At 28.2% G+C, this 144,179-nt stretch overlaps 3 protein-coding genes across 8 annotated transcripts in view; all 3 read left to right on the top strand.

Moving 5' to 3' along the window:
* Window positions 1-35,791, top strand: part of LOC107447387 (nuclear hormone receptor family member nhr-91) — a 188,638-nt gene extending 152,847 nt beyond the window's left edge. For all 5 annotated transcript variants that reach the window (XM_087153299.1, XM_087153298.1, XM_087153295.1 and 2 more), the window contains exons 2-9: window positions 10,215-10,430; window positions 13,610-14,067; window positions 15,526-15,869; window positions 16,832-16,980; window positions 19,632-19,693; window positions 21,508-21,948; window positions 23,465-23,747; window positions 27,306-35,791. In XM_087153299.1, coding sequence (XP_087009425.1) covers window positions 10,220-10,430; window positions 13,610-14,067; window positions 15,526-15,869; window positions 16,832-16,980; window positions 19,632-19,693; window positions 21,508-21,948; window positions 23,465-23,747; window positions 27,306-27,568 — 2,211 coding nt within the window. In that variant the 5' untranslated portion in view covers window positions 10,215-10,219 and the 3' untranslated portion in view covers window positions 27,569-35,791. The remainder of the gene's footprint in view (window positions 1-10,214; window positions 10,431-13,609; window positions 14,068-15,525; window positions 15,870-16,831; window positions 16,981-19,631; window positions 19,694-21,507; window positions 21,949-23,464; window positions 23,748-27,305) is intronic.
* A 21,334-nt stretch (window positions 35,792-57,125) lies between these two features.
* Window positions 57,126-123,849, top strand: LOC107447385 (tetraspanin-9). 2 transcript variants are annotated; one of them, XM_016062288.4, is made up of 10 exons: window positions 57,126-57,499; window positions 102,984-103,067; window positions 107,837-107,885; window positions 107,978-108,030; window positions 113,804-113,878; window positions 113,966-114,034; window positions 115,481-115,612; window positions 115,735-115,782; window positions 119,244-119,330; window positions 122,051-123,849. In XM_016062288.4, the coding sequence occupies exons 1-10, from the start codon at window positions 57,440-57,442 to the stop codon at window positions 122,171-122,173; spliced, it is 780 nt and encodes a 259-aa protein (XP_015917774.1). In that variant the 5' UTR covers window positions 57,126-57,439; the 3' UTR covers window positions 122,174-123,849. The 2 variants fall into 2 exon arrangements, with proteins under 2 accessions (XP_015917774.1, XP_015917775.1); XM_016062289.4 differs by lacking the exon at window positions 115,735-115,782 and having other exon boundaries at window positions 57,151-57,499.
* A 7,719-nt stretch (window positions 123,850-131,568) lies between these two features.
* On the top strand, window positions 131,569-143,711 carry LOC107447393 (vesicular inhibitory amino acid transporter-like). The gene is made up of 3 exons (XM_016062303.4): window positions 131,569-131,631; window positions 137,825-139,117; window positions 141,682-143,711. The coding sequence occupies exons 2-3, from the start codon at window positions 138,815-138,817 to the stop codon at window positions 142,879-142,881; spliced, it is 1,503 nt and encodes a 500-aa protein (XP_015917789.1). The 5' UTR covers window positions 131,569-131,631; window positions 137,825-138,814; the 3' UTR covers window positions 142,882-143,711.
* The last annotated feature ends 468 nt before the right edge of the window (window positions 143,712-144,179 follow it).

Here is a 144,179-nt window from a genome sequence, read left to right as displayed (position 1 = left end):
AATTGTTGTTTTTTTTAATTTATAGTAATAATTTCTCGATATCAAATATATTTCTCTATATTCTTTTTTTTTTTAAATTTTTGCGCTAATGATTGTCGCATTAAAGACAATTCTTTAAATGTTGCTGTTTGTCCAATTAGGGTATTTTTTATTTTTATGTTGCTGACTGTTATGTATCAATTTTTTTTAAAGATAATGATTGTTCGATATTTTATTTGTTTGCATGGTAATGATTTTCCGACTTGTTTTGACGGTAATGATTTTTTAATTATTATTTTTTATTTCTACGCTAATAATTTACCAACTTGAATATTTTTTTCTTTTTAATTGTAGCGGTTGTCCAATTAAATATTTAAAATGTACTGATTGACAGATTCCAAATTAATTTTATATTTCCAATAAAAGGAGGATGTAGAATACTTAGTCAATGCAATGACTAGGAATTCTGTAGAATGCTAGCATTTCATATATGGAGCATTTCATTTCATATTAAAATATATGCAATGTTATTATTAACTCATCATATCATATATGATAAAATAATGCTTTAAATATCTTACAGGTTATACGAATTTATTTATTATTTCATTATTCAATTATTTAATTTCATAATTTTCTTCTTTTTGTTCTCCTGCGATAGAGCTCTCACCTGCCATGAGGTGGTCGGGTTCAAATCCAAGCGTTGGCGGATCGATACGAATTCCGCACCCCGCTCGCAGCGACCAAAACATATCCCCAATAATAGACAGATCATGGGTTAGAGACCCCTTGCCATCAGGCTAACCGTGGGAGGTTTTCGGGTTTCAGGTTAATTCCACCAAAAAGTCCTCCATGAAGGCAAGTTTCTCCCAATACTTGATCCAGGTGTTCCCTTGGGTCTTCTGGATTGGGTTCAAATTCGTGACCAATGACATGTTGGTGGCAATATGGTGAGCATTGCGATACTACCGCTTTTTACTTCTGGCACTCTCTAATCTGTAAAACTGGGGATCGAACCTGTTCTAATGTTATATTTTTATATTGGCATTTTTGTTTTGTTTTTACATAATTTTTATATTACCTAACTTTTTATTGTTATTATTTTATGAGGATTTTGTTTCGAGCCTAGCAGAAATAACTGTGGAAAATATTTCTTTTTATTATGTTAAGTATAGGGTTTAAGGTTTTTCTAGATTTATTTTGAAACTTTAAGAATCTCCTTTAAAGAAAAACCGCTGAAAAAATAAGCAATGTAATAGTTAATTCTAAATATGAAGAATAGTAGAAACACTTAAAAACTTACTTTTTAGCACTTGTTACATAATATATATATATATATATATATATATATATATATATATATATATATATATATATATATATATATATATATATATATATATATATATATATATATATATATATATATATATATATATATATATATATATTGTACCTTTTTTGTATGAATTCAGCTGTTTTTGAAACTAAACACCTCTTATTTTAAAAAAATTCATATATTTATCTGAAATTTTAAAATTTTACTTTCAATAATAAAAAGGAAACATTAATCCTCGAAAAATATATTTTAAAAATATTTTCATCTTTCTGATTATAAAATTGTTGCTGTCGAATGTTTACTTCATTTTTATATTTTCTTAAACAAATGTACTTAAATGATAGTATGGTTAAGAAGACGTGAACACAAAACTATACAGGTTTTAACCATTTACCATTAGCATGGTTTCAAAACCATAAAAAAGAAATTTTACTGAACATTGGAGATAGTTTAGCATCTCTATGAATCTGCCATCTATGCGTGAATGAGATTATCGTATTCTAATTCTATTGGTTTCTGTAGGTTGGCCTTGTTGGTGCAATAACGTTCAAGTTGTACTGCTATATTACTTGAAAGCAGTTAATAAACGGTTTTTCTTACATTTAGCAGTTTGAATACCATCTTATTTATTGATATTTAATCATTTTTTCAGAGAAATTTCTAATAGTATTGTGATAAAAATAACCAAATTTTATTTTTAATTTTACCAAACTCAACACAAAAAGCTCATGGGTAAAAATTACCGAGTGTTAGGTGTCCCAAATGAGCCAAAAACACAATAAATTTTACTACATTCTGGTAGTTCTGACTATATTTTTTTCTCATTGTACAAATGCAGAATTTGTAAAATTAAATAATAATGCTCATAACCTTGAGGGAAAAGAAACACATTTATAGGGAAAAAGCAATAAATAATTAATGATTTATATGTACTAGAAAGAACATGCTTCGGCGAATTGCATGATGTCATATATTAAATATCGACTGTTAATCATAACTCTACAGGTCAACAAACTTCATTTGTATACTTTTACTCAAGTAATTACCTGCAAGTTTCATTTAACATTTCAGATGAAATAAATATACAAGTGGTATCAAATATTTTAATGCTGTGAGTATGATGGGTTAGGAATCGGGGAAGATTGACCTTGGCCCCATCTTTATATACCATCTGCGGGAAAATCGATTCGCCCCTTTCTAGTACACCTCTAGTTCTTTTTATTTTTTTATTCCCCGAGTTCGTTGAACTTGCTAGGCGCAAGGTCGATATTATATTCCGTTCTTTTATGATCTACCCTGCTAGTGTTTTAGGTGTGCGGGAAACAAAAGCACAGGTTTAGAATTTGCAAAGAAAAGAGATAATTTTTTCCTAATTGCCTTAAATGTATTATTATTAATTATAAGTATTAGTAGTAAATATTTGTACATTTTTGTACTGCGATTTTGGTGAAATAAGTATGAGTCGAATAATTACTAACATTATTAGTCGATTGTATTAGTTTTTATTTGGGTATTAATATGTAAATAAATTAGGGTCCATAGCGTTTTTAAAAACTGCTTAAAGTTGCTTATTTTTGATGTACGTTTTTTAAAAGCCCTTAAATGTGCTTTTTTTTTCGGGGTTTGTAAAAAGTGCTTAATTTTCTATCTTTTATAAAGAGATTTTTTCTTTGACGCATCGATTGTTGATCTAAATTACAAAAAAATGCATGATTTTCACAATTTTCTCTGGAATATTTATCAGAAATTAGTTATTTTAACATGATTATGTAAAGTTTTTGAAAATGTTTTTTAATTTTATTGATTTTATGTTTATAAATTAAGAACTTTAAGCGATAGAGAAAAATAATTTTTATTACTGCACATATCCTAATTATAACTTTTTTTTTTTTTTTTGGAAAGGGATTAAAAATTTTTTTGAGTGTTTGAAAAGTACTTAAAAGGTGCTTACTTTTTGTTGAAAAATCTTGCTACGCACCCTGTAAATAGTATTAGGTTTTTCATTAATGTTCGTATTAATGTTTAAATTAACTGTATTATGTTTTTAATTGTGGTATTAGTAAATAAATTAGTAGTGTTATAGCTTAAATTATGGTATTGATATATAAATTAAAGGTTTACTACAGTTTAATTTTTTTCCCAATCAAATTACTGTTTTATTAATTAATTGAATTGGATTTTAGTTCCAAACTATTTTTAGATTATGCTTGTAAACTGGCGATAATTATTTGAGGTGATTAAATTTTTGGAATGATAATTATTTCCGATTATTTGCAATGATAATTATTTTCGATTAATAATTGTATTGCAACTGTCAGACATTGATAATATTTAAATAAAAAATGTCTACTAGGAAGATATTCTTAATAGCATGTAATAATTATTACTAAATCATAAAAAAATTACTTTAATCAGGTTGATTTCGCGGTTTATATAATAGCATTACTTAGGAAATTTTTTTTTCTCTTCTATCTTGATTCTAAGCTATCTTCGAATCGAATTTTTTCCAAATTTAAAAATTCTTGGAAATGAGCATTTAAAAACCTTTAATCCAGTATTAAGAATATGTTATTTATAATAGGTTTCACAACATGAAAAACCCATAGAAATTTTACCATTACTAATATAAAATGTCCTGGTTAATTAAAAATGGAATCTGAATTAAAATAATCATAATAATAAATTTCGAAAAAAATCATTTTATTCCTGTATAAAATTGATTCTTCATTAGTTTCTGCTTCAAATTTCACAAAACATCGCAATAATCTTTTTTGTTACGTTTACGATTGATTTTGCTTTATCCTATAAGGAATCTAATTTCCTTTAAGGTTAACTAATAAATTATAAGTGAAGTCCCTCTTTAGTCAAAAAACAGTTTCATAAAATATTAGTTATAAACAAGACTATTGTAATCAATTTTGTTTAGGAGGAGGGGCTGGTTTTATTATATTATAAACATTTTTGTATTTTTATAAGCCGGTTCACTGTGCAAAAAAAAAAAAATTTTAAATTAATAATAAATCAATAATAATCCTTTTAATCATGTTTTATTACCCTCCGTTTTTAAACGGAAGTCAAGGAATAATAAATAAATTAATAAAAAGAAAATTCTTAATGCGATAAAATTTCGCAAGAAACAACTAACTAGATCACAGGATTTAAATTTCAAGAGGCAATGCTCTTTTAACTTCCTTGTCCACCTGCAGATGGCACTATTTCGTAAAGTTTGGATAGTAAACAAAATAAGTTAATACAAAATGAATTGCAACAGATTGCGTATAACGGACTGACCGGTTTTTTATTTTGGAAGTAGAATCAAAAACGAGTTTTTCATAGACTGTGTCACTGGCACGAATTCACTTTTTATTTTCTTTTTTAACTTTTATTATTAAGGAAGTTCATTGTTATGAGGAAGTAAAAACCGTGTTGTTAAAATAAACGTTCCTCCTATTAATTATTGAAATATCGCAATGTTTATTACAAAAATTCCTAAAAATAGTATTTAACTGAAACAAATATTTTTTTGAAAAAAAAAATGGAAAAGGCATTTTTCTTAAAATGTTTGTAGATTTTTTAATTGTTATTTTACCATCCGTGTTTTGAATTTACATCATCAGTTGGCGGGGTCAATGAACTTATTGAGCACTGTTCGTAAACTCATTAAGAGTATTAGACATCAGTTTTAAAGGTATTCTGATAGATTTATGAAAACTCGATATATAAACTAATAATTTTATTGATTTAAAAAATGCAAAGAGGAAAAAAAAAGTTTTGAGATGTTTTAATGAATTTTAGAAATCAGCTTCAGAAAAATCCGGAAAAAAAAACAAGTTTTTCATTGTAAGGGGGATTTTTTTAAAGTTTTTTTTTTTTCTTTAAAGTTGATCATTTCATGATTTTAAATATTTATACATTAAAATTACGATAGAAAGTGAACATAAAGGTCGGTTAAAACGAGTAATGACATGAAAGCACTAAAATTAATTAAAAAATCTTCAGCTAAAACCATTGCTATCGGCAAAAAATTCGAAAATATTCAATTTAATTACAATGGGAAAAGTAACTAAATAAATTTGTAATATTTATTTTTTTATTTTTCATTAATATTTTACTCTAATAATATTTTTCCTCTGGACTTCAACTAATAATAGTTTAAGATAAGGATAACTAATAGTTTAAGATAAGGTTTAATATATTACAACATTGTATTCTAATATGCATGCAAATTTTCATAAACTTTTTCTATTTAAAATTAAAACCAATTATTGTTATTATTTTTTACTTTTTTTTCCAGAATATTGCAAACTTAATAAAACTATATTATCCGTGATATTCTAATACTTAGTGACAATATAATCAGTATTGTATTATTATCCCTTAAGGATAATACAATCAGTATCACTTATTACTTAATATTTTGTTTTGAACTTTGTAAATAGGAAGTTCATAGTAAAGAAAATATAACCTTTGATATCTCAAACGACCAAATTTAAAAGGCTTATCATCTTTTTGAATAATCAATTTATTATTAAAAATAGATAACGATATTTTAAAACATATGCTATCGACCTTATAATGATTTAAACTTGACTTTCTCTGATCGATGACTAACGTAGTCATGTTTAGAAACTGAAAAAAAAAAAAAAAATATCGAATGAACATTTTGTTCTTGACTGTACTTTGATTCTGAAAGGTTAGTGACTGAAAATTCGATAGCTCTCTCATTTTAAGTGAACACTTCACAAACAGCAGTTACACTGTAAAGGTCAACAATTTGGCATGTCTGTGTGTCTGTCTCTGGTATCGATAGACAAAGCGCGAGATTTCTAGCGCACGAGACATTTTATCACAGGAGGTCAATGGCCGCCGGGCGTGGGCGAGACCAAAGTCTGGGATGGGGGTAGGGATTTCCCGAATTCACTGTGTTCCAATAAGAGTAAGCACTATCTATGGATATTTCACTTACCTCCCCTTCCCCCGAAATGGCTTGTGTTGAGCGCATAATGACCCGAGGATAATTAATGTACTAGAAAAACGCCATTACGTAATAAAAAAAATGCTTCCGCGTCTAAATGAATTTTGAAAATATTGGGCTTTTTATTCTTTCTTTCGAATTAAAGAGAATAGTTCTAATCATGCACTATTTTTGTTCTTATATTGTTCTTTAAGCAAAATAAGATTCTATAAGCAATAATCACGCCATTTTTATTCTTGCATTGTTCTATAGGCAATATAAGATTCTAAAAGCAGTAATCATGCCATTTTGTTCTTATATTGTTTTATAAGCAATATAAGATTTTATAAAACTTGCAATTTTGTCATTTATTTGTTCTGGTTATAAGCAATTCATCATTAAGTGTAAACAAACAGAATATTATATATCACCAAAAGATAGTGAAAAAGTGGATAAAATAATTTTAATCATGCGCCATTTCTGTTTTTATATTGTTCTATGAAATCACTGATAATAAATAGTACGTTATTAGCATGAAAATAATCAGGATATTACATACTTTTAATATATAATGAAAAAGTGGATGAAATAGAATAATTTTCATTATTATTGTTTGGCATTTTTATTCTTACGTTGTTTTATGGGCAGCATAACTGGTAATAAACAATACGTTATCTTTCTGTAAATTATCAGATTATTACAAAATCTTAATAGATAATGACAAACTAAATAAGATCTTTTTATCCATGCCCTACTTTCATTTTTATATTGTTTACCATGCTAAATCATTAGTGATAAATAATACTTCATTAGTATGCAAATAATCAGAATATTACATTATTTTAAAAGATAACTTGAAAGTAAAGAGATAATTTTTAACCTTGCATTATTTTTTTTCTTATGCTGTTTCAAAAGCAATGGTTAATATTACTTTATAAGTAAGTAAATAATTGTAATAATTTATGATCTAAATAGATAATTAGAAACTGAATAAAATATTCTTAACTAAGGGTCTGCATAAACGCAAAATTTTAAGAGGTAACATGTTAAGAAATGGAAAGATGCGTACTATTTTTTTTTGTATTATACTTTATAAATCTTAAGAAAATATTGAACAATATCTATGCTTTTTAAGGCGACCGGGAGTCCAAAATATGTAGACCTATATTTTTAACCATATAATATGTTTTTTTCTTTCATTGCTTCAAAAGCAGCATTCGTACATAACTTATGTACTGATCAAGCAATATTGCCTTATGTAACATAAGGCAATATTGCTTGATCAGTATGTAAATAATTATAATGTTACATAATCTTAATAGATAATTAGCAACTAAATAAAGCATTTTCAATCCTGTACATATTTTGAATGTTTAAAGAATATCGATAAGTTTAAAAATAAATAATTTAATCAGATGCTGAATAAATTATTTATTTTTAAACTTATCGATCCTATAATTAGATGCTGGATTAATACTTCAAAGTGATGTTTTATAAACTATTTATTTAAATCTTATTTTACAGTTATAATGAAAGGTTCTTTCTCAAAAATGGTTATACGCTTTTTAATTTTCAAATTAATTTATGAAATACATCTCTAAACTTGGATTATTGAGTTTATAACTTTAAATTCATTTATTCATGCCTTTTTACATATTTATGGAATTTATGCGTATAAACTAATATATCATCGCTTATTCAATGTGTGTTGAGCTATGTAGTTTTCCTAACTTTGTGCTAATTATATTTTTATTTATTTATTTATAAAATGCATACTCTATCACAAAATAGAATTTTTATTTCCTTCAATGTTTTATTTTCCTTAATGAGGCGGGAAAATGTTTCTGCGTGTTTTAGAATTTTATAAAGAAAGTATTTTACTGTTAATGATAATTCGGTTATCATTAACAGTAACCGAATTGGTACGAATCGATTCGGTTATTATCAGCGAACTAGTGCATAAAGACAATGTGAAATAGTTATTACCTCTAAAACTTTTCCTATTACTTGAGAAAACGCGATAGCAATAAACAGTGTAAAACTAGTTTTCCTGTTATATACATGGGCTAGTAGTGAAACTTCAAGGTCAGGTTCTTTCCATTCAGTCGTTGTTTTACTATTTCATTCATAATTTTTTTTTTTTTTTTTTTAAGTTCAATATTTCCATTATTACCGTTGATTGTTGTATTCATCGTGATTTTATGTCTGCATTGAATATTGAAAGAAAAGATTAAAGAATTTTAAACTAAATTTCATTTTCCCTTTGAGCTTATTTTTTAAGTTTTATTTTTAAGATTAACTTTAATTAGCTCTTGATAAATAATTTTTAAGTTTCATTTTATTTATCTCTTTATAGTTAATGCCATTAAAAAAATTAAAATGTAAACTCAAGTTTAAGCTTTATTTTTTATTTAATGCTGTAAAGAGGCGTAGATTTCACAAAATTTTGTAATATGTGTAAACTGTTTTTTACAATTTAACAAAACAACAATTTTTGTTTAGATCACAATTCTCTATAATGAAATAATAAAAAAAATTCGATTCTTTATAACATAGCCACAAAAGTAATTATATTTAAAACTATTGTTTATGAAATATTAGGTATATTTGATATTTAAGAAGGAAAACAAACATAGATGTTTTAAAGCTTGAAAGGAAAATAATTTAATATTTTTCTTTCCAACTGTTTATTATCAAAGTCATAATATTTATTAGATGAATTACATCTTGTCATTCCTAAAACCACGATTAAGAGTTTTGTTTCGATATTTGAAAAGATTAAATAAATTTATATTTGAATTCGACTAATGAACATGGTATCAGAATTAATTTTAGGTAAAAAATTAGAGTTCATCTTTATTTGAATGCATTAGCTGAACGCGTGAAAGTCACAAAATTAAAATACGTGGCAACAAAAAGAATATTGAGAACTCATTTGTAAATGATTTTATTTTTTTAATAATAATAAACTTATAATAATAATTATTATATTATAATATTTATAATAATATAATAATATTATAATATTTATAATAATATTATAATATTTATAATAATATTTATTTATAATAATATTATAATCTTTATAATAATATTTATAATAATTATTATATTTATAATAATAATCTTTTTGATAGTAATAGTTATAAAAAAATATAACTAAAATTATAAAAATTTGTTTGTAGTTTTAATATTTTTTTTATATATTGTAGAGATAATGTTACTAATTTCAACGTATATCTTAAATATAAAAAAACATTTCTAACGTGTACTCTTTAAGTTTGCTATCACAGTCAAATGTTCTGGATAAACCTACGGTAAAAAGTACTGGCACTCAGGATTCCAGTAATTTTTACCGTGAAGTTTTATACTGTAATCTTTACAATATTATTTGTTTAGTTATAGTGAGACAGTAAATATTACTCTAAAATTTACGATAAACGAAATTTTTGTTCCATTAAATTTCATGGTAAAAATTACTGGCACCCTGCGCAGCGGTACTTTTTACCGTAATTTTATCAAGAATTTTTTGCAGCCAAGGCCGGATTATCCATTAGGCCAAACTAGGTCATGGCCTGGAGCCCGCTTAAAATGGATTTTTGGAAAATAGATTAAGGAAAACAATGATTTTTAAAATTTTTGAAAAATGTTATGATTATTTTTTAGTTCTAATTTAACAAAATAAAGTAAAATTTAATTTATTATTATATATTTTAATTTTAAATATGCTTTCTTAAATGAAAAGATGTATCAATACTTTTATATTTGAATAAATAAAAAATATCCGAGAAAAAAATTTGATCTAACGTCCCCAAAAATTTTAATGGCCTTAGGGCGCCGCGTACGCTTAATCCGCCCCTGTTTGCAGCATACACTTTAACATTGATCAAAGATGTGTTGAGAGGTCAATGATTATAATTATGTTTTTTCTTTCTTTTACAGAAGCCATGATTGTAGTGGTGAGGTTGTGTGAGGAAAGGATGACCCTGTTTCACCACCTGAAGCTCAAGCGACCCCGGATGAACAGCGCCGATCATACCCCCAGCATGCATCCCCCTATCCCCTCATCCCGAAAGAAAGCCTCCTCATCCTCTGTAGCATCCTCCATGGGAAATAGAAACAACGATCAAGCGGCGGCTGGGAAAAGACTGGAAAGCGGTATACACACTATTTCCTCTCTCTACTACAACAATAAATATTATTATTATTATAATAGCATGGGGTGAAAACAAACGATAGGGCCCGTTCATAGTATACGCTCAAAAAAATGGAAAGACAATTGAAAATCCCTCCTGATTACTTTTTCTCGTCGTACTGAGCCAAAACCTGTCTTAAATATTGACCCAATACTCCTACTTGAATTATAGTTAAACATCGTAATCATCGTCACCTCCACTGCTCTAGACCAATGGCAAGGGGAGTTCTTTACATCCACAAACTATAAAGAGGTGAACATTGATAGCCACAAAACCGACCATTTTGAACAACCGACTCCATTTTGAGTTTGCGACTGCTAAAGTTCAACTCCGCAGCCTTGCAATTTTGAACCCAAATCAGAGGACAAGGGAACTCCTGGATCAAGTATTGGCTGAAATTTGCTTTCGTGGAGGACTCTTTTGATGAAACATTTGCGTTACATGAAGAGGAAAACCACGAAAACCTCTCCTGGCAGGGGTCTGTTTAGAAGAAATCTGGGTCCGTTAACGGACCCTTCACAAAATATCTTTTCATAAAAACGAACCTTTCACAAAATATTTTAACTTAAAAACGGACCTTTCACAAAATGATTTTTCTTTTAATTGGACCCTTCACAAATTTGTTTATCTTCATTATTGTTTTGTTAATCGAATAAACCTTTCCCAGTGCAGAAAACAAGAAAGATGGATGTAAACGAATTAAGTTTTGTATTCGGCTGACGATTCTTCCATTATTCGTTCGAAATGAATATTCTGCGTTCAGCAGTATAAGCTAAATACCAAATATTTATATGTTGCATTTCTAATTTAGAAGCAGCAATTGCTGTATAATTTTGAAAATTTAATTTTTTTTATTATAAGTTTACAGTGCTGAGCCTAATCTTGTATCTATTTACAATTTAAATATTCCTTGAAGTTTCTTTTTTTTGCAATAACTGGACCCTATTTGCGCAAGTTCATAAAAGCAGGACCCTGGTTGAAAGAATGTGAGTAAAGTTTTTCACAAAAACCGGACCTTTCACAGAATGTCTGGATAGGCCCCTGCCTGGTTAGCCTGACAGCAAGGGAATAACCACTTAGGATATTTTTATGATCCGTCTACCACTTAAGATATTTTTATGTCAGTACTGTGGTCGGTGCGAGTCGAGTGCGGAATTCGTATCTACCAGCCATTGCTGGGATTCGAACTTGGTTCACCTCATTGGGAGACGAATAATTACTTCTGACACTTTATAGTAATTGCTTCTCTATCCTAAGAATATTTATTTCCTAAATATATTTAGTTTACTAGGGGTTTCTCCGTTTACCAACTCCACTGATGATTTCTTACTCCTCTTCGTTCCCCCCCCCTTTAAAATTCGATACTTTTCGAAATAAAAAAAGAAAATGATCATTTTACTTGAAAAATAACACATAATCATTATAATTTTATGTAAGAACATTTTGTCAATACATTAATTGAAACAAAATGAACCATTACGTGGATTTGAAAAATGGTCAATTGTTCTTCAAAAACAAATATTTAAACTTAAAAATATACAATGTGTGACGTAATAAGATCTAATGAGTGAGAAGTAATTTAACTTGTTAACATCAACATAACCTTATATTCTATAATAGTTCAAATTGAGAGGGGTTTATATCTTTCTGGAGGCATGTACATTTTTAAAATATTTCTGCATAAATGTTAGGATTAATATATGGCAACATCTCATTTATAACTAAACTCATAAGCGCAACAGCCCAGGGAGTGCCATAGTCTACTCTGCCCACTCCGGGTTTTTTAATGTTGTATTCTAAAATGCAGTACCAGATATTACATCGCCCCCGATGCTTACTCCCCAAGACTGTTTGGTACTCATTTAATCGACTTACTGAGGATGAAAGACTGAGTCAATCTTGGCTAATCCGAGGATCGAACCCTGGAACTGCGACAGGTGACGGTAGCTCGATGCGCTACCTTTCAGCCATCGGGCGTCGGCAACATCTGATCACTTTCTCTTATTTTTGTTTATTTTGTTACTTTTAATGTCAAGTCAAGCGCGAGATATTAATTTTTTGATAACAGTGGATAACTAACCATTATTCAAAGCAAGAAAAATTGGAAAAAATTGACGGAAAAAAAAACTCAGAAGATTGCAATAACTTTAGAGCAAGGCCGCGATAGCTCAGGGGATGAAGCGTTATCTTTCCAGAGAAGTGAACCGGGTTCGAATCCCAGCGATGGCTGGTCGATACGAATCCGCATCCGTCTTGCACCGTACTGATGTGAAATATCGTCAGTAGCAGGCTTCCCTTTTCCGTCAGGCTAACCGTGTGAGGCTCTCGTGGTCTTCCTCTCCATGTAACCCAAATGTGGGGGTTAGTTCCATCAAAAAGCGCCCCACGAAGGCAAATTTCTCCCAATACTTGATCCAGCAGTTCCCTTGTCTTCGGGATTGGCTTCAAATTTCTAAATGTATTTTAACAAGGTGTTCATACATTTAGAATTATGCCCTCAATACATCTGTAAATTACCTATACATTTAGAATATCTATTATTCGATGGTAATTTTATTTTAACAAAGGTCCGAAATATTATTTATTCCTCACATGAGACTAAAATAATTAGAAAAATTTTTGCCGGAGATAAATTGAAGAGATAAATTTTTACCTGATAGGCGGGTATGAAATATTATTCAGTTTTAATAGAATTTGCTTGTTGAAAATTTTTTATACAATTAACCAAGTAGAATATGCTTGTTGAAAATTTGTTATACAATTAGTCTTTTAATAGAATATGTTTGTTGAAAATTTTTTAACAATTATTCTTCTAATAGAATATGATTTTGGAACATTTTTATACAATTATATTATTTTATAGGATATGCTTGTTGAAATTTTTTTATAAAATTATTCTTTTAATAGAATATGCTTCTCGAAATTTTTTTATGCAATTATTCTTACAATAGAATATGCTTTTCGAAATTTTTTACACAGTTATTCTTTTAATAGAATATGCTTCTCGAAATTTTTTATACTGTTTTTCTTTTAATAGAATATGCTTGTTGAAAATTTTCTACACAATTATTCTTTTATTAGAATATACTTATTCAAATTTATTTATGCAATTATTCTAAATTTATCGATTTTTCTTTTCAGAAATGGGTCTGGACTCGGGTAACAAGGAAGAGAAACAGAGCAACGATATCCAGACGGAACAGCCTCCTTTCCTAGAGTGCGGGAGCGGTCTACCAGAAGACAATGAAGCTATGCCTCAACTTGAGAGGCAGAACAGTGTATTCGATGGTGGGGGTAACCCCGAGGGGCGCGACATTCTTCCTCATCTCAGCCCTCAGCTGTGGCCCCCTTCCAGCACACTTTCATACCAGAGACATTTCGGACCCGCGGAGGCTGATGCCGAGGAAGAACCGCCGCCCCTGCTAATGGGGGACGTGCAAGGGCGAGGAAAGACTATGGTTTGGAGGAGAAGCCCTTCTTTCTCCAGAAATCGCGTTCCACCCTCTTCGACTATCACATCACCCCCATCTTCAAAACGGACACCCTCTCCCAAGCACACACCCATCCCTTCGCCTACAGCTACTTCTCCTCAATTCGAGGTACACATGGAGTGTTATTTATTTTATTCATTAATTATTAAATCGGGAGAAGAAAGATTTTGCATTAGAATCAAGCTCCCAATTATTGTCTTAAATATTTTATGACGGAGTTAAATGTAGAGAATAAAGTATTGAAAAAATACTTCTTCTCAATTCGTGGTTAATGGACACATGGACACAAAATATGTGTATAAGGGAAGTGTGTTTTAATTAATAAATTTTTTTTAATTAAATCAACAAAAAAAATTATTTTTTTTTATTTTACTTTTGAATTATTTAGTTCCCACTTATTTTCTTAATAATAGTTTTGCAATATTTATTCCAATATTATATTTAAAAAAATTGTAATGTGACTGATCACTGTCAAAGAATTACATCTAGTAATTTTAAAATAAATAATTGAGGCAAAAATACGTATAACGTGTTCTGTATAGACCTCCCTTATTATCTAGTTTTGGAATTCTTAAAAAAAAAAAATGAAATTAAAGTATGCTCATTTGGGGTTATAAGTAATAGTTAAGCGAGAAAAAAAAAACGATGTTCAAATCTAACGAATCATTAGTGAGGTCGGGGAAACTAAAGCCTGTTTCATTGTTAGAAAATACAGGGATGAGAAATCATATGGTTTTTATATTTCCCAACCAGCCTTTCCCGCTAATGATTCGGCAGATTTCGAAAGCGTTTTCGTTTCGTCTTCGCTTGATACACATATTTTTGTTTCCATTTTCGACGAGAAATATATATTAATTGTACTGTTCATCTATAACTTCAGCAAAGCCTAGACATTTTTTCCTTTATATATTTTCGAGTTAAATCTTGAAAATGTAATGAAACTTAATGCAACCCGTGTTTCTAAAGATCTATTAACTAACTCAATTAGATATCTATATGAAATTACTTTTTGAGCATATATCCCTTTATTTATTTTTTAGTAAAAATTTGACAATATAAAGAGACTCAGTGCAGCCTATATTTTCCTAAGATCTATTAACCGACTCAATTAGATAACTTTACGGTTTATAAAGTTTCTTTTTGAACTTATATCCCTTTATATATATTTTCAGTAAAAGCTTAAAAATGTAAAGAGACTTGAAACAGTCTGTATTATCCTAAGATTAATTAACTGACTCAATTAGACGTCTATACGGTTTATGAAGTTTTTTTTTTAAATATAGATTCCTGTTTATATATTTTAAGTAAAAGCTAAAAAATATTAAGAGACTTCGTGCAGCCTGTATTTTGTTAAGATCTACTTACAGACTAAATTAGACGTCGATACCAAAAGTTTCTTTTCTATCCTATATTCCTTAAAGTATTTTCCATTAAAACCTTGAAATTGAAAACAGACATAGTGCAGCCTGTGTGTTCCAAAAATCTATAAACCGACTCAAAGTCCATACCGTTTAATCTGTTTCTTTTTTTCACATTTTACTAAGGTGTCTGCTTGTCTTATTGCAGTCTGCACAAGCTATATCAGCTGTATATATGCAATCTTCAACCACCACCTCGTTCACTTCCATCCGGCCGTCTTGTTCCAAGTCCACTTTTGAGGGCAGCCTGGACGAAGAGTCATCTTCCACTTCCTTCCAATCTTGGCCTGTCACGCCTTTTGGTGAATCTCCTCCTTCCCGGACGCCTTCCTCATCGGCGACGCCACCGGACACTCAAGCCTTGAACTTATGCGTTGCTTCCACTTCCAGGGAGAGTTCCACCAGCAAGGAAGACGATGGTCAGCCTATGGTCTGCATGATATGTGAGGACAGAGCAACTGGACTGCACTACGGTATCATCACTTGCGAAGGGTACGAATCTAGAATTTTGCCATTCTTCTTCAATATACTAAGAACGGGTACATGCCAATGCGTACACGATGATTCCCTCCTATAAATCGCCATGTCATTGCTAATTAATTTAACTATGCTTTTGCTAATGCAAATACATTTTGAACATGTAACCAAAATGTTTCTCTAACTTGGAATTCACTGTTATCAAATATGATGTTTAGGTTTTCCAGAGTTACATTCCAACGGGTCTCTTATAATACTTAAAATCAGTTTACCACTAGCCTAAGGGTGTTTTTTTTTAAAAAAAAAAAGGGGAGGCTAATAATAGATTGTCTCCTCTCAGGAAATTTAAATTGCTGTTCTTCAAATGCCTAGAAACTAAGTAACATTTTGATGAAAGATGAATTGAAATAATCCGGAAATTGATATCAATATTTTTTTATTAAAGCTTGAAGAAAGATGATCAGTGTGAATTTTCAATAAATAAAGTATTTTAAGAAATTTGATGAAATGAAGTATATTTTTTAATACTTAATACTGTTTTTTTCTCCGAAAGACATCTTTTAACTATTTCCTCTTTGAGAAACTTAGATGAATTGAACTTACTGTAACATAATATTACATCGGAATACAAGCTTACACAAATTCAGTGCAACTTCAGATCTATATGAAAACCAAAAATTTATGACTGTTACTAAAATTTTTATTTTTCTCAAACTACTTTTTATTTTCCTCTTATTCTGCTGCTCCCATAAGGCTAGTATTTTGATTTATTTTAATTAGTTTATTTTATTGATGTGCGTATATTTTTTCGTTGGCACTATGACGGTTCACTTTTATTTCATTACAGTTAAATTAGCAATAATTTTAAATTGCCGAAAAAGTTACGATAAATATCATAATCAATAATAATATTTATAAATTCAATTAAAAGAAGTATTTTTTCAGAGTGATAGTCTTTTATATATTTATTCTTTCAGATGTAAAGGTTTCTTCAAAAGAACGGTACAGAATAAGAAGGTTTATACATGCGTGGCAGATGGCAATTGTGAAGTGACGAAGACTCAAAGGAATCGATGTCAGTACTGTCGCTTCCAAAAATGTGTTCGTCAAGGGATGGTACTTGCTGGTAAGGGAATACTTAAAACCAATTATAATTTTCTTCATTTGCACTATGCCAAAGATGAAAGTTGTTGAAAATATCAAATCATTCACTTAAATTTGGAAATCTTAAACATCTGCAGTCAACAAACTGGTACATCCTCCTGAGAGGCGACGTTAAATATGTTGGAAAACATTTTGCACATACATTTGCACCTTTAAGTTTTAATATTTTTTAAAATTATTTTAATGCTTAAATTCTATTTTTTATTTTTTTTTTTATATTTATATGGCTATACAAAGCGATTTTAAATGTAAAACTTTAAATGGAATTACATTTGAAGCTTTGAATTGAAGGAAAAATTAAAAATAATGTAAGAAATTCAATATTAACGTTTTGAACATTTATATGGCATATAAGTATTTTATTATTTCACCATGTTGAGTGTAGTGTTCCATGACCAAAATGAGACGAAATACACTGCAAAAATATTCTTCAATATGCAAAAAAATATTAATAATAAAAATTTAATATAGTTTTATGTAATGATTTATAATAACTAAAAATATTAAGTTTAACTACTTAGATATGAAAAATACTTATGAATTTACTTTCTTCTAAAAATGATTTCAATTATGAATTTATTTTCTTCTAAGAATGATTTCATTTAGAATTTACTTTCTTCTAAGAATGATTTCACTTCTGAAATTACTTACTAATAGGAAAGATTTCACTTATGAATTTACTTTCTTCTAAGAATTGTTTTGACTGATTTCTTTGATGACAAATCGTGCTAGTTCTAAGGGGAAAAACAAATAATCAAAAACTTTGATAATTGTAACAAGCAGTTACAGAAATTATCTAAAAAAATTGACGAAACAAATACTTATTTACAAAACTCTAGCATTTAATTTAGTTTTAATTGGAGCCCAAACTTTTGCAATCACTTCATTCAGAAAAAAAAAAATCTTAATTTTTTTTTTTTAAATCTTAAATGAATTTATATAAAAAGAGAGCCTTTGAAAAAAGCTCTGGTGCTGCCATCTTTTGAAAATTGATATAACCATTAAAGAATTATTTTACTTCAGATCTCTCTACAGAAATATAAATATGAGAATAATACTTCATATCCTCTAAGTAAAAAGAAAATAAAAGCTATTAGTAAGAGCTTGAACCATTAAAAAAGTTTTCAATAAGAAAAAAAGAAAGCAAAACTTTATTAGGTTGTTTGTATTGAAGAGAAACTGCCATTGAATTAAAAATATAAAAAAATTATCTTTTTAAAAAATAATGAAAAACAAAGAAAAAGTAGGGCAAATTTAAATTAATAATTTAGACTTTTTTATTATTTATTTTGTTTTCGAATTATTTCCTGAGATTTATGAATCAAATATAAATTACGAATTAGAAAAATTAAAAAGCCTTACTGTAGCCTAACTGCTGACTGTAGATATAATTTTCGGAATAAAAGGCCATTTTTGGTTCAATTTTTTTTTCTTTACTTAACACAGACATTCTTTGTTAAAAAGCATATTCAATATTAAATTGTTTGATAAAAGTTAAATCCTTTCAAAAAATTTTCCTTCTTCAAAACTTTAGTGCTGCCATCTATTATTTTAAAATTGTAATTCATGTGATATTTAAATTTTCAATTCATAAGCCATCAGTCCCTTATTTATTTACTATTTTCCAAGAAAGATAAGTTCTTAAGATTTTTCTGATTTCAAAGGTGAAGAGAAATATCTATTTTTTAAATTTATTATAAAGCTTTTTTTTGTTAAATATTTATTAGTGACTATTTTAAGGAGCTTATTGCAAGAGACTTCTTTTCTTCTTCTTCATATTTAGATTAACTTGAAAAAACAAATTTGCAAATGAATTTTAAAAATGATTAATACTGGAGAATAATTTTGCATAATAATACAAAAAATATATAATCCTGCTTTTCAGCTGGATATAAGATAAGCAAATCTCTTTTTTCTATTTTTATGCATAAAGTTCATAATTGAAAATAGCTCTTTCAGCACATTGAATTTTAACTCTGTAGTTTAATTTCAGCAGGCAGTAGAGAGGAGAGGCCAAAACTTTTTTTTTATTACAATTAATAATTCAAATTAAAGTTTAGTAATTGATAATTCTCAAACTAATAATCGTATCTCAATTTTTTGATTCCATTGATTTCCTTATATATTTTTCTGCACACCTGCATAATTTTAATTTTTTAAATGTTTTAGATTTCCCAACTCAGTATAAAAAACATAGCAAATAAAAATGTGGTCCCAATGGTATTTTTTTTAGAAGTTTGAAATTTACTAATTCTCAAACTAATTATTAAACGTAAATTTTTTTATACCATTGTACATTTGTTGTCGTAGATTTTTCTGCACACCTTCTTAATTTCTAATATTCAAATTAATATTAATTAATTAATTAATAATTAATACTAATAAATATTCTAAGTCTCATAATTATAGAATGAAACTAGTTCTCATTAGCGCCTGTTCCACGGGCCTTACATTTTCACCACTTCTTTTCCTTATTTCTTCTTCATAATCCTGCAAATTTGAAATATATTACGCATAATAATGTACCTCAAAAAATATGTACAACTTAAATTTTTTTGTTCTTTTAACCCTTTTTTCCTTTACACGAAAAAAAAAAACTATTTTATATTCCAGCGGTTCGAGAAGATCGAATGCCTGGTGGAAGAAATTCAGGAGCTGTATATAATTTGTACAAGGTAAATAGTTAATAATTTTTGTTTCATTTTTTTATAAGGCACTTCTTAACTTTAGTAAAGGAGTAATTTTTTATGAAATTTAAATTTTTTTTTATTATCCATACTTGGAAACATAAATTTATATTAATCTGAAACTTAAATTTATAAAACATAAATTCATATATGTAATTACAATATAAATACCAAAAAAATATTAGGGGCAACAGCAGGATTTTAATCTGTTATTTCTTTTAAATCTAATAATATTAATTGGGGGTTTCCCTGATCAGATGATAAGAATTTTCAGTGATATATTGCGTCAGAATGATAAATTGCTTCACGCATTTTCAATTCATAGCAAAATTTTCTCTGCATACCTTGCATCCTAAAGCTGGTATTGCTCAGAGGATAGATCTCTTGGTTTCCTCTGAGGCCCCTCTTGTTGTCTCTAGTTCGAATTCCAGTTATTTGGAGGTTCACACCAAACAATGCTGACATAAAATTTTCAAGTGGTATTCAGATCATAAGTTCGAACCAAAGCTTCAAAATTTTGCAACTGGCCAGTGACCTTTTACTAAATTTAAAATTTTAAACTATTGAAAATCTGTTGAAATTAATAAAGCAAGCATCTATTTTAAATTAATCTCTCGAAATATAGTAAGCATTACAAGATTCATATATAAATAAGGAAGAATTTTAAAAAACAATTTTAAAATAATGTAATTTTAAAAAAAATATTATAAATGTTTATAATAATTCCGTATTTTGCTAAGGAAAATAATAATAAAATGCACATGAGGTGCATTTTCGACAAAAAAAGAGAAGAAAAAGTGGTGATTATCCGTCAGTTTGTTATTCGTCACCTGTTGTTTTATTTACCCCTGTGGTCGGTGGTGATAGTTTAATACTACCCTATATTAGAATCTCTTCGACGTCATGCTAAAAATGGAAGGGTCTTGCTGTGTTTCTCTCCATGAAGGCGACTTTATCCAAATTATTGATTTTAGAGTTCGCTTAATTCCTGGTTTGGATTTAGAACTACAAAGCTTTAGTTTGTCTAAAGAAAAATTCCTTTCTCCACGAAGTCTAAGGCCGTCTGCTGCTACGGAAGCAAGAAATAACGCATTTCAAGGAGGGGAGTTTTTCTCACCCCTGATTCCCTTTTTTTCTTCGAACCGAGGCAAAACCTGTCTTAAATATTAATCCCATACCCCTACTTGTCTCTACATGTATAATCATAGTCTAAAAAAGTGAACATCGATAGCCACAAAAGGGATAAGGATCGATTTTTATTTTATAATTTTCGTTGAACAGCTGAACCAATTTAGAGTTTACTACAATCAATATTCACCTATGCAGCCTTGTAATTTTGAACCCAATCCAGAAGAACTCCTGGATCAATTATTGTGACAAATGAGCCTTCGTGGAGGTTTTTTTATGGAACTAATCCGTATTTGCGCTACATGGAGAGGAAACCACGAAAATCTCTCGTGGTTAGCCTGATGGCAAAGGGACTCATATTATCCGTCTACTGTTGAGGATATTTTACGTCAGATTTTACGTCAGCACTATGGTAGGTATGAAACGGCTGCATAATTCATATCGACCAGCCATCACTGAGATTCGAACCTGGGTCATCTCATTAAGAGACAAGCGCTCTATTCCCCGAGCCACCACGGCACAATTGTTCGAGGCCAATTGATGGAAAAAATATATTAAAAAAATATTACGTTACATCAGTATGGGTGACGCAACTTATTAAAACCGCATGATCAGAGGCTAGACCCGTCAATATCGAAAGTCATCTTTAAAACAGTATTTTAAATTTATTCCAGGTCAAGTACAAGAAACATCGAAAAGGGCAAAAGAACGGTCACGTGACGCAAGAACAGCAACCTCAACTAGCGCTTCCAGCGGCCACACCTCGCATATCTACTCAACAAGACTGGGCAAATGGACAAATTCTGAAAGCGGCTCTTACGAGTCCAGCTGAAGTCAGTCACCTGAGACACAGGACAGATAACTGTGTTTCAAGTTCTGTGAGACAGGAAAGCAGAATGACAGCTGAAGAAGCTGCAGCTATGATCCGACAACTAGTTGAATGTGATACTTTTGAGGACGTCGCTAAATTGAAGAATGCTAGAGAACTATTGCAGTGCCAATTAGAACTTAATGATAAGCTTTGCCACATTGGAGACAACATTGTGTATAAGTTAGTTCAGTGGACCAAAGGATTGCCTTTCTATAATGAATTACCGGTCGACATTCACACTAAGGTAATTCATAGATTGAAAGTTGACATACTATCTCATTTACGCATACAAAATTTTATACAAAAACAATACAAATATCACAATTAATCCGTACTAAGAGAAATTTAAACTTAGAATTTTTAAATATTATTTCATCAAAGATGTTTGTTTTTTTTCAAAAAAGGAGAAAGAAGTCTAAAAATATTATTTAAAAAATAATTTCTGTATTTTATTGAACTTTTTATAAATCTAAGATAAAAATATTTAAAATGCTCTTTAGCTGTGCAAATTACAATATGAACTTGGTAAAGGTCAGGTAAAGTATACACGTTGAAATTTGGTATTGTTATTAACTAACTCGTAAACATAGTTCTATATAAACGGTATTCACTAAACAATGCGTTTGAATCTTTATTTTACTGTCAAATATTGCAAACTTTTATTGAGATTATAGGAATAAATATTTTAAATACTCGTATTATGTTATTAAAAATATTATTGAAAAAAATGAAGATTTATATAAAAATGTGCTGCATTGCTTTTGTATTTTTTTTAATTTGAAATCTTTATCTAATTAAACATTTATGCAGGATAAATAAAATTTAAATTTTGTTACAGTAGGCACATTCAAAAATTACATTGCAGTTTTTTAGCGTATGTTATGTCACATGTTTAATAATTTTTTTTACTAAATAATTACATTAAACATCACAATATAAATCTGGGAAAGAAAATAATTTGAAATCTCAAACATTGGGCCGTTTTAACATTAGAAAAAAAAGAGACTACAAAAAAAAATTTTCTTCAAATTTGTTAAATTCTAGTTATATTTTACTTTTATTTCTGTTTTTTAATAAAAAAAATAATCAAACAGAAGATTCTATTAAGATGATTAGGTTGCCTGTACTTTTTTAATTTAACCACTATGCTGCAAAAAATGCTGATTTCTACTGAAATAAGCAGCGAGATGATAGTACAACTACAGAGCATTCTATAATTACTACTTTTAATTTATATTTTTAGATTCCTTGTTGAAAAAGTATGCACATTGAGGCAACTTTCTGAGGCCCACTTTCTTTCATGTACGCGGGTGGTTGCATATTCAGAGATAAGAAGCAAAATTCATTGATGACATATTTCAATGATGAAAAAAAAACGCAATTGAAATATAACGAATAGTCAAACCCAATTTGATTGCCTGATCTAATTTGGAGCTGTTTCTAACAATCGCCTTTGAACTCATTTCTGTTTCCTCCTGCTATCAAATAGGCTCTCAACTTTATTAGTAGGAATTCCTAGTCGAAACGTACGTTATAGGCAGGGCCTAAGTTTTAATTAGCGACTCCTGATGCGTGTACTTGTTCTGTTAATACTTTTGGCAAGGATTCCAAAAAAATTTTATTGGTAGTCATTACAGTACACCGAAAATTCCCCTGTAACTTTCTTTCATGTACAGAATAAGCAAAGCGAACACTGGAACTATAAGTTTCTGCATCCTTCATTTGTGTAGTGTTTGTTGCAATTTAACTTACTTTTGCAGCTGCTGACCAACAAGTGGCACGAGCTTCTGGTGCTGACAGCCTGTGCCTTCCTGGCCATCAGAGGAACACCACCCATTACTATCGCGCAGGTTGTTTCTAGTTGTTTAAGTTCGTTAAGAGAATGTTTGGCCATTATGATCGGTGAATCTATAGGACTTGAAGAGCTTAAAGAGGCTGGGCCGCTTGTTGAAAGACTGGCACGCTTGGCAGACACTTTTAGAAGGATGGGATTGTGTATAGAAGAATATGTGAGTTTAAAAGTTATCATCATGGAATCATCAGGTAATAAATCAATATTATCATTTAGTTAAATGAAAAAAAGACTTGTTTTTTAAATTCGAATTCTCAAGAACTATTCGACCGATTTTGCGTTTTGCCATGTAAAGTTACGTTCTATAAAAGGATGTAAAAAATTGTATACAATTTTAAAAAATTTGATTATTATTAAATAAAATAATAAAAAATAATAAATATTTACTAAAAGTTATTTTTTGCATGGAATTTTCCTTCAATGAACGAACTTTATAATTGTCTGCAAAAAGTTTTCAATACGCTTAAAAAGTTCTCTTGATATGGCGAAATGTGCAAAACATAAAAATTGATATTAAGGGGGTCCAAATTTTTTACCTCTCAATTGGGACTATATTTCCTAGATTGTGGCTTATACTTACATTTCGAGGGTCAAAAATGTGAATCCGTCGGAAAAAGGGTACGTATGTTCATTCAGACAAGGTACGTTTTTGTGTCTGGTTTTGTAACTTAAAATATCGTCTGCATTAATTAATTAGCATATTTGAGCACATTCCCTCGAACCGTTAAGATCGAGTCCTAGAATGTGAAGGTTTAATCATTAGATCAAAAGATCAGTTGGTGTTCAGTTTATAAATTTGAAACTATTTGAACGATTTCAAGTTTTGTATTTTGCCATTTGAAATTACATAATTTAAAAATGTAAAAATTTGCATGCGAAATATCCATTTCAAAATCCTTTCGACAATTAAAATTAATAAAGAATAATAGGTAGTCATTAAAATTTGGTCTGTAAATGATTTTATCTTACGACTGACAAACTTTATCATAATGTAACTATATATATAGAAAAAATTCAATAAAAAATTTCCTGATTTATGGTTTAATCCGTCTATCTGACCGTGGGGCGTTTTCGTAGTTTTCCACTCCATGTAACGCAAAGGCGGGTTAGTCTCAACTAAAAGTCCTCTATGAAGGCAAATTTCTCTCAATACTTGATCAAGGAGCTCCCTTGTCTTCTGGATTGAGTTCAAAGTTACAAGTCTACCAGGTTGAACATTGGTAGGGGTGAATTCAACGACGTTGACGACAAGGGTGTTCAACGGCGATTATGAAATAAACCCTCCCACCACCCATGGTTGCCCAATGGATAGAGCACTCACTTTCCAATGAGGTGTCCCGGGTCCGAACCTCAGCGATGGCGGGTCGATACGAATGTCGTACGGTGAAAAATATCCTGGTTTTCCTCTCCATGTGACGCAAATGCGGATTAGTTCCACCAAAAAATCCTCTACGAAGGCAAATTTTTTTCATTACAGAGCCGCGGGGCCGGGATAGCCTGGTTTGTAGGGCACTGGGCCCATGTCCAAGAGTTCGTGGGTTCTATCCTAGGCCGGCCGAAGACTCCCTGTGTAGTAAATGGTGACCGATGCACGTTAAATCTGAATCTGAAGAATCTCAAAGTCCTCCATGTTCCTTTAACAAATCATACCTCTGGGGGTACTGATCCAGCAGTTTCCTTGTCTTCTGGATTGGTTCAAAATTACAAGGCTACGGAGTTGAACATTAGTCAGGTGAAAGGTCCGTTTTTGTAAAACTGTGAAAAAATTACTCATAATTTGTGAATATAAAATAAACGTTAAGTCACATTCTTTCAACCAGAGTCCGTTTTTGTGAATTTGTACAAATAGGGTCTGTTATTGTAAAAACACTTTTTCAGTGAGTTTTTAAATTGTAAAGACATACAAGATTATGCTCAACACTCTAAAATTATAATTAAAAAAAGTAAATTTAACAGCAATTGCAGCTACTAAATTAGCGATGCAACATATAAATATTTGATATTTAGTCTGTACTGCTGAAAGCAGAATAATCATTTCGGACGAATAAGGGAAGAAGCGTCTGCCGAAGACAAAATTTAGTTCGTTTACATCTGTCTTTCTCCCCCCCCCCTTCCTGGTAAGGGTTTATTCGATTAACAAAACAATAATGAGGATAAAAAGAATTATGAAGGGTCCGATTAAAAGATAAATTATTTTGTGAAGGGTCCGTTAACGGACCCAAATTTCTTCTAAACAGACCCCTGTTAGTAGTTGTAAACCGCTGTTTAACGACGGATGTATAAAAAAAAAAAATACAGAGCCGCGATGGCTCAGGAGATAGAGCATTCGCCTTCCAATGCGGCCAACCGGGTTCGAATCCCTGCCGATACGAATTCCGCATCCAGCTTGCACCGACCACAGTGCTGACGTGAAATATCCTCAGTAGTTGACGGATCATGGGTTAGCGTCCCCATGCCGCCAGGCTAACCGTGGGAGGTTCTCGTGATCTTCCTCTCCATGTAACGCAAATGCGGATTAGTTCCATCAAAAAGTCCTCCACGAAGCAAATTTCTCTCAATACTCGATCCAGAAGTTCCCTTGTCTTCTGGATTGGGTTCAAAATTACAAGGCTATGGAGTTGAACATTAGTAGTCGTAAACCCATAAAATTGGGTCGGCTGTTCAACGACGGTTATAAAATAAAATGAAATACTTGATCCAGGAACTTTGGAATTACTCCTAAGAAATGCAATTTTAAAAATGAATTTTTTGAAAATTTATAACTTCGTAACTGTTTGAAATTTTTTTTTTTTTTGTTATTTAAAAGTACATAGTTAAAATAAAAATTTAAGTAAAGTAAAAATTAATAAAATAAGTAAAGTAAAAATTTTCATACAAAATTTTCAATTCAAAGTCTTTTCAATAATTATTGCGTTAAATAATGAAAAATCATTAAAATTTGTTCTTTAAAGCATTTTATCTTAAAACTAACTTACTTTGTAGTTATGCAATTATATGCAGAAAAAAATCGATTAAAAATTTCCTAAGATATGGTGAAATTCTCGAAAAGTGAAACCTCTCTCTCTCTCTCTCTGTCTCTCTCTCTCTCTCCTGATTAACTATTGTGAATATAATTTCCAGCTAGTAGAAATACCATATTCTGATAGTTAATTATCCAAATCGTCAAAAGAAGATATTCTTGTTCAGAGGTAGCAAGTTTTCGTGTCTTATTCCTTAACTTAATTAATAGTTAGCGCTAATTAATTTCATAACCATCACTGTACATTCGACCCAGTTTTGGGTTTACGACTACTAATGTTCAATTCCGTAGCCTTGTATTTTTGACCCCAATTCAGAAGACAAAGGAATTCCTGTTTCAAGTATTTAGGGAAAGGACTTTTTGATGAAACTAACCCGCATTTGCATTACAGGGCGAGGGAAACCGCGAAAACCTCCCACCTTTAAACTGACTGCAAGAGGACTCTAACCGTTAATCCATCTATCACTGAGGATATTTTACATCACAACTGTGGTCGGTGCGAGCCGGTTGCGGAATTCGTATCGGTTCACCTCATTCATATCAGGCTCACCTCATTGGAAAACAAAAGCTATTTTTTTGCAATATCACACCCTACCTTTGCTCATTCCTGAAACGCAAATTTATGCTTTTACCTTATTTTCTTAAAGTTACAAAATGCTTTACTTTTAATGCTTTCTCTTATTGCAGTATTTATGCAAAGATCTAACTGACTTTATTTCAATTCTTGCAGAAGGGGTCAGAGAACAATGCAGAGCAGGTGAACTAACAGAAGAAATGAAAGAACGACAAAAAGAAGTGGAAGCCATCCATGACAGATACATGAAAGCACTTCAAGTGTTTGTTGAACACAGGTTCCCCCTACAGTCTTCGAGGTTTGCAGACCTTCTCACATTTATTCCAGAAGTGGAGAGTATAGCCCGTTTAGTGGTCGAGAGTAAAATGTTCTATGTGCCTCTCTTTCTCAATACTAGCCTTAGGAATGAGACGGGATAATATATATATATAAACATATTGCAACTCAATGGGTGCTTAAAAATTGAATTTCATCTCTTTGCCTTTTTTATACACATTTTTTTGTTTTTTGATACAAGAATTTGATATCATTCGTCAAGGGCGTGTGCTACTTGAAGTAATCAAAAACAGTTTCCTTCAAATACAAGTATTCTTCTCAACAAAATCAACAAACCATATTAATAAAACTTGATTGGAAAATCATCAGCTGAAACATCATCCAGACATCCTCCACTTAATCTTTTTGAAGTTTTTAAAAACACTCAGCATTCCATTTAAAGAATTTGTGTCTGACTTGGTGTGCTCTTTAAACTAAGAAGTGCTGTTTATTTTTTTTTTACCTTTTTCTTTACAATGTAAATTTAAAAAACCTTGTATTCTGACCATGTTGTAAATGCCTTAAGAATGATTTTCTGGTGGTAATGTTTAAAATGCCAATTGTTTGGTGGCTTTTGCATGTTTTCAGATTTGATGTTACTGGGTATAAGTGATGTTAAAGACAAAGCACTTGACGAATGTTTTTCCTTACCATCTTTGGAGAGTATCTGCATGTCAGCTAGACGGATGAATATCTGCATGCCAACAAGAAATATAGATATCTGCATGGCAATTATGACTGCTTCCACTTAAATATATGAACGTATTTTCTAACCATCTTTGGAGGTAAGGTAGGAGCATCTACATGTCAGCTAGAAGTTTGGGTATCTGTTTGCCAACAAGAAATATGGATATCTGCATGGCAGCTATGGCAGCATCCATTTAAGGAAAAGATGAATGTATTTCCTAACCATCTTTGAAGGGAAAGTAAGAGTGTCTGTATATCAATGAGATGTATGAATACCTACATGCCAACAATAAATAGTGATGTCTGCATGGCAGCTATGGCAGTATCCATTTAATTAGAAGATAAATGTATTTCCTAATCTTTTTTGGAGATAAAGTAAGCATACCAGCTAGAAATATGGAAATCTGAATGGTAACTATGATAGCTTCCATTAAAATATTTTGATCCTTAATTTTTAAGAAAAAAAATTATGATATGTATTTGAAGTTTGTGCAATTCCCATGTTGATTGGTTTAATAAATGATTATAGAAATTCTTATTTGGACCATGATATTGATGCCATGATAATGTATAAAAAAGGGTGTGAAACAAAAGTTGCTCTCGATATATAAAATACAGACATTTTTAATATTTTTAAAAAGGCGTTTCTCCATCTGTGAATTAAGTTTATCTGGAATGGGACAATGACAATTGCAAGTTGTATACTTGAACGAACTAAGGTATGAATTTTAGAATTAACTTGGAGAATCTCTATTAATTGAAGATCCTCTGTCAGAGAATTAAACTGTTTTAAGTAGCTATTTCACTGCCATTATTAAGAAATTATATTTTCCAGTTCCTTGATGTGAAAGAAAAAAAGACGGACTTTCTGAAAAGAAAATGCAAAATACATGAAAACTGAATGTTTTTAAGCGATCTGTTTTTGACTGTTGATTAGGAGGAAGGAAAATGATAGGTGAGATTGATTGATTCATTCAATCAATCAAAGTAAACGCTATCTGAGTATGATGTGTTTGTTATTGTATAGATAAAAAAATTGTTGGATTTCGTAGGTGTTATTTTTTCCCTTGGTGTGAAACATGCACGGAGTATTTCTTTGGAGAATGCATAGTCATGTAGTGAATTGTAATTTAAGGTTATAGAAAAGTGTTTTTTTTTATAGCTATATGTGTTTTGTTTTGATTTATGGCAAGCAAAACAAAGAAGCTAAAATGAAATGAATCCCGGTTATATGTGTGTGTAAGTACTGTCCTTCTTTGTAAAAACTTGTTTGAAGGAAAATTAAGCATAGTTATTTCTCTAGTGCTTGATAGAAATAAAGTATTTGAATGAAGTATGGTATATGCTTTTGAATGCAAAAATATTGGAGACAGCTATCTGTGTGCTGGTTAGCAAGGAAAGGTTAAAACAACAATTAACTTTGAAATATTTTTCAATATTTGTTAGTTAATTTTGCTTTCATAAAATAATTAAGATAAATATTAAGTATTTTCTATAATAAACTTAAAATCTTAAATGCTTGTATATATAGTTGAAACTTTATTCATTCTGTTATTACTGACTTCCAATTTATCAGCTAGTTAAATCAATTAAGTTAATAACTTATTTATGTATCTAAAGTTAATTACAAATTTGAATCATTAAAATTAATTTACTAAATAAGTGTTAATGAACAGTAGAACATATTTTGTCTAAACTATGTTCTCCACTGTTGTGAAAGTTTATACAATATCTGCATCTACACTCTCAATTTTTATAAAAAGTCTTTTAGATTTATCTTGATTTTTTTTTAAAGTTATTAAATTACCCTAACATTTTAAAACGTATTTTCTTGTAATTTCTATTTTACACAGAAAAGAAAAATTCTAAATAAATGTTTTCTTTTTAAAAAATTGTGAATCATTATTTTTTTAAATTAGTGAAAAACAACTTTAAATTAAAACATTTTTGAAATAGCTTTTTTTAGATATTCTTCAACTATTTAAGCGGGCTGAAAAAATTGAAAGGAATAAAAGTTAAATTTATTTACTATAGATAATGTAATTTCTTTAAAAGAAAAAAGAAGAAAAAAAAAGATATTCGGTATTTGAATTTTTTTTATTTCCCGTTTAATTTTTAATTATGAACTTGTTTTGCTGGAAAAAAAATTCTGTTTTCTTTCTGATAATATATTAAATGTCTTAGTAATTTAAACATATGTTCTAATTATCCCAAATACTTTAAGATTTTTATAACTGATTAATATTTAATAAAAACCTTTCCTTGTTAAATGTTAAGAATTGTTTATTATTAGTTTGTTATTTATAAATTTAACACATCTCATGAGAATTTATTATAAAAATAGAATGATTTAATATCTTTATGTAGAATGTATTGTATATAAATATATAAAATCTATATTCATCATATAGTTTAATTTATTTTTATTTTGTTCTGAGAGTTATTTTGAAATAAGCTACTAAGTTAATTCATAATCTGATAAATGATACTTAATTTTTCTTCGGAGAATAAGGTCAGGTCAAAATTATTCTGTACAAAACGTCATCAATTTAAACAAAATCACCAATATTTGAACGTAATCGTTATTAGATAAAAAATTTACATAAACTTAATTTGCTCCAATGAAGTATTCATTTATTATCTCTTTTTGTCACTAAATGTTTTTGGAATGTATTATTTTCATGTAAAGCATTTATTTGTATTATAAAATATTCGATTCTTTTATATTTATAATTTAATCCTTGCTAGACTTGCAATATGTTTTAATTTCAAAAAAATAAATAGTAGATGTTTGCTGAAAGAAAACTATTTTCATGTTTATTTTCTTAATTTTGTGTTTGTTTATTAGAATATGTTTCCCCAATTTCTCTACTTCATCAGAATATTTTGAAAACGATAAATATTTTTGTCCTTAAATGTCGAAAATAATTCCAACTACTTATAGAAACTGGATTTATATCAGTTTTAGTATATTCATATTCATTTAATTGAAGTGCGAATTGCATGTGATAATAATATTTGAAAAACTACCTTTTAAAACATATTGATTGAGTTGAAAAGTAACGCATATTGCTCCATCATTACTTATTGAGCTAATTTTAACTATATATATTTCACTTATAATGATTACTTATAATTAAAGCATTAATCATAAAAATTTTGAAAATATATGAGTTTTTATAAAACAAGTGCTGCTTTTGATAATTGAGCAGCAATGGCTCAGTGGATAAAACTGTCATTGCGAAGCGAAGAACTGGGGTTCAATCCCCAGTGGCGGCTAGAAGACCACTATCTTCAGATCGATGGGTACCAGCTTGTCTGGTAAGTAAAGGCGACCTGTGTGCAATGCTGACCACATTGTTGCAATCATTCCGTTGGTCATGAAGTTATGGAACCTTAACCTCCATGTAATTCTTGACAGGCTGTTGCAGGAATTAGGTGAAAATATTTTTGCACCTAAGCTCATTTTACTTAGAAAATGCATCGCAAATATTAAAAAAAAAAACATTATTATTAATTAACTTCAAATGATTCTATAATTATTAAGCTAATAAAAAAATGCAGTTAAATATAATTTTTATAAGTATTATTTGTAATTTTAGTTAGAAAAAAAGCACTGTATCTGTTCAATTATTAAAATTATTATCAATAAATTCTTATGCAATAAAATAATCACGTGGATGGTTTTTTTACGCCTGAAGCTATTATATATTTAATATAGTAATCCCACAGAGATTATTTTCGTAAAAACTAATACAGTGCGTCCAAATACTTTCGAAGAATTTTGCCTTTAAATAATTATCAATGGCTAAACATATGAAATATAACGCATCTCGCTCATCATAAAGCATAATTTATTTATCATTTTAAAGATATATGGTTTAAAAAGTAGTTAGACAAAAGTAGAATAAACATAGCATTGGGATTACTATAGGTACAGATGATTTGATTTGATACAGTAGTTGGAGTTGTTTTCGTTTTTTTTGTTGACGTGCAAAATGAAGGGAAATTAAGTATATTATTTTTATATAACTAAAGAATTGTCAATGTACAGTGTTTTGAAAATGCATCTTTGAGTGCATGGAACCAGCGATTTTCACTGCCACTACTTTCCATGTAAAGATGTGTTTTTCGAATCTTAAATTCATGGATCTTTTAGTAAAAAGCGTCCTTTACATCAACTTAGTAAATACTTAAAACATTACTTAGATTGCTTGTACAGTTCACATTATTTCTATATCCCCTTGTACGACTCCGTTAATTTAGAGACTGTCTTTGGAATATACAACTTGGAGGCACGGTTCTAGCATTTGTGTACAGGTGGAAAATTGTTTAGCACCCTCATATTACATTTGAAAATTTTCTTTTGATTCATTAGAATTTTAATTTTCAGAAAATCTACACCGTTAGAGATTTTGGAGCATGATGAACTATTACAACGTTAAAAATTGCTGCCATCATCAATAGCATGACAAGTTGAACCATAGCATCGTTAAAAATTGCTACCATTATTGATAATACGACAAGTTGAGTCATAACATCGTTAAGAATTGCTGCCATTATTAATTAGATAAAAAGTTGAGTCATAACATCGTTAAGAATTGCTGTCATTATTAATTAGATAACAAGTTGAGTCATAACATCGTTAAGAATTGCTGCCATTATTAATTAGATAACAAGTTGAGTCATAATATCGTTAAGAATTGCTGCCATTATTAATTAGATGACAAGTTGAGTCATAACATCGTTACGAATTGCTGCCATTATTAATTAGATGACAAGTTGAGTCGTAACATCGATAAAAATTCCTGCCTTCATTAATAAGACGAGAAGTTGAAATATTATAACATACAATTTAAGTCTTATAAAATTTTTTGACTTGATACTATGGTTTAACATGTATGATGGATAAGCGGAAAGAAAGGTTTAACATTATGTCTTATTAATATTGTAGCAAATTTTAGTGGTATTATGGATCAGCGTTCAACTGGTATTTCTTGAAAGTGTGTGTTTTACCAAAAACATAATCAACAAATGAATTAAAATGATATAATGTAGAAGTGGAAAATGAATTTGACAAAAAAATGAAACTGCTATATTTTTCATTTTTTCAATAAAAAAGTATTTGTAAAATGTATTGAATGCAGTTTAAAATATCTTTATATTTTCCTTTTCCTAAGAAGCTAAATATATTATAAAAATCGAGTAAGTATTTAATAAGTAAAACTATAATATCCTATGCTGTAAAATTAATATTATTTGCGTATTGAAAATATTTAAAACTTTATACACAGTTGATAATTTAAAAAGAAATATGAAAGAAGTAAAATAGATTTTAGATGTGATAATAAAATAATGTGATAAAACCCCATGCAATAAATATGCTTAAAAGTATGGAAGGAAAACTAATAAAGGAGTGTTTTAATAGAATACTTCATAAATAAATTAAAATACTACAACTAGGTTATTTTAAAGGTGCATATTTAATATTTAAAACAGAAATGTTATTATTTTTAATAAGAAAAATAGTAACTAGTAAACATTAAGTGTATTATGCATAAATATTTCCAATTAACATTATAATCTAAACCTCTGAAGAATTCACAGTACATAGTTAAATTTCTTGTGTACATTTTAATGGTTTTAAAAGCGACTGCATTTTTTACATAATTTACACCGCCAAGTTTTTAAACATATATGTGCTTTTTTGTCTACAGTTGCTTTTACATAAGTATTATCAAGATTTTCTATGTAGTGCTTTATCTACTAAAAACAATTTTCTGTATCAATGTTCTTTGTGAAAAGAACGCAATAGAGAAGTTCGCTTAGAACAATATCATAGGCTTTTTTTGCCTGTTTTTGTATTTTGTACAATATTTTTACCTAGTTTTATCGATTTTATCTGAATTCAAGTTTTATACATGTCAGCTTTTTATGTATCTTTGTAAAGTGTGAGAGTTTTTGTTATCTGTGCATCAATTTATAAGTGTTACATTTTTGTCAAATAATTAGTTTAATCTACAGCCGTTGATTTATATTAAAGTAGAAATAAGTATTGCATTCAGATTTGACTTTGATTTATGTATTGAAAAAAATTTCTCGCAATCTTGCACTAAAACCAAATATTAACTTTTGTTCTTTCCTTTGAAAGTTAACTACTTTATATTAATTAAGGTTTACATAAGTATTTAAATTTTTTTTCAAATTTCAAAGCCATGTTTAAAGAAATTAAGATGGTTAAGCTTAATTTATGATTTTATTAATATTTTAACTAAACTGAATTCTTTGTATTTTAACGTCCGCTTTTAAAGAAAAATAAGATACTAACATTTAGTTTTTAAATTATAAATCATTTGAAAGTTTTTCCAATTTTTTAAATTATAAGGAAGTACTTTTAAATTCATTATGAAATTATTTTCAAAAGGCGCAAAATTTCATTTGGCTTAAATAATCACGATTCCTGCATTTATAATTTGTGCTAAGAATAACTGTAATTTTACGAACTTATTTTTTTAATAAATATTGTTTTATATCTTGTTCAATTTTCACTAAAAAATCATTAAATTTTATTTAAAAAATGTTAACTCTCATTTAAAAAAAATAAGACAAAATTTTAAAAATCCTTGTTTTATCTACCGTTCATTATTTTGATTATTTTATATTCTCTATAATATTTTTTATTTAACTTATGTTGCTTTAAAGTTTATTTTAATTTCATTAAGTATATTTTGGTAATTTCAACATATACCACAGGTTTTTTTAATTTTTAAAATACATGTCAATTAGAAATGTTTAAAACTAAAACAAGCATTTGAAAATTTGTTTTTCAACTGTCCATACCATATTAAAATTGTATACAAAGCTCAACCCCAGAGTTTTGATTTAATGAAGTTTCAAATAAAAAGTTTATTTAATTTTGAGTTCTTGAAATTTGAAATGTAATACTTGTTTCTGAGCTCTTAATTTGTATTTGATCTAAATTTAAACTTTAATCAAAATGTATTGCAATATTAATTTAACTCACGTGTGAAATTTTAATTTTTAACTTATATATTCTAGCTCTGATCTATATGAACTATATGATATTATAATGAAGTAATAATTGTATTTAATAAAATATAATCTGGAAATTCTGTTTTTTACATTTTAAGGTTTTAAATATTAAATTTTTAATGAATTGAATGTTTCATTTAACTCATAATTCTTTTATTTTGTTTATCATGTCCTTAAATTCAAACAGGAATTTGGAAACAGAATTTCCAGAAAATGAACTAAAATTAAAAAAAAAATATTAAAAAATATTTTTAACTGGCAATGGCCTGTGATCACCAGGAAGCACCGCCCACCGGCCACTAGTCAGGCTGGGCAAAGGGAGGCCCAGCCCCATTTGTGTATTTTTAAATGTTTGTGTTGTTCTTGATTATGCATTTTGAGCATATCTGTCAATATAATAAAAAAATAATAAAAAAACTTTAATAAAAATAGCCATTTGTAAAGAACAATTGCGTGAATGAATGTCCGTGATGTTTATAGTAACATTTTCACCCTTTATACTGTGTTTTGTCCAACTGGCCGGACATTTGGCTGCTTCCTGTTTTCTTTTCTTTTGCGAAATAAATAAATTCATACTTTACAACTCATGTTCTGCATGTTATTTTTTGTCTTAATCCTACATGAAAACATTTACTCTATACATGGTGTTTTATAATCATAGGTTTTAATATAGATTTCTCAAAAAAAACTTGTCAAAAATCAAGTAAAATAATATAGGAAGACGCAAATTAATATCTGAGTTGCACTGTTAAAATTTTCCTTCTAAAATTACGGTAATATAACTGGCAGCTGTCTGTCCATCTGATTAACCATAAAGTTTACGGAAAAGAAAAAATTGTTCCTTTATGGTATTATAACCATTTAGAAAAATATCGTTATAAAACCATGAATACAAAACTATACGGTTTTTTAACCATTTACAACTAGCATTTTTTAAAAACGTAATAATTTTTTAACTAGACATAGAAACTCGGCTTTTCGTAAGTTAATGATCATTGAAGAGTGTCGGACACTGGGAATTCTTCACGTGTTGAACGGAATGGAGAAAATATTTTAGTGTCAACACTAGGACTCGTAACTCCAGTTCTGAAGGTCATGAGATTGACAGATGAGCCCGCTCGGCTATGATAGCATTAGCTAAGAACTAAGTAGCTTCATTAGGTGGTTCTAGTTGGTGCGGTAAAATTCCGGTTGTTTAACCGTATTAGGTGAAAGCAGTTAATAAACAGTTTTTCTTAAACTTAGAAGTTTGATTACCATTTCATTTATGGTTATTTGAATGTGTTGATTAAATATGGTAAAATAGCCATGCAATCAATTGTTATTTAACCGTTTCTTCCGAGAAATTTCTAACAGTGTGGAAAGTAGCTAGAACAGTATCAAGTTCTGACGTATAATGATCGAGATCAACCACAATGAATAAACAGGATTAAAAATATTGTCAAAGCTAGTTTACTTGCCAAATGAAAGCAAAAAAATTCCTAAAAATTTAATTTCATGGTTTTTTAGTTCATCGGAGAACTAGGGTTTGATGCTTTTAATTTCACCTCCTCTGAGAATGATCTTAATGAATTAAATGGTTTTGACATCGTTTCTTATTTTATATTTTTCTGCGGTGTCTAATGTAAATAGTATTGACTTATGTTATGCCCCGTATATTAATTTCGAGGAATGTAACGGTATAACTTTTGAGAACCAAGAACGATTCAAAACTTATTTCGCTTAAGAAAATAAAATTGTTTTTATAGTTATTTTATACATTTTTACAGTATTTTATATCGATGCCATTAATCTATGAAAGCTAAAAACTGTCTTTCATTTAAAATCATTTAAAATGCTCATAGTTTTTATAGATCAGATAAAATTCAATTTCCATCTATTAGAATTCTATTCATAGACAGAGGTCAACAATACTTACCATAAAAAATAGTTAATAGCCCTTAAATTTATTGTAAATAATCTAAGAAATTAATTATTTTAATATTATTTATTTATTGTATTATTTACTTTTTTATTATTTATTTAGATTAAACCCTTTGAGTTTTACATATGTGTGAAATCTGAACCAAAAGAGCCTTTTTAACAAAATTTATTCTAACACACTAGGAAAAAGTACATCTTATTTACAACAAGCCGATAGCAACTATTTGAATATTAGAAATGTATATTTTTAACTATATAAAAATTAGATTTGAAAATTTAGATATAGTTTAGACATTTTAATTATGTTTTTATGGCGTTAATTGCACCTCATAGAAAAACCATCATTTTAGCGTCCTATTATAGTTATTTAATATCAAAAAGCTCAAGGGATTTAAGGAATATTATTTAATAATTATACTTTTGGTTGGTATTAGGATGTTTATTTATATTTTTTTAGTTTTATTAAATTGAGAAGTAGTAGGAAGCGTTAGTTAGTTTTATATAGAATGTTTTCTTTACTTAGTTAATATTTCAAAATAAAATTATTGCTATTGACATGGTGGTCTTACTAGAGTACTTGAAAACGCAGATGTTTTTAAACCCTTTTAGAGAAGAGACCAAACAAGTTCAAGTGACATAATATCGTACTTAAAAAGGTACGAAAACTAAAAAAATAAGGCTATGATGATTCTGTCATTTCTATATAAAATACATTATTAAATGACTACATTTTCTTACTTTTATCTAAGTTATATCAACTTTTCTGGAAGAGTGATAGATAACTTTCTTATCAAATTATCTTTAACTTCGAATAACTTTCCCTGCTGTTTTTTAATTTTTCTGAATACTTAATTAAATCCTTCAAGAACCTAACCTATCTGATAACCATAATATTTGGATGAATTATGAATGAATTATTAAACAAAATATAAATCTTTAAAAAAAAATTAGGCTGGATGCTGTTTTTTTTAGAATAAACATAACACCCTATTAATATTAAGATATGCTTTTATCATAAAAACATACTTTTTACATAAAATACAGATTATTTAAACTGCAGTCATTTCTCAAACGGTTCTTATTTTACTGGTTTATTTTTTAAACTCGGATGGGAATTATTTTAAAATTTTTTATTCAACTGGTTAAGTTAAATTGTTGCTCAATAACCTGATCACAAATTATAAAAGATTAGATTGTTGAAGGATAAGATTAATTTCCGGAAAAAATACTTTTTGTTCTCTTAAAAAAGTTTTTAAAAAGTGTAACTTGTTTTTCTTTGCATTTAAAATATTGGATTGCATCTAATTTTGTAATGATAGAAGAAAAAACTTAAACTTAAAAAACAACACTTTAGTTTTTTTATGCTGAAATATTTCATTAAAGTTGAAATAATTTGATTACCTCATCAAATTAATTATTAATTCTCATAAGATTGTTTTCACGCTACTAGAGAAAAAAAAACATTTATGGAAAAAATATTTACGTTAACATTCAGAAAAGCACTTTTACAATTTAATTTTCTCATCCGCTTTATAAAACTCCAAATAAACATTTCTACGATACTCAGTTTCAGTTTTATGATAAAGATGTAGAAATCTAGTTTTATTGCTATGAGGAGATATTGTTATTTTCATGTCTCAAACTGAATTTTCTTCTGAAAGAATGCCATATTCCACAAACAGGTCACGCAGTCGCCTATTTTATATGATTAGTGAGAAACGGAAACAATGAATGATCAATTCCCGTTAGAACAATTGTCATATATCCGAAATGATGACAGTTTGTGTGTGACAAATCTGTACAATAAAAATATGATATTCTGCATGTTCCATTATAGTTTCATAAAAATAGTTATTGTAAAGAAACAATTTAAGCGAATAACAAAAGTTAATTTTTAGAAAATGGTAAATCACTGTATTAAATTTTGAGTTAAATCCCTTGTGGATCTAAAACTAAATACATCATTTACAAATCTCTATTTTTTATTAAAATGTCCACTCTTATATACTTTTGCTTCAGCAACAGCTAACATTTATAGGAGCAAAAATATTATCAGAAAATAATTAATAGACTGCATTATATAATTTGTAAACATAGAGCATTTATATTCCGTAAGTTTCTAAGCAGTTAATCTTACAGTAAGTGAAATTGGCGAAATTTAGTTTGTACTTTTTTGCCGATTAATAATATTTTAGATCTTGAAATAAATTTAAGTGCAAATTGAAAAATTAGTTTCAGCTTGTTTACTTTTACTCAAATAAAAAAAAAATTTGTGGAAAGTAAAAGTATTTCCTTATTAATCAAAATTATAATATCTCATTAACTAAAACGATTATTTAATTGATTTCTAAGACTAAATTAGGGACAAAGAAAATCTTTTTTGATTTCACTTGAATTGCATTAATTCATATAATGGTTTTTATTATATAGCATTAAGTAAACAAATTTATACAGAATTACAAAAAATTTTAAATATGCTGTTTAAATTACAAAACTTTACTTTCGATTTAAATAATACTTTTAGAACAGTTGAAAATACTTTTTTTAGGAATACTGAATAATTTTAAATTAAATACACAATTGCGGAAATATCTTTCATAAAATATATTCATTATTGCAAAACGTACTTTTTATTTGTAATTACTAGCGATATATTTTTAAAACTTCTGGTTTCACAACAAAGAACAATGAATTGTAACTCAGACTTTCGAAAGATAAAGGCCTTACATTTAACTTCGAAATTGTAAAAATATTTTTTTAAGGAAACATTAAATTAGAAGCATTATACATTTCAGTAACTTAGAAATCAATTAAAAAACTGTGTAAAAAACTAATTGAATTTACTTGCTGTAGCATAGTCTTTTGTTAGAAACAAAACATTGGATTAGCTTAAAATCTTCTGTAACACTATCAAACAAAAGATGAAGAATTAGGTAATCAGAGATTCATTGCTGTGTTACACTTGTTTTCAAATAAAGTATCAGAATTAAGGATTTAACCCACTGACGGTTCTGCACGTAAAAAGTCGCATTTTAACCTGCAGTCTTCTCTGCATAGCAAAACCGGTTTTCCCATGTTAACTGATAGGGGAACTGTGTGTAGGGGAGAAACATTCTCCCAATTTTGCCCATTTCCTTAACCGCCAGTGGGACATTTTTGAAAATAAAATACTCTGTTATAAAGAAGGCTAAGTAAAACTATTTTAAAATGTATAAACACATCTTTAAATTAATATTCTTAAAAAACCTACAAAATTAATTTTAAAATCGTTTGCATTTTCAACAAAACAACTAATATTCTCTTATAAATTATCGTATACTTCACGTGTGTTACCTCAATACCATTGAAATGAAAAATACACAATTAACAAAACTGCAAAGCATATTTAATTTAATTTAGTTATCTGTTTATTTACATTCATGCTATTTTGTTTTTATTTAAGATATATTCAAAATATTTGCTTCTGATCTAAATTTAACTGGCATTGTTAAAGTGATTAATATTCCTTCTAATTTAAACAATCCACAAATAAATCTAAGCAGTAAACTTCAAATCGTTTGCATTGTCAAATAATAATTTTCAAACTTTTGTCTTTCTCAATCAAACGATAATTTTCAAAAAAGAAAAATGCTAATTTCCTCACTCTTTGAAATATTTTATTTCATAAGTTAATGTCTACTTTAAATGTCCTATTTTAGTACAACTCAACTTAAATACATATTACATTATTAAAAAGCTAGTAAGTACATTTAAGATGGTTAACTTAATTATTTGCTTATTGTTATTTTAACATATATTATTGTTGTTAGATTATTAATATATAGCTGTTATTTACTGGTTGTTAATACGAAGTGTTTAGCAAAGAACAATATTTGGGTACGTAAAATTACGCTAAATATCTTTATGGAATTCAATTAAAAACGTGTAATTAAATAATTACTTCTCTATCTCTTTTCTTCAAGAAAAAACCAAACGGATTAGGAAGTATTATTACTTTTTATGGGGGATAATAAAGGGGTTAATTACTGAGTTATTAATAAATTAATAAAAACTTTAAACTTCAATTTATTCAGAATGTTCCAAACTTTATTCTGTTCACTATGTATACCGCTGAAAAGTATATAAATGGAAAAAATAAAATGTCACTCTCCAAAACATGAGATTAATTAATTCTAAGTAATAGTTAGAGAAAACTCATTCTTATTGCATATAGAATTTTTCTTGATTACTAAAAAGACCACTCACATTTCCCAATTACAATTTCTGGAATACTAAATTCCCCTCTTTTTAGTGCTCATAGGAATGCAAAATTATCGAATTTAATTCTGCTAAACTATCTAGTATGCGAAATAATCCACCCTTAGGGCAAAATTAAAATCTCTAGAGTAAATTACCCACTTGCAACGCATTATTAAAATTTTTGAAACAAGAAAAAATCCAATCTTAGGGCATAATTAAAATTATGAATACAAAATAACCTACTCTTAGTACACAGTCAAAATTTCTGAAACTGTGAAATGGCCTATACCTAGTGCTAATTTATAAAAGAAGAGGTATTCTTTTGTTATTGTTAATTGTACTTTATTAATGAAAGATGCAACTCTCATAAGGTCGTAACTCTAATAATAGTTTGAACACTAAGTCAAAACAAAAGAGAATATATTATTTGTCCTTGCTCCGTTTAATCTATGGTTCATCGCAAATGCTTTCTTAGTTGACCACTCATTCCATAATAACTGTTAACTTCTTTGAAAAAGATCTTTATCAGATGATGTTTGAGTGCAGAAAGAATTGTCACAGTATCATAATGGTTTAGCGTCATGAGTCAGTGAAAGAAAAATTCATTGCCGATGCGCGGTTGGTCGCCAATACGTCAACTTAGTTTGTTGACCTGGTACCGGCTCAGTGATCCTGTTATCGATACTCAAAGACTATTTCCTTCAATTTAAGTGACTTTGATTATTTAACAGATTATGTGTCGTTACATGACATTATTTCAATATGTAAGTGAAAGTCAAAGTGGTGTAAATATGAAATATTTTTCCAAACGTGGTATAATTTTTAGAATAGTAATTTCTACACTCTTAATTATTAGTTTAATACAGAGAAAACTCATATGGAAGACTAAATTACGACATAAAACAGAATTAGACATAAACTTTTTCCACTTAGATGGAACTATACTGCTTAGAATAGTAATTTTTAGACTCTTAATTATTAGTTTAATACAGAGAAAACTTATATTGAAGGCTAAATTACGACATAAAACAGAATTAGACAGAAACTTTTTCCACTTAGATGGAACTATACTGCTTAGAATAGTAATTTTTAGACTCCTAATTATTAGTTTAATACAGAGAAAACTTATATTGAAGGCTAAATTACGACATAAAACAGAATTAGATAGAAACTTTTTCCACTTAGATGGAACTATACTGCTTAGAATAGTAATTTTTTGACTCTTAATTATTAGTTTAATACAGAGAAAACTTATATTGAAGGCTAAATTACGACATAAAACAGAATTAAACAGAAACTTTTTCCACTTAGATGGAACTATACTGCTTAGAATAGTAATTTTTAGACTCTTAATTATTAGTTTAATACAGAGAACTTATATTGAAGGCTAAATTACGACATAAAACAGAATTAGACAGAAAATTTTTTCACTTAGATGGAACTATACTGCAAAAATTTCCTTTTAAAATTACTAGAAAATAAACCAGCACTCAGGGTGTCGGTACATTTCACTGTATTACACTGTATCGGTATCATTTCACTGTATCGGTACATTTCACTGTCGGTACATTTCACTGTGTATACAGTAATTTTTTAGCAATAATTACAGTAAAAATCACTGAATCACTCTAATTAAATAAATATTACTGTTAAAATTACTGTTTTTTATTTTATGGTAAAAATTTATTTTATGGATGATGCACCTAAAGTGCCGGTACTTTATACCGTAATATTAACACAATTTTTTACAGTGTACGTGCTGCGTGAAATACATAAGATAGCTAAGTTCTTAATTGCTCACGCTTTCTGAACTATTAAGAGAAAGATATTATGTCCATGTGCCTTTTGAAAAATAGAAGAGAAAAAAACGATCAGAGCCTTTTTTGTGAAATTTAATAATTTTTAATAATTTAATAATTTTGTGGAACTTAATATCGGCGCTTTGGTTGGTTTAGGTTAGGTTTACTTTTTACCTTAAAATATTTCCGGAATTCATTTTTACTGGAACAAGTTACGGAATAAAAAAAAATTTATACCTTAATTTTTCAAGTATTAATTACCTTAAAAACACTGAATCACTCTAATTAAATAAATATTAATGTAAAAACTAATACATGATATTTTACGGTAAAATTAATATGACGGAGATGCACCCAAAGTGACGGTAGTTAATATCATAATATGAACTGAAATTTTTTACAGTGTACGTGCTCCATGAAATTTATGAGATAGCTAATTTCTTAATTTTGCACACTTCATAAACTATTAGGAAAAAATATTATGCCCATGCCTCTTGAACTAATGAAAAAACAATCAAAGCGTTTTTGAGGAATTTAATAATTTTTAATAATTATGTGTAATTTAATACCGGTGCTTAGGTTGGTTTACCTTTAGATTGGTTTAGGTTGGGTTTACTTCTTACCGTAAAATATTTCCGGTATTTATTTTTATCGGAACAAGTTACGGACCAAAAAATCTGATATAACGCAATTTTTACAGTAATAAATACCGAACCACTCTAAGTCACTACAGTAAAAATTAAATTACTGAATCATTCTAATTAAATGAATATTACTGTAAAAATTATGTAATAATATTTTACGGTAAAATAAATTTCGCAGATTGTACATTTAAAGTAACGGCACTTTTTTCCGTAATTTGAACCAGAATTTTTTTTACAGTGTATGTGCTCCATGAAATTTATGACATAGCTTATTTCGTAATTGCGCATGTCTCATAAACTATTAGGTAAAAGTTATGCCCATGTTCTTTGAACTATTGTTAAAATCAATAAAAAAAAAATTTTTGGTGCAGTTTTTTGGAAAAACTTTTTTTATGCGTAACAAAATCTTATGAAAGAAACAGAGCCAGTCTATCTTATTGCGAATCATATTTGTTTTGTGTGTCGCTTATTTTGGTTCTCTTTGGAAGTAAATTAGTATCAAGCGTTAATTTTAACAAAATAAATTTTCCTTTTCCTTTACTTTGGTCATTGGTTCAAAGTGATAAAATTTAAACTTAGATAAATGAAAAAATGTTAATAAATAGTATTATCACTAATATTCATGAAATTCGTCTCTAGAAAGATAAGAAATTTTTATGCTGTTCTAAATATTATATTAAGAGACGAAAACAGTATTTTGCGTTAAATAGCAGCAATAACTATTAATTTTCTTCAAAAATAATAAATCTGTTACTGTCTAAAAGTTGATGAACAAATGTTCACCAAAAATATTTTGCGGCATTTTAATTTTTTCAGAAGATTTCGAAATACACTGTACTTCTATATAAGCAAACATCTTTAAAACTAATTTAAAACAAATATCATCAAACATCAAATTCAGTTCTATTATGTTCCATTTTTTACTATTTTTACATATTGTTTTATATACTATTTTTACATATGTTACTATTTTTACATATGTTACTATTTTTACATATGTTACTATTTTTACATATTGTTTTGCATCTATGCCCTACAACCCACCCCCTAAATTTTATCATACTTGGTTAGTCACACGTACTTTGAACCTGGACTGATTTGTTCAAAAATAAAATTAGCTTTAATAGTTATGGAACAAACTTTACAAACTCTATACATCCGCTGATATTAAGACTGATAGCACTATTAATATTAATAATGTACTAGTGAGTACAGTTTTCGGATTTATTTCTTTTTAAGTTTTAAGCATCATAGAAAGAATTTAATTAACAGCATTAATAATTGAATGAACAAAATATATTTAAAAATACTTTCGGGATAGTTATAAAATAAAAATATTTTATCCCTTTAATTAGTAAATAATTAATCAGTTTAGTTATAATTGCTGATTTAATTGAATCAATAATTTAGTATATGCTGTTAATGGAAATTCTCCTCTTCTTGACAAAAAAGCATTTACATGAAACACTTTGCATAGTAATATATGTTATTTGGAATCCAAAAAAAGTTGAGTATTTTAAACTTACATGTATAGCCATTATTCCATTATAGTGTGATAGTATAGTCATCATATTCCATTATAGTGTGAAATTTTTTTTATTGCAATTAAATTTTTGTATTTTACAACTATACTCTAAATTAATCCAAGGAAGGAATTCAAAATTAATTTTAAGGGTAAGAAAGTTATAAAAATAAACATATGACTTTCTTTAATTGTTAATAATATTTTTGAACTGCAGTTTATTTTTTTAAATTAACACAATACTTTATTAAGAAAAATATGTTATGAATTAATGATTACAATGCTAAAATATTATTAATTTTTCTACTTCTCAAATAAATTACAGATATTTTATTGTAACCGTTTTTGTTTAAATCATATATATCTGATAAATAACAATAAATCAATATGGATGTTTTGGGAAAAAAAAAAAGAATGTATAATAAAACCCATCATGTTTGACAAGATAATTCTCATTTTACCGTTGTTTCTCCTACTCATTATGTTTTATCTAAAAATGGTTTAACAACTGAATGAATAAATATTTTATTAAAGTAGTAGTTCATTGTCCCCTTTTAAATATTAATATCACTTATAAAAATGAATTTATCAGTTATAAATGAAGGCCAATGATCTTTTATTATTTAAATAAAATTATTTAAACAAATGAACTTGAAATAAAATGGTATACGTACTTAGTCATGTACGAATTATTTTCATAAGATAAAAATTTATTGAAAATCCGTAGAATTAAATTCTAATGAGTTAAAAACTCTTAGTGAACATTTTATAAATAAGTTTCTATCACATATTTTGGATTCTAATGTATTATTTTGATGTAACAAGTATTTTTCAAATTGATTTTATAAAAATATAATATATAATTATGCTAGTATATTTATATTAGTTTACTTATGAGCTGCTTAGTTTTATTTTTCAATAAACTGCTTTTTCGTATTGAAAATAACAACGTAGAAAATTTGGGAAAGCATTAAACAGATGTTTTTATTTATATATATTTTAGTAACTTCATGTAAAACGTTAATCAAGTTATGTCATTAAGTTTGTGTTTAGACCGCATTCTAATGTGTAAAAAATATGCTAAAATGTTAAATCAATAGTTGAGAATGCATTAATAAAAAATAAGATAATGATAAAATGAATATAGATAATAAGCTAATTCTGAAAACTTCAATAATATATTGGATAATCTGAGAGTATTCATAACAACAATATAAAAATAAACAGGTAAAACAAAAATAAATGATAAAATTATTAATGTTAGCTTTAAATCGAAATTTTGTAAATGAAAGAATTTTATGAAAATAAATATAAAACAAAGCTTCTAATGCGAAAATATAAATTTTAAAATTATTGTTCGCCCAATTATGTTTAGCACAATTCTTTATTGATCAAATGTATGTACTACCAATATTTTTTTTATTTTGATAATATTATAAAAATAAATTATATGGATAATTTTACATTAAATCTGATATCTTAATTTTTCAATTCATTCAATATTAGTAATGTAATAAATCAATGGTTTGCTTAACTTTAACAATTGCATTACTTTTTAATGCTTATGTAATAATATAATTTAAAGTTAAGAGTCAGATTATTATAATTTAATGTTCTGGAATACTATTTGTTCAACTTAATAACAGCTAGAAAACAATAAATTGCTGTATTTCACCACAAAAAAACGTCAAGAATTACAATTTAATGTTCTGGAATACTAATTGTTCAACTTAAAAACAGTTAGAAAACAATAAATTGCGATATTTCACCACAACAAAACGTGAAGAATTACAATTTAATGTTCTGGAATAATTTAATGTTCTGGAATACTAATTGTTCAACTTAAAAACAGTTAGAAAACAGTAAATTGCGATATTTCACCACAACAAAACGTGAAGAATTACATTTTTCGTGATGGAAACAAAAAAGAAGTGAATCATAGTTACTGTAAAGTATATATCAAAATACATGCGCAGTTTGCACAATCTTTAAAGTATCTAATTAAACAATTAAAAAGATTCGCATGATGACAGAGACAGATGAGATATCGATACAAAATGGTACATTTGCCACTAGAGCGAAATAAACACACTCTTTCTATTGTTAAATAAAAGAGTGTTTCATGCAATTTTCACACTCAATTTGATCAAAGTATTACATAAAAAGACATCAAATGCTTGACTAAACAATGTCTTAAGTAAGTAAATCTTGCGAGTACCTGCAGTTGTATATTTCTTGATTTTAAAATGGATTTCGATTATTAACAGGGTAATTTTAAAGTGTTTGGATTAAAAATAATAGTTCGATTTAAAAGCGTTTGTTTATTAAAAATAGCTGATTAAAAACCATTTTCAGTACGATAATGTTGAGTCTATTTTAAATGCAGTCTCATCATTATCTTATTAGATCCCGCTTTTATACCTAGTATACTAGTCTTCTAAAATATCGAATTAGCCTAAATGTTTCATCACACACGGAAAAAAAATCTCATAAAATTATTGCACCGTATGGTAATCGCATATCAAGAAAAAAATTTATTCTGGGAATAATACTAATTGTTAATATATGGTATTTATTAACCATTAATTCGATATTTTTTCTGTTCATTTGGAAACAGGTATACGGGGAATTCTGCTTTTTAAGACTATAGTTCTTATTACCTCACATTTAGAAAAAAAAATCAAAACTTATAAGTAAATTAAGCCAAATAAATCGTTTTTATACCATGCTCTAAGGCAGGGGTAGGCAACGCGGCACCCGCGGGCGCCATGGCGCCCCCGATCGATTTTTAATGCGCCCTCGCTGGACTTATGTAAATGTATGATAGCCAGAGCGATTTACTTAACTCTTGTCAAACGGCGATATAGAGCAAGTAGTCAGTTGAGTTTAGGATTGTGCATGATTATCTGTAAGATATGCGCCCTCGGTGAGTTTCAAATTTAGTATTGCGCCCTTAAGGACAAACAGGTTGCCGACCCCTGCTCTAAGGTATCATATGAAATTACCAAATTTTACCACATTTACTAAATTTTACCACACATTATACCGTTATATTTTAAGGTTAATTTAGCCAATATTATTGCTAAAATGCTTGTGTAAAAATTACGGAGTGCTCCCATAGAGTCAGAAACAAGGCAAATTTAACCCTATTCTGGTAGTTTTGACCATACTTTTCTTCTTAGTGCAAAACAGGAGCTGCAGAGAAGGACGAAATACATTAATAAAAAAATATTGGAATTATATTTATGGAAAATATTGGCATTATTATTTATGTTTCTGATTTTATTCTTTATTATTTTTGTAAGCATTTTAGCTTTATTATATGTGTCCTTCAGTTTTGCCGTACGTTTTTCTAAGCATGAATTTGACATCATTGGTGTGAAGGAGTTATTAGGTTGCATTGATGTAGCAATAGTTTTTTGACTGAATATATAGTTACTTTTCTGTTATACTTTAAATTTCATTTTCCTATTGTTAAAAGATTAAATAGATTAAATTAATCTTGTGGGAATCGGGAAATATATATTATTAGTTTACACTTTATAATATTAGCTTAATGTTGAGCTATAAAATAGATAATATGAACCATAATTTCGCGATAATTTATTGCAACTTTAAAAGGTGTGTATCTGTCACCTTTCATAGACTCTGTGTAGATGTTTCAGTCAAAATTGAAATATAGTATCATTATGTAAATGTTTCAAATCCGAACATAGTATCGTGTATTCATTATCAGAAGAAGATGAAAAAATTATATTTCACTATAATATGGTTCAACTAAGAACCATATGAATGCTGCAGCAAAATTATGCTATAATTTTGATTGGTTCAATACGATTTCATTTTTAACAAGATAAAAATTGATAAATGTGAAAATTGGAAAAAAATTAAAGGAGATTTCAAGAACCTTATTTTCAACTGTCGCTGAAAGCAAAGTTTTACATTATAAATCACATGCATGTTTAGTTCTCATAATTTATAGTTTCAGCTATTTTAAATTTTGTTTAAATCAAATGAAATATTTTAAAAATAAATTTATTTATTTTTAAAATTTACTATGATAATCAAACGCTAATAAATATGCATCGAAACTGTCAGGTAAAACACGTTTTTTTATATAAAATAAATGGGTTGTTTTCTCTTTTAAGTATAACATACCATAATTCTTTCTTTTATTTATACAACTCCCCTAATCTGCAATAAAAAATGTTATAATAATAAACGAAGCAGGTCAACCCCTCTCCCTTGAACTTTCTCTGTAAAAAGACCCCATTATGGAACCACCACTACTCAAGTTTATCTACCCTTTTATACATCCTTTGACCTTTTCTCACGAAAAGAGGGTAAAAGGGGAATTTCGATAGGATTTGGTTTATACCTAAGGAGAAATGACCTTATCAACTAATTCAACCAAATCTATGGGTGTAGTTTTATGAGATACCGTAAGTCACAAAAATCATGTTTCCATTTTAAAACGCAAATTTTTTAATACACATTTTTAAAATAGTGTTACTGGTGATTTCAGAAAATAAATTCAAAAATTAAACGTATTTTAAAGTCCTAATTTTTCTAACACTCTGGTGATCTTTACTTTGTAGAAAGGCTGAAATATTTAAACGAGCACGCACAATTGAGGTTAAAGGCCATAAAATAACTTAATACAGAAAAACACAATTTTTTTTCATTAAACATTCGTCTTGTTTAAGCCTTGCTTGGGCTTGTTTTAGGTTTTAATAATACTACTGATTGTGCAAACACAACAATATGTTATAGCATAAAATTGTTAAATTATTAACTATGGAACAAGAATACGATAACAATTGTGTGTAATACTATGAAATTAATACTTAGCATTACTTTTATGACATGCATATTCTATGAAATGTCTTAATGCAGTAAAAACAGCATTATTTGTTTTATTAAGCATTCATCTTGTTTGAGCCGGGGCTTATTTGATGAATATATTATGATGCTGATTTTATAAATGCTAGTATTGCTCATAAGAACAAAGCTCATAAGCACAGTATTTTTACAATGTTATGTATAATATTGTTATGTTTAACAATGATATAGCACAATATTGTTAAAATGTTAACATTTGAATAACAATGTGTCAGTAATTGCATAACATAACATTGTACAGTTTCAACAACATTATTCATCTATATATTATATTTTAACATTATAATTTGATAATAAAGCTTCCAGTATATAATTAAATCTTAAATTTTTTGAAAGCGTTATTTTAAAATTTTTTTCAGGAATAGTCGGGAACAAAGTATTTTTTATTACATTTTATTTAAAAAAGTTTAAATATTTTTGGTAATCTCAAAAAATTAATTAATGGTAAATTTTTTAGCAATAATTACTATATTCGTTTTTCTGGTTTAATCACTTTGAGGATTCATATAAAGAATAATGAATGAATTTGTCTAATTTTTTTGAAGAAAATAAAGCATTACATATTTATTTATTTATTTAATCATTTATTTTGACAAAGAACCATACAATTAGATTACGCCATTGTACTGACTTCTGTACAAAGTTTATTAGAAATACCTAAAAAAGTGTTCTTACATTTCATTATTTATATGAATACAGGCATAATTTCGAACATATACTTATTTATAATAATTACAATTTAAAAAGCATTCCATAGCAACCATTCAAAAACTTCGAACAAAATTTTTATATATTTTTATGTATTTTAAAAAGAATTTGTGACTCAAATGGGAATTTACAAAAAAGAGAAAGAAAGAAAGAAAAGAAAGAAAGTAAAGAAAAGAAAGAAAGGAAGATAGAAAGAGGGGGTAGGAAAGAAAGAAAACCATTTAAAATTCTGATTACGAAAAAAAAAACAATCATACGGTATCTTCCTTTTATTTATTTTCTTTTTTTGCAAAGGTTCATTAAATGTTTGAATTTCGAAATTCTATAATAAAAATGCTTCGAATTCGATTAAATTTGAACAATTAATGACCCACTTCATCAGATCAATTTATTACTCCATATTTGTCGTATGTAATTTCATAATGATCAGATGGTCACCCTACTTTATGCTAGTTAGAAACCAACTGTACAAACTTTCTTCAAGGATTTCAATTACTATTTACATTACTGCTCATCAAGGCTAACTAAACTGATTCAATTCGATAAAATGAATTTCAATATCCGCGTGAAATTTCCTTTCTTTAACCTTTGATTTATGTAAATAATTTTAAACGGATGATTTTAGCAATTTAAATCTACTGTTCTTGAAGTTGTAATACGCATAGTTATAGTCTTGAAAAACTAGAATTAATAATGACATAAGCTTAGTTATTGGAGAGGTCCTGTCTCGATGGAAGGAAACATATCCACCTTCATTTCGATCAGCTGTTTAAACACTTGCTGTTACTAGCTTTTGTTGTATTGGGCATGCGGAACGAAGGGTCGGAGATATGTGAAAGCCCAGGAAGTAAAGACGTCTTACAGATATCATCTCTCATCTCTCAGTTTGGCGATCGTGGAAGTCGCCAAACTTTAGAGAGATGATTTTACATTTCTAGATTTAAATAATGTATGGTGGTTGCAATTCATGGGAATACTTTCACTTTTGTTACTTGTAACGAAGGTACAAGTAAAAAGTACATACTTCTACTTGCATTTCATTATTTTTTAAATTTACTATTTTTACTTGTTTCTCGTTATTTTTATTTGGAAAAAGTTCAAATGTTTGTAACGAAAATATCAAAAGAAATTGTTACCTTTTTCTGACATTTTTTAAAAATTTTCCTGTTATTTTATTATGAGAACTATTTTGCTTAAAGTACTTGTATTCTTACTTGTTACTTTTTAAAAGTGTATGGTGGTTGTATATATGTAGAAAATCATCCATTTGAAATATCCTGCACTTAAATACCGGTTCTGAATAATTAATATCCTTAACTATGATAAATTATTATTTATTTGTAATAAGAAAAATTTTAAAATATAAAGATTATAAAACGTTTTTAAATTGCTATAAAACAGATTGTATTTATATTATATCATATTAATATTGATACATCATTTGTGTTTTAAAATGCTATGAAATTTGTAAAAGGAGAAAATTTTAACAAATTTGATATATATACATTCTTCATCTTTATTTCAATCATCTGATTTAAAATCATGCATTACACTATGAGCAATAATAACAAATGATTCAAAGAAAGTAATCAAGCTCTAACAAATAACAATACAATTGCGTTACGCCTAAAGTAATCCCACGAATAAAACGTTACACTCTGAATAAAAATTGGGCATAAAACAATCCCTATTTGTTTCTGCGTTTTAATGGTGACACAATAGAAATGTTCATTCTGTTTCAGTTAGGCTCTGTATTTTAGGCTTAACAGTCGATTCTCATTTGTTACAATAAGTAAGATGTTATCTCAAAATTGAAAGGTTTTTCAATAACAATTATTCATTTTTTTTTAAAGTAGGTAAAGTTTGATAATGCAAACACATTTTAATTTTGTGGCAATATTATTTAGAGCATTGAGTGAAGTACTAGAATAAGAATATAATAAATAAGTGAAAAAGAAAATTATTTTTTATTAGCCTTTCTTTTACATGTAAAAATTCAGAACTTAATATTTAGCAATACATTTTCAAACACAGAAAAACGAAGAAAATCAAGAAAATCAATTAGTTTTATTTACTGCGCAAAAGCTGCAAGTATGAAGAACTCATAAAATAAGCCCCAAAAATAGTTAATTCTATGTTTTCTCTACATTTTGAACTTACATATATTTATATTTATATACAAAAAGGTCAAGAAGAAAAAAACGAAGAAAATTTTTGAATTACATTCAGTACCCGAAATTTTTCCGTTTTATAAAGCGTGTGGTGATAAAACAGTGTTTCCCAACCTCTTTTGTGCCATGCCCCACCTAAGCCTTTCTAAAAATCTTATGCCCCCCTATGAAACATATACATAATTTTCAATATTGAAAAATTGAATTTTTCACTTAAGAAACTTAAATGATTGGTTTTAGGAAGAAATCACTAGGAAATTGTTAACGAAACACAGTAAATAAATTTTCAAAACATATAATGAAAAACTAAAATTCAAATTCGGTATAATTTTAATAAGGATTTTTCCATAGTAATTTAATATTTTAATTTAGTGAGATCCTTGCGCTGGATGCTTGCTGAACAGAGATTTCATGTTAGGTTCCTATTTGGTTAGCTTAAGTCTCCTCGTTGTGTTATATCCAGACGATTTCTTTTTTTACCAGTAAATCATTTACAGCACTAAATCCACATTCAGCTAAATATGAAGATGAAAGCGGTAACCATAGTTTTCTTGCACATTTGGTTGAATTTGGGTATTTGATTTCTGTTTCCTCTCAAAGCCATGTCATCACTCCTTTTATATTAAATGAAGTTTTAACTGACTCATCATTCTGCGAGTTCTTCTTGATACTGCATATTTGATATATCAGACAAATCCACTAACATTGGCTGCATCATTCATGATGGTTGCTGTAGTTAATTTACGTCGCACTAGATCTGCACAATGGACTATTGGCGACGGTCTGGGAAACATCCCTGAGGATGATCCGAAGACAAGCCATCACAATTTTGATCCTCTGCAGAGGAGATGGCGCCCCAGCATCGGTAGCCCAACAACCTGCACGCGAAGTCGAGCACTTTACGGTAGAATAGTTTAGCGAGGACCCATACCGCACACCCTCGGTCTCTACGCAGACTGACCCAAGTGGTCTCCCACCCGCACACTGACAGCAGGACTCATCCATGTTGGAAAATCAATTTATTTTAAATCAGAAAATCTTTCTTTTAAATCAGTCGATAGAATTTTTTGAGATTACAGTAACAAGTAAAGCGGTATCATTTACTTCATATTTTTGGAGCAAATGAAACTGTTTAAAGTTTTTGTTGTTAATATATTTCTGACATAACTCAATAGAGGTAATGAAACCAAATATCGTCGCTTTCGCATCAACAAGGGTTTTATTTGTTCCTTGAAGTCGCTTATTTAATATATTTAGTTTTTCAAAGATATCGGCTAAATAACTTACAAATGCTTTACCATCGACAATTAACAGATACTTCATTTCAGGTTTGTCGCTTAAAAAATCACTAAGAGTATCAAACAGTTCCATAAATCTTTTCAAGCAGTTCCCTTTTGAGAGCCATCTTACTTCAGTGGGAAGTAAAAGTCTCACATGGTCTGCCTTTTGTTCTTCACACAATAGCTTGAAGAGACGCTCACATTTGGCATTAGCTTTAATAGTATTGATACCCTTTATTACTGATCTGTAGTACTTCATTTAGAACAGGCGAGATGTTTTTAGCTACCAAGTTTTCCCTGTGAATAACACAATGCACAAGAATCATTTCTGGATTCTCATCTTTCATCAATTTTAAGCAAACATTTTTATCGCCCATCATATTAGGAGCCCCATCTGCAGCACAAGGTGTTATATTTTTCATTGGCATATTATTGACATCTAAATAGGTTTTTAGCTTATTATATATAACTTTGGAGGTAATGGTGCTTTCTAATCTTTTACTGAACAACATTTATTCAGTAAAATGCCTTTTATCAATATATCTTATGTAAGTTATCAATACTACCACACTGTCTATCAAAGTTGATTCATCCATTTGCATTGAGAATTTTCTTGTTTTCAACTTTTCACCAAGTTGTTTTTCAATATCTTCACTCATTTCGTCTATTCTTCAGATGCGAACAACTGCATTGTTTAGCGAAATTTTATAGCGTGCTGGGGTCCACGCGAAGCCTGCCGTCTGCCGCAGGGAAGTTAACTTAACGACGCCAAAAACCCAGTAGAAATTTTGGTATCGTCAAACGTATTTATAATATTTAATGGCCGCAATTATTTAAGAATTTTGCTTTTTTCTTTCAATTTTAGCCCGAAATCTATCATTGCATTTAAATGGCCCGAAGCAAAAGTGTTAAACTCGGGTTGAGTCCATTTTCGAATTGCCCCCCTTAACAATCAAAATGCCCCCCAGTGGGGCGTGGGCCCCACGTTGGGAAACACTGTGATAAAAGATGCAAAACTTGCCTTAAGTTCATTTGAATTAGCTGCTCGCTTTATAAATTTCGTTTTATGTTTTGTTCTGTTTTTTCTTTACATTTATTTGCTGTTTTTATGTGATAATTTTACTTAATGTGTTCGATTCTATATTATTTCCAAAAAAAATTTTTAGTGCTCCTCACACTATTGTATTGATATATTTTGCTTTGGCTGTATTTACAAACCCACTTTTCAGGCGAAAATTTTTCATATTATTCGTGAAAAGTTTTAGTTTCAGGTAATTCATGTAGAAGATGCAATTCCACACAATGTAAAAAATTAATATAAACATTTTAAGAAATTTACTTATTCAACAGACATATGAATAAAGTACTCTTCGTCAGGTTTTTAAATTTAAGGAAGAAAGAAACCATAATTCATCTTGAATAAAGCGAAACAAGGTAAATGAAGTACAAATAAATATTTTAAAAAATGGGCACATGTTATTGTTACGAAGTGTAATCTATCTTTATTTGGATAATGCATTTTAGTTTAAACGTAACTGTATTATGTACTTTTCTTGCTTTAATTTATTGCATTCAGTTTCTTATTTAAAAGAAAATTATCTCCCAACTTTGATATAATGGACATATTTATAAAGTCATGTTAAAATTTTTGCTGATTAATTTATATAAGTTCTTGCTAATTAAGTTTTTTGCTTAAAAAAAACAAATATTTTTGTAAATGTGTAAAAGTTTCATTTTAAAATGAGCTTATTGCATATAAGCGCTCTGAAAAATATCTTATCCAGATAATAAAGTAAAATATAACTGATTCGTTGTTAAAATGTAACAATGTTTACTTAAATAAATTTAATTTCATATACAATTTTAAAGTATTACATTATAATTCTGAAATTACACATATCCCATAAAATGAGGCAACATATATGCTTTGTATTTTTTCCCTAAAATAATACTTTTATATTTCTGTTATTTCTTCCTAGTTTTCCTAATTATGAATATTTATCTTATACAATACGCTTAAAACAATTTATCCCAATATATCTAAACATCTTAAGTGATTTTCTTTAAATATTTTTTAAAAGATTTCAACTATGTACTTATAAAATAAAATAAGAAAAATTTAAGTTTTTTTTAATCTTTTCGAATACTTATATATAGAATACTATAGAGTATGTGCATTTATTTTTAAAAAATATTCTTTCTACTTCAAAATATCTTTTTAACTTCAGCTTAATGCTTTCAGCCTGTATCAAAAAATTTTAAAAAATTCATATTTAATCTTTTTTAATTGTAATAATTGTGATAATATTTTGTATAGTACAACAGCCCAAAAGAAGTTCTCAAAAGTACTTATATTATTACAAAAATTTCTAAAGAGGTAATCTCAAACGCCTTAATTTACATTGCTGTAAAAACGATAGTTTTCTTGAACAATTTTAAAATTATTTTCTGTTTTTTTTTAGTTAAGAATATTTGAGAGAAAATATCACGAATTCTACTCAATATAATTTGCTATTTTGAAATTTCTGGATTATGACAGCAATGAAATTATTTATCGCACTTAAAACGAAGCTAGAGCACTAATCAATCACCCAATTCATTTTGATAACCAATCAATAACCCCTCATAAAAACTATTGATGTGGAAAAAGAAGAGTCAAATACAATATCATACCAAGTTGGCGATTATTTCAATCGCGCCAACCTCACGCCAAAAACCTTGTTTCCACTTAGCAACTCCATCGCTGATGCTAAAGATCGACACTACGAATCTTTCTCACTCGAATCGAGCACCACAGATTGACTGGGCCGGTGTCAATAGCATCAAAATAATAGCTGCAATAAATAATGTAGCGAATTTCCCATCTTCTTCAATTTCATCTTCGATCGAATTTTTCTTTTTTTATATTTTTAAAGGGATTTACTTGCGATTGCAGTGTTTATTGTTTTGTTACTTTGACTGTCATGCTGAGTTTGACAGAAATACTGTTTTCTTAGTGACTTAGGTTTGTTTACATTGTTTATTGTTTTGGTGCAGTAGTTTGAAAGATGGGCATGATGCGGAGTTGCGCGAGGCATAGTGTGTGTTTCTTGTCTTTCACTATGTGGGTAAGTTGATTATTTTTTTTAGATAATTACTTACAAATTTAGATCCTATTATTCTTAATAAGTTGATAGCGATTACGACGAAGTGACGACAGGTTTGAAACAGTTTGTTTAATGATTTAAATAGTAATGGTAATATTTTGTTAAAAATAAAACGGGTAGTATTTGTTTTGTTTTTTTACATTATTTAAAGAGAACTTTTAATTTAATTTTTTGTGGATCGTCAAGAAACTTGGATATGGATTTATTTTAAATTGTTTGGTGTTTGATATAGTTTTTTTTTCTAAAATCTCTGGATTATGAGTTATTTATAGTTCATTCATACGTAGTTAATTATTATTGAGATAATAGTTTACTTTGACATACTTTCCATAGTTACTTGTTTGAATTTGGATTTTGAACAGGATATAATGGAAAGTTTGAAAAGTTAAATAAACTGAAATGTCAAATAACTAACTAAACTGAAAAGTTAACTCATTAAATTTGTTGAAAAATTAAGTTATTAAGTAAACTGAAACGTAAAAAATTTTGTTTGTTTAGTGAAAAATCATTCAATTAATTTGCTTTAATTTAAGTTTTGAATAGGATATAATGGAAAATCTGAAAAGTGAAATAATAAAAAACTGAAAAGTTAAATAACTAAATAAACTGAAAACTTTATGTGAAACTAATATAGTTTAGTTTATAGAGAACAGTAAATTAACTTAATTTTTTTTTAAATTTTATACTCGTGAATTCAGAGAATATGTGAATGAAAGTTTGTTTTAAAATATTTAACGTGAAATATCGATTTTTCAGCTAAAATTAGAAATTTATTTAAACGATAAATTATTGTTGAGATACTATTGCAACTAAAAACAATAATTGAGATAATATCTATTTAATAGCATTTTTCAGCTAAAATTAGAAATTTATTTAAACTATAAATCATTGTTGAGATACTATTACAACTAATAACAATAATTGAAATAATAAATATTTTATAGTCTTTATATATCTAATTTATTTTATTTATTACATCATATACTTGAATTTTATTACGCCATTTTTATGGATTTAATAACTAAATTATTAAATAATCTGAGAAATAAAATAAAAATTAAATAATATTTTTTTATTTATTTTTTTTGCATTTTTTATTATATGAAACTAATACTTATTCAATTTGAAAAACTGTCTGAAATAAATTTTTCCTTTTTACAACTTAGCACCCTTTTGTACTCTTATAGAATTATTTCAGCATTAAAGAGCATTAACAATATTTAAAATCATTTAAGTACATTTACTTACTTCCTTAAACAGCTATCACTTAAGAGGGCAACATTATTTTAAAAAGTATTAATGTAACTGACTGTTTAAATTAATTTTATCTGAAAAAAACTTATTTTTAATGCTAATGCTCTATAAGGTAAGAAAAAATTCCAAACCAAAATTTTAAAAGCTTTCATATGCATTTTCTTTAAATGTTACAAATTTATGATACAACTTGTCCGTAATCTGCATTATGTAAATTATAAATAGAACTTTATCAATTATTTATTTTAATTTTATTTAAATCTATTTATGGGAGTGATCATAAAATATAATGAGAATCTAAAACAACTTTATGGGGATAAGCCGAAGCTTCTCAAACTGTGTCTGCCTATACCGCAGTTATACGCAAAAATCGCACTTAATTTACCAAATGTAATGATTTTCTAAAATAGCGCTTTTTTAAAGAGGCTTTAAAAGACAACAGTTTGAGTTTAATATGTGTTCAAAATACAACTTAGCGTCATTCAAAAAGTCATTTACGAAAACCAATTTTCTTCAAAATTGAGCATGGGAATGCTTTTATCTTCAAACCTAAAATGTCATGGTCATGGATTTTTATATAAAAAATAGTTAAAAAAGAAACATTACTGGGCTTATGTATATTGAAATGAAAACGTTTTCATAAATTGTATACATTTCCCAAAAATATTTGGCATTATGCATAATATGAAATTCCACCCCCAACATAATTTTTATATATTTCTTTCTTTTAAAAAAAGTGTTTCATACTCTGTTCAAAATTTCTAGACGAGAATAGTTAAATAGCAATTCAACCAAAACAGTTAAGTTACCACAACAACAAAAAAGATATTCTAACTGTTGAGTGTGAGAAAAAACGTTTATTGATTGTTTTTACCTAATATGGTTTAACAACAAGAATTCCATTAACGTCAAATTAAAATGCCATTTTTTCCGTTCTGTCATTTTTTCCATACTCTAGCTGAGAGGGCAAATCTGTCAATCTCATGACAGGCTGAACAGGGGTTCGAATTCCAACATTGATACCGCAATATTTCTTCCATTCCTTTTACACGTATGGAGTTTCTAGTATACTGCACTCTACAATCGGTGAACCTAGACAATTAGAATATGAAACTATCATTCACACATAAATGGTGCTGCACCTACAGAGCTCCAAAGTTCGTTTAAGTTTTATTTTTATGGTTTAGAACCCATGCTAGTTGTAAATTGTTACAAAATCGTATAGTTTTGTATTCAAGGTTTTTTAACGGTACCAGTTGCAAATGACTTCAAAACCGTAAACGTTAAGAAATATTTCTAACCAAAAACTTAAAGGTTGATCAGACGGATGGACTGCTGACAATTATTTTATCGTAATTTCAGAATAAAAATTCTAATAACGTACAAAAAGAAAAAAATTCTGGCAAAATTACCGTACTGAATGGTAATGCCATTTCTTATAAAGAACATAATTCTGTTAATAAAACGATACACGATATTAACATCATTCATTTGGTAATTTTCCTATACATATGGTAACGATTTACCGGAAATTCTAGTTTTCAATATTTTTTTACTTCCACACATTTAATAAAAAATAAATATAACCGAATAAATAGTTTTTATGCCATGTTAAGATATCATGATAAAATTAACTAATTTTACCATATTTTCTAAATTTTATCAAAAATTATAAAGCCATATATTTTTACTAATTTTACCAAACATTTGTCATCAAGGCGCTTTGGTAAAAACTATCATGCTTTTTATTGTTCCCATGGAGTCAAAAACATGGCAAATTTTAACATATTCTGATAGTTTCAATCATACTTTTTTTCTCTAAGTCAAAAAATTCCCCTTCATGTTCTACTGAAAGGTTTCATACACTATGGATTAAGATTTAATATTTTCAGTTCTTTGTAATATTTTCAATGATTTTAGCCGTAGAAATTGATTGTAACAATAAAATTATAATTAAAATTACAATCATGCTTAGATTTTAAGAATTGATCATTCATATCATTCATCTACGCTCTTTAACTTTTATTTTATTATCAACTATCAAAATGTAAATTACTTGAGTTAATAAAACTGTTTTACTTTCATACGTCAAAGAAAAGTAGAAATTTTTCAGCTGTGTCTGCTTTTGCTGTTGAATTTACGTCAGACGATGTTCTCGCCATTGGAAAATTTTTGAATTCTGTATTGTATGACATATCAGAGGCAAATGTAATTATTCATCAGTAAAAATTTAATAGTATTTTAATGAAGATGAAATAAATTAATAAAAAATATATTATTGATGATTTTAAAGTAGCTGGTATCTTAATTAATGAAACAAACTCGTAAATTAATATTTTTTATTTGTTAAAATAAAAAGTGATATGAAAATAGTAGAATTTTTGGAAATCTATTAACAAAAATCATTGGATTAAGAACGATAAAATTTGGTAACCAAGCAATGGAAATACACCTACAAATTTGATTATTGCCGTATAACCTTACACTGCAAAAAAATCCGGACCAACTTATGGTAAAAAATACCGGCACTTAGTGTGCGAGTACTTTTTACAGTAAAATTTATTTTTACTGGACCTTGTTACGGAAATCTGATGTACCATAATTTTTACGGTAATAATTACCGTATATTCTCGGAAGCACTCAAATTAAAGTAAATATTACTGTAAATATTACGGTATCATACTTAACACTAAAAGCGGATTTTGCGTATGATTCATTGTACCGTAATTTACCGTAATTTGATCCGGAAATGTTTACTGTGTACAACTTAGGAAAAAAGCAATAAAAAATAATAGTTTTAAGAAAAGTGGGACAAATTCAATTTTTTTTCTAAAACAAAAAATTAATTTAAAACGTCTCTTGTTATTTTCAGTTCGTTTGCTCTTAAAAATAAGTTATAGAAAAAACAAACATATTACACATTTATTTATGATATTGTTCTTGTAAATAAATTCAGGATAATAAGGATTAATAACAACTCCTCGCAAAAAATAATTAACCATTACGGAATTTAGTGTGCTAACAATTTTGCTAACTATATTTAGACAATTTCTTAAAAAAAAATCAAATTGCTGTTTTCTCATTTAAAAACTAAACGATGTTTGATAAAATCGTCAATTATTAAAACTATATAAGCGCTATTACTCGCTAACTTTTAAGAAACTTAATATAGTTTAACCAGCTGTTTAGTTTAGTATATTTATCTAAATTTATTCCTCCCTTTGGTATAAAATGCCGAAAATATTTCCCAAATCCGAAAAGCAATCTTTGAAAACTCGTTAATGTATCTATAGAACATCTTGCAAGCAAGCGAACGTCAGCTTTATTTATTACTTCATTAGCATTTTTCATTACCACTTTTAAAAGCGCTGGTCATTAAAGAGACGAAGCGTAACGACCGAAACTAACTACTGTCGTCATTAACTGAAATGAAATGAAAAAGACGGCGATTAAATTTAATCTCACCCCCTTAGAAAATGAACAACACCGTTGTTTAAAAAGATATCTAGTGTACTAGTTTGATAAATTGGCGAAAAGTTAGCTCATTTTCTTGCTGAAAAAAATGCTTGTTTTTTGTTGGGCTATTATTTTGTTTTGTTTGTTTTAGTATGTGATAAATTTATGCAGTGTTTTTTGCCTTATTTTATTTTACGTCTGTAAACAAGAAAATTTTTGTTTGTTTTTTGTTTGAGGAAAAAAAATTAGTCACAAAAAATGTTGCTAAATTAACACTCGATTACATAATGTCATTGGCCTTTGATTATTAAGATTTTAACAAATATTTTGTTGAACCAAAATAATCAGTTGATAATTTAAAATGTTCTAAAATTGTAGCTGCAACAGAAAGTAGGTATTTTAAATTATTTGTCTTCAATTATAATTCCTGCACATTTCGTATTTTGTTAAATTCCTATAAAAAATTCGTTCTTTTTGTGTTATGCAAGGGACTCAAACTTGTCATTACTTCAATTTATTGCTAGTATAAACGTTATTAAACCTTTTACCTATCTAAAATTATTACTCGTTCCGTTTTACGCTAACGTATGTTGATATAGACTTTTAATAGCTTATCTAATAAGCGAATACTGAATTTTTTATTTCTATAAATTATTACTGTAATTCGACATTTATCTACCTATAAATTTTTCTCTTGCTTTTTAGTTAGAATTATTTTAATTTACTGTTAATTAGTTTGTTTAAGCAATATCAAATCTTTTAGTTCCTTGAAATATGCGAGATTGTGTAATTATTAACTGTACCAATCTCTACTCTTTCTATTTTCCGTTAACTTACGTTGATAATAAATTTAGTATGTATTAAGTTCAAGAACCTAATTTTTTATTGAAATCTTGAATTATTTCAATTCAATAATTATACTGATAAATAGCATAATCAAGCTTTTTATTTCTTTTACTCATTACCAATTGTATTAACTTTCTTTTCATTCACTGTGGGAAAAAAGTATGGTCAAAGCTAACAGATCATGGTAAAATTTGTCATGTTTCTGGCTCCTTGTTAATTTTTACCAAAGCGCTTTTGGCAATGATTTTGGTAAAACTAACAATAAAAATAGTTTTGCAATTTGTGATAAAGTTTAGTAAATGAGGTAAAATGGGGATATTTTATCCTGATAACATAGAGCATAGCATAAGAACCAATTATCCAGTTAAATTTACTTTTCAGTTTCGTATTTTACTCTAAATGTAAGGTAATAAGATAGATAATTTTGAATACAAGAATTTCCAGTAAACCGTTACTATATGAACAGAAAAATCAACAAATTAATTACTTAAATACCGTATATTTTGGTTTGTATAAACCGGAATTAAAGTATTTTAACAGAAATGTCAGCGCCATTTAGTACGATAATGCATTATGAGACTGTAACAGTATGGTAATATTATTTTTATGCTTGATGGAAACTGACCTTTTTTGCGTTACACCTTGAGAAAAATCACGAAACTCTTAATGGTTAGCTAAATAAGAACTATAACTCCACTTATTAACTGGTTAGTACTAGGGTATTGGAGAACATTTAAGAATAAAATATACCTCGATTAGCATATGAGTAAACCAAGAGATATAACCAAAATTCAAAACGTGACTGATTATTTGCAAACACAGGAGCACTACTGTTTAAATATCTCATATAGCAAACTAAAACAAAACCTTATTTTCAACATAATAAATATTACGGTGATTAATATAATAGTAATAAATATAATAGTAAGAAATATAAAAATAATTATAATATAATAATAATAAAAATTAAAATTGTTTATACGCAATGTTAATGATAAATATCATTATAATATTCTGTGCAGACTGTGTTTCAATAAAAGAACGGTTTTAGATTTAAAAGGTAATTCTTTAAAAAAAAAACCATCTGAGCCTTTCGCGACATGAAATCAATTTCACTTAAATTATTTTCTTTCAAAGACAATACTTGTATTGTTTAGCTTTTGTTCACAAAATAAAATTTCAAGACATGCATATTTTATGAACATGTCTGCGAGAAAAATGTTACATTTTGAGCATTAGTTGATTACTTGAAAGCTACAAAGCAAGAAAGCGGGATATTTTCTAAAAGTTATACGTAGACAAAAGACGTGAAGATTTAGAAATTCAGTAGTAACTTTTAAAGATAAGTACACATAAAATATTCAATACAGAGCTTATATCTATTTTGTTTTGTATGACAGTATAAAGAATAAAAGGTAGTTTACGCTCGAAAACATTTTTGTATTTTTTAAAGAATAGTAGAGAAATGACTTGAAAGTTTCATTTTATAAAAAGAATTTTAAAGTGGTTTTACTCTAAAGATATATTATTATTCTCAACATTAAATTATTAGATATAAGAAAATCATAGAAACTTCTGCCTAAGATTTTAAACGTGCTTACGAGAAAATATAGAATTTTTTTCATTGAAAGACAAAAACATAAGTCAGTGCTCTCAGGTTGCCGGTACATTTTCCCGTAAAATCCAGTTTTACCGGAACATGTTAAGGAATAAAAAAATCTGATTGAGCGTAATTTTTGCAGTAATAATTGCCGTAAAATCACTGAATCACTCTAATTAAATAAAAATTACTGTAAAATTTACGGTATAATATTTTACGGCAAAATGGATTTTACCGGTAAAATGGATTATACGGATAATGCACCGAAAGTGCCGGTACTTTAAACCGTAATTGGATCTGGAAATTTTTACAGCCTAAATAAATTCTAAATAATGCGTAAAACTTACGACTTAAGTATTTGGAATAGTTTTTAATCTTAACGCAATGTATTTTAGAGCAATAAAAAATTAAGAATGCATCACATATGTTATAAATTGTTCTAACTAATTTCTGAATAAAATTCTGGTTAAATTACCGTCTGCATGGTAAGGATACTTCAGGTAAAAGACCCTAATTCTGGTAATTAAATAAAAATATAAGCTATTTATGAACCATTCATTTGATACTTTTTTCACTTATATGGTAACGACTTATCAGAGATTCTGGTTTTCAAAACTATAGCTCTTATTACCATACATAAAGTAAAAAATACAAAACTGAAAAGCAAATTTTACCAAATAAGTGGTTTTTGAACCATACCTTTAAATATCATTATAAATTACAAAATTTTGTCATATTTACCAAAGTTCATCATATATTATAACATTATATCTTACTGTTAGTTTTACCAAAATCATTACCGAACCGCTTCTGTAAAAATTACCGAGCTATTTGATGCTCCTATAGAGCTAGAAGCACAGTAAATTTTACTATATTCTGATAATTTTGACCACACTTTTTCTTCTCAGTGAAATATGAAATATAAAAAATAAATTATCGAAATTGATTACAAATATGTATTAACTGCTTATATTTCATTTTAATCATTATACGTAGGTCGATTCTAGGGAAATTTTTAATCAAATCGTTCAAATTTTGCATAACTTTTGAACACTTCAAACACAGTTTTTTCTCACCAGGGGCTAAGTTCATAATAAAAAGTTCTCCAACAAATATGTCAGTTCGTTTTATTTTGTCTGAACAACGTGAAAAAGATAATAAATCCATCAATGAAATTAATTTGTTTTGCGCAGTGAAAAATTAAGATGAATTTAAACTCATAATTCCTAAGTAAATATTTTTATTAATGCTAGGAAGAATTTTTTCAAACTTAGCTGAAATGATTACACGTGGTGATGAATTCACAATTCCTTTTTATTTATAGGAGCATCTACTACAAAAAGTTCTTTGTTCTCTTGTGGTGAGCATTATGATCCTTCGGCGCGTGAAATTCTAATGAGATTTAATTTAACTCTTAATCCTTTTCTCTGTTCCATTGGAGTGAACAGTGTTGGCATCAAAGATTAGTTTGGCGACTATGGTCACGTGATGAAAAAACAATTGAGGAAACAGGACGAGGCAATTGAAAATAATTTGGATGGTCCACAAACTTTTCTATTTTCATCATCTCTCCATTCATAATTGATATAAATTTTAGAAATACTTCTTAATTTTTTATAGTTTAAAAATGAGAACAATTTCAGCAGATTTTTATTAAAAAAATTACTTAATAAGCAATTTTTTGAAATTTACTTGAAGACATCTTCCGTGAAATCTAAGAGGGTTATAATAAGAGGGTAAAACTGTTAGAAATTTCGATTCGTGTCGAACAAGAATATCAGAAAAATCAGATGCACACTTAATACTGTGCAACGTTGAACGGTAATTTTTACGGTAATTTCAAATCAAGTAACAAAACATGGTTTTTGTAATGGTGTGATTTTTGGAACATGATTAAAAAAAATTTCACAACAGTTTTAAGGAAATATAATTCAAAAACATTTTCTTTGGTAAGTATAAGTGCTCATTCTATCTTGCACTTTTAGAAGTTTTGAACAACATTGAATCATAATATCGTGCAAATTTACTACAATCTTAATAATATGACAAATTGAATCATAATATCATGCGTGCTAAAAATAATTTTTTCAGAGTTTTTCGCTAAATATCTAGTAAAATGAAGTAGTGATGAACCTAGTTTTTGCTTGTTCATTTAAGTATACATGTCGGTTTTTATTCTTTGGTTTCATGAAAATATTTCTGTAAAATATACATTTGTAAAATTATTTTTCAATTTGGAGGTAAGTTTATAAAGCAAAATGGGACAATTCTGAATTAGATTTTAGTAGGATAGATAAATTTCAGTTTTTTTTAAAAACTATGTTACCTTTTACCTCTATTGTACTGAATGTAGCTATATTGTACTGAATATATTGTATTGCTATGAAAGCTCTTCTTAGTCTTAAAGATTATTAATATCAAAAAGTATTTATTCGTATTTTTTGAAAAGAAAAAAAAAGATTGGAGTGCTGGGCTTAGTAACTATTAATAGGTAGTCAGAAATAAGAATGCGACATTTTTTTCATAGATATAACACCACTTATTTTATATCAAACCATTAAAGAGTAATCAAGTGTAAGTAAAAATCGTCGAATTTTATTTTGGGTCGAAACAATCGAAGAAAGTCGCGCAAAATTAGTGGATCAAATTTTTTCCGAAGCTTAAAATCCAACATGCTGAAAATTCATTAACCTAACAAGACAGGATTTTCTTCATATTGCAAAATTTTCAATAAAATTATGGTTTTTAAACAAATCTCTCATCTTGGTGGCCTTCACTTTAAAGGAAATTAAATTTCTAGCTAAGGTTTTTTTTTCATGAAAAGCAAAATAATTCCCCATAAGCGAAATGAACAAAAATCAATATCATTTCTGATACGACGAAATTTGCATGTGTAGTTGCCATAAACCTATAATACCGAGCACTTAACGTTATACCGCTATTCCTCAAGTATTGATTTGTCATTTCAGCAATAATGCCATTTCTAGATCCCTGTGATAAACTAACATCCTAATAATAATGTCAATTCCCCCCTTAAAACAAACATTTCCCTCGTTTAGAAAATAAGATAATCTTGCGTTGTTGAGTTGAACCTACTGAATATTTCGATAATCTTTACAATACAATAAAAATATGTAGAACAAGAAAGAAATGTCAACACTTTTTCCAAACACACACTTACAAATGAAAAAAATTTAGATATAATTTATGAACTTATGATTACCATCTTTCATTAATTAAGCTTATATTTAGATTTTACGTTTTTTTTCTCTTCTACTTATTCCCTTCTTTCTTTCATTTCTGCTTCTTTTTTAATGAATCTATTAAAGTAATTTTGTTTAAATATTATTCTATCAGTCAAGGTTAACTAATTTTATGCAAAAAAAATCTTTTCTAGTAAGTTTACCAAAAGACAAAATATCCGTAACTTACTTAGTGATTAACTTACTATAGTCATTACATATCTATAGCAATGTTCAACATTCTCTGTAGCAAATATTTTTGAATAGTAGGGAAACAATGGCAGGATATATTATAAAGGAATGTTCAAACAGTAAAGTGCCATATTTAAATGTTAATTTTTCGCTCAGTGGTGTCAATTTTGAATGGAAAAAAATTTCGTATTTTTGAATATGCCGTGTAATTTCAATTTTATGTTCAATTCATAACTGGAGCAGTACGCATCTGTTACATTTTAATCAACAATAAAAATTTTAGAGAATGCTTGTTACATTTCCAAATTATTTAAGAACAGTAACGGAGAATCTGATAATGAGAATAGTCCAATCAGGCTATTCTCATTATCTGACATTTTAATTAATTTAATTTTAAGTAATTTCCTTAATACCATTGCCCTACGAAAATTATTTTCTTCTAATTTTTAATAATGGCCAATCAGGAGAAAGAAAACTTATTTTGAAATACCTTAACTGTATATATTTGAATTTAAATATTTCTAAAATGGATAATATTTCAGCGGATCTTATATATTTGAAAAATATATAATCATATTTTGATGAACTTTGGTCTTGAAATCAAAGAGCTTAGGATACTTTTAAGAACACTCGTTTATCCATCATTTGCTTTTTCAGCCGATTTGACAAAATAATTCATGAGTAATACAAACCGTATACTTTTATACTTTACTTCGGCAGTCTTAATAAGGTGATAAATTAAAACGTATTTCTGATAAAGTTTTCCCATAATGCCTTGTTATTAGTTTCACGAAGTCCAATAATGAGGTTCAACTTGGCACTGTATACTGATTTCAACGAAGTTGAACCATATTATAAAGTTTATTATAAATAACCAACTGCAAATCATCATTCTGCAAAAATAATAAATCTCTAAACTAAACTATATAATATTGGATTTCTCCAAACTGATTGTGAGGTACCATAGTTCAATTTTAAAATTAAAAATAAATCTATGTTAAACTATAATATCGTATTTCTCAAAATTGATTACGCGTCAATTTGAACAAAACCATGAATCAATTTAACACCTTATTAAGATTTCAGTAAATTCGTACCGTGTTGTGTTTCAAGGTACCATTATCATGGTTCGAATTGATCTAATTTTTCTGAGAGTGTACGATATATAAATATACCTTAAGTTGCTGCGCATGAGTAATAAAACCTAATTTTATTGTTTTCAACATAATTCAACAAGACAATATACCAAACGCGAATCTTGTTTATCATCTCTTCAGATAACAGAAGCAATATGTTTTACAAGAAGAAAGAAAGATGGTAGGCCGCAAATAAGGTTACTCAGAGATAAATTACGAGTTCCGACGCCAGAAATTCAATTTGCAGAAACCAGTTAACATCGTTTCGACACCTCCGATTTCATCTACTAAATCTAATGAGACTAGATGAAAAAGAAGGGATTGTAGATAACAAACTTACATAAACGAAGGCCAAGGACAATGCTCATAAACAATTACTCTCTTTCACCAAAGAATTTTTGGTTAATTGAAAGATGGGAACTAAAAATTAATTAGTTTTATGCGTAAGGAACTTAGAATATTTTTGTCATTTCGTGTTAATTTTGTTTGTTGAAATGAAAATTTATTTCAGAGTTAAAAAAGATAATTTATAATAATAGTTATAATCGTCATTGTAAAAACCATTAAGTTAAGATTGTAATACTGTAAAAAAATGCCAGATAAAATTATTGTAAAAAGTACCAACACTCACACTTTAAAAAATTAAGGATTAATTTAGAGTACCTGCACTTCGGTTGCATCATCCGTAAAATCCATTTTTACCATAAATTCATTTAACCGTAAAATCAGTTTTTACCGTAAACTCCATTTTACCATAAAGTTTATAGTAATATTGTTTTAATTCGAGGGATTCATTGTTTTTGAGGTAATTATTACTGCAAAAATTACGGTATATCATATTTTTGCTCCGTTATATGATTCGATAAAAATGGATTTTACGGTCAAAAGTACTGACTTCCTGAGTGTCGAAACTTTTTACCATAATTTGATCCTGAATTTTTTGCAATGATGTAAAGATCCTCTTTACGAGTGCTACTAGTAGTTGTGATTGAATCTCATTAAATGCTGATAAAAAAAAGAATTAAGAAATTTATTAAATAAATGTACTTCAAATCAGACTACTATATGCTAACAAGGGATTTGCTGGAAGCTCTATGCTTTAATGATGACTTACAAATGCTTCAAGGATGACACTTCATAAGCAGAAAATAAATATTATGTTTATGTATTGTCTAATTAAGGATGCAATCATTCTCTAATAAAAAAATCTTCATTGTGAAATATTTAGAACAAGTTTCTTTAAAAAAAAAACGACACTCAGAGAGTCGTTATTTTTTTACAGTAAACTCCTTCTTTTACCAAAACCTGTTATGGAACAGTTATACCGAAATTTTTGCAGTAATAATTACCCCTGAATCACTCTAATTAAATAAATATTACTATAAAATTTGCGGTGGAATATTTTCTGGTAAAAACATATTCTACGGTAAAATGGATTTTACGGATAATGTACCCAAAGTGGCGGTACTTTATACCATAATTTGATCCAGAATTTCTTTCAGTGTAGAGAAAATGAAACTTTAAGTATAAAAGTTAAATAAGCACTTCAAGTTAAGATCTTGAAGTGCATATTAGTCAGAAACATTTTATTAAAATTTATTATTTTACTAACTTTCTCCTATGTCGATTTTTGTTACAAATTATACAATATTATTATTTGGCTTTTTGCAGTTTTGTTAAAAATTTAAATTAACTTTAGTTAATTACACTAATGTTAATTGTAGTCAATTACGCTAATCACGTTGTATTCAATGATTAGTAGTTATACTCTTGAGCATTTTCTACCCTTTGTCAAACCCATATGTCTGTTATAAATACAATCCTGTATTGATCATTGTAAGTCACGCAAAATTTTCAATTACGAAAAATCTCTTTGGCGCATTATTTTACACAATTCATAGTCTTAGAAAATGAAAAAAGTTTGAAAACTATAGTGAGGAATTCCTGCTTAATAATTCTAATTGCATTACATTTATTTAGTTCATTCTTCAAAAAGTTACTTCAAAAAGTCATTAGTTACTTCATTCAAAATCTTTTTATTTTCACAAGTGATAAAATCTTGTGTGTCTTTAAAAAAAAAGCATTCTTTAAACAAAATATTGAACAAAAAGAAAATTTTACTTTTTTTCCTTGAAATTAAATTACGCTTTAAATTATGTTCAGCGAAGAAGAAAGAAACGAATACCAGAAAACAACAGTTGAAAAATTGAAACTTCCCAAAAAATTACTCCAATGATTCATATATCCGGAAACACCCAATGAACAATGCTTAACTTAAAAGAAAATTTATTACTTTTCTAAAACAAAAGAATATTCTTTTTTCGTTTTCAATGGAGGAAAACTATAACAAATTTCAAGGAAAATTGCTGAATATTTAATGAAGTTATGGTTATGTTTTATATCCTCGTTTAAAGCATATATTTTTATTTTTTATTTTTATTTTTTTTAATAAAAACAAAAAAACAAGCACTTCTGTATGTTTAATGGATTATTTTCAATTATATTTTCTTTATTAACATTGAAAATGTTTCATTTTTCAAATTAAATTCACATTTTTTTTTAATTTTTTCAAAAATTTCATAAATTTTTTGGTGTGTTAGAGATTTAAAAGCTGGATTCGTGCTTTAAACAAAACTGCTTAATATTTTTATAATTTAATGAAATTTAAATTCAAATCTTATAATTTATGATAAAATTTATTTTATAACAAAGTATGTTCAAAGTGTTCATATTTCAATTTATTGCGTATTTATTAAAAATACATATTTAGTTTTAATTTTTATATTTTATGGTAAAATATTTTTATAATAAAGTATGTTTGAAATTTTCAATAAATTATTTAGCAAATTTGACAATAAATATAGGAATAAATATTCCTTATTCATTTTCTTTGATTGATTTTTTTAGTAAATAAGCTTTTTAAATGCAAAAAAAAATTTTTGAAATTGTAGTTAATAGCATAATAATGCATCCCGAAATTATAAGAAAACTACTTACAAATATAAGATTCTTGTTTGAGCCTCTATATTTTGTTAATAGCATAATAATACATCCGGGAATTATAAGAAAACTTCTTACAAATATAAGATTTTTGTTTGGACCTCTAAATTTTAAATACTTATATATATATATATATTTATATATTTTGCAAGTTTTAAAACACTGAAAGAAGGAGTTTCTATTAAAAAAATCCTGTATTAAAGATTCTTATATTACATAACAATTCCTTTTTATCACTTAGATTTGCTTTTTTACATATTATAAATTTGCGCCAATCTCTGAGGAAAGAAAATTCTAACTTTAACGAACTTCATTTAATGGTTGGAGTAGTTAAATATTTCCCATTATTATGCGACTGTTCGTTTTCTTTTGTTGACTTATTTTATTTTATTTATTAAAAATATTTTTTCATGTGTTTTTTACGTGTATTCTTTTATAATTCCATAACTATAATTATTCATAGAGAAATAAAATTACTATTGCTTTAAATTACTCTAGATATAGACCGTTAATAAAAGAAGAAGAAATATTGAGAAAGGGAAACGAATTAATGTATCAAAAAATCAGTGAGTCTGTTGATCGGTATGTAAGAAGCATGGTAAGAGACAGATCATTTTACAAACAAAAAAAAGTTATAAACCCATATTTTATGCTACTGCAGTTTACACTGAGAAAAAAAATATGGTCAAAACTTACAAAATATGGTAAAATTTTCCGAGTTTCTGGCTCAAAGGTTTCAGCATCAAAAAGCTCGGTAACTCTTATAGATTTTGGTAAAATTAGCAATCAAGTATATTTCTATAATATACGACAAAATTTGGTAAATGTGGTAAAAATCGTGATACCTTAGAACAGGGCATAAAACCATTTAGTTAGCTAAATTTACTTTTCGGTTTTGCATTTTTTACTTCATGAGTGATAATAAGAACTATAATTTTAAATGCCAGAATAATCGGTAAACTGTTACCATATAAGTTGAATTATCAAATAAATAGTTTAAATACCAAATATTTTAGCTTTACTTACCAGCATGACGCGTTTTAATATCATGCAGTGTGGTAATTTTACCAGAATTTTTTTCCTCCGTGTGTATTTTTATGTTTTTCATATTTTGTTGTTTCAAAGCTAAAATTCGCTTGATTGAAATCTATATAGATTTGTTTATTATGTGTTTATACATTTAAAATATAAAATCAAGTTAAAATTCATCTGTTTAAAATCAGGTCTTGACTCAGGTGTCCTAATATTTAAAATTTAATAGGAATATAGATTTCATATGAATAATAAATAAAATCCATGAAAATGTTGTAAATGTTATATAAACTGTAATTAATACTAAAAAATGCATTTTGTTCCCATTTTTTCTTACAAGCAAAGACCATATATACATTAAAAATTAAATAAAATCTTTCCACAATTCTAAAGATAAAACAAGCGATGAATTGGTATACAATCATAATTGTTTCGTAAACACCTTTTTATCATTTTGAAAGAACTGAAGCATCATTATTCGATGGGAATATCGATAAAACACTAGATTCGTTGATTGATTTATCAGGAAAAGGAGTTTGCTTTAGTTATAAAGAAGAGTGATTTTTTTTCTTTCTACTATCAAAACTCCAAGAAATATTTCAAGTAAAGAATCGATAATAATATGACATTGACTCCTTATGCTAGAAAAACAAAATAATTCTCACAATGCTGAATTTATTTTTTTAAATCAAAGTATGTCTTCGATAAATATTGAGCAAAAATGTAGAATATATAATTTTCTGTCAAGCTGCTCTAAACTAAAATTATTTTTACACAAATTCATGTAATTTTAAATTTAAAACTAAAAATGTTTTTTATTACGATAAACATTGTTTGAAACATAGTAAAGTTCAAAACTAAACATTGCTACTACTATCATTAAAAACTTTGACGCGCATAAAGCTCCATGCACTCTGCTATTTTGTGTAATATTGTATTGGATATTTCTTCAATAATTATTCAGAGAAAATTTAGTGGACCTTTTCAGAGAAATGCTTAAAAGTAAGCATAATTTTTACCTTAGGAAATTATTACTAAAAATACATTTCTAAGAATAATCTTTCAATAAATTTTAGTTTATTGAGAAAAAATTTGTTGTGCTCTATTCGAAATTTAGAAATTTTTTGATCAGATCTCTTGCTCACTACTTGAAATTTCTCGGAAAAAAGGTTAAATAAATATTTATTTAATTCTTATTTTACGATATTAAGAAAAAACAGCTAAATAACCACAATAAGATGGTATTCAAACTGTTAGTTGTGAAAAAAAACCATTTATTAACTGCTTTCACCTAATACGATTAAGCAACCAGAATTTCTTCATGCCTGCTGGGCCCACCTTATGAAACCGCTTACTTTCTTACAGCAGAGTACATGCTTTACCAGTGAGAGTTAATTAGTCAACCGTATGATCCAAACTGAACAGGTGCTCCAAGTCCCAGCGTTGAGACCACAATTCCTGCATTCCCTTCAACACATTTCAAAAATTTTTAATATCCTGTAGTCCTCAATTTGTGACCCTGGACTATTATTATATGATACTTTATGATATTCTCAAACACGAATCAGCACCAAAAAGCTGCTTAACACAAAAAAGTCTAGTATCTCCCTTCTCTTACGATGGATGAACCAGATGTACTAATTAAGTCACATTCCAGAGTTCATTTAATTAAACACAACTTAACCAAAGCACAACCTAACTTCAAAACCTATTACCTAACGAAAAGTCTAACTCCTATGTCCAGCTAAATTTGTTTTTTACGACTTTGGACTTAAAAAAACTGTGTAGCTTTGCATTTATTGTTTTTTAACCTTTCTAATTGAAGACGTTTTCGTAACCGTAAAAGTAAAAAATTTCATTTACCGTAAGCTGTAGTTTAGTGGATGAACAGACTGTTGTCGGCTATTTTACTGTAATTTTAAAAGTAAAATTCCAACAATGTTTTTAAATATATTAAATCCATTAACCCAATGTAAAAAAATATTCTGAAATAACTTTTTCAATTTTTTTTTTATTTCGGGAAAAGAATTGTAATTTATATTTCAACACGCTTAAAGGTAAATGAATTGAAATCGTGTTACTTTCAGTTTGATTCACACGGATAATTTAAAAACGAATTTATTCGTGAGAAATTTACAGTCGTAAATTCCGAACGGTGGCTTTTTGATTTCCAACTTGCGCTCACTTTCACATCGTAAAACTTAACGCTCAATGCTTCGAAACTGATCTTAATTCACTGAAAACATTTTGCAACGGTATGTGAAACAGTATGCATTTTTTTTTCTAGTTTTAGTTTTTGGTTACTGTTTGTTGTCCTTTTTGTGTTTTTTTGTATCTTTTCTTTCGCTTATCATTCCAATTTCAACTTATAACATGCAGCTTTTAAAAAAAAATTTAAGAAACTTGCTTGATCTAGTTCTTTTAATGACTAAGATTTGTCTGTGTAACTTTTAAATAAAAAAGATTTAAAGAAAAGAGAAGTCTTTATTATTTCTTAGACAGCAGTTCCCAATTTTCTTTTGGCTATAGAACCCTAAGTTATAAACTTTCTTTCAGGGGAAACCAAATTTTATAACTAAAATATCTAAAGATAATTGCGAACGTATTTTTATGGGTTCTTTTAATCTTTTTTTCCCCGCTTATTTTTCCAATTTCTTTTTTTAAAAAATGTATTTAAGTAACATACTGCTTAAAAAAACTTTTTTTAAAGGAACTTGATTGATCTAATTCCTTTAATGAGTAAAGCTTTGTCTGTGTAATTTTTAAATAAAAAAGATTAGTTCAACACGGAATTATAAGACACTAGAATTATAAATGAGAAAATTTTTTTAAACGGAAATTAATTGAGTAAGTATTTAATTAGATATTTGTAGGCCGATGAGCTTGACGTACCTGGGTAAAATAGTAGTTTATTTTGACAATTCCATAACTAAGTTGTTTGCTGTGGGAAAAGATGTTTTTTTACAATTATATTGCTATATTAATTCTACATATTCTTGGCCTTTCTTACATAAATTTTCAGAAATTTCATTTTAACATATTTTTCTTCGAAACTCATCTATTAAGTAGGTGTTTGAAAAAATAGTAAGATTTCAGTTACTCTTGTTTATGAAAGGAAACTGTTCTTCCAAAAAACCGCTATTTTCAAAGTATAAAAACATACTCATTTCAATTAGTAGTTTTCAAATTACATTTAATAACAAAATAGGAGTTATTTAAATATTAGTTTTTAAAACTAATTTGTCAATCTTCTGGATCACTGGTTTTTTGATTTGTAGGAAAAGAGCAAAAGCCTCTAAGACGACAAGTAGTGGACAAAATATTACCAAAATATTATCCTTATACAAGAAAAGATTCACAAATGCTATAGTTTCCCAAGATAATATCTTTGAAGATCAATATGGCCTTAACAACACCCATTTAAAGGAAATAGTCCCCGAACATTACTTAAATATTATCTTCATAAAGTGTAATATTCCTGAATTATTATTTCTAAGTTTTATCTTTATCAACAGTAATATACCTGAAATATTCCTATCACATGTAATATTCCTGAAATATTATCCATTTGAATACCTAATACTTTTATTGAAATATTTTCTCTATAAACAATAATATTCTGTAAGTATAATGTCTATAACAGGTAATATCTCAAAAATATTAACTCTAAAAACAGTAATATTCCTGAAAATTATCCCTACGAACAATAATAATCCGATCAAATATATATTTTCAGAATATTTACCCTTTAGAAAGTCATATTGTCGAAATGTTATTCTTATGAAAGGTATTATTATAGATTCTCGGAACATTATCGCTATGAAATGCAATATTTCTGAAATAATCCTTATGAGAAGTAATCCTGAATTATTAAACCAATCTATTGTAATATTTTCAAATTATTATCCCTATAAAAGGTAATATCCCCCGAAATGTTATCTTTATAAACTATGATATTGGTGTTATATTATCTTTTTAAAGACAATAGGTATTATCAATTACTGGAATATTTTCTCTGAGAAAGGTAATATTCCTGTAACATTATCCTTCTCCCCTCTAAATAATAGAATTATTTAATTTCGTTTGTTATCAGCAAATATTATTTAACTCGACAAATATTATCTCACTTACATTTTCTATATTTTGGAATCTTTTCCCTTTTCCAACTTCACGCTTAATTACTCTATTTTATTTTATTTTATAACAGTCGTAGAACAGCCGACCCAATTATTGGGTTTATGACTATTAATGTTCAACTACGTAGCCTTGCAATTTTGAACCCAATCCAGAAGACAAGGAAACTCCTGAATCAAGTAATGGGAGATATTTGCCTTCATCGAGGACTTTTTGATGGAATTAACCAGCATTTGCGTTACATAGAGAGGAAGACTACGAGAACCTTAGCCTGACGGCAAAGGGACTCTAACCCATGATCCGTCCTCCACTGAGGATATTTCACGTCAACACTGTGGTCGGTGCAAGCCGGATGCGGATTCATATTGCCCAGCCTTCGCTGGGATTCGCACCCGACTCATATATTAAGGTGAACACTCTATCCCCTGAGCCATCGCAGCCCATAATTATTTTCTTGACACATCTTGAACTTTGATAGTTGAATGACCTTCGTTCTATAAAAAATGTTTACTATAATATATCAGTGCATGCTTTAATATGCAAAATAGCAACACAGCACGCAATGTTGATAAAGAATTACACTCACATCATCAGAAGCTAGAATATGAAACATACAAGTTCACAGTGTCAATAATAATTATTATGTAGTATAATGAAATTTAAGCAAACGGACATAACAAACAAAATTGTTGGTAGAATCAAACTTTTATCTGATCTGGCTATCTTATAAACATACGATTTTAATACCCATGAATTTGCGTTAAATTTTATCAGCGTTCAAATAATTTCATAGTTTTGAAAAATGTTGCAGGCCGAAGAAACTGAACAAAAGAAGTTCTTCAGAGCGTTAACTCTCTTGGGCTTTCACTTAAATATTTTTTCGGACTTCTTAAATATCCTAAGGCAAGTTCTTTTGTGTCGGGGTTTCCTGGTTTCCATTCTTTAGTTAAATCTAACTTACTGAAAGAAATGATAGTACTGAAATATAATGGTTTCGGACAAAGGAAATTTTTTTATTCTAATGCGTCAGGGGAAAAATGGATTTGTTAACAAAGGGAAATGATGCTACTTAAAAAAGGTATTTTGCTATATAAAAAAAATTATCATTGCTTAAAGATAAGATAGAAAATAGTTAAAGAAAGATTAATTACTTGAATTACTAGTGATAGATTCAGCTTTTAACTTTTGTTATCACATTTTTTAATAATTATTAAATTTAAGAATGCAAGTAAACGATTTTCAATTGCCAGGGAGCCAAATATGTGTACTTACTTACTTACATCCCTCTGGAAATCCAATAAGTAGAAAAGTTAATTTTGCTTTTAAATATTATCAGTTTTTTTTTATTTTAATTTATTACGAATAACACTTTTTAAGTGTCATATTTCTGCAATTACTTATGCGAGGATAAATATTGTATAAATTGAAATTTAATGCCATATTTCTTATAATTGGAAAATATGACACAAAAATATTTTAAATGAAAGTTAAAATATTACAAAACACTAGAACTCAATGCTTTTTTCTTACGTGCCAGTACCATATTTAATTAAAAAATGTAAATAGTGTGATAAGAAAAAAAATTAAATATTGTGGCATGACTTTAGACAATTTTTCTAAAATTTATTTTCCAAAATTAAGCTGTGAAAATAAAGTAAAATAAATTATAAACTATTGGTTTGAAAGATTTAATTAAATTATAAGTTTGATAAAAAAAAAATTCTTAATAGGACTAAGAATAGAGGGAAAAAATCTTTGTCAAGGGTACAGAAAAATTATAATAAATTTATATGCTATTTTGAAAACTATTTTTCCTGCCTGCATCATCCCACCTTTGAGAAATTTCTGCAGTGATACGACAATGTAATTATTAATATTATTATTAAACGTTACATGTTTTTTTGCAGTTACATTCACTGTTCGAAATTTCAAAGTACATTAAAATATAACATAATTCACATTTGCTGTAACATTAATATGGCGCTGAGTTGAACCCCTTTATCGAACTTTCTAAAACTAATCACATGATTCAATGATTCAAGTTAAATTGTTTAAATGTATCGTTCAATTTGTAACCTTATAAAGATTTCAGTTGATTTGCAAAGTATTATGTTTCAAGGTACCGATATTATGATTCAACTTCGAGCCAATTTTTCAGATAAATTATTAAAAAGAAAATACAGAAAAATTTCATATTAAAATTGATTCAAAACTTTCTAAGATATATTTTCTTTCAAAATTGAAGTTTAACCTATTATCGTGAGAAAATCGGTATAAATTTGTTTAATATGGGTAACTCTGGGTTGATGTTATTTACTGTAATGCCAGTAATAATTGCATAATAACATTTGTTTTGTGCAAAAAGAATAATAGATGCTGAATTACTCCCACGAAAAAATATAAACGTTTTTAATTAAGATTACTTTACATAAGTAATGATTTTCGTCTCATAAAACAACAGGAACGAAATACCCCTGAAAGTCGTGATCGCAGAACGTTCGTAATGTCTACGGTACAAATCATCAAAAACACTTAATTTAAATGTATTCGTGATAACTTTTTGACCAATTTTAGTTTGTTTTTGAGATTAATTTCAACCGAGTATTCCTTGAGAGCCGACCTCCAAACAAGATTGCGAGAACGGGAAGAAGGAAATGAGATTGTAGAGACAGGGATTATGAGAGCGTCCTTGCCGCTTGTCCTTCTGTTGCTGATTGGATCTCTTAACAAGCAGCATCCCGGTTCAATCATTAAGATCATTTATCATTGGTCGAAAAATGAAGCTAATTTGCTTTAATTGTGCATCTCTAATGAGACGGTCGAGAGGCAGTCGTTGAACTTTTATAAAATAAATTGCTCCATTAAAGAAACAAAATGAAGCTTATGTTCATCTGAATTTTCTGTTTTAATTGGCTTTGCTTAAGTGAAAATACAAATATAAATTTTATTTTCAGTTTTAAGTATAATTAGGAAATAACATTCTGTAGCTTGGTGTAATGAAATATTGACTAAATTATATAGTCATAAAATGGTTTAAGCTATGCAAGTCTTTTTTGTTCATAGTATGAGTTTTATGTAATTTTGTCATGAAAAAATAGTTATATTTCTTAAAACTGTTTTTTTTTTTAGAAAAAGTTTCAGGGTTAAAATATCTGACATCGTTTTGATGGCAAATTCCTTTTTGCCCAAGCTTCTAATATGATACCAGGAAATAACATATACAAAACACATGAACATAATATTGAGGTAAAAAAAAGCGCGAAGACAAAATATTTTGCTTACATAACACGGGAGAAAAGTTTCTCTGCGACGTAAACTCTCTCGTGAGGAAAAAAAGCGTTCTGTACTTTTTTTAAAATCATTATAGATAGTTTTTGTTATACGATAATTATGATTCAGCTGATTCTATGATAAGCAAGAAGTGGATTATCTATTGCTATGTTGAGTTTTGATTTTGAGTTATCAATTGCCATGCTATGCTAACTCTTGACATAAGATTACCAACTGGCATGTTGAAATTTGTTACTGGATTATTATTTTTGGTATTGGATTAGTAATAGCCACAAGGAACTTTTTTAAACCAACATTGAACAGCTGACACAACATTTTTTGGTTTATGACCATCAATGTGCAACTTTGTAGCCTAGTAGTTCTGAATCCAACCTAGAAAACAAAGTAACTCCTTGATCGAATACTCGAATAAACTTCGAACCTGGGACACCATGTTGGGAGGCGAGTCCAAAATTTGATTACAAAAGTCTTATTTGAGTCCAAACTTTTGATAGAATGCCAGCAAATAACTTCTAAATTAACGAACTATTTTTTTAAAAAAATAATATTTAATTGAAAGTAATTTTAATCAATTTACAAATCAAAGTTAAAACTTATCATAAATCAATATTGCAATCCAGCATGAGATTTTTAAATACAAATTAGCTCTTTTTTTTTCTTTTTTCTTCATTTTAAAATATTTAGTTGAAAATGCAAAAAGCTACTACTCTAAGATTCAATATAGATTCAAAACTGCATTTCTAATAAGTATCCAAAGAAAAATTAATATTTAAATTTTTGAAGATTACGAAATTTGATGATTGTAATGCTGGTTTTCTTGCTGTATGTGTCACAGTTAGCTTTAAAACTTGCTAGACTATTTAGTTATTACTTTTTTAGATATTTATTTGTCACAGCTTCTTTTGAGATGTACAAAATTGAAATAATATTTTTTTCAAATTTCTGGTTTGGTCACTTCCTTATATTTTTATTAAAATCCGAACATAAATTATGAGCAAATTTAAGGCAAAATATTTTATAAGCAAAATAATAAAAGCAATGTTTTATATTGATCACTGTCGGGTCGTTGACCGGAAAAAGTAAACAAAATTAAATCTGATATTTCTTTAATAAATAAATTGAAAATACACTTCCTGTATAAAATATGAAAGACCAAAAAGTAGAACGCAATAAAAGCCCTCCCATTTTTGTATAAAAGCTAGAATTTTCGATTTTTACTGCTAGCATTAAAATAGCTCATCCATTATTAAATATTTTCCTTAAAATTACCTTTCTTCACATATGATCTTATCCATAATAATAAATGCAATATTCTATCTCATTCACTTTAACTGTATTCGTGCAAGTCAAGCAACACGTGAAAATCCAGTTATCGATTCTTTTTATTGAACGATATATATTCAATATAAAGAATTGATCGTGCGAATCCTAACATAGATACATACAAGTCAGACTCACTAAGCGAGAGTTGTTTACTCTTTTTGTGTTCGGGTTCTCTTATTTTAACGGTTTTCGCAGTCACGCGATAGTTTTTTTTTTCTTTTTTTAATATTTTTCAAATCACCGCTATTTACACCCCCGCTTTTTGAGCGTTGTACTTGCTTTGTCTTCCGCGATACGCTCAATGGTCATTTAGAACGATGACGGTCAACGCGGCAGTTGACCGCGCCATCACGTCCATGGCTTTAAAATAGAAATACGGAAATTTCACTTTGGATGAATTTTTGAATTTATTAGTTTCCATCGTTTGTTTTTTATTTCCAGTTTTGGTTCCGAAAATGTGTTTTAGAATCTTCTTGTAACGCATCTTTAGCGTTCTTTTTATTAATATTTAATGCACGAGTAAGTGCACGAGTGGCAATTGCGTGTTAATATAGTAAAACAATAAAACCAGGAGTTTTTGTTAAAAATTAAATTGATATGCGTGAAATATTTTATCAAGATAATATTGTTTTGAACTCATTGTTAGTTTTTAAAAATTGATTTTCAGAGCTTTGCGGATAAATAATTTCTGTATAAAGATAAGTAGTTTCTGTACTGATAATTAATTTCTGTACGGATAATTAGTTTCTGTACGGACAATCAGTTGCTGTGTATCTTTAATGGTTAATTAGTTAAAAATTAGTTCTTGGTTAATGAATTCTTAAATTAGGAGTTCTTGGGATATGAATTATTAATTAGTGAGTTCTTGGTTAAATGAATGAGAAAAAATAGATGTTAAGAAATAAATAAAATCGTATCTGTCATTATTCTTTGAATTAATAAACTGGGTGATGAGAACTTGAAATATATTAATTTTAAGTGAAAAAACTTCAAAATATATGTTTTTTTTAATTTTTAAAGGAAATACAATGAGAAAAAAACATGATAAAATTTAGGAATGTGGTAAAGTTTACCATGTTTTCGACTCTGGGAGCACCATAAAACTTGGCAATTTTAACCGTTCAGCTTTGATAATGATTTTGGTAAATTTAATTATAAAATATGGCTCTATAATGTGTTATAAAATTTGGTAAGTGTAGCAAAATTTGGTAATTTTATCATACAATAGAGCATGGCATAAAAATCTTTTATTCGGTTAAATTTACTTTTCAGTTTTGCACTTTTTACTAAATGTATGGTAATAAGAACTATAATTTTGAAAAACAGAATTTTCTGTAAACCGTTACCATATGAACATAAAAATTACCAAATAAATAGATTAAATACCGTACTTTTTTGTTTCCATTACAGAATTTCACTGTAAAGGTCATTAACTCACAGTACGATTTTACCATCATTTTTTTTTTCTCCTTGCATGCCTGAAAAGTTTAAGTAAGAAAATCACTTGATTATACTTACTTTAAGAATAAATTAATGAATTAAAATTGTAATCAGGTTTGCAATATTTTTTTTAAAAAAATGAAAAAACTAAACAATTATAGAATTTAATTTATTGGCCATTGATAACAATATCATATAGGGGAGATGGTACAAAACTACTGAAAAAGTGATTATTTATTATATATTTCGATTAAACTGGCCATTGATAATAGTATTCTTAAGAAACAACCGCTGAAATATTTGAAAAAAGTGTGAAAAATGTGTAGGTATTTTTTTGTATAAAGATTTAATAAAATATAGGGTTTTCGGAAGATGAGAAAATAATGGTATGTTGCTTTGATATTACAGGGGCATAATGGTCCTAATTAATTGAAAAATGGATGATATGTTTGAATTGTACTGGTCATAGAATATGATATAATTAAGAAGAGGATGTCTAGAATTAATGTAAAAAAGTGATAAAATATATGTTTGGTTTTTCATGGCCATTAATAAAAATGTCATAAAGTAGTAGGGCTCAAAATTTTTGAAGATGTGATAATGACGTATGGTTTGCCATGGCTATTGATAATCATATTAGATGGTGAGGATTCACAATTATTGAAAAAGTGATGGCAATATGTTTGGATAGTCCCAGCTATTAAATACGATATTATTAGGAAGTGAGTAGCTAAAATTATTGAAAAAAGTTATGCTAATATGTATGGGTCACTATAGTCATTGTTAATGATGAGGAAGAAGCTCAAAAATACTGAAAAATAGATGATAATAATGTGTATGAATTATTTTGCCCATAACGGTGTTTTTTCATGAATTGATTTTTTTAAAGTGCATAGTCATTCAAGTGAAAACCAACCTTAATTGATTTGTGAATTTTGATTTACAAATTTATAGATAAGAAAAATTTTAATCTATTTGTTGTTGTAAATGTGAAACATTTATGAAAAAGTGATAACGACGCACGCATTTATGAAAGAAAGAAAAAATTCCAATTTCCAACGTCAAAGGGTTAAAGTACGATATGGTTATGGTACGAACCACCAATTGACATTTGAAAACTGCAAAAGCTTGGGTTGAAAAACTTGTTTTGTTCAATTTTTAAGCATAGAATTTGAATTTTTCTGTCAGGTAATAAGTAAATATATTTAGCAAACAATTCTCTGATGTAGCTATAAGTACCAAAACTTAAAATACTAAATTGTTACCAACAATATTCCTGAAATAAGCTCTGCAGATGTGTATTTTAAGTTAAAATAAAAACAATATAAAAAAACAATCAAATACAAAATAAAAATAATTAATTTCATTCAAGGAAAATAAATTTTCTAAATAAAACTTCAAAAAACACATTTTACTGAAAAAATGGGGATAAACATAGTATTTCTAATAGTACATTATTATCGAAGGTGAATTTCCAACTTCTATGTAGTCATTTTATACATAACATCAAAGAAGGATTTTCTAATAATAGCTACTGTGTGCTATTGCAAAACTAAGGGTAAAAGAACTTTTTTCGGTCAGTAAAAGAATATTATCTTTTTAAATCCTGTCATTTTCTCGTCAATTCAAGGTTAAATCGAAGAAAGAAATAAGCTGGTCTGCTGTTGGGTCACGTCCCTTTCAAGTTCAAGGTTGTTGGATACCTCCTCATTTCCTTCTTAGTAATTAATCGAAACATCCAAATTCTTTAGAAGGAAACTGAACTTGCTAGAATGTCTTATAATCATGCTCTAGAGCAGTGATTATCAAAAGAAGTTTCACGGAACCTTAGGGTTCCCTGGAAAGTTCTGTAGAGTTAGGTTTATTTATTAACCAGTTATGGATTTTTGAAACTTGTTGTTTTATTATTACCACGTTTATACCAACTTGCCTTCGTGTATGTTTGTTCGGGTGGAATTTTGTAATCGATTTTAAACTAACTTCTCAACTAGCTACAGACTTCAAATTTGGCGCATAGTTCAGAATTTGCTGACACATGAAAATGAAGAGAAAAAAGATATGCAAAGTAAAATAAAATTAAAAGAAAAATTAATATTTTTGCTATTATCTTTTGTTGTCGATTCGATTATTTCAAATTAGTGTCACATGTCAATTGAAAAGTTTTGTGTACAGTGAGTGAAAAAATTGAGATTTTTGAAGTGAGAACAAATAAAAAATCAACATAAAATTTTTTTTTTAAAAAAACACGTTTTTGTAGTGGAGAATAATAATTAAAAAGCAAACATTTGAGACGTGGGGAGCATGAAATACATAACAGTACATATACACATACATATACACAAAAATATTTTTAAAAACCACGTTTTTGTAGTGGAGAATAATAATTAATAAACAAAAAATTGAGACGTGGGGAGCATGAAATACATAATAGTACATATACACATACATATACACAAAAATATTTTTAAAAACCACGTTTTTGTAGTGGAGAATAATAATTAAAAAACAAAAATTTGAGACGCGTGGAGCATGAAATACATAACAGTACATATACACATACATATACACATTTTCTTACTCATACATATGCACAACCACATACACATACACATTCAGATACAATTACAGATATACATACACATATTCTCATGAGCGCACATACTGTTACTGTTATGTATTTCATGCGCCCCACGTTTTTCGTTTCTCAATTTTTTTTTTTTAAATTATTATTCTCCACTTCAAAAACGTGGTTTTTAAAAATATTATTTTTATTTTTATTTTTTTATCTCTAATCCCTAATTGTTATAACTTAAATATTTCGATTATTTTTAGAAAATTATTTAAGTAAAATGCCACTGGAAATAACAACATTTAAATATAAATATACTTGATCTAATAGAAATGCATTGAATAAATTGTGAAAAGAATATATATTTATTCTAACAAAGCAATGAGCAAATAATAAAAAGAATAAACTTTAATTAAAAAAATTGCATTAGTATTCAAAATTTGAATTGTGACATTTTTTTTTCAATTAAAATTTTCTAGTTTCACAGCGTTCATAAGTGTTATAACAGTTATAAAAATTCTTTTTCATTTTCATTTCAGTGTAAACCATAATTCAATTTTCTTTTCATCTTTTGCAAACACCAAACTCTGATTAAAAACTAGACCAGCACTGCGAATTCATTTCTTCTAACATGAAATCTAATTTTAAAATAATTATTGATGAAACGATGAAATTATTTTCCTTTCTTATTAAATATTTTCAAATTGATTAACTGTGTCTTTCTATACTTTTTAATATTTTCTCAATTTCTAATATGCAGTAAAAGAAAATTCGATAAAATTCCGGTAAAAAGCACCGGCATTCAGTGTGCCGGTACTTTTTACTGTAAAGTCCATTTTTACTGGAACATATTAGGAAACGATAAATCTGATTTACCGTAATTTTTACAGTAATAATTACCATAAAATCACGGATTCACTCTCATTTAATATATATTACTGTGGAAATTGCGGTATATTATTTTACGATAACATTTATTTTACGGATAATGCACCCAAAGTGCCGTAATTTGATCCGAAATTTTTACAGTGTACTTTATGAAATCGGCATTTCGCTAATAGGTGGGCGATCATTTAGAGCCATTAGCCGAAAGAATTGGGATTCGTTGTTCTAGAACAGCGCAGCGTTTATTTATTTATTTATTTATTTATTTATTTATTTATTTATTTATTTAGTTATTTATTTATTATACACTGTTAGAATTTTCTTTCGGTAAAAATATCCCCCTCCAACTAACCATAAAGTTTAAGGTAAAGAACATTTTTTACCTTTACGGATTTGAAACTGTTCTCAATTAGTATGGTTATAAAAGCATGAATACGAAATTCTATAGTTTTTTAATCATTTACAACGAGAAAGGTTTCAAAACCGTAAAAAAGAATTTTAACTGGACATTGGAACTAGGCTTTATGTAAGGTAATGCTCATTGGAGTAAGGTTGTAGTTAAGTTGTGTTTCATCAAATGTGATTTAATTAGTTTATTTGGTTGTTTCACCCATCTTTAGAGATGGACTACTTATAAGACTTTTTTGTGTTAAGCAACTGTATGGTGCTTCCATTTATGAGTGAAAGAGAGTATCATATCATATTAGGCATCATCATATAGGGTATCATAAAGTATCATATTCTAATTGGAGAGTACAGGACTCTGTAAACTCTTCATGTGTTGAAAGGAGTAGAGGAAATGTTGTGGTGTTAACGCTGGACTCGAAACCCTGTTTTGTGGGTGATGAAATTGAAAGATTAGCCCACTCGGCTTTAATATGTACGCATCTGCAAGGGACAAAATGGATTCATGGGTGGGCCTAGTTGATGAAATAAAATTCAGGTTGTTTAGCCGTTTTAGGTGAAAGCAGTTAATAAACGGTTTTTCTCACAGTTAACAGTTTGAATACCATCTAATTTATGATAATTTCGATGGACTATTATATGGTAGTATATGGACTGCTTTGTTTAAATATAATCTAAAAATTTAATAAATTGTTATTTAACCATTTTTTTCCGAGAAAGTTTCAACAGTGTGATAGAATTAAAGATTTTAGGACATTAAAAAAACTTCAAAACTTCAGAATAGTGTTTTTTTTTAAAAAAAATTATTTTCTTAAAATATGAATTTTGTAAATTTGATAATACCGGGAACTTAATGTATTACATAAGTAATTTTTCTTTGTTTGCTGGGTGAACCCGTTATAAAGTCCGTTGATGGTGAAATGAATCTGAAGGTATCATTTCTTACGTAAGAAGCATGCTTTCAACACTAAGAAGCAATATATTTAGCCAACAACCATTATTTAAAGTGAGATAAACGAAAGAAAGTTGTTTCTCGTTCGCTTTCTTCCAGGTTAAATTACTTTCAGTTGTTTACTTGATGTTTTGACTTTTCGCTATCACTCAACCAGAACAACCAACTTATTTGCCAGTTTGATTGTCACATGGCAATCATACGAACACTTTTTGATTTTATATTCAGAACATTTCTGACTTTCTTTAACATTATGCATCTGAGTGATTTTGAAATTTCAGGTAGTTTCAAAACTGAAATAATTTTGAAAATAAATTGAATATTCATTCTTGTATATGGCTGGCACAAGTTTAATAGTTAGCATAATGATGTTTAGACCTGTGGAAACGTTATAAGTCATTATTAAACTAACAATAATTTGACGAAATGTACTTACTTTTGCATTTCTACATATTTGTTAAACCCTTATTTTCGTGTAAGTATTCTTTACGCACTTACAACTAATTTATAATGAACTAGATTCCACATGCTGCATATTCCTAACATACTTCTTGAGTACAACACATTCCCAATACTCTTACTTCTCATACTGAGTTTTTACTTTCATTTCTACATACTGCATATTCTAAACCCATATTTTTAAACCTTGCTAGTCCATTTCATCACTCCACCCTTTAAGAGAACTAATCTTATAAATTCAGCACTAATACTCAATAGCGTTATCGTTAAACACGGCCTTGTGAGGAATCGTGAAAAATTCAACAGCTTTCTAATGTAGCTGACAATATTTGAAAAGAATTTTTTTAATAGTACACACGTTAAATCAAATCAATTTCGTTAAATTAAAGTACAGATGTTATTCTACAATAAAGTTTGTAATCTTTACAGATGTCACTTTACAATTTCAAAGCACATTTCACTCCCATTAATTAAAAAAATTAAAAAATGAATCTTTAAAACGTGTTTTTTTTTTCAAATTTCAAAATTTTTCAGCAAGTTTGTCTGAAATATTAATTAAGTAACATAATTCAAACCAAAATTCTTTTGACAATTTTCTATTTGAAAATTAAGTCATAAAATGTGCTAGGTGTTTATTAGTCGACTTATGCTGGTTTGTATAATAATTTAATTATTTATGGATATTAAAATTAATTTATGATTTTACAATTCATATTGGTTAGACTTATTACTGTTTTGTCACTACAGAACCATAAGTTATTTAACTAATTATGAAATTTTTTTAAAGATATTTAACTAGTTTTATACGATTATTTTTGCAATACAATGAAAAGGGTAAGAATAAATACTTAAAAAAGTAAGAAAAAATAATTTTCCTTTGGAAAAATCCGAAGGAAAAAATTTATGGGAAAAACAGCGAAGATAAACACCTAATATGCTTAAGAACTTAAACAATTCATTTTTCACAGTTTTTATTTTTTAAGGCATTGTTAGCAAATTGTGTAAGTATTTTAAATACCTATTAAGTCCTCAAAATCTACGCTTTGATGATTACTAATCATTTTCTTACAGTCGTTGTTTTGTTAGGTTGATGGACTTAAAACTTCCTTTTTCTTCATTTATTCTCAAATAAAAACTTAAATTAAATTGTAGCGCTTGCTTTGCGTTTGGAATTAATTTTAATGAAGAGTTTTGAAAGCATATCTGTCACTAAAATATGTTTGTTGATTAATTGATTATAAGGAATAATCGAAATTTTATAAGTTATTAAATTTTAAATTGGAATATGAAAAATTTGCAGAAGTTTTAAGAGAAAAAACATATGGTAATAAGATATTAAAATTGATTGCGAAGTAGCACAGAATGGCAAAAGACGTAAAAAAGTTAATTGTTTTTTCCATATTTTTAAGCGTTTAATGTACACTGTAAAGAAGTGTAGAGTATGCCATTGCCAAAAAATGGTAGCAACTACTTAACACCAAAGTGGTGTTCCACTAAACCAAGAAACCAAGGAGAGTTCCTGGTATAGTGTAAAGTATCTACCACAACTTTTATTACTTAAATTTACAATTAAACACGAAACACATTTCTCTCTTACTCAGTATGTAAACAAACCGCCATATTGTTACGATCTTGAAATTATGCAATTATTTTCCTTTTAACTTCTAACAATGGCCCAAAAGCATTCATTGGTTGTAAGTTTAAATCGTGATTTACCCTTATTTCATACAAACATTTAGTTAAATAGTTTATATACAATAATTATTCACCAAATTTACGGAGCTCCCGAAAAACACAATCTTCTTCACCAATGAACTGCTGTCCATGAAGGGACAAAAAAAATATGAGATAGATGTAAGTTTTATCAAATTATTGGTGTTACTACACCTTTTACTACCCCCCCCCCCTAACTGTATCCTTTAAAGTGTGTAAGAATGCTCAATCACATAAATCAAGAATGCCATTCACATAAATCACATGCTTGGAGTATATATATATATATATATATATATATATATATATATATATATATATATATATATATATATATATATATATATATATATATATATATATATACTACAAGCTTTCTACGGCAATTAAACCGGTTTTTATCCCAGATTTTCGAGGGATACATGTTTATTTTTTCCACTTAAATATTGATTTGCAGTTCCTAATGTGAATACATTTTCACATCATTTTAGATAATGATTTTGTAAAGATATTTATTAAGGGCGTCGACTTCGTAATTCACATAGTACATTGAATAAAATTATTTTTCCGCAGTTGGAAAAAAAATGTTTTGAGACATGTAATATGAGGTTTAACAAATACTTTTATGAAAACAAAATTATTTTAGAAAAGAAAATTGCTGTTATTATTATATTAATCAGTTAAAATCAGTTCGTATCAAAAGTTATGTCCAAAATAATTTTAATTTACATAAATCATGCACTTTTTCGCCGAAAAATTAGTCTCGTAAGTGCACGGTGATTGTTAAGAAACAACAATAGGCAGTGTAGAAATTTTAAAAAAATCTATATACTTTAATAGCTTTTGATCTCATGATCGGATTGCACTGCTTATGATTGGAGAACCTAACCATTAATGTAATTATCTATTGCAGTCGGCATTATAAAAAAGGATACAAAAAAGAACTTTTTCTGTATAAATATGTGTACCTCTTTACAGCAGATTTTGATTTTTGATCTATAAAATATAGGTGCTAGCACCATTTCGGAAAATATTGCTCCCATAGTTTAGTTAAGAGATTGGACAAAAGTTTCGAGTCTTTAATATTAATTTCCCTTTTTGCGAATTTTGCTGTAATGTTTTATTTCTGCCGAACTAGTCACTTGATTGCATCCAATTTCATTTAAATTGGTGCAAAAAATAGTGAACCTTACAACTTAATTTTTTTTTTACATTTAGTGCATTAAATTTTAAAAAAATAACAGTTAAATATAAAAAACGATAATTTTTACGTGAAATGATCTTCGAAACGAGTTTTACAATTTTGAGCTAATAGTTTCATGATTCACTCAAAAAGTTTGAGAGATAAGGCGTAATGCTCAAAAACTAAAATTAACATTAAGGAATCCAACTTTTCAATCACTCTCCTAGCTCAACTTTGTGCACCATATATTCCAGATTGTAGCTTCCTTATATTTTGAGAGATAAAAACTTAAACACGTCGAAAAAGACTAAAGAAAGAACGTTTATAATATGATCTTGCAACTTAAAATATCGCCTGCACTAATAAATTAGCATATTTAAGGTTATTTCCTGAAACCATTAAGATCGCATCTTAGTAGGTCATAATTCGATTATTAAATGAAAAGTTATTAAGCTGTTCTGTTTTTTATTTAGCAGTATACTTTTTGAAGCTTAAAAGTTTACTTTTAGTTAAGAATAGTGAAAAAATTTCCTATACTTAAAAGAAAAAGTAAAATGCTTATAGAAGCACTGGAAAAAGCGCTCGTCTTCAATTTCACTTCTGCCCCTGTTTTATCTTCGCATTTTATCCTCTTCAACCTGGAAAATCACTCGGGCTTAAAAACAAAACCTTGACATCCGATTAAAAATTTTGAAACTTCAAACCATTTCTTTTTCTAATGGCTGTAAAAGCAAAAATGTTGAAAAGGAAATTTGTTTATGACTTATTTTTTTACTTAAAAAGAAGTATTTTAATGTGAAATTTGAGTCATTATTCTGAAACTCAATTTTCTTAACTAAAGCTAACTATGGCTATTCTATTTAATAAAATTTATGAATACATACTATTTTTGGTACTGAATCTCTTAAAAATTAGAAAGTGTTAAATTTCCTTAAAAGGAATTTAGGTTGTGGTATTCGAAACACTGGTGAATAATTTTATTTAATTGTAAGACTAGCGTTCATACGAATTGATCATCTTAAAATTTTTTTATGTACCCTAAACTGAGTTGATGTTACTACACGACTTAAAATTTCGGTTCAAATTACTGTGTGAAGTACCGGCTTCGGGAGTACAAATTAGTTCGGTCCATTTTTTTAGGTCAAAAATGCATTTATTTCAGAACAAAATGAATGAACAGATTAATCAAAGTATTGTCCATCGCTGGCTTCAACTCACCTCTCAGGCAATTTTCGAATTTCATCTCGAAAAAATTTCTTGTCTTTTGAGGCGATCCAAGTTAGGAGCCAATTTTCGATTTCTGCTAAAGAAGTGAACCGGTGACTTGCCGGAGGCGTAAAAATACAAAGTGGCGTGTTTGTTCGTAGCACGCCGTTCGGCCTATATAATGGTTAGGGTGTTGATCTCACGTGAGAAAGGTCCCGGGTTCAAATCTTGGACACCACGCTTATTATTTCATTATCTTCTCTCTATTATCTGTCTTTTTTACTGGTTACATTGGCCCACCTAAGATACATTGGCCCACCTAAAATGGTGCCCCAGAAAGAGTGGTCAATGAATACTAAAACCCGAATGACGAATGTCAATAACCGAGTGAGAATTAGCAAAAAAAGTATGTTCATAACATATAACGGTACCCATAAGTTCAACATATGACATGCCATGACGAATAAACAAAGGTCTTTTGGATTTTCTACCTTGGTTACAAATTTATCGATAAAATCCTAGAATGACTCACCCCTTGGCGACTTTTTAAAATCTCGCCAAGTTGGCGATTATTACTTGGATCAACGTTGTTATTTATTATTAAAAAAACTATTTAAATTATTGCAAATTTAATAAAATATTTTAATAAAATAAAATAAAGAATAACTTGCAATAAGGTTGCAACATATCTCCCCGAAATATCTTCCAAAAATCAAGTTTGGCGAGATTTCAAAAAGTCCCCATAGGATATTTTAGGATTCACCCGATTTGTCTTCCATAACGCCGCCAAAATTTAACAGCAATATTTTTGCAACATGGTACCAAAGAAAATATTTTTAATTTTGAGTCATTATTTTTTCTATTCTATCAAGGAATGTTTCTATTGTTCATGTAACTTGGGCAGTAAATTTCTAATAATAAGGCTAATGAGATAAATTAACAAAAATGAGATAATTTAACAAGTACCGCGCATTTTTAAACATGACTGATCAAAATATCTAATTTATAAATTTCAATTTTTCCATCAAAGATATCGCTTGCTTACATTCTTCATCATAGACTTTTCCATGCAGAAATTTTTTCCTCGGCACATAACCTGTATATCCAGAAATCATTTGACTTCTATATCTGTTATTTTCAGAGGTGATTTCATGTTTCCATGCTAAAGCCTCATCTTCCAACCACTTCTGTCGATATGACCCGCTATCCAAAATGTTTCCCATTCTCAAGCCTGCTACGGGATGAACTTTCATCAAGTTATGAGTCATTTCGCCAAAAGTTTGACCAAACTGAAACAAACGTTTTGGGCCATACTTTGGTAGGTAACCCGTATAGCCTGGTCTGCAAACGGGTTCTGGAGTTTCATAGCAAAACTTTGATTTGTAGTTCTCGGTTATTGGCATTTCAAATATTTAATCTTTTTGCAACTTTTCGAAAGTATTGAATTTTGTTTGGTTGAAGAGTGATTATAAATACAAATTCAATTCAAATATGTGATATTTAGCTTTAAACTCTCTCTGTATATAAAAGTAAGCGAATATGCCTTCTGCACCTTGCTTCTTCAAAATGATGGAAGAAGCTGCTTTTATTTTTTTGTTTGAATAAAATTTTATTTTTATGCATTGAAAAAGGGAGTGATTAGAAAGATTTAAAAGGTTGAATGCACGGTGAAAAACAGTTTTGTACTGTATTGCATAATATTTACATTTCTAGCCGGAAAAAACGTAATTTTGGTTAATAAAACAAAATTATCCGATACTTAAACCATTCATTCAGTAATTTTAGCACATTTACCAAAGTTCATCACACATTATAAAACCATATTTTGCTGTTCATTTTGCCAAAATCATTACCAAAGCGTTTTGAAAAAAAGTTACTGATCTATTTGCTGTTTCCACAGTGCCAGAAACTCAGTAAATTTTGCCAAGTTCTAGTAGCTTTGAACATACTTTTTTAGAGCACACTCTGCAAAATTTCTTTTTAACTTAGGTTTCTTATCCCGCTTCTAAACTATGCTGAACGTATCAAACTGGGCTTAGTCATTTTTCCAACCAAAAGCACGCCAAATATCATCAAAGTTGCATATTTTATTCATTAACTAATTCATCTTTTTATATATAAAAATAATTGAACTTTATTTCATATTTTCCCATGCGTTTAAATTTTCTAAATGTAAAAAACCTAAACTCACATCAACTGTGCTATATATATATATATATATATATATATATATATATATATATATATATATATATATATATATATATATATATATATATATATACACTATCTAGCCCATTAATGACCGGACACTGTGAAGTTCGGCGGTGGAGGAATTATGGTGTGGTCCTGTTTCTCATGGTTTGGCCTTGGACCCTTGGTGTTAGTGCGTGGAACCCTGAACGCAGAAGGGTATAGAAACATCCTAGACAATTCGGCGCTTTCCACCCTGTGGCAACAGTTCGGTAATGGCCCGTTTGTGTTTCAACACGATAACGCTGCCATTCATAAAGCACATGCCATCACGGTCTGGTTTGATGAAATGGGGGTGCAAGAGCTTGACTGGCCATCCCAAAGTCCCGACATCAATCCAATTGAGCATCTCTGGGATGAGTTGGAGCGCCGGTTGAAGGCCAGACCACAACGCCCCAAAACCACCACTCAGCTCTTTGCCATGTTACAGGAGGAATGGCGGGCAATACTTGCCGCCGTGTACCAACACCTAGTGGATAGCCTTTCAAGAAGGGTTAAGGCTGTGATTCGGGCGCGTGGCGGCCCTACGCCCTAATGACTTGATGCTAGCACCTCATGTATCCGAAATGAGGGGTGTCCGGTCATTAATGGCCAGATAGTATATATATATATATATATATATATATATATATATATATATATATATATATATATATATATATATATATATATATATATATATATATATATATATATATATATATATATATATATATATATATATATATATATATATATATATATATATATATATATATATATATATATATATATATATATATATATAATGAAAAAACTTGGAATCTATATTTTAGTTTATGAATCGATTCCATAATAAATAATGAATTTCTTTGTCAAAAATATTCCGATTCATTACCTGCAAGCTTTTCTTTTCAACGGAATCCCTTAATTTTCCACATTCTAATCCCGTTTACTTCAAACAAAATTGTTTTATATACGAAACTTCAGTATTTTTTAACCATTTAACACCATTAAATTTATTTGCAATTTTTGACATAATAACCTTTAACACCATTTCAACAATTTTCAATACACTGGAAGAGATGGAACGCCATTAATTTAATACCATCCTGGAGTTTCCCATCTGATTGAATCCACAATTAAATGCGGGAAAATTTCCACTCTATTTATCTTTCCCCTAATCCTATTTTTCCGATGTCTAATACCAATATCTGTTTGTTTTGAAGATTTACTAATTCATCAAGTTCCCGAGTATAACAAGAGGTCATGGATTAAAGCCTTATTGTTACTCAGTAATATTTTCTGAAGTAATGAAAGGAATTGGCAATTAGAATAAAATGCTTGTATAGTTAAAAGCCCTTGTGAAATGCTACTATAAATATTAAATTCGAGTTTTTAATAGTATTAGATTTATTCTTCCCAGGTCGTTGTTCTTTGGTTAATAGAATAAAAAAATAAATAAGAGTGATTAAAACCGTGGTATAATCCTATTAAAAGATTTAAAACCTCATTTATTTTTGGATAGATTAATAAAAGAATGTGTATATAATGTGTTTGATCATTTATTTTTCGCTTCAATTCCTGCTCATTATTCTAATTAAGCGACAGTTGCTTTAAATAGCAAGTGGTATTCGAAGTGAATTTTTAAAAAGATGTTGAAAAAAATAATTTGATTCTAGTTCTATTAAGATATTTGTAAAAGATTTAGTCAGTATAATCATATTCAAAGGTTTCAATTCTGTTTTTTTTTTAAATATGAAAAATATGTAAATATTGGTTATAAATTTTTTTAAAATATTTTTTTCACTTTTTACATTTTTGTTTAAAATTACTAACTTTATGTGTTGTTCAATATTGCATGTGTTGCTTAATATAGATTTTTAAAAATAATTTAATGATTTTGTTAAAATGTTTATGATTTCTCTAAAACATTCTTTAAAGTTGCTTCTTAGTACAGCCCTGTTAAAAGCTTCAAAACCTAGTTTATTTTGTATAGCTATACACTAAGTAAAATAAACTTATGAAATTATTGAACATAGTAAAATTTACGGTGTTTTTTGCCCTAAAGAAACACCAAAAAACTTCGTGATTCTTACAGAAACGTATTTTTTACAAAATGTATAGGAAATAAGAGCTATGATTTTGATAGCCAGAATTGCCAGTAAACCGTTACTATATGAACAAAATCGTTACCAGATAAATAACATATATACCGAATATTTTGGTTTTATTAAACAAATTGTTATTTTTTTTCCACTTATGTCGTTGCCATACAGTTTGGTAACTTCACCAGAATGTTTTTCGTATAAGCATATATTATATATAATATCTGTTATTATAGAAACCTAAAAACCCGAAAGCGATGAATGACGTTTTCAAGGAGAATTTTTATAAGGAAAACATCTAATAATGAATTAGAAAATTATTTAAGATAAGAAGTAGCTATTGTAAAGTCTTTAAAAGCACTTCTGTTTTATTTCTCAATTATAAATAACGATATAGTGTAGTGGATAAAAATTATTGCTGCAGTTTGCTTTTTTTTAATTTTACCTTTCTAAGTCATAATAGTAAGTGTAAATAGTAAGTGTTGTTTAAAAATGACTTTTAAAAATGTCAGAAAAAAAAGAATTTTATTAAAGTCTTAAGTTTTTTGCAAAATTTTATTTAGGTTTGCTTCATTTTATTAAAATACTTAAAAAATGGTTTATTTTTATCAATATAAATGTTGGTAACGATACATTGTTATTTGATTTTCACTTCAGTACCTAAGCATAATTGGGTACTTGAAGAAGATGACGGATACCCACACATATGACCTATGATATCAGCACTAGCTGGTCTTTTATAAACAAAATGGCGTGTAAAGTTTAGCTAAGTTTCTCAACATAAGTTAGAATGTTAATTAAATAAGTTTATTAATTATTAGTTATTAATTAATTAAGTTATTTAAATACAACGCCGTGTCGCACATCGGATTTATTCCACCTACGTTTTTTACTTAACTTAGATTTATTAGTTGTTCATATATTTCACTGTAACCGAGATATATTTTTGTTTTGCTTTCCTGGCAATTTCGATGCATAATGAGTTTGTTTATGTTCTGCATGGCTTCGAGTATGTCTTTGTGTTAAGTAAGAAATATATAGTAAAAGATTTGAAATCTTTGTAACAGAATCTTTGAGTATTAGATGTGACACAAGAATATAGAATGTGTTACTTAAGAGAATGAATGCTTGACGGGTTTGGCTTACTCGAAGTAGTATGGAAAGAACAGTTTCAAGCGTAAACAAATACCACGTTCAAACAACCAATCAAGATCGAGAAACCCACACTACGTCATTTCAGGCATCTATTTCTGATGAAGAGATGTTAACCTTATTGTTCGAAATAGATTTTTAAAAATATATTTGAACGTGAAATTCGTTGGAATGAATATTTAAAAATATGTTTGACAAAGTTTTGAGGATTTTTGGATGTAATAAATAAAAAGATTTTAGATATATTTTGTTTTTATACATAAAAGCAATAGAGATGTCTAAGCTGACGTAACTTCGCTTACCTGTTCTCTGGAAATTCATCAATGATCAATCAATTACAGACGCAATCAATAGGAGAGCGTTTCTATTGGGATAGAAATACAAATCATCTTGCAGAGATAATGGAAACGGAAATCGATTGAATGATAGTGAAACACAGATCTAGTTCACCTTCTAATTTTGACATCTCTATATGGATGCATTCGATATGTTAAATAATTTATTTTTCACTTCAGTTCTTATGTATGATTTTAATTGCGTGCTATTAACTTTAAATATTAAATTTTGGTAAAAAAAGATTTTTCAGAAAGATTTTTCAAAAGAAATAACAGTTTCTATATTTATTTTTTTTTTCATTTTAATTATTTTTTTAAAAATGTATTGAAATAAATAGACGTGATAACAAAATCTCGCTTAAAATAGCAATAATACAATACAACTTATTTCAAGATTAACTGTAGCATTGTATTATACACGAAAATTGCTTTTCACAGGCTTGTTCAATCAAAAAAACATCAAATGAATAAAAAATTCTTTGTCTATAACTTCATGAAAATTCTCGTTTCAAGCATGCTGTTTATTTTTCACCAACTACTAAAATAAGAACTTCCTCGAGGAAAAATATTTGTCTCTTAGTTTTCAATGCTCATCCCTGACATACATTTACATTGTACAAACGCACTCAAGTGCACTCTTCTATAGTTCTAAAGTACCAAAAATGAGGAAGGAAATAACAAAATAGTTCTAACATATTAAGAACTACTTTTTATTTAATTCTTTTGTTAAATTAAGGTGATTCTTTTCTCCCAAAGATAGGAAATCATTTAGTCGAAACAACTTTTATTCATAAAATCATTTTAAAATGGTCGTTGTTTATAACTGAGTTCGGCAAGTTATTTAAGATGAGGTTAAGATACTTTCAACTTACCTACTATTTATTATCATTATTTTATTTTACAACCGTTGAACAACCTACCCAATTTTAAGTTCACGACTACCAATGTTCAACTCAGTAGCCTTGTATCCAATCCAGAAGACAAGGGAACTCTTGGATAAAATATTGGGAGAAATTGGCCTTCCTAGAAGTCTTTTTGATGGAACTGACCAGCATTTGCGTTTTATGGAAATAAAACTTCTCATGGTTAGCCAGACAGCAAGGGAACTCTAACCCAAGATTCTATCATTTTCAATATTTTTCGTTAGCGTTTCGTTCGGTTCGAACCGGATGTGGAATTCGTATTGACAAGCCATCACTAGGATTCGAAATCGAGTCACTTCATTTGGAGGCAAGCGCTCTATCTTCTGAGCCACCACGGCTCTTATTATCTTCATTATCATTTATTATAATTATCATTTTTTTAAGACGTCAGCTATTTGCGTTTTCGCTCTGCCATATATTGAAACTAAGTTTCACACGCTTATTTATTTTTTACTATCACCAATAAATTTTGTTTTATTATCGATTCGTTTTATTATTGTTTTATTTTTATTTTATTATCAATTATTCATTTATATATTTATTTCATTTACATATTTGTTGTTGACGTATGCCTGTTTAGGCAGACGGGGTGCGATTGTTCTTGTTTACCAGTGGCGACATCTATGGCCAAGAATTTGACTTCTGCCACACCAAACGTCACACCCGTTTATAGGGCGGATTCATTCATACATCCATTCATTCATCCACAGATCGTAATTTTGACCTGAATCAGAGAACGATCGATCTCCGATCCAATACCCCCAGAGGTTTTGATTTGTTATGGGAACATGGAGGACTTTTGCGACTCGACAGATTTAACGTGCATCAGTCACTTTACTACACGGGGAGTCTTCGGCCGGTGGGGTTCGAACCCTCGAACTCTCGGACATGGGCCCAGCGCCCTACCGACCAGGCTATCCCGGCCTTTTGTATATTTATTTCATTTATATATTTATTTCATTTATATGTTATTATATTATTTCCTGCATTTGAAATATGAAAACAAAATTAAATCACTCAACAGACACTGGTCAGTCTCTTGCACTCGCTATTTCTTTCCCATAAGTGCTCGCAATTTCTAAGAATTGCTTAAATTGTCAGCTAACCGATGACGCTTTCGGAATTACCTCTCATTGTTTATGTTAGAAAATGATTTCTGATTTCTGTAAACCAACCCATGTAAGATACAGCTTTATGTAGTAAACAGAATTGAACTATCAGAACTGTGATTGACTACCATATGATAGCTTAAAAATTTCAATAAAATAAGAATAGAACAAAATTTATGTGATTCCAGCAGATCACATTTGAAGGTTGACCAGTTGAACTGCCAAATCTATGATTGAATATTGTATGAATACTTCAAAAATTTTTAACTATGTCTTGAATCCCATAACCGAGAAAGGGATATATATTCAGTAATTATCAATAAAAGTTATAGAGAAAAATTGGAACTGAATTGAAAATTGAATTTCAGAGAAAGCAAGAAATGAAATATTGGAAGAAATTGACCAAGATACACCTTGATACGAAATTTATGTTAACAACAAGTAGCTATTGTTCAGAAATCGCCTATAAGGTTCCCCTTAATTGGAATCAGCTTGAAGACCATCGGTACCATATACATATGGTTGCTCTTCGGAGGTTGCGGTTGTTTAGAGGCGATTATTAACGAAGGTTTTACTGTATTTGATTGCCATCAAAATAAAATTTATGTAAGTTATAAGGGTAATTATAAGAAATGATTTATTGAATCCCTTAAATAACGGTATTTATCAGAAATATTTATTTTTCATCCGTTCTTAATATTTTTCTCTGTTATAATTTTGTTTTTATCCAAAATGAAAGACTTATTCCCTTATTGGATATAAGCTCATTGGATAAGAAATTCTTTTTGAATCGGAATTCCGTTTATCGGGAAAAAAATATACTGAAACAACAGTGGGAGTTGACGAATGAAGTAAGCAGGAGGCACTGCCTTCTAATAAAATTAATAAATACATTTTAATAAAATTGCAATAACGGTGAAGAACAAATTTAGTAGAATTTTCTCACAATAATTAGTTCATTAGAGTATTCTATTTACAAAAGTCTAATAGAGATTTTTTTTCTTCTTGTAAAAGCAATTGCTATTTCAAATTACCTTTCACAAACGCTCCTCTCTTCGTTTGTTGAGTTCGGATCAATTTTGTTACAGAATTTTGGGGGGAAAGTAATCAAAAAAAGAAAGAGTTCCTAAAATTGATTGGTTAAAAGTTTTTTTTCGTGATTAGATTGTCGTGACCTTAACTATATTTAATGTTTGATTTTGAGTTTCACGAAGTAGTACAGGTAAAATATTCGGGTAAAAGATTAGTTAAACTTACTTTTTGCTATAATTAGGTCTGAATTTACTAAGCACACTGTAAAAAATTTCGGTTGAAGTACCGTCACTTGGGTGCCTCAATCATAAAATTTATTTTATCCGAACCATTTTTTATCCAATTTTGCAATAAAATATGAGATAGTCATTTTTACAGTGATATTTTATTCATTTTTAGTGATTTAGTGAAGATATAAAAACAGAAATATTAAAAAAGTAAATTGTTGTCAAATTTTGTCAAAAGTTTGAATTTCGTCAAAAATCAAGTGATTTCATGACGAAATGAATATTAAGACATATATACTTGTCCCAACATAACCGTATATCATTGTTTTTGGCCTTTATTTTAATAAAAAATCGTATAATTTTTGACGAAACGTGAAATCTCTCGCATTTGAGGAAACTGTTTTCCCACTATTGTATCATCTTAGTACTTTGCATCTTAGTACATCTGAGAAATTTGCCAGAGTTAAAAGCAGTTTGCATTATATGATAGTATGACACAGACATTAGTGCGGTCTGCTGTCTAGCACACGTTCCTCGGGTACTTCTTTTTCCTCCGGTTCCTCGGGTATGTCTGAGTACTTTTTTTTATGTTCTTTTGCATAATTAGTTCTGATAATCAATGTTACGCATTAAGCATTTTACTTTTTTAAAAAAATACATTTTTTAATTCATTTCCTCACACTTTTAAAGAAGAGACGAATTAAAATTGAGTGATAAGATATTTGCTAATATATACATCATATATGCATAGCGTAGCAAATATCTGAAATTAGAACCTAATAATGACTCTTATGCTAAGATATGAATCATTATTAAGCACTAAGGCATTTTTTATGGATAAAAAACGGTTCTTAAGAAATCTTTGAATAACGTTAACTCTGAATTGTGTTTTTTATTATGAAACTCTAAAAGACTAATTAGAATATTTAGACAGCATTGAACCATGATTTCATAAGGTATTATAAAAGGCCTCATTTAATTCATTTGTTTTGTTTTGTTTCTATTACAGGTCGCTGGATGTGCAGTGATTGGCTGCATGCTCTGGATCTTGGCGACATCGCCCGCATTAAGAGACTTTTTCATGGGAACTACAGTGAGCTAAATTTTTTAATGAAATTTATTATAATATTTACTTAACTTGATCCATATAATTAAAATTCCATATGAAATAATTCTCTCATTAATCAACACTCTCAGAAAAATTGGTTTAACATTTAATCTTAATTCAAAGAAAAATTTCTGCAACCTTAATTTGATGCTAAATTGGAGCAAGTTTGCGTTTTAAGTTAATACAAAAATATCGACAAATCGAATTTAAGAAATATGTACTGTAATATTGTTTAAAATATTGCTCCCTATTAAAGCTTAACCTGAATAAAGTTTTAAATTAAACAATGTTTCCTTTTTAAATTGAACCATAATATAAATTAATCAAGTTTAAGGAATACGGTAATATGATTCAACATAGCACCATATTAATCTCCATTAACAACACGTTCAGAAAAATCGGTTTAACATTAACCACGATTAGGGAAAAAAAATTTCTACACCCTTAATATGATGCCAAATTCAAATATATTTCTGATTTAAGTGAGAACCATAGTATCAAATTATTAAGTTTACGAAGTACCATAGCGTGGTTTAAGATAGTTCACTCTATTATGGTTTAATCTTAATAAGGTGTATAATTGACGTCATCACACTTTTTAACTGTGTTCAAGAGTAATAGCAGTGCGCATGCGTTGCTATGGCGACCGCTGCTGTTTGATATTTTTTTAGAATTCTTTTTTTTTTCACTTTTAATTTTGTTGTGTATTAAATTGGTGTGTTAAATTTTGAGATATGGGACCAGAGAGATCCCATAAATACTTCTTGAGTTATGAATAAAAGAGAATTTCATCATTTGAACGATATATTTGTTTCTATTGTTTTAATTAAGAATCAGAAATTCTAACCTACAGTTAAAAAATATATATATATATATATATTTAAATATTGAATGGGCACACAGTCGTTCCCCAACCCAACCATTTTGGTTTTTCATCCAATGAAAGCCAAGAAAAGCTGCAGACTTCGTCACTTTACTTGGGAGTTTCTTCCACTTGCAATCATGAACTACCAATTAAAATTGGTTTGTATCTTTTGATAATTTACATCTTTTGGGTACTATAGATAAGTGCCATGTGATATGATCAATTCATTACAGAGTAAAATTTTAAACCTTACAGTCACATCGACAGCAAGGTCTTAAAAATTTGACGGTTTTTGAGGCTATATATTTTTAAATTATAAATTCCAAACTTTTAGTTCAATCAAAATGGTTTTTTATCGGAAAAAACATTCCAGAATTATCATAATTTTTAATTTTATATAGCAACTATCAAACTAATTATGTATTCAAATTTTAGATTTTTTACTTTTGTGCACTTTTTGACTTTTATAACCTATAAGGCTGAGTGATGTAATGCTTACTCACGCACATATATATATATATATATATATATATATATATATATATATATATATATATATATATATATATATATTTACAAAAATATATTTTTGCACCTTAGCGACAAATATTGTAACGTATACTCTGCCATACGCTGTGTTCTAAAACTGACCCAGAACAGTTCCGCGAAAAGCCCAGTCTAATACAAAAACGAAAGAAAAAAAGGGAAACGAAACCCCGACGCTTCCGCCTGCAATGACCGGAAAACAATTATGAGTTGTTATTTTATTTATATTTGTGTTGTGAGATGAAACGTAGGATTTGGTATTTATATTTGTATAAGAAAAACAAGAGATTGTAATTATTCATACTGAAATATTTGTGTTAAAGACAACAAAAAAATTTTTTGAAATGTTTGACTAAGTTTCTGAAATTGATCACGCCTGTGTTATTGGATGATTAAAATGTTAGGATTCTTTTTTTTTCGTCAATCTTGCACAAAATAGAATGTTTGTTGAAAAAATAGTTTTAATTTTTCAATTTGGAACGCCCCTAAACGTTTTTAAAACTTGGCTCTATCTTTCCAATGATTTTAGATATCTAAACTGTCACGAAATCTTGAAAAAAAAAGTTTATCATACTAAATATGGGATAGAAGATTGAAAATTTACGAAGAATTATTTCAATTAAACTATGTTTTAAATATATTTAGATATGAATAAGATCCTATTGTTTTAGATACTGCAATATATTGTTCGGTGATTTAAGATACAAATGTTATTGAATAATTTTGAATATAAATATTATCTAACAGTATTAGGAACAAGTATTATTCAATAGTTTTCGTACAAGTTTTATAAAATAATTTTTGGCACAAATACTATCTGGTAAATTTAGATGCGAATATTATCGAACAATTTCAGAAACAAATGTCATTTAATAATTTTAATAGAAATATTAGTAAATAATTTTGAATTCAAATATTATTTATCAATTTTAGATACAAATATTATCTGATAATCTATCTATCTATGTTATATAAAACGCTAATACGTACGTATGTATGTATCAATAAAACCGATGATATTTCTTTTCTCGAGGTGGCAACAGTTTTCATTTCTAATTGATTGGATTCGGCGCGCAAGAGCACGTAGTGAGCAAAAAGATAACAATAACCAGAGTGAGCATTATCAGGTTGTTCAATTCAGATTCATGCACTAAAAACATGACAATATTTAATTTAAACTCAATTAGGAATTAATTAATTAATTGAAGTGAGAATGCTTTAAAAGGCCGCTGTTGAATTGATATTTTTCTACTGGGAGCTACCTAAACGTCTAAAAAACGTTTAAGTGTTTGTATTGAATGCATTGAATTTTTTTTATATTTCTCGTTTATTTATGCATTGAATTTTCACGGATTAAAATGCAGAATATTAGTGAAGCAATATTTGATAATTTATTTTGCTAATATGTTTCTTATTTAGCTAATGTTTTGATTTTTTCACCATGTACAATCTAAATAGCTAATATACTTTTTTAAAAGTCAATAAGAACATTGGTAGAATTCTTCTACATAAGTACAATACTATGTCTTTGATGATAAAATACTATGTCTTTGATGATAATATATTATGTCTTTGTGCTAGAACATTGTGTTCATTGGCGAGCGAGCGCAGCTAGCCATGGTTCACGGCGTGAACCACATAGGATTGCGTAGCAATTCTCGGGGGTTGACGAGCGTTAGCGAACAGGGGGCGGAGCCTCCTAGTATTATATAAAACGCTAATACGTACGTATGCATCAATAAAACCGATGATATTTCTTTTCTCGCGCTGGCAACAGTTTTCATTTTTAATTGATAGGATTCGACGCGCAAGAGCACGTAGTGAGCATCATATGGCTAATCTATATTATATAAAACGCTAATACGTTTTAATTGATAGGGTTCGGCGCGCAAGAGCACGCAGTGAGCATCATATGTCTAATCTGGTGAATTCTCACCGAATTATCTAAAAAATTCTCACAAAATTATCTTTATCGAAGCCGATGCTTTACATCCGGCGTTCAGTACTATTTCATATTGTTTTACAACACATGGTTTTGACCCTCTGGTGGGAAAGACTTTAAAACAAAACTTACAACAGTTACTTTACTGAAATTTACTGAAATTTAGAATAGTGTGATTAGGAAAAATATGCGAACTGTTTGCAATTTCAAATTAATATTGAAATGCGCAGGTTCAGAATTTTCTACAGTGAAAAGTTTTCGGATCTTCAGTGTTCAAAAAAGTATACAAAAGCTAGACGTTAAGAATGTATCCAATGAGCGAGCAAAGCGAGCATCGGATCCGTTCCGGGGGTTGGCGAGCGCCAGCGAGCAGGGGGCGAAGCCTCCTAGTTTAATATAAAAATTTTATTGAATAATTTATAAACTAATATTAACTCATAAAAGGGCATGATAATTTTTGATTGATGAAAAGAGGATTTTGAATAAACAGACTTCAAAAAATATAAAAATTGATAATTAAATTTTTACGATTTTAAAAATATTTATTATACTTGCGTAACTATTAAAATTAAAATTTTGTTTCAATTTCAATTACAGTATGAAACAATAAATCAATAATAAATATTGATGAATATTGATCAATAATAAATATTGTTTATACAAAATCTTCTATTCAACAATAAATATTGATGAATAGAGGATTTTGAATAAACAGACTTCAAAAAATATAAAAGCTGATAATTAAATTTTTACGATTTTAAAAATATTTATTATTATACTTGCGTAACAATTAAAATTAAAATTTTGCTTTAATTTCAATTGCAGTTTGAAACAATAAATAAATAATAAATATTGATGAATATTGATGAATAATAAATATTGTTTATTCAAAATCCTTTATTCAACTATAAATATTGATGAATAAAGGATTTTGAATAAACAGACTCAAAAAATATAAAAGCTGATAATTAAATTTTTACGATTTTAAAAATATTTACTATACATGCTTAGCAATTAATATCAAGATTTTCTTTCAATTTCAATTACTGTTTGAAACAATAAATCTGTATGCCATTATGAGTATGTAAATATATTTAAGAGCCATTATTAAAAAGTATTGAGATAAATTTATGAGTTCAAATAGTGTTAAACTTATTTAAAATACAAATTTAAAATATAAAATATGATTAGACGCATAATAACACCAAAAAAATGCATTTTTATGAACTGAAAAATAATGAATTGACAAAAAAAGTAAATAAAATTTAAATCTCTAGATATGAGCTTATACCTAATGTGAGTTTGTTAAAAAGTTATTATTTTAATACCTGTTTTATTTTGTGATTAGTATGCTATGATTTGTTAATGTATTTTTTTAACAATATATTATTTTTTTGTTAGATATTCTCCTATGTCGTAATTGGTATTGGAGGTATACTCTTCTTAAATGGTATGGTTTTTTTAAGCTTTTTTTTTTAGTTTTTAATATTTGGTATAATCTGTCCATATTAAGAAAATTGGTGATTTTTTTTTGTACATTAGGTCTTATAGGATGGATTGGGTCTTATCGAAGAGGAAATTGCGTGATGAAGTTGGTAAGCGTACATTATTTTTACACAATTAAATTTTTACGTTCCATATTCTGAACATGCTGTAAAAAATCACTGCTCAAATTACGGTAACAAGTACAAAAACTGAGGGTGCCAGTATTTTTTTTACCGGAAAATCCGTTTTCATAATAAAATTTTGCGGAACAAGAATTTTGATGCATCGCAATTTTTACAGTAACATTCACTGTAAAATCGTTGAATCACTGTAATTAAATAAACAGTTTTGTTACAATTTTACTAGTAGAAATGAATTTTAAAGCTTCAGTACTCAGAATGCCTCTATTTTTTGCCAGGAATTTGATCCGGAATTTTTCACAGCGTGTGTAAGTCTCTTGACACAAATAATCCTCAAAAACTCAAACAAAAAGCATACTAAAAATAAAAACTTCTAGGACTTCAGTATTGAAATGGAAGAAATATCAATATGCTTCAAGCTTTTAAATAGTATGCTCTTCATTAAGACAACGTAAGTGGTAAAAACGTGAACCGGTAATAAACAATAAAATACATAGCTTCCAACGAAAAACGGTAAAGGCAAGTGAAATTAATTCAGTAGAGGAATTAAAGTTATACCACGGTAGCCAAGGTGACGGGCTACTACTAAAGGAGTCACATTGGAAAAGAATACATTTTCATGCGCACTATAGGGGTGGTTTTTCCACTTTTTCCTTAGTAGTGCCATTTCTTGTTTCGAACCTGTTTCTATTTTCCTCACTTATTATGTGCTGACCAGAAGAGGAGAGTCGTGTTTGAGATATCCAAAAACAATAACTTTTTTTTCTATTTAAACTATGAAGCATAAAAAAAATTTTCTAGGAACAAAAATCTGTTGCTTCAGACATTTAATATTTAGAATATTTAAATAATTTAATATCGTCAAATAAGGGTGTTATTTGTATACAATGTCGATAAAGTGAAATTAAAAATTATTTGTTTTCAAAGTTTTGTTACATGAATTTATTGTTAATTATCTCATTTTACAGAAAAAACAACTGCCAATATATTATTCTAATTTTGAAATGTTTTCGTAGCAGAACAAAATTAATATTACTACAAAAGAAAAAAATTGCAACAGTTCTGCTTTACTTTACCTTTGATATTTATACTTAATGTAATATAATTATCAATGTAAGTTAATTTAATTACTTAACATATGATACGCAGTAATTCATACTCATTATTCCGATAATTCTTCTGAAAATATTTTACTTTAGTTGCCGATGTCGTGATCTTTTTCAGAAAATCTTTAAAAAACTTTTTCAGATTCTCTAATCTAGGTAGTAAAATTGTAATTTTTAAATCCTTATATTCTAGCTGCATTTGAAACTTTTTTAGGGTAAAACTTTTAAAATATTTTGTTTTCGTTGTAAATTTATCCTTTTTAAATTATTAAAATGAATAATGCAGAATCGCTGTCTTACAATTGTCAATGAAACATTAAAATTAAACATTTAAATAGTATTTAAAACACTTCTTGAATTGTCTTAGTGAAATGCTTTATTTTAAAGCAGAAACAACATGAATAAAGTGCATAAAAGACATGAGTAAAGCGCAACATGAATAAAGTGCATAAAAGACATGAGTAAAGCGCAACATGAATAAAGCGCAAAAAAAAATGTCTTCACCAAAAGTACATCGCATAAAGTATACCTTATCCACACTTGCTTAATTTTAATTAAAAATTTATCATATTTGAAGAATTATGATAGGTGGCACAATATTGTAATCTCGAAATCATAACACTTCTATGGCACTTTTTAATTACTTCTTATTAAATGTAACACTTAAGTTGGTGTCATCAATCGATTTTTACAGTAAAATATTGTAATGAAACTATCGTAATGCGTAAACTTGTATGAATTGTGAATGTTATTAGTAAATTTGACATTTTCATTTTACTAGTTACTTGATCTTAAAACTCTGATTAGTCTCATTAGTATAAAAAAGAATTTTTTTAATTACTAATCAATTGCTAAAATAATTTCACTGCATAAAAAAATTTAATACCATAGTAAATTGATCAAGTGTGGGACAAAAAATTAATAACCCATTTATGCTGTTGGAATTTCTTTTCTAAAATTTCGGTTAAATAACCGTAGCAGTCTGTGCATCCGTAGCAGGAACCGTAAAATTTATGGTTAGTAACATTCCTTTACGATTTTGCAACCATTTACAACAGCAAAGTTTCTCCATAGCAAATCCGTAAAAATGAATTTAACTGGGCATTATTGTTGGGTTAAGTTTAACTTTTTGATATGTAATGGACATCATAGCTAGGTTGAGAAAGAGTCGTGTTTTGTGAATGAAATGTAGCTTAATTAGTTTATCTGTTGGTGCCATCTATCTTGTGAGAGGAAAAATACTGGACTTTTTGTGTTAAGCAGCTATGTAGAGCTAAAATCTATGCGTAAATGAGAGTTTCGTATTCCAATTGTTCAGGGTCACCATTTGAGGAGTGAGGGATACTAAAAACTCTCCATGTGTTGAAACAATGAAAGAAATATTGGGCTGCCAACCCTGGGATTCGATCCCTCGTCAAGCGGTCATGAAATTGACAGATTATCCTTTTAGACCAAAGTACTCGTAGTACTCCTTTTAGCTTATGTACTCGGCTGCAAGAATTAAGTGATTTCTTAATGTTTGTGTAGTTGGGGAGGAAAAATTCTTGTTGTTTAACCGTATTGTGTGATAATGTTGATTAAATGATAATCCTCACATTTAACAGTTCGAATACCATTTTTTTCATGAATATTTAATTAGTTTGGTTGAATACGGTAAAATAACAGTTAAACAAAGTTGTTATTTAAGCATTTTTTACAGTGTAGTGTAACAATCTAAGAGTTTAGATAAGTGATCAACTTTTGAAAGGGAAATTTAATTTTTTTTTAGTTACGTACTTGCTAAATAAAGTCAGTTTAAACAAGTGATAAACTTACAGAGGAGGTCAACAAATTACAAAAAGATATAGTAATGCAAAAGTTCTTTTTTACCATATTTTTTTAATCTATTGCTAGACTATTAATAATGTAATTTCTTATGGTTATATATTGTAACGTAACAGAGTGACAACTGAGCTAAAAGCATCAATTCCTCGAGAGGTAATGCTAAAATAATGTTGCTAGAGAGACACACACGAGAAGTGATGTTCTTTTTTTTGTTGTTGAAAAAGAGAGTTTTTTTCTGAGAAGAGATATTTCGTTTGGGTAATATTTTGTGATTTTTTGTGTGAATGTTTAAATAAATTGTTTGGTACAACTCACGTCTTATTTCTGGTTGTTGTGACACAACAGAATTTTTCTGGTGGCAGCGGCGGGATATAGTAAGAGTAGTTGATTTAAGGTAGTCAGTTATTGTATATTTAGTTTTTTATCAGTTGTAAATTATGGCTTTTCTTAATAAAGCGAAAAAAGTGGATTTGATAGAATTGGCCGACGAATTAGGTGAATCTGTTCCACCTCAAGCAAATGTTTGTGAAATTAAAAAAAATAATTCAAACTAGTCAACATTATGAGGCTGAGGATGTAAAGATGTGTTTGACTCGTATAACGGAGGAGAGAATTAGGCGAGAAGAACTTGAAAAACAAGAACGGCGAGAAGAACTTGAAAGACAAGAACGGCGAGAAGAACTTGAAAGACAAGAACGGCGAGAAGAACTTGAAAGACAAGAACGGCGAGAAGAACTTGAAAGACAAGAGCGGCGAGAAGAACTTGAACGGCAACATCAATTGGAATTGCGTAAACTCGAATTAGAAGCAAATTCTCAAATTCAGCACCAAAACAGACCGGTATCAGGCGAAACAAATCATAAAATACAGATTTTACAAATAACACCAAAATTTAATGAAGGTAAAGATGAAATGTCGTTGTATCTGATAAATTTTGAACGTCGAGCAGAAATTGCACAAATTCCTAAAGATGAATGGGTGCCTTACCTATTGAGCGTAGTACCACCCGACATTTCAAATATGTTGGCGAGAGAGTCCCCTAATGATGCCAATAACTACGACTTTGTAAAAGAATTGATTCTTAAACAATATAAGCTTAATGCAGAGGAACTCAAACAAAATTTTTATCGACATTTTAAATCACCTGAAAAATCTTGGCGAAATTTTGCACAAGAATTAAATTGCTATTTTAGCGAATGGGTTTCTGAAGCAAAAATTACCACTTTCGATGATCTTAAGAGTTTGATGGTTACCGAGCAAATGAAACGTCATGTACCAAATGACATGAGAGATCATTTTCTTGAAGATTGGATGGAATTGAATTCTTATACCAAATTAGCCGGAAAATTGGACGACTATGAAAGTTTAAAAAACAGTTTCAAGGAAAAGTCTGTGTCTTATAATCGAAGTAACCAAGATGATTCTTGGCGATTTCCGAACCAAAGTGATACCAGAACTGAAGAAAAGTTGACTTGGCAGAAAAATAATGTTAAAGAAAATGTTCGCGAAAGAGAATTTGAAAGAAGAAGACAGCTTAGATGCTATGAATGTGGTTCTTATGATCATCTACGCCCTCAATGTCCCAAGGCGAAAACAAATTCTGAAACTGTGGCTTCGCTTCACGTTTCGGAATCAAGGTTTCCTGATAGTATAATGACACCATATACGAGCATTGGCGTGGTAAATGGCGTTGGCATTTCAATACTACGAGACACTGGCGCAACCTTGGATTTAATTCCTAGGAGATTTGTAAAACCTGAAATGTACACGGGTGAATCTGTTTGGATAAAAACTCCAATACAGGAAGAATCATTTTGTTTTCCATTAGCCGAAGTTGAATTAAACTGTAAGTTAGGAAAAGTGGTTACTAAGGCAGCTGTATTAGGTGATTCTCTTGATAAAGGGTATTATTTATTGGGTAACAAAACGGCTGCTCTATTGGAAAATTCGTTTGAAGTCCCAATGATAAGTGCTGTAATGACTCGAAAACAAGAAAATATGAATGAAAGGAGGGAAGTGGAAAATAAAGATAATGTACAGCTCGGTATAGTCGATTCCAATGAACACATCGTTACTTCTGATCAAACGGCGAAAAACGATGACTTACTCACTGAAAAGATTCGTGACTACAATTTTACTGTTTATTTTCCTGTTTATTTTCCTTTACTGTTTTATTTTCCTATATACCGATAAACAAAACAGTTTTATGTCAACCTATATAGATCAGTTTTGACAAAATTTTATGTATGTTTTTTGCCATTTCCTACTTTTGCAAAGAAAACTCTGTGGAAGGGAGGAGTTAGACTGTAACGTAACAGAGTGACAACTGAGCTAAAAGCATCAATTCCTCGAGAGGTAATGCTAAAATAATGTTGCTAGAGAGACACACACGAGAAGTGATGTTCTTTTTTTTTGTTGTTGAAAAAGAGAGTTTTTTTCTGAGAAGAGATATTTCGTTTGGGTAATATTTTGTGATTTTTTGTGTGAATGTTTAAATAAATTGTTTGGTACAACTCACGTCTTATTTCTGGTTGTTGTGACACAACAATATGCTTTGATTATTGTGAAGCTAAATACGTTCATTAATATTGCTAAAGGTATTTTTCAGAAAAAAAATATGGATTCCCATTCCATTTTTCCCATTTCCTTCTCCATTTTTCACTATAGAGAAATTTATAAACGCAACAACTTTGTTTATCGTGATGATTATTAGTTAGTAACGAATTAAAATTGTTGCGCTCATAAAGTTCTCCTTTTATTAACATGGAAGAAGGTATGAGACAATACTGATTTGACTTCTTTATTTATTTTAGTTTTTGTTGGTTGCTGTCCTGACTGTAGCTGCAGAGATCGGTGGTATTGTAGCATTTAACATTTTAGATTTAAAGGTAAGAGCTTCTTATTCAGTATTTCAAAAATTGAGATAGCTTTTTTTTGTCTGCATTCGAAAACTGACCATTATGCCCATTCTTTAGATGACTGATGTTTTCGAAAATGGATGGAAAGAAGTTAACGAAAACACAAAAAATATAATTCAAGATCAAGTAAGATTGAGTAGAAAATGGTGTTTCAGAATTCCTATTTCAAAGTATCCTATAAAATTCCACGAATTAAGATTTATTTCTATACTCTTTTATACTTCACGATTTTTTTAAAATTCATTTTCAAAATTTTAGGAATGTTTTATGCTTTCAGTAATTAATTTAAAAACCATCTGTTTGTAGATTATTCTAGTTTTATTTTTGGTAATTGGTGAGAGTACCTTTCCAATCTTATTGTTTCAACATTCTATAAATGTAAAGTAGTCAGAAAAACAAAGTCCTGAATAACTTTTGATCTAATGATCAGATTTTTTACGCACTAAGCAGTTAAAAACAGGGTTAAAGGTAAACCCAATTAAAATATTTCGTGTTTACTGCTCACTAAATAATAAAAGAGTAGATATTTTTTTAAAACAAACATGCATTTTTTCTGCGATATTAGACTTAGTATTTTAAAGAAAGAAAGTCTCAAACTGAAGTCTGAACTGAAAGTCTAAATATCAGAACAGTTAAAAGCTTAAAACCTTTTACTGATGATTTTTGAGTTTCCACAAGCAATAGGTTATTTAAAAAGGTATCAATTAATAATCATTTACATCATCAAAAACTTTTTAGCCGTTATTTATTATTTAGCCATTAAACTACCTTTTTAAATAAATAAAAGACGACTTTAACTCAACTCACTTTTTATTTCTTTTATAATTAAATTTCTCACTTTTTATTTCTTTACATATTACTTATATACACCGAAGAGCCATTACATTATGACCACCCTCCATCTATAACAATGGGCTAGCCCAGGTTTTCATGGTTTCTCGCCCAGAAACAATGTTTTCATGGGGCACTTTAGGACCCATAATACTCATAGAACAATCCCTGATGTCTATAAGCTACTTGAACATAGTTACAGACCAGGTTCACCTATTCATGGCAACAGTTTTTCCTGCAGAGGATGGTGTTTACCAACAGGATAATGCACCATGTCATAAGGGTTGAATCGTCGAGGAACATTCCAGTGACTTTCAAGTCATGTCTTGGCCCCCAAATTCACCTGACCTTAATCCAATAGAGCATTTGCGGTCCTACTTGAAAAACCAAATTCGTGCTGTCACGCTACCCCCTCGCAATGTGAGGGAATTGCAGGACCAGTTGGTGAGCGCTTGGTACCAGATACCTCAGACTACCTATCAACACCTTGTGGAATCAATGCGGCGGGTGCTAGCAGTTTCGAGGGCTAATGGTGGTCTTACATGTTATTAGCAGGGTGGTCATAATGTAATGGTTCTTCGGTGCATATCTTTATATATTACTGAAATTGCAAGAACATTTTGAAATTATGTTCTGAAAAAAAATATAATCATTTAAAATATTGAAGAAAAATATAAATATTAATTGAGTGTGATGTAGAATATATGAAATTATCCATACTAATTTAATTTTTTTCTTTAGCTTCATTGCTGTGGATTCTTAGGTCCAGAAGATTTCACAGTGAATACTGAACCAATCCATGAAAGTTGCTACACAAAAATCACACCCGGAAACTCAACATCGACTACGACTGAAGTTAGAAAATTAAACAGGGTAATGAAACTTTGATATTATTGCTTATATACGTATTTATGTCATAACAAAAAAAAATTCATTATTTGTTCGTTGCTTCAATTTGCATTTAATTTAACTATTAAGCTTCTTTTCAATTTCAGTTTTCTCCCCCTAATCAGGTGACTAGCAAAGTTCGGACGCTTAATAGGGTGATTAACCAATTCTTTTTGTTTATGTTTTATATAACTATTTATTGAGTTTGTTTTTTTGAGAATTTTTATGTTGTTCGCATGCTCTGCATGGTTTTTTATGCATGTCACCTTAAAAGTTTATTTTTCAAGAAAGTTTTCATCTCAATTCTAACAGCACCCAGTACTAAGGTGAATTTATCCCGAATGAATTAGATATAAGATGTGGAGATTTTTTAAAATTTTATAAAGATTGTGCAGCACGGGCAAAAGTAACTATGTATCCTAATGCAGTGGTTTCTTTGTTTTTCCGACGAAACCATAAATGATCAACCACCTTTGAGGCGGAGCTCCGACTTATAAACAAAGTAAATAAAGGTAATTTTGTATGTATTCATTTATTTTGACTTTTAGATAACTTTTTATTTTATAAGAGGAATGAAATCTCTTTAATCGACATTTCAGCATTAATAATCTTTAATTAAATAATTTCAAATTAAATTAAATCTTAAATTAAATTTTTTTTCGTTTTTATTAAGCAAAAGCGTCTCAAATGGTGAGCAGAAATCCAAGTATTAATTTTAAAAAAAGTAATAAAAAAAAACGTTTAATCTTATTAAAGAATTTACATTTATCAAAAATTACTAATTATCCATTTCCACATGTGGACTTAATTATTTTTATTTTGTTTATAATGCCAATCATGTTAAAAGTACAAAATAAAGTTAAGCAGAAATTCTATAATCCACCATACAACCTATAAGTCAACCTCGATCAGATCTATGTTCCTTCAAGAATTTTTATTTTATTTTATTTTATTTTACTTTATTTTATTTTATTTTATTTTATTTTATTTTATTTTATTTTATATTATATATTTTACAGAAAACTTTATTTAATTTATGTAGTAGGCAGTATCTCCCCTCTTACCGACCTTTATGTAACTTTATATTAAGTTGGTAATAAATAGCCATTATTTGTTTTAAAGTGTGAGCCATTAATGTAGTGTATTGTTTAATGTGTAGGCCATTAATTGTTTTAAAACTCAGAAAATTTTGCAACAGACAGGTGTAAAATAAAGAGAATTGTCAAAACCACAATAAATTGGACTTGAATGAAGTTTTGAACAGTTTTTGGAATAGTAATAATTTAATAATTTTTTTACAGTAAGTGATTTCGTCACATTCATGAAATGTAGAGATTCATAGCCAATCTCTTTTACAATGTATTTAACTTTATGCTAAAAATATTGATTTTTAATTAACTTAATAGAAACCTGTTTGGCTTTACCTTTTAGTATTTATGATTTTCCATGAAAAATACGTCAAATATACCAAACTAAGTATGTTTCAAATTAGAGGATATGTTTGGAAAATTTTACTTTGCATATTGTATGAAAGATGCTGTGATATATATATATATATATATATATATATATATATATATATATATATATATATATATATATATATATATAGTAATATTACTTACATTTTTTCATTATTTTTGAACTCTCATCCGTTGTGATCATATAACATTGAATACTACGGTTTCTACATTTTAAACATGTATTTTCAACATTTATGTTCATCAAATGTTTTTCTGAAGATTTGTATGAATTTTAACTGACACGATTGTAATTACTATAATATTTGGATGCCAATTTTTGTTCAAACTATCATTTAAGAGGGAATCATACTTTTCTAAAAACAGTCGAACTGCAATTAAGTATTAGTAAAAAAATAAAATGAATAATAATAACTATGTATATTAGTATAATCACTCCTTATAGTAATCGATTATTTTTAAAAAAATATGTAAAATTAATCTCGCACAAAAATGTAACACACCGTGATTGCAAACCATAATAATTTCATTTATCAAAACTAAAAGAATGACTTAAACAATTGTTTAAGCTTACTTATTATTTGAGGTCAAAAGCTTTTTTAGCAAAACATGTAATTAAATTTTCACAAGACAATATTTGTAGTTAACTAGAAGCTACTAGAAATTGTATAATTTCCCTGGACAAAAAGTTAGTATAAAATTAATTACACCACAAAAAAAGTAGTTTTGTCTGAAAATTCAGCCTATTACCTTATTTAAGTGCTAGTGTAAGTATATAAGTGTATTAAGCGTAATGCGTGTATCAGTGTTTAGTTATCCTGAGAGAATTACAAAAAAACTTAACACAAAAATTATCGCATTATAGCAGTTGTTAATATAAATACAAGTAAATATTTAAAGGAATACAAAGCATAAAATCATTTCTACTGTTCAAAAAATAAAAAAATAAGCACCCGGAATATCTTTTGATCTAATGATTAAATTTTCATTTACTCAATCTCAATCTTAATTATTCGGGTGCATACCCTACAAGTCCCGCAGTCGTTAAGACACTGGTTAAGTTGTTAAAACTGATCGTTAAGACACGGTTCCCAGAAGATCACCGAAGTCAAGCATCACAGGCTGCTATCAGTGTGCGGGTGGGAGACCACTTGGATCAGTCTGCGTAGGAACCGAGGTTGTGCGGTATGGGTCCTCGTTAAACTGTTCTACCGTATAGTGCTCGACTTCGCGTGCAGGTCATTGGGCTACAGAAGCGGGGGTGCCATCCCCTCTGCAGAGGATCAAAATTGTGATTTCTTGTCTTCGAATCATCCTCAGGGATGCTTCCCAGACCGTCGCCAGTAGCCCATTGTGCAACTCTAGTGCGACGTAAATGAACTACAACAACAACTACAACAGCATACCCTACAATATGCTAATTTATTATTGCAAACCTTATTTTAAGATGCGAAATCAGACACAATGCATTTTTTATGAATAAAAATACTTAATTTTCGAAAGATTTGTAATTCTGAAAATATGGGAGGTAACCACAATTTTATTTCCAATATCTGAGCACGAGAGTGTCTACCCATCAATGTTAATTTTACTTTTTGCGTATTTCTCATCTGAAAGAAGTTGTATATTTAAATTCTTATTTTGAAAGACCTATTCCACCGATTCTTTTCACATTTTCCATTTTGTCATAAAAATTCTGAAAAATTTTTGTATTCTTTTAAATAAATTTTATGCCTCGTTCAGAAATTTTTGGGCTGTTATTAAATTAAACAATGAAAAGTAATAAATAATTATACAACGCAATATTTTACATGGAATTTGTTTTCTCAAGAACAATTTAACTGATTTCGTTCAAAGTTAATATTTTTCCATGCAACGTTACGTTATTTAAAATGGGGAAATAAATTTCATACCTTACAAAACAAAACTTTTTGGACCATCATTAAATAAAATAAATATAAAAAATAGTAAATAATTATTAGGTTTTAATTTTTGTCAATATTTTTAGGATTTTGACATCATTAAAAAACAATTTCATTATGAAATTCAAAGTACTTTTTTTTGGTTTAAATACTATTATTGGTATTGTTTTTTTTCTTGTAATTGTACCTTTTTAATCAATTCTTATTTTGTAGATTGGTTGCAAAGAGAGATTACTGGAATGGTTTTATATGAATAAGTATACATGGATAGGATCTTTAGGAGGAATTCTCCTGTTTCAGGTACATAAGCTCTTACTTTTCGATGAATTTAATACTTGGGCATAATATGTAAGATTATATCACCACTGTTCTTTATACTTTTCAATACTTTTAACGAAAGAAACATCAGTTTTTGTGAATTATTTTATAAAAGTTGGAATAATATTAATTTATTTTAAACCAGCACTATAAAAAATTCCGGACCAAATCACCTGAACTTTGAGTTCATCATTCATGAAATCCATTTCTCCGCAAAATCTATTTTTACCATAAAATATTATACCGTAATTTTAATATTTATTTGATTCGAGTGAATGAAGGATTTTGCGGTGGTCATTAGTGTAAAAATTACTGTATATTAGAATTTTGTTCTGTAACGTGTTCCGGTAAAAATAAATTTTACGGTAAAAGGTATCGGCATCCTGAATACCGGTATTTTTTACGATAATTTCATCTTGAATTTTTTGCAATGTATTATTTACGAGCAACCCTTTTTTTTAATAAATCACTTATAAATATGCAAATTATTATTGAAAAATCATGATTTGGGCCTCCTTGATGTGTATTGATTGATATTTTTTCGCATTTTTGTTAGCATGCTATACAAAATGAAAATATATCCTAGGCCTATTAGTTTAACTATTGTTGCTATTATTACTGGTTTTAATATAAAGGTTTGATCAAAGCTTCTTAAATGTCTGAGATTGCAGATACAAATCTTTGCCTATAAGGAAAAAACTAACTTATTGGGAAGAACAAGCAAAAGACCAGGTTCATCGCGACTAAAAATAAATGTGTATGTTTTTTTTTAATGATCAGTTAACATGTTTGGGAATTATTTTAAGCCATAATAATGAAACTGAAACAAAAATTAACAACAGAATAATTATGAATAATAGTTGGTATTTTGGATTAAGAGGAGAGTTCAAATCAAAATTGTTGGCTGTGCACATATTTGAGTGAATGTGGGTAGTCATATGAGAAAATGAGAAGATTTAATTATTTTTTATTAAATGCAATACCATCTCGATGCCGCAAACAACTGAAAAATAATTAACTTTAAACATAGAAATGTGACGCAGTGCATGACTCGAGTACAATAACATAGTAACTCGACGTGACTTAGTGATTCACAGAATGACGTCACTCACATTATCTGTAAAAGAAAATATACATGTTGCCAACACGTAACCGAAACTTAATTCTGTTAATTCAATATTCTCAGAGGAATAACATACCACTCCAGTAAATATACCTGAGTAGGGAAAAAATACAGCTATTTAAGAGTGACTCGAAAGATCTTAAGAAGAATTTTTGGTGCAGTAAATGAGTGGAAAATACTGTTCAACTTTTAGCTAAACAGCTCATATAGAGAACCAAATATACTTAAATTTATTAAAATTCAACAGATGGGATTGCTTGATCATATCAATACATATGACAATGAATAATTTTTCTCAATCCAAAAAGAAAGAAAAAGAGAGGCAGACCACATACGAGATAGTTAAATAATATGGAAGAGGGTCTGAGCAGTGTGAGAGTTAATAGATTGAGAGTAGTTGTGCATGATAATTCAAGTTGTGCATGATAATTCAAACTGCGTAGCGCTGCTTGGGACAGTCATGTCTGGCAACCAGTGCTGTTAGAAGAAGACGAAGTTTTAATATTAAACTAACATTGGGGAACAATCCTTAACATTGGGGAAATGTTTGTTTATTGCTGCGTGAGATTTTTTAACGCATTTGAATATTTTCACGAGACTGATTTCAAATTTGCATTCAGTTTTTATCTCCAGGCTCCAGTTTGTTTATTAAATCACATTTTTAGTCTATTTTTTGTCGAAATACGCAAGTTTAAAAACGATTTATATAACAGGAACTCGACTAAATGTTGCAACAAACTTCTAGGGGAGTAAGGGCACATCACCAAGATTAAAATTACATAGGAATCCATGTCCGGAAATGTTATCACACACATCTGGGGACGTTCCCCTATTATGTGTTCCTCGTGTGCTTCTGAACTGGTCATAATATGGAATCTCCCCTAGCCCTAAACGACTACATTTCCGGGCTTGGATTCCTATACGAATTTACTTGTGATGATGTGCCTTAACTTTACCAGAAGTTTGCAGCAGCATTTATGTGATCCCCTAATATATGTATCGTTATTAAACTTGCACATTCTGATAAAAAATAAATTAAAAATATCATTTTAAAAAACATCTGTAGCTTTTGGAACAAAACTAATGTCAGGTTTGAAATCCCTCACTCGAATTTGGCAAGATCAAGTATTTGCATAAATACAACAAAAATTTGTTCCCCAGTGTTACGGGTCACTTATTTACGTTAAAATGACAATCTGTTTCATAAACCGTATTTCAATTAATCATTCTATTTCGATTGTGGTTCCTATTCCTAATGCTTTTTTAATTTGTTTTTGTAAGTTTCACTTCAAAATATTGATTATGTACTCTAAACTTTTGTCAATAAATATCATTATTTATTATTTTCTCCACCTTTTTCTAATAATTGATTACTATTTAAATGTATGATAAGTTTTACAACAAAAAATAAATTGAAAATCAATAATTTAATAATGGAATTGTAAGTTATATTTCTTTGTCAGTTGTATAACACGAGTACTCCAGTTGTATAACACAGATATCCTTTTTCAGAATTTGCTATTTCTAATCCCTTATTTTCCATAAGTTGATACTAACTCTGTAGTTTATATTTGTTTAGGTAGCGAGTGTTCTGTTTGCTGTTTATTTAATCAATCAATTAGGACGATCAAGACGATCTTCTTCAGAATCATTAGATGTTGACGTTGATCCTATGCATCATCATCCTCAACCTTACTTTTGACTATCCCCATCAGGAAAAGTAGTCAAAACTACAACTACTGGTCATCACTACAAAGAAAGATTTTAAGTCTGAAAGCAAAGACTTGAAAAATGTTGGCGGCAGGGACCAATTTTGAAGTGCATAAGATTTCAGACATAGACCTATTCATCAACAGAAGTTGTTCACTCCCCATAAAGGGACTGCATGTCACAAGACTGATTTTCCCTATGCTGATTCTGTCGGGATTAAGTAATTCATAAAATTGCGTTATTTTACACGATTTGGTTACAATTTGTATTTGTTTGATATAACTGTCTCTGTGTCTTATAATGCGTGGTTTAGTTATTGCTGCTATAGCTCAAATTAAATGTTTTTCTACTGAACTTTAAAATTACATTTTGAGATAACTTAATTAAAAACCATTCTGGAAGTAAAACACTCTCAGTTATGAAAAAAACTCATTTTTGAAGATTCAGCATTTCTTGGGATATATTTCCTAAATTTCTGTCAGTCATTTTGTCATAAAGCCACGTGTTTTTTATTTAAACACGACGAACTCACATATATTTGACAAAACTGAACTCAATCGTGTGTCATCTCATCGCAATCAGGGAGTTAACTGATAATTTTGTTTACTTGGTTCTAAAAAAGATTGCATTTAATAATGGGATGGTACAGGGTTCAGTGCACTCCCTTTTCAAGCAAATTTTTTACGTTATTTTTCTGGCATTGACTAAATACTCTTTCACTTAATTCTCTTTTTATTTTACGTTGTACTCCCTAATTAATTGGTGTAATCAATAGCTCGCAATAATACTTTTAACGAATTTTGTATCCTTAAACAAAAAAAAGTTATTGATTTTTCGCTATTTAACGAAATTTTCTTTGGAGGATTACCCAGAAAATAATTTCATCAATGATGAAAAAACGTCTGGGTGTCTATTTTTTTTCCAGTAAACAAAACTACTCATTACGAGATTTGACTCAATTATATCAAATAAATAAAACGCATAAATGCAATGCTCAGATTATTGATGTATTTGTATCAGGAATTAACATCCCCCTTCCAGAATTAGCATATATAAGCTTGAAATAAAACGAATAACGTGCAGTCCTTTTAATTTTTTACCCATGCATGAAATACTCAATTTTTCATCTTAATATATAGTTAACTAATGTGTTGTGTAAAAATGTCTTAAAGCAGTATTCTATAGTGTTGGGGAAGTATCATATGATCCTTACGTCCCTACACCACGTGATTCTGACGTAGTTGTTTGTGCAATGTACATCACGTGACTCTTCAACTGAATTGATTGCCAAATATTTGCATTTGTGACTGACTTGAATGTGTTTGAACTTTATAAGTCATTCCAAATTTTTATCAACTCAACATTGGCCTTTACTGAACTGAATTTTAATGACTGAAATATTTTCTAGAAAATCATTATTTTAAGAATAATTTCAAATTTGTATGGCAATTTTATTAGTTAAGTATTTTCTCAATGAATAAATACTATATAACATAGCGCAATTTTACTGTCGATGATTGCATAATTTCTATTACAATTCTGACCTTGTGACTTTAATGCAATTGTATCTACAGTAGATGCACAGAATTTGATTTTATGTTATATAACCTCTCTAACCAACAAACATTTTTATTGTTCAAACAAATTTATGTTGTTAGAAATCAAAAATATCCTTCAATATTTCATAGTACTTGAGTACATCTTAACTAAAATTTGTGTTTAAGTATTTTCGTAATATTTAACAACTTTTTGCGTATATTTTATAATAAAAAATAATAATAATTTTTTATTGAAAAAAATTTTTTTTTAGAAATTTATATTCTAATTTGTCAGTGTATACTAAAAGTTTCTTTATGACTTCATAAAATCAACAACAAAAAAAAGACAATTTATATTTATAATGGTGTACATGTAAAACTAATATGGTTTTTACTATGAATTTTCAGTAATGTTGAAAAGTGCTGCATAATGTAACGCTTATAAACATGTTGAAATTATATATAGAACCTGTAAAATCCAGTATTTACATAATTTAAATTACTATGATTTATCAGTATATTTCAATACAGTTTCGTAAACTGAACATTTGTAAGAATATTCTTATAGTTCTTGCTTGCTTTAAAAATTCGAAACAGAAAAATCAATTAATTGCTTCAAATTATTTAATGTACAGTTTTAATGTTGTACTAAATAACAGAACAACTACTTAAAATTTTCTATGATCAGCTGCAAATCGTTTTGTACCTTTTATGCTTCTTACTGGTGTAAATAAAATATTAAGTTTTCAAAAAAAAGCATTATTCTTTAATAATTTATTTGTGTAAAAACACTAGGAATTACAATTATTCTTGTCGTGAAAAATTGCTTATAAATTTTGGTATTAAAAAAGAATAAAACAAATTAAATTCTAGAAATTTTTTTCATAATTTCAAATTAAGTAAGTGTTTTAAGCAAGATTTAAGAAACTAAGGGATTATTAAACAATTTTCTTTGTTCCGATATTTGTACTTACCTACAGAATCTATTAGAAGATAAAAGCTAAATGAAGTAATGAAAAAAACTGCCTTTAGATTTGAGGTTGAATAGTTTTTAAGTTAATCAGTCGATTAGTTATACATTATATTTTTACAAAAAATAAAAGCTCAAACGGATAAATTGATTGTTTGGTTAGGACAGTTTAAAAGTTGTTAAAATTAAATATTTTATCATAAAATATTAAACTCGATAGAAATTTTTTCATTAAAACATAGATTGTTTTACATAAAAATCCTATCTGTATATTTCATTGTTTGCATAATATTACAACTTTAAAGAAACAGAAATTAGTCAATGAAAATGTAACAGAAAATAAATTTTCAGGTATATTACGCAAAAAATATGGCATTGTAAAAATTCTGCACTTGAATTCTCATTGAAATTCCAGAAGTTTGCCCCTACATTATTTTTACCTTTCATAACTCAATGCACATGCTCATGATTGTTTGATCATTTAAATCACTCATTTTCATATTCAAGTAAAATAATTGATAGCTATATAAATACCAACAGTGGTCTTCAAATGTTTTTGGCTTGTATTATTACTTCATTTTTATACAATTAGAAATGAAATAAAAGTTATGAAAAGTAATCTGGTTAGAGACTATTGCATACCATTATATATAATTAATAATTTAATAAATGATGCTTATATAATCATCATATACATAAATCATACCTTTATAATTAATACAATAATTTTTTTTCTAAGCTTCATTTGCAAAAAAATACTGCTGTCTCATATTTGCTAATCATAAAAGTTACGAAATTTAAAAAATCATAGAGAAATCCTATATAACTATATATTTGCTTCAAAAAATATTTTAATCTTTTTCGAATCAAATACTGGTTCATCAGAAGAATGTATATAGCACTGAAGCACATTTATATTTACTTTCAACACGTATGGGAAATTTTTAGATCAAAATAAACGTCACAAAATTTTAATCTTTTATTAAATACTTTGCTCCATAAGTGTTTTTGTAAATATATATGTCTTTTAACCAAGAATCATGTTATTGATTGTTATGCTTTATAGAAACAAGATTTTATTGTGAATCTTCTTATCGTATAGCCTAAATCAAAACTAGATGTTTGAATACGAATCATCTTAAAGTCTAACAATCATGTAGTGCATTAATGAAAACAGTAATGTAAATAAATCATTTATCTGCTACAAATTAGTTGATTATGAAGATGAACTAACTTAGAATATATTTACACTGTATTTACATGCAAAATTATATAGTAGAGCTTTTAAAATGTTTCAGAATTCCAATCAAGAGGCACAATCACATTATCGTTGTTAATAATCTTAAACAGTATTAAAAAATGTAAATCCCGTATATCTTTAAATATATATTCTATCTTTTAGATAATCATGATGTAAATACTTATTTTTGACGATAATATAAATACTTAAAAGTCTATAAAACTATTTTTATGTTGTAAATAGGAAAAATAATATAAATATGCCTGTTACTATTAAAGGTACTACTCTTTAGAAACCTTTTCTTTATATTTACCTTTGTTTAATGAATGCTCTTAAAATCCGTTTATGGGTTTCTACGGTTTATTTTTCTAAATGAATCATTAAATACCATGAAATTCTACTGATACACTCAACTAAACATTATAATTTAATAATAAAAATATTTATTTTTAAATTTGGTGAACAGTAATATTATTTTATAACATGTTTTCCAAAAATTAGTAAACGCCTTTAAAGATATTATTTTTCAATAAAGTTTGATTAACGTATATTATGTGTTATATTTTTATTATCATTACAACATCAAAAAAGTCGCTTTAGTGCAACGATTTGTCTTTAAACTTATAATTTATTATCAATAATATTGTACATTTAACTTATATATTAAACATATAATGTATTTTAAAAGCAAATAACTGTGAATAACATAAACAAATGTGTATAAATTCTACCCTAATGGAAATATGTACAAACGTTTTAAGAGAAATATTCTTTTGAAAACGATATACATTTTATTAGTGCAGATTGAAATAAATCATTTCAGATTAACATTTATCTTAAGACAAAAACACCTATAGTCTGTAACTACAATCTAAAGCACTAAAATCTGTTATATATAATCTGTTACATTAATTTTAATTAAACTACTGTTTAATTCCTTATTTAATTGAACTGGCGTTTAATATTCAATTTAAAATTGAGTTGATTGAATAAGATATTGGTTGATTGAATCAATATGATAGTAAACCATTAATAATATATTTTCAAGAATTTCTCCTGTAGCCAAACGTTGTAACATTATATGTATAGTTAATAAAACAATTTATCCAATAACACCACAAAGTATGTCAATCATCAAAAATTTAAGGCTTGATAATCCTGCAAAGAATAAAAATAAAAACTTTAATATTAAAATCAATTTAATGTTATCTGTCATTTAACAGTTCGTAACCAAATAGTTTCGTTCATAAAACTGCTGTTATTATTATGAATGTGTATGTGCTTTTACAATACTGTACTGAACTGTTTAAAAAATTATCATTGATCTATTTATGTACATAAATTGTTCGATGTGCAATATTTATGTAATAAATAAATTTCCTCAAACTTAATTTGTCTTCATGAGTGCTTGTAAATTTTCTAATTCTAGTTTTCACCTTAGCTGTGAATTTATTTGAATTACAGTGAGAAAAACCATGTAAATATGAGAGAGACAAGTGGAATTGAAAACCTGTGAGTTTTCTAATTCTAGTTTTCACCATGGTTGTGAATTTATTTGAATTACAGAGAGAAAAACCATGTAAATATGGGGGAACCGAGTGGAATTGAAAGCCTGTGAGTTTTCTAATTCTAGTTTTCACCTTGGTTGTGAATTTATTTGAATTACAGTGAGAAAAACCATGTAAATATGAGAGATACAAGTGGAATTTAAAACCTGTGAGTTTTCTAATTCTAGTTTACACCTTGGTTGTGAATTCATTTGAATTACAGCGAGGAAAACCATGTAAATATAGGAGAGACAAGTGGAATTGAAAACCTGTGAGTTTTCTAATTCTAGTTTACACCTTGGTTGTGAATTTATTTGAATTACAGCGAGAAAAACCATGTAAATATGGGGTAGACGAGTGGAATTGAAAGCCTGTGAGTTTTCTAATTCCAGTTTACACCTTGGTTGTGAATTTATTTCAATTACAGTGAGAAAAACCATGTAAATATGAGAGAGACGAGTGGTAATTTTTCCGTTTGTACAATAACGGTTTACCGAAAATTCTGGTTCTCAAAATAATGATTCTTATTACCACAGATTTTGTAAAAAAATACAAAGCAGAAATATAAATTTAACCGAATAAATAGTTTTTGTTCTATGCTCTAAGGGAAATTACCAAATTTTACCCATTTAAATAAGATTTTATTGCATATTATTAAATTCTATTTTATAGTTAATTTTACCGAAATTATTTATAAAGCGCTTCGGTAAGAATTACCTGGCATTTCGGTGTCTCCATGAAGCGTGAAACATGGTAATCTTTTAGTTTTGACCATACTTTTTATCTCAGTGCAAGTATTCAATGCGTGACACCTATTTTATACTATAAACAATTATCTTTAATTTAGTTTATTACACACATTCAATAATTCCTAATACCGTGCAAAACAATGTGTCCTGTAGTGTTTTCTGCTTAGATGTGATCTCATCAATGACATTGCGTAAGGTTTGGGGATCATGAAGGCATTGTGATTAAGAGTAAATCACAGTTACCTAGAATAATTTTTATGAACTATAAATGCCGAAAACATATAACAAGGGCTTGTAGTGTATCTACCACTACAAACATATAGTTCCAAATCACTAGTATATAAGACATGTTAACTCGACTCTATGGTAGGGTACCATTTCATAGATGAAGGTTGACATTGTTTATAACTTCCCTCCCAACAAGTTAATTGCGTTTTTAACAGCATCAAGAATAATTGAATTTATTTAATTAAGAATTAGATGTTTTTCATATAACAATGAAGTTAGACTTTGAGCACATGGGGCTGGAAAAAAAACTTGGATCATTTTTCGTTAATTTTGTGTATTTCTTATTATAATATACTTATTGTTATATTTTTAAAAAATATAAATATTTAAAATCTGGTTATTCTTTTCTGTCATTCTTTTCTATTCTGTTTAACAATTAGATCATACAAGTTTAAGAAATTAAATACTATATATACTATATAATATGTACAATATAATATATACTATATAATATAATATGTAATAAATAATATGTGATATATACTATATAATATATATGCTATATATAATATATATAATAATATATATACATAAATAATACATAATATATACTATATAATATATTCTAATTATAAACATAAGGAGAAAAGGTTTAAAAGATTAAGTAAATTAAAGATTAAGAAATATTAAGCTTAAGATGTTAAAGATTTTATTAAATAATAAGTCTATAAGGCATTTGATTTGTTGTGTAATATGTATGCATCGTTCCTTTTAAACCTCACGTGCATCAAGTTAGAAAAGAAATCAACATTCAAAAAATTAATCAGAATTTTTCCCTTACATAAAAGAAAGTCTTTATAAGTTTTAAATCATAATGCTAATCCTTTCAAAACTTGTTCATTCTCTTAAAAACTGTTCTAAAGAGCAGTTTTTTAGAATATTGAAGAGTTGCTATACAGATTCAAAATTCATTTAACAATGTCCTCACGGAACTTCTTTGCTTTTGAAAAATTAAAATAAAGTTCAAAAATCCTGCTATTGCCAATAGGTCTCATAAAACAAATGCCTATGAGTTCCATCCCAAAGCATAATAAAAATTCTAAGATTTATTTTTAAGACGCTAAACTTTGAAAATCTAAAAACATGTCATGATTGGCTGCAAGCATAAAATATTCATTTATCTAATTTTAAATGGTCTTTAAAATAACTAAATATCTTTTAAATATTTTCTTGATATTGCATGCTATCTACAAAGGTTTTTTTTTCCTAAATGTGTATAAATATCACCTAATAATCTCTTTTTTTTCCCCATATTTCCGTTAATGATGGAAAAAAATGAACAATGTATTTTTCAATCAAACCTAAAACAGTTCTCCTAAACTGTGTTCAAACATTGTTAATTTAGTTTTCTGTCGTTTTTAACAAGTAATTAATATCACGTAGATATTTAAGTTCATCAAACAAATCCATTTGTATTCCCCCCTGTGAATCATGCGAAATACTAGTGAGACGTTTGGAAGTTTTGAATGTAGAAATGTTAAAATTTATATTACTTTGCTCCGCATATCTATTTTGCTCATGTCAATACATAATAGCCTGAAATTAATAACGGTTATACATAATAGTCCGTAATTCATAATAGTCTGTAATTATTAGGAAAAAATTGCTCAGAGTATTCAAATGATTCAACATAATTCAATTTTTTGTTTTTATTTATTTTTGAAGAAGACTTGACTTTAAATTTCATGCATGAAGTGGAAGGTATATTGTGAATCGATGACGAAAGGGACAAAAAAAATTTAAAAATTCCATTGAAGAAATAAATTTAAAAACTGCAAAATTAAAATTAATTTGATAACTAAGCTTTAAATAAAACAGAAATAAATCGATATGTTAAACCTACTGAACAAATAATAACTAAGCCACATTTTTTAAAATATGGCTTGTTATTGTAGACTCTACTAAAAATTGGTTCTAGGCTAAATCATAATACAGGACTAATTTTCTGTTATCTCAATAAGGTGATAAATTAAACCTTATTTCTACCCAGTTTTAACCATAATATAGTTCAACTTGCTCAATATAGCTCAAGTACGATAATATGGTTCAACATAGCGCAATATTAACCCTTTGACGCAAATGAGAAACCGATGTCACTTTTATGTATTTTTTTTCTGACGCTCAATAGGAATTATATTTGTACTGAAATATAAAATATAAAAGCATTAGTTTGGAAAAGGATATTTTTTTCATTCATGTCCAAAAATTTATCAATAATTGATTTTTTAAATGAAATAAATTTCAATGATGAATAACTGTTTTTCTTAGATCTTAAATAACTGTTAATAAATACAAATTTGAAAAATTACTGTACGGAAATGAGCAGTTCTTGGAACATTTTACCTTTAACCCAGAAAAAGATACCGGTGTGTCATGCTATATTTCAAAAACACAAATTATTAAAATGATAAGTATAATATTTTTAACTTCTTTTGACCCAACTTAATACAAAATGAAAAAGTAAGAAAAAAAATATTCTTAATAAAAATTTTACATCAAAGGGTTAAGGTTTAGCCAATTTGATCCATAATTATATTGATAATTATAATTACAATTATATATATATAATATATAATTATAATTATTTGATCTATTATTATATTTATATCTACGAGCTCCAAAATTTCATACCGTGTATAACTGTTAAAATTATTTTCTAAACTATCCCAGAAAATGTGACTTTTCTCATAGTAAATTCTTGGCAAAATACGCTGCTAAAAATCCTTTTCACCTATTAATTAAAAATTACTGAAATGGAAACGATTTTAGTAGACTCGTAGCATTTGACCTTAAAGCATATCCATTTTGCTGGGTAGACTTTTCCCGAACTGCTCCTGAACCTATAAAGAGTTTTCTCTGACTAACACGTTTCCGGAGTGGGAAAAATGTTCTCGGTAGTCAGGAAAATACTTTTCCTATATTTCTTTTTTCCCCGTTCTGGGAACTGCAGAATGAAATGGGGGATGCTAGGCTTGCGCAGCTCCCGATTTTAGGGGTACTCTCGAAGAAATGATGGCGCGCATGCGCGTCCCTGCATCTTCCGCATCGGAATTTTATAACTATAAGGAGATAGCCCGGATGTAATGGGAAAAGGGAAAGTTATGGCTACCCATACAAGGTAAGTTCTTTTAGAAACGATTTATAATATCCAAGTTATTTATTATTCGTTAATCGGTACCACTATACTTTTAAAGTACCAATTATTTTTTGGATTATCCAATATTTTTTTTAACAAATATGTAACGAATTTTGAAAGACTGGGTAAAATCCCTTTATGCCTAACTAGGCTTCGGAAAAGTTTCTAAACGCTCGTTCTATTTCTTGCTTAATTTTGCATCATTTTATTGATTAGGGAATTTAAATCATTTCTTCATTATTTTTTCGTTCTACAAAAGTGTATGCAGTTTATATTTTTGAAATCCATCAATTGCGTTATTTAAGTTCTGCTAAAAAACAATCTTTCAAAAATCTAATAAAGGTTTTGAAAAACTGCCGAAATATCGTGTAATTTAACATTGCAGTTAGAATAATTATAAAGAGACACGTTTTACAGAAAATGCATTTTAAGTTTTATTACTTCAAGAAAGAGAATCTCATTATTGCTCAAATTAATATTTGAGAAAAAAATGCTTCTACGTTGCACGGAATAGGTAATAATAAAAATTTTATGTTTTTTTTCTAAAAAATCAAAGTATCTCTAGATTAAAAGGCATAAACTTTGGAAATTAAATCATCAAGTTTTCCTTACTTTAAATACATCTGATATTTATACATATGAAAGCATCTTTGGTTAAATTTGATGTAATTTTTTTTTTGCTTTTACTCATCTTATAAACTTTTCATACACCAACAAGCAAATGATAAACGTACAAAAAATAATTAAGGACACATAAGAATTTTTCAATATTGACATGTACTGTAAAATATTCTAAATGAAATTACGGTTTTAAGTACCGAAATTCTTGGTGCGTCATCTGGAAAATTTATTTTGCAGTAAAATCGATTTCTACCGTAAAATATTATACCGTAGTTTTTTTAGTAATGTTTCTTTAATTAGATTTATTCAGTGATTTTACAGTAATTATGAGATTTTTTCCGTAACATGGTCCATTAAAAATAGATCTTACGGTGATAAGTACAGGCCTTTTGAGTACCGGCACTTTTACTGGAATTTCTTTTGATTTCCATAATATTTTCAATAAATAATAGAAATGGGGAGAAAAATAATTTTCCTATTAATTCTATCAAATTTTGTTTTTTATGTTGTTGCGATAAAGCTAAAACTAAATAATAAAGTATTACTAACTTGAATAAAGTAATACTTTTAACGTAATAATAAAGTAGCTCTCTAAAAGTAATACTTTTAAAATAATAAAGTAGTACTTTTTAATTTACGTCATTTCATTTCACTCATACGCGTCATTTCATTTCACCCACTCATATATAAAACGTCAAATATGAGTTATTTTACTCTCTATTTTGCTTTCTTTCCCTCTTATTTATGTTTTCACTTAATATAAAATTTATAAAAAATAGTTTAAAATTTAATTTTAAGGAAAAGTGTTAATTATATTTTTCTGATGAACAAGTAACGATATTTAAGAAATTTCTGAAATTAAAATCTAAACTTTAAATTTCTCATTCATTAGGAATATTTCTTAACGAATTAAAATATGAAATTTAAAAAATTTTTTTTGTTATACATCCTTTAAGCTATTTCTAAATTTTATTTTATAAAATCTTTTCTAAATTTCTTCTTAGTGTTTTTCTTTTTTTTTCATTTTTTTAATAATTGATATTAAAAAATAACTCGTATACAAAGATAAAAAAAAATGTTGTAAAATAAATACTTGAAATTATAATTACACTCTACTGCTGACAATTTTAAAAATCTTTGAAAATTGTATTTTATTTTGTATTTTATTATTTTTAAAACAAAATTCGTATATTGAAATAATTAAAGAGCCTAGAGTATTAAACATTTTCGTTTTCATGTCTCAGTGACTTTTGCGTAAATATATCAGAGTATTTGGCACTAAAACAATAAAATTTATTATCTTTTAAAAGAAATATGATCTATGAATATTATCATATTCATAGATCGTATTTCATAACTATGAATATACGTAATCATGATTGCATGTAATTATGATCCTGGAAGACAGGAGATCATGATCCACAAATATATTCATAGTTATGATCCAATACTCATGATTATATTCATTAAGCGTGATTACCTATATAGGTAATTATGTTTAATGAATATAAGTAATTATAGTTACAAGTAATTGTAAAGCAAGAATACAAATAATCATACATTAAGAAAGGTCAAAAATACCGAAATCTGTTAAAAAAAATTATAGTGTTTCATGTTCTACGGAAACACCGAAATAGTCCGTAATTTTTGCCGAAGTGCTTTGGTAATTATTTGGTAGCCACATACTTGGCTTTACAATTTTCAAAGAAATGTTTCATTTCACTTTAACGTTTACAAATAATAATATATATCTATTCTTTATTTAATTTTACTTTAATTCTTTATCAATTGACTAAATAATAAAGTTTCCTTTCTCACAAAAAATCAATTTTTGGCTTATAGTTTACAAATAAATTAGAGTTTTATTAAAAAATTTCAAAATATCTATATAGCTTTAATATGATTTAATATGAATTTAATAATTCATAAAATGGTCTTTTTCTTTTAAAAATAATACTAGTCTTTGTAGTATGCAAAATAATATGAGCTTTACTTAAACATCAATAAACAGAATTTTAATTTTATTATAGATAGATATAAAAACATTTTTTTGGCCTTGTAACAATTATTTTGCATTCTCTTAAAAAAAAGAAAACAACTTGACATATTGCATTTGAATCTTAAGTGACATTTTCAAAGGGTTTTTCAGTTGTTTATTCGATCTCGTATTCATATGTTTTTTTGTTGGCGACATTTTGATGCTAATTCTTTGAACTTCATGCCAATTTTTAGCATAAGTATTGAATTACAATTATTACTACAAAACCAAAGGTAAGAAAATTCTCTAGCGTTATTTCGCAGTCAACATAATGCTTTCTACTTGAGAGGCTATTTCATAAAAATTTGTAATTGTTCCTTTAAATGCTGTTGTGTATCTCATCCGAAGTTGTTTGAAAATAATTATGAATTTCTCATTTTTAATACATTAAAAAATTAGCACCTCAATATTTAATTTTTTTCAGGTTTTCAGTTTCAGTTTCTTAGTATGTGTAAAATTGCACATTTTATGATTTAATAATAATTATACTTGCACAGAGTGAAAAATAGGAAGCAGAATACCTTAATAACTTTGATATAATAGTTAAACTTTCGCAAAAATAAATCTGAATTATTAAAATACTTAACCTTAAACATGGTAATTAGTTTTGCATAGACAGTATTTAGTTAGTTTGTAAGAGCTATTAACTTATGGAAACTAATTTAATTTTATTTATAAGTATAACTTTATTTAATTACAAATAATAAAGTGAAAAAAAATACAGTGTAAAAATTTGGGATCGGTAAAAAGTGTTGGCACTCAGGGTGCCGGTACTTTTTACCTTAAAATCCATTTTTATCGGAACATGCGACGGGGCAAAAAATCTGATATATCGTAATAATTACAGCAATATCCCAGAATCACTCTTGTTACATAAATATTGCTGTAAAAATTACGAAATAATATTTTACGGTAAAAAGTATTTTGACTTTATCTCATATATCTACAGGATTAAATAGTTCCTTTTTGAAAGTTGGACGTCTGCCAAAAAACTTTTCCCTTTGAGGTTTAATTTATGATTGCACGTAATTGAGGTTCATTTTAAAGGGAGTTATGTCAGATATGACGTCATACATCGATTTAGAGTTAGTTGTATTAGCTATAAAATATGATTTACCACTGGATAACTATATTAATAGAGTTTTAATAAATTTAAAATAGTTAAATTAAGTTAGAAAATAATTTATTTTCTTGAAGTTTTTCCTGTAAAAATAAAGTTAGTAAAGCCCCATATACATCACTATGTTTATTGAGAGACTCTACCAGAAAGTTCACTATTTTGTCGTTCTCTACTTTACTTAATTAAAGTAAAAAATTCTGATTTCATTTTACAAAAAGAAAAAAAAAGCATAAAATTTTTTATTTACACAAACTTTGTTCTAAAATATCATCATAGCGACCAACGATACAAATTCTAGCTCACCACTTACACATACTTAAATAACAAATAAATAGAACCTACTGATTTTAAAACAGTTGGCAATGTTATTCGTTACAATAGAATTATTCAATGATTAACCAATTACAAGGAATTTTATTAAACACAGAATTTTAAAATGTAAATGAAGTAAACTACAAGTTTAATATTACTTCATTTTAACTGATGCAAAAATATAACCAAAGAAATATTAAATATTGTAGTTCAAAAAGAAATAGAACGAGAACTCTAAATATAAAGCTCTTTGTTGACATTTCGCAACTATAATCAATCAATTGTAAAAAATACTCAAAACATTATGCAAGTCTTGTGAAAAACCTTTTAAACATTTTTGCTCTAAAACGAAATTGAATAACAGAACTGTACATTGTAGAGCTAGAATAAGCAATAGAATGCTTTTTTCCTTTTGGTCATGAAAATTTTAAATTTAAAATTATTTAAAAAAAATTATTATCAATTTATAAACAAACAATTTTGTATCAAACAATATTTTATTATTTAAATGAGATGAAATATCTCAATACAATTTAGAACTATTGTTTTTTAAAATTTAGTTTTTGTCCTATTATTAATTCTTAGTATTTTGTTGTTAATTAAAAATCAGTTTTTCATGCTACACCAAAGCATTATTTAATTCTTAAATAGTTACTGTATTGAAATAACTGAATTTCACTTCTTTCAATGTTTCTTCTGAGATTGTTTACTATGTTATTGTTAGATTTGTTATTAGATAATCTGAATGTTATCTAAATAGTTTTTTTTTACATTTTTCTTCCATTTTATTTCATTTTTGATATGAATAAAAGGTATATTTAAATTTATATTGATATAGTTTCAGAAAAAAGTAATGAATTCAAACTTTTAAATTGTTTTATTTTTTTTAATTTTTAAGTATTGAAAATGATTTCCTTCTGTTATAAAACAACAACAAAATTATTTTATACATTATTTAGTTAATTTTCACTTTTTGTTTTTACAAAAAAGGACTATACAATAGTAGAAAGAAAATTTTAAAAAGCTACTTAGCTACTTCACGTTCAAATTTTATATAATTCTAAGTCTAGGAAAACAATTTCAGACAAAAAAGTGAAATATTAGATTAGTAGGTTAATTAGATTGGTAATATATTAGGTTAAGTTAGGCCAGCTTCTTTCTAAAATTGTTTATTCTTACAGATTAATTCGTACTCATAACTTACTATTTTCATTTATTGTTCTAAAATTTCATTCAAAATCATCCACGTTTCAATTTACTTCAAAGCAAATTTAATATTTTTTTTAAATTTCTTAAATAACTTTTCCTTTTTTAAATAACAACATTTTGTATTGTATATTTGCGTCTCTTTTATACACAGACATATATTTTCGATAGGCAACAAATTAGATTTATCAGTAAATATTTCTTATGTGATCAAATTTATGTGTAATAAATAAGGAATTCAAAATAATTATCCCTTTTTTAACTTGACTCCAGTTTAATTTTAATTGTTTACAGAACGATCAATTTTTATAAAATTGTGAAAAATCTCTAACATCAGCAATCTGTAAACACTTTTTGTATACAGTCCTGCTTTGTAATATGATTTCCTTAATCTAAAATTACCGTAGAATTGTGTTCGTTTTAGCAAGGTAAACATGGGAAAATAAGATCTTGTTTTAGTTGAACAAAACACAGAAACATGTCTTGCAGAAAATTTTATAGTTTAAAAATAATAAAACAAATTTCTCGTCAACTCCGTTAAGAAGTATTTTCAGATTGGTTAATTTTTAAAATGAAAAATGCCGTAAATGGTCCATTTTAATTATAAAATATTTTGTAAAGGGTTCGTTGATGAAACTAAATTTATTGATGGGTACATGATGGGTAAAAAAGCAAACTTTTATAACTTACAATTTTTAAAATAAAAATTTGGATCTACGTTTCAAAAACTGTCCATAACACAATTTCTGCTTAAAGTTTTAATTATATTTAATAATAAAGTTCTAGTTTTTTCGCATATATTTTATTTTTCAGTGGTAATTTTTATTACATTAATTCACTTTTGAAAATAATAAAACAATTTCATTTGACCTTTTCAGATTTCACAAAAGAACATCTCCAAAAATAGTTCATAAATCCTACAAGACTACAAATGAATCAACAACTTATGCTTGAACCTTCTTTCACTTTAGCCTGCAATTTACCTGAATATTTTTTGTGCCAAAAGATAAATTTGGTGAAAAATTTTATTAATTCAGATACAAATATTAAAATATTAACTTTTCGCTGATTATAGTTGATTTCAGTAAAATATTTTTTAAATATTTTTAAACAAAGTATTTGTTTACTAAGAAAGCGCAAAAAGAAGAATGCCACTAAAATTCAAATATCATTTTGAAGAAGTATAAACAAAACTTAATGAAGTGGGAAATAATCTAAACACTCTTCTACATGTGTCTTACATATTAAGAATCATAAACGTACATTGATGTATATAAAAATCACACCTGTCTTCCAAGAAATCAATAAATTTATCAGTATTTTGCTGAAAGATTTATTTTTCATCGATGCCACAGTTTTGACTTCTGACTATCACTTTTCATCTTATTATATTATTAACAGCAAATAAGTCAACAGGCTTACAAAGAATGATCAATGAATGATCATTAATATCCTCTTTCAAAGAGTAACGAAATTAAAATTGTCTTCCACGTTTGAAATGATACATTATTCAACGTCTTCCATTTACAAATTGTAATAGCAAACGAGAAAAAAAGTGTTTTTGATCTAACACAAGTAACAACGTTAGGAAACTTTTTCCATGGTTATACTGAAATTCAAGAAAAATTTAAAACTTGGCGATAAGAAAGCCAAATGTTCAAAAAAGTATCGCTCGTTTTACCGTTTGATGCTAATTAGTGGAGGTGTGTTAATGTTTGTATACATACTTCTTGTACTTAAATGGCAATTAAATAGATAGTGATATATTTCAAATTCTTCCAATAAAATATGTTTAATATTTTTGATAATATAAACATAATAAAAAACTAGGATTATCAATACAAGCGACAAGCATCTAATCAACCAAAATGGCACACCACATCTTTAGCGCGTGGCAAACCGTCCGATCCTATTTACCAGGATCGTGTGGAGATAAAACTGAACTAGATCACTTTGCCAAACATGGCCACAGCAAGGCAGATACAGAAATGTCATCTTTCCGACATACAGATGAATCTGATGAACCGAAGCATAGAATTGCTGGAACAGAAGATTATGATAACATCGATGGGGAAGTACACATGGCTGGGGAGTTTGAGGGTGAATTCGGCGGAAAAGGATGCAAAATCGATGAATGGCAAGCAGGCTGGAATGTTACTAATGCTATACAGGTAAGTGATTTTAGTTACTATTTGTAAGAGAAAATTTTAAAACATTTTATATTAGAATCTTTGGGGCAACTATACACATTAAGCGCACTAAAAAACAAGTTACAAGTTGAAATACAATGTTCTATAAAGCTAATAGATTGTAATATGTGATTGAATGGTTAATATTTAAAATGTTCATTTTCTCTTTTGCATACAGTATACTGTAACAGTCTAGTTTTTTGCACATATTTTACCTGCGGCTTATATGCAGTTAATCCAGCTATATAAATGGGGACTCATTACATTATTATGTTATAAGTTGAAATAAAATTTTCAATACAGCTAATGAGTTAATTAGTTAACATGTGATTGGATAATTATAGGATGGTCATTTCCTCTCCTGCAAAATTTATAATCTTTCATCCATAGCTTATATACAGTTAATCTAGCTATAAATCTGGACTTATTTCTTTTTTGAGATAAAATAAAAATAAATTAAAAATAAAAAGATGAAGTACTCAAAAGAAGAAGTCGAAAATATCTTATTTTTTATTACCGTCGTTAAACAGTCGACCAAATTTTAGGTTTACGATTAGGTTTACTAAATTTTAGGTTAGGTTTCAGGTATGTTCAACTCCGTAGCCTTGTAATTTTGAGCCAATCCGGAAGACAAGGAAACTCTTGGATCAGTACCCCCAGAGGTCTGATTTGTTATGGGAGCATAGAGGATTTTGTGTCTCGGCAGATTTAACGTGCATCAGTCACCATTTACTACATGGGGAGTCTTCGGCTGGCGAGGATCGAACTCACGACAACTTGAACATGAATCCAGTGCCCTACCAACCAAGCTATCCCGGCCCCAAATTTAGTTGAAATGATTCAAAAGATAAAACACTCGACTCCTGGTTTGAATCCCAGCAATAGTTACGATTAGATACTGCTCTCTACTCATACAAATTACAATGCCGACGTAAAATATCCACAAGACATCACGTGACAGAATTTCCTTGTCGTCAGGCTTTGCCATTTATGTAAAGAAGAGCATAGATATATTTTTTTTTGTATTCCATAAGGTTACATATAAAAACTTTGGAACCCTCCTATATCGCTTGAGACCATTTTCTTTCATAGTAGTCGCTTTATTCTAAAGTGGTACCTTTTTTTATTTTTTCAAAGTAGTCGTTTACTTGATATAGAAAGAAAACAACACTATTCACTGCTTTTTAAAGCTTATAAATTATTATAATTTTTTTCCGATTTTACCAAATAATAAGTAATTCTATTCCTTAGTCATTTTAATAGAGACTTATACAACTTGAAACTAAAACTAGAGCTGGTTGTTTCATGTCAATTTCGGGTTATTATAGAATCACATCATTGCAAGCTATGCATGTAAAAATATTTTATAAAGTCACTATTTAGATACCATCTTAGGATTAAAACAAAAGATCTCTTAAAGCAAAATGTAAAACTAATTAAAAATATTTTTTAAATCTTTCCCAAAAGATCCCAGTCTGAAAATAATTCTCAAAGACTATTAAGATTCCAAAAAGAGTTAAGTGGTAACTTACATTTAAAAACCGTTTGCTGTTTTTATTGAGCAAATTTAAAAAGATGGTACTTAAAATGTTTCTTCAAAAAAATAGAAAAAAGTAGATATGATTTATCTCTTAAGCACTTTTTTAATTGCATAATTATGCTCGTAATTTATTTTCGCTACAGAGGATAATAGGACAAACTTGATTGATTAAAGAAAACATTGTTCTTGCCTTTTAACAATAGATTTTGAAGTATTTTTCTTCTCTTAACCATCAAAAAGCTATTTATTTTGTTTAACTAAAACTCCTTATCAATTGTATGGTTACAATTTTAAATGTGAGAACAGCATTATGGACAAAATTAAGCACAAAAATTAAGTTTCCAATTATTTATTAAAGTAATTGGTTAATTTTCTATGGTTATTATTCTTTAAGGTTATTATTCTACCTGCTTGTTTAGTAATTAAAGTTGGCTTGTGTGTAATTTTCTCACATTTTTGCAATCATGCTATTGGTTGAAAAAATTAGTCAAAAAACTCCCTTGGCTCACAACATGATCTTGAGTTTATGTTTTCACTTTCAAGCACTGCGAAAAGTGAAATGTAAAAGATCTAGAAAATAAATGACTATCAGTTAAATTAGACTAAAATTATATATTTCCTCTAGAAATTACTTTTTAAATAACGATTAAACCTTTTTTACTAAGCTCTTCATACTGGTTTTTTTTAAATAATGACCAATCAAATAACGCCAGTAGGTACTTTCAAAATGCATTTGTTACCATACAAGTACGAAGCACCTGGTATAATGTTGCCAAAAGCGAAAAATCCTTCCACAAACAGGCACGTTTAAAAGATAGACCACTGGCCGGAGTATGTCACTTAACACCAATATTTTAACAGCATTGCTAATGCAACTTGTTTCAAAGTTACCTAAACCAAACCATTCATATCTCAAGCTAAAAGAAATAATGTACATCGAATTTTTTTATTTTATTACTATTTTGTTTATACTTTGTAGCATAACTGAATTGTTTAAATTTTCTAGGGGATGTTTATTGTATGCCTGCCCTATTCCGTTCTTTATGGAGGATACTGGGCCATCTTTTCTTTAGTCTTCGTTGCTTACATATGTTGCCATACAGGTAAAATTCTAGTTGCATGCCTATATGAATTAAACGATAAAGGAGAATTCGAAAGAGTTCGAGACAGTTATGTAGACATTGCAGTTACTTGCCTTGGCGAGAAATATGGAGGTAAAATGGTTAATATAGCTCAAATAATTGAGTTGCTTATGACATGCATTCTATATGTCGTACTCTGCGGAGATTTGATGATTGGATCATTTCCTGAAGGTCCCATTGACCAAAGATCATGGATGATGATATCCACTATGTTTCTCTTACCGTGTGCATTTTTGAAAAAGCTGACAGCCGTTTCTCAATTAAGCTTTTGGTGCACCATGGCACACGCTTTAATTAATGTAATCATTCTTGGATTCTGTCTAATTAAGGCTCCAGAATGGCAATGGTCTAAAGTAACGTTCTCCATAGATACAGCCATGTTCCCCGTTACAATTGGAATTGTCGTTTTCAGCTATACCTCACAGATTTTCTTACCAAGCTTAGAAGGAAACATGAAAGACCGATCGAAATTCCACTGCATGTTAGATTGGAGTCACATTGCTGCTGCAGCCTTTAAAGGTGGTTTTGCTTGGTTGGCTTTTCTCACCTTTGGCGAAGAAACACAAGAAGTCATTACTAATAACCTTCCAACAAAAGGTTTCAAAATACTTATCAACGTGATTTTAGTAGTAAAAGCTCTTCTGTCATACCCACTTCCATACTTTGCTGTTTCTAATCTTCTAGAAGCAGCTCTGTTCCAAGGTCAACCAAAAACAAAATTCCCATCATGCTTAGCTCAAGATGGCGAGCTACGTATATGGGCGGTTGCTTTAAGAGTGTTTTTGGTAATCTTTACTATGCTGATGGCCATCACAATACCACATTTTGCTATACTAATGGGACTTATCGGTAGTTTTACAGGCACAATGTTGTCCTTTGTTTGGCCTTGCTACTTTCACATGAAATTGAAACGTAATGATATGACCAGATTTGACGTTGCTTGGGAAGCTTTCATAATAGCTCTCGGTGTCATATGTGGAGTCAATGGTATTTATTCTTCAGCTAAAGCACTTGTTGCTGCTTATCATATTCCTTTACCATATCCTAATGTAAGACCAACTTGAAGTTAATTGATCAAATTGATTCCTTAGGTGTGTATAGGTTTTAATGAATGTTTAGAAGACTTTAAATAAGTTATATTTATAAGAGCAGTTGACGATCTTTTGAACAGAAAGCACAACTTCGGGGATTCATTTTTCGATTATGTTGACGGTTTAATAAAAAAATGAGCAAAATTGAGTTCGCGAATTCAGAACTATAAATTACAGCGATGTTGTTTTGGAGTGGTGCTATAATTCTTCTAATGCCAAGTGTGATATGTGTCTTCCATTACATTCTAGACTATTCAACACTTCCTATTTCACTGCAGAAACAAGTTCTTTCTATCCAAGTTTATAGTAATATGTTGTTCTACGAAAGTTTATTTAGTTCAAAACAATCAGTTGTTGCGTTAAATTCAGTACTGAAACTGTTTCGAAATTATGAAACGCAAATTAAGAACTGTATTAAAAACTAACAATGCCACAATTAAATTTTACTTAAAAGGAGAAAAGTTCATAATTCCATTCGAAAAAATTCCCGAGAAACCCCCATTTATTATTTTAAAAAAAGCTGTTAGTCAAACATTTGTTAAAAATTTCGCTCTTTTTAATGGGAAAATGTAAAGTCTGGGAAGATGTAAACATAAGTCTGGGAAGAACATTAGCTTCAAAATATGCAATGATTTAAAACTTAAATTTGTTTTAGAATTTTGAAATTATTTTGTTTTCTCAATAATTTTAATTACTTAAAAGATAATATTAAAAAGTATAAATTGATGTGATACTTTCAAAGCACACTCATGAATTCTCATGATTAATATTTCGAAATTCGAATCTTCTAATATATTATAAAATAGAATATTGTAACTACAATACTCACAGATGAAAAAATAACTGTCACGATAAAGATTAATTTTGAAACTATATCCATGTTCTTCCAAGTATGAGGAAAAGTAAAAATTATGCCTCTGCTTATATAAGTGTTCAACTGTTCAGTCTATTCTCCTATTGTTATTACTCAAGTGATGAGAAAAATTTTACAAAAAAAAACTGTGCCACTGGCTAGAATAACTATGCAATTTACAATAATAAATTAAATTTTTATAGCAAGTCTTCCGATATGTGCTGATTGAATTATTAATTAATTAATTATAAAATTATGTTTTCAAACTTTGAAAATATTTCTATGAGATACAGAATGTCGTAGTAAAGGATCATACTATACACCACAGGTGAATTTCTTAACTCTCAAAATAATCATCCAAATCTGTGATTTGACAGTTTTCAAATTGTAATTGTCTTCCAGCTGATTGTGTAATTAT

The sequence above is a fragment of the Parasteatoda tepidariorum genome, chromosome 10 (genome assembly GCF_982258835.1).
Source record: "Parasteatoda tepidariorum strain Cologne lab strain chromosome 10, Ptep-v5.0, whole genome shotgun sequence".
Lineage (NCBI taxonomy): Eukaryota > Metazoa > Arthropoda > Arachnida > Araneae > Theridiidae > Parasteatoda > Parasteatoda tepidariorum.
Note: the sequence above shows the minus strand (reverse complement) of the source record. Positions and strands in the feature narration are given on the sequence as shown.

Bases quoted from the DNA above. Each gene is read 5' to 3' on its own strand.
- LOC107447385 (XM_016062288.4), top strand. From the start codon at position 57,440: ATGGGCATGATGCGGAGTTGCGCGAGGCATAGTGTGTGTTTCTTGTCT. The intron at 108,031-113,803 runs GTAAGCGTACAT...TATTTATTTTAG, and splicing joins GAAATTGCGTGATGAAGTTG to TTTTTGTTGGTTGCTGTCCT. The intron at 115,783-119,243 runs GTGATTAACCAA...CTTATTTTGTAG, and splicing joins AAGTTCGGACGCTTAATAGG to ATTGGTTGCAAAGAGAGATT.
- LOC107447393 (XM_016062303.4), top strand. From the start codon at position 138,815: ATGGCACACCACATCTTTAGCGCGTGGCAAACCGTCCGATCCTATTTA. The intron at 139,118-141,681 runs GTAAGTGATTTT...TAAATTTTCTAG, and splicing joins ATGTTACTAATGCTATACAG to GGGATGTTTATTGTATGCCT.